At 47.7% G+C, this 144179-nt stretch overlaps 2 protein-coding genes across 5 annotated transcripts; both read left to right on the forward strand.

The window, feature by feature from the left end:
* Nucleotides 1–7555: 7555 nt before the first annotated feature.
* Nucleotides 7556–70161, forward strand: LOC144155872 (uncharacterized). 4 transcript variants are annotated; one of them, XM_077687564.1, is made up of 16 exons: nt 7556–7680; nt 21087–21281; nt 22884–22961; nt 24841–25071; nt 29068–29322; nt 31725–31853; nt 34192–34323; nt 46331–46401; nt 46641–46758; nt 49500–49730; nt 51672–51829; nt 55731–55842; nt 62771–63052; nt 67141–67284; nt 68710–68799; nt 70051–70161. In XM_077687564.1, the coding sequence occupies exons 1-15, from the start codon at nt 7603–7605 to the stop codon at nt 68788–68790; spliced, it is 2295 nt and encodes a 764-aa protein (XP_077543690.1). In that variant the 5' UTR covers nt 7556–7602; the 3' UTR covers nt 68791–68799; nt 70051–70161. The 4 variants fall into 4 exon arrangements, with proteins under 4 accessions (XP_077543690.1, XP_077543692.1, XP_077543691.1 ...); XM_077687563.1 differs by lacking the exon at nt 7556–7680 and adding an exon at nt 13054–13324; XM_077687566.1 differs by lacking the exons at nt 7556–7680; nt 29068–29322 and adding an exon at nt 13009–13324.
* A 49153-nt stretch (nt 70162–119314) lies between these two features.
* Nucleotides 119315–141780, forward strand: LOC144155873 (tudor domain-containing protein 1-like). The gene is made up of 6 exons (XM_077687567.1): nt 119315–119586; nt 121694–121945; nt 123743–124009; nt 127534–127647; nt 133840–133917; nt 141449–141780. Exons 2-6 carry the CDS (start codon nt 121742–121744, stop codon nt 141464–141466), a joined length of 681 nt encoding a protein of 226 aa, XP_077543693.1. The 5' UTR covers nt 119315–119586; nt 121694–121741; the 3' UTR covers nt 141467–141780.
* Nucleotides 141781–144179: the final 2399 nt, after the last annotated feature.

The raw sequence follows: 144179 nt of genomic DNA on the forward strand, positions 1-144179 counted from the left end.
CAACTACAAATGTCGTTCCTTCGATTGGGCCTGCAAAGTCAACGTGCAGGGTGTGCCATGGAGTTGTTGGCTTCTCCCAATCAGGAATGTGGGCTTTCGGTTGGGCTTGTTGGTTTCCCTGGCAAGCTTGACAAGTTTGCGCAGCTGTTTCGATGTCGTAGTCAATTCCTGGTCACCACATGTAGCTGCGACCGCACCTTTTCATGGCTACTACTCCTCGATGCCCAGCATGAATGATCGCCATGGCTTGCTCGCGTAGTGCGTGCGGGATAACGACTCGTGACCCGAGTGCCATGCAGCCCCGATGCAGACTCAACTCCGTTGCTCTTTTCTTAAAGGCGTTGAAGTTTTCTCCGGTCAGTTTCTGCACGCGGCCTTGGTGCAGTGCCTCGGTCAGTTGCGACAACGTCGGGTCCTCTTGCGTCGCTACGGCGACTGTGTCGGCCGTTAGCGGTGGGTTAGGCAGAGCTTCAAACATCAGCACGCAGCCCACTTGTGGGGGATCCTCAATTGTTTCGCCGAGCGGCAGACGACTCAATGCATCCGCGTTCTGGTGTCTTTTTCCTGGGCGGTGCACGAGCTCGTAGTCGTGCGCTGACATTTTTATGCACCACCGTGTCATACGGGGGGACAGCGTATGGGGTATTTGTTTCTGGGGGCCCAAAATACCCAAAAGAGGTCGGTGATCTGTAATTATGACCACGTGTCTGCCAGCAATGTACTGGTGAAAATGTATGGCTCCATACACTATTGCGAGTCCTTCTCGATCCAGTTGCGAGTAGTTGCGCTCTGCCGCTGAAAGGGTGCGGGAAGCGAAAGCAATCGGTGCTTCCCTGCCTTGATCGTTGGCTTGTGAGAGCACTGCGCCCACACCGTGGGCGATGCGTCGCAGGCGAGGAGCAGGGGCTTCGTTTCATCGTAGTGCCTGAGGACTACGCGCCGCCGGAGCAGGTCCTTCAGCGCGTCGAATGCCTTCTGGTGGCGTTGCGACCAGCTCCATTGGACATCATTTTGTAACAGGTGGTACAGGTCTTTAGCCACAGTCGCTCGCTGCCCTAGGAATCGATCGTAGAACGTAATGAGCCCAAGAAAGGACTGCAGTTCCTGCTTGTTGGTTGGTGCTGGTGTTTCACTGATAGCACGCACCTTGTCATCAGTTGGATGAATGCCTTCAGCATTGATCAGGTGCCCCAAGAACTTTACCTCGGGCACTGCAAAACAGCATTTCTCTATGCTTAAGCGCAAGTTGGCGCTGGCTAGCCTGTCAAGTACAAGCTCTAGGCGTGCTGCGTGTTCTTCGCTTGATGAGCCGCTAATGATCACATCATCCAGATAAACGCACACTCCTTGAATTCCAACAAGCGTGGACTCCATGTACTTCTGGAAAATTGCTGGGGCTGCTGCCACTCCAAACGGAAGTCGTTTAACCCTGTAGAGGCCCCTTGTAGTGTTTATAGTGAACAATTCAGATGTTTCTTCGCTCACCTTCAGCTGTTGGTACGCCTGGGTCAGGTCCAGCGTGCTGAAAATTCGGCGTCCACGGAGTGTGCTGAAAACCTCCTGTGGCGTTGGTAGCGGGTAAGCAGAAGCCTTCGTTGCCAGGTTTACGGTTCTCCTGTAGTCCCCACAAAGACGTAGAGTTCCGTCTTTTTTTCTGACTCCGACAAGTGGTGTGGCCCAGTCTGAGTGCTGCGTCGGCTCAATGACATCCTGCTGCTCGCGCTTGCGAAGCTCTTCGTCGTACGCCGACTGCGTGGCAAAGGGTACTGGCCTGGCTTTGAGAAATTTGGGGCTGGCGTCCTGATGTAGCTCCAAACTGATGAGAGGACCGTTGTGACCGGGAATATCCTTAGCGAAGACCGTTTCGTACTTCTTTTGAAGTCGCTCCACGAAATCCTGTCGCTCGGGAACATTGTCCTTGGTAGCCTGGTTGATACCTCCGATCGTTATCCCAAGAGCGTCGAACCAATTTCGGCCCAAGAGGCTAGATCCGGCCCCTCGCACGATAAGTAGTGGTAGCTGGCAAGTTGTGCCGTTGAAGGAAACGTCTACGTTGGCACTTCCCAGTAGTGGCAAGGCCTGCTCTGACCAAAGTTCTCAGGTGCGTGTCGTCGTCGAGCAAGATGGGTGCATGCTGCCGCCAGGTCTGGTGGTACGTCTGTTCGCTAATGAGCGTACATGCTGCTCCGGAATCCACCTCGAAGTGGATCGGCTGGTGATGCACAGTGACGTCGATCATGATCTTCGGTTGCGTGCGTAGGTTGAGAACGGTGTTTAGGTCGTACAGCGCCGGTGATGCTGGTAGACTACCGTGCGTCTCCGCCTGCGTTATGGCCTCTCAGGCGTTCACGTGCTTGTGCCGTTCATGGGGTGCCCTCGGCTGTTTGTTCTTTGTTATGCATGCCTTCTCAATGTGACCTCGTTTCTTGCAAAAATGGCACGTTGCGCCTTGAAGCTTGCATGACTGCGGGCTGTGCTGATCGTCACAGCGCCAGCAGCGCTGCGTCTTAGGTGGTTTTTCGCCACTTGCCTGGGGGGGGGGGGTTGGAGCTGGTGATTTGTGAGGTATGCCGGCTCGGTGGGCTTCCGGATGTCACGCTGCATGCTTGCCGGCACTCTCCGCTCGAATGGCGATGTCGTAAGCCTTTGCGAACGTCAAGTCGGTCTCAGCAAACAGGCGCTGTTGTAGGAAGTCGTCCCGCAGTCCGCACACAAATCGGTCACGGAGCATAATGTCCAGTGGTAGCATGGTAGGGTTCGCAGGTGGCGTGGCGACTGGGTGTTCGGTAGCTACCGTTGTGGTGGGCAGCGTTCCGAAGTTGCAATCGGCGGCCAGTTTTTTCAGCGCTACAACGTAGGCGCTGACCGCTTCTCCCTCCATCTGGTCCCTTCGTTGAAAGCGGGCCCGGCTGTACACTTCCGATGGCCTTGGGTCGTAGTGCTTGTGCAGTGCCGCAACGATGTGGTCGTATAGTCCACTGCCGCTGGTGTGCTTGGCTGAACTAAGGAGCAGACGGTGTCGTACGTCTCCTCCCCACACAGCGGGAGCAGGTGTGCCTTCTTCTTGCTGGGGTCTACGATGTTGTTGGCCTCAAAGTAGAATTGAAGGCGTCCAAACCATGATCCCCAGGAGGTGCCGTTGAACTCAGGTAATATTCCTGATGCGTGCGTAGCCATTGCGTAGCACTGCCTTTCAACGTGGGTCGCACAAACACTTTCTCGTCGCGACTGTTATGTCCGCGCGGTCAGTGACGAGCTGACGCACGGGCACACTTGAAAATAGGGTTTATTCACTCAAGAAGAACGCGGCTTTTCGCGACTGCTTTGCAGCAAGGTCCCCAAAGCGTCTCTCGCGCATTGTCCATCGCACCGCGGAGGCGGGGGCGGCGTCGGCGAGGGAAAGGGCCCCTTGCGGCGCCGTCGAGAGGCGCGGACTGGCACGCTGTCGGGAGGCGCCGAAACGGAATGCGCTTCCGCTGGGCACCAACACAACAGAAATGAAACGCTAGAAAAAGTAAAAGAATATAACTACATTTGACAGATGGTTAGTGCGGCAACCACGAGAGAGAAATCCGGCGAAAAACGGGTATGGGTTGGGGAGCACTTAATTGGCAAGCACTCCCAAATAATTAAAAGTAAGCTACCTCTGTCACTCAAAATAAAAATCTACAACCAGTGCATAGTGCCGGTTATTATATACGGAGCCAAAATTTGGCCCCTTACTAAACAATTAGAAAGAACGCTTAGGTCGGCTCAACGGACCATGGAACGAATAATGTTAGGAATAACACTGACGGACAGGAAACCTACTACCTGGATCAGAGAACAAACTAGAGTAGAAGATACCATAGTTCAAATAAAGAAAAAGGAATGGACTTGGGCTGGCCATGTAGTGAGGTGAACTGACAACCGGAGGACAATTAGGGTAACAGAGTGGATACCAAGAGATGGGTCTAGAAGAAGGGGGAGGCCATTAATCCGATGGAGGGATGAAATAAGCAAATTTGGGGGTAAGCTTTGGACTCGAGCAGCGCAGGACAGGAGCAGTTGGAGGTTAATGGGAGAGGCCTTCATCCTGCAGTGGACCTGAGTAGGACGACGACGACGACGATGATGATGATGATGATTGTAGCGGCGGCCACTTCCTTGGCCGGACCACAACAACCGCGATTTTTTTCGCAGGATAGGACAGTTATGAGTTTCGCCTTAAGAGCCACCACCGGCATAGCATGGCCGGTGACCTTTATGCTCTGTCTGGGGCTACACCACAGATTAAAAAAAAAAAAAAAAACAAGGACGCAAGGTTCACTGTGCTGCACGAGAAGCTTGCTACGGATTACATAACAAATACGCATGTATGGGCAACTCAGTAGAACGAAATATCAACCCGTATCTCGCTTTCGTTACATCACCCGTCTCTTCATCTGCAGCGCGCACATGGCGGACACTCGGGAAGGCCGGGGCTCTGTACTGAAGTGATGGAATCACTACAAAACAAATCACAAACTTCGGGCCCACATCCATCGCCTTAACGTAGAATACTCGAAGAGCGGGGAACACTGACACACAGCGTGGGATGAACTTCAGAATACCCTGAACACTACCAAGACATGGCCTATCTCAGAAGCCATAATAAATCCTGACTCTAGCAAGATCATGACAACGCAGATTAATCGCCGCACCGGTTACGCAAAGACCCGCCTTCTCCACTGTCCACCACAACAAGATATCCCTCCCACATGTCAACCTTGTGGGGATCGCGACTCATGCGAACCCCTTTTTGGCTATAGCTTTCCATCGCGGCCGGTGTAGAACAACGCGCCCCGCTCGCGCGGCGGGAGCCATGCGGGTGGAGGCGTTGACCCTTTTCCCCTCTGCCTTACCTGAGAACCAGTTCTTCCTCCGCACTAGCGCCACCAAATGACGAGGTCTGGTGGGATGTCGCGTGGCGAGAGGAGGGTCTCCTGCCGTGGGGATGCGACAGCGCGAAGACGTTACGGCGAGCTGCTCTGGACCTGAGGAATGCGGCTTTGAAACTGCACCCGCGCTCGTACGCGCGGCGTCCCGCTGCTCCGGTATTTCATCGGTGAGTAAAACCAAAGTTTCAAAGTTTATTTCAGAAATGGAGTGATGTGCGATTACACAATGTAAGTGCACAAGAGGAGGTCCCAAGGTAAGAAACCGCGGGTGGGACTTTTTATGCTTCTACACCGTAAATAGCGAGCATGTGAAAAGACATAGTTGGAACTTGGAAGTTAGCAATCCATTAGCACGTAACGGTAAAAAAAAATAGTGGCGATACAGAGACACCTCAAAAGCATGCAATAGTAAAGTATACATATAATATGGGTCAAATCTATATACTGCAGTGACCAGAGAGAGAGAGAGAAACAACTTTCGCTGAGCCCATTTCAGGTGACGCTCGCAGGCGTCAGACGGGGTGGAACCCTAGTCACGAGTCCCATATGAGTCCAATAGCTCCTGGCCCCTGGACGCGAGCTCTTGCTGCGTCGACAGGTCGGGGCTGGACATCAAGATCTCCCATCGCTCGGGTAGGGGGGGAAGGGGAAGGGGGAGGGAAGGTAGAGGATTCTTGAGCTCAGTACACTCCGCCAGTATGTGCGGCAGGGTGCCTTCCGTCTTTTTGCAGAACGGGCAGATGGGGTCGTGTTCTGCCGGGAACATCTTGTTCAATAAAGCTGGGTGCGCCAGTGACCCCGCTTGTGCGCGGCGCACTATTGTTTGTTGCTTGCGGTCGAGTTGCTGGTGCGGCACAGGAAGCCTGCACCTGGCGCTCCTGTACAGCGTGGTAATCTCGCGGTAGCTCGTGACTGGGTGCGGTAGCTCCGACTCGTCCTCGGCCCGGTCTGCTAGTTCGCGGGCGTAGTGGTCGGCGAGGGCGTTGCCAAATGAGAGCAAACCATTGAAGAAAAAGAGAAAAATGGAGAAAAAAAAATTAAATCCAATACATTTCCATTAGAAATAATTTATACATATGCACACGCAAACAAACAAACAAGAGGCCAGAAGTGTTCTTCTCAACCAAAACCACTAATAGTGGCATAGTCTAGTTCCATTTATCCCATTAGGTACATCCGTAAGTACTTTTTAAAGAACAGGGATTTAGAGCTTTTGAGGTCAATGCTTGATCTCTAGCGTTGTTTAATGCCTAGCTCCCAATGTTACCATTGTGGCCTACAGTTAGTCTGTATGCAGTATATTTGATTTGCACGTTGCAATTAATGCGGCCATTGGTGTTTTGCCCTGGTCGCCTCCTGCCTTTGTTTGCGCAAACAACGGACCCGTCCGCAGCCGGCGCTGGAAAGGCATGTTTGCCGAACGCGCGTGGCTGTGGGGTGGAGAATAAGTAGTGTGTGAAATGTAAAACCCCCCATCCTCAATATCCTGATTACTATATGATTCTCCAAACCTTCGACTAGATGAGGAATTCAATGCGAGTCTTGCGTAGCACATACGGAAGTGTCGAGGCAATGAATCCCCTGGCCCGACTAGGCAACTACACAGCTCTTCGGAATATTTCAAGTGCTGACCGACACATCTCGTACGAGCCATTAACATCGTGTAGATGACCTCGTCATCAACGAGCCATCAACCTCGTCTTTGTGACCTCTGACGAAGGGCCCCGCGATCTTCACAGCGAATCCTGGAAAACCTGCAGACCTCATTGGTCTCTGTCCCATCACACTCACCTCTTACGTTGGTAAAATTATATGGAGCGCATAGTATTCCACAGCCCGAAACACCTCCGAAACACCTCGAAGATATACCGATGTGTTTCCGCAGCCTATGATCGGCTGTTGCTCACATATCCACCCAGGACGCACTGCTTCGCATAGACGAGGACATCCTAAGGTCTCATAGCTCAGCTCAAAGCCGTCTTCCCTGAAGACCCCCCGAATGCATCGTAGAATGTGGATGACGACATTCTCAGAGCTAGCCGACACACATTGCGACTCGCACATGTACAATTGCATCCGGGACTTCCTTGGATAACGTATATCATCAAGATAGATGGAACTGCGAACAACAGGGCGCGTAGTTTTCAGCACATTTCGCTTTCAGCGCAAATAGTGGCCAACGTATGCGGAAAGTCCATCGTTCGGCGTGTAAGCATTTTTATTTCAGCCAATGACGCTGGCTCCAGTTTGCATACCACCGCTGTCTAAATTTGCCGCGCGAGCTCGCGCAGGAAAACTTGTGAACGCCCCGAAAGACTTCCTTTGTCTGGCGCTGGGCGCGACTTCGAAAAAAAAAAAAAAATCGTGGAAGCTTGCACTCACGCGCAAGACTTGAATGGCGAAGCTGTAGGGGAGCATTGACGGACACATCGTTAAGTTTCATTGTTTATTCAATAGTGCTAGCGTCGTCGTCGTCATATGCATCCAAGAAGTCGTCGTCTTCGCGAGTGGTGGGTGTAAAGTCACTGCGCAGACGTTGCCACGCCAAGTGCTCTTCTCTAGTATACGATCCCGAGCGCATGCGCATGACAACAGGAAGCCTGGCTATTATACGAATCCGTAAAAGAGCCAGTCTTCCTTGCGTGCGCCACTCGGTTCATCGACGAACCGAGAGGCGCACGCTATGACGTGCTTATCGTTCGAGTATAGGTGTTGCGACGATTACGGCGTGGCTCTTTCTACGAAGAACCGAGGAGCGCACGTGAGTGCTGCGGCGGCCGATATCATGTGCATGTCTTTCCGTTGTCTAACGGGTATTGCGACAGCTGTGCGATAGCGTTCCTCTCGCGTAGTGTTCTGCAACACTGAACTTACGGCAAGTAACAACAGCAGCTCCGCTGTCAAAAGAATAATTTGATGTGTCCTGTTTTCACTCTAGGCAGTGACGAAATCAGATAACGCGGAAGTCTGAGCGAGCGCCCAACGCAACGTTGGCCAAAGTCGAAATGCTGGGATACGAACTCTCGTAGCTAAGTATTCCTGCTGCGCATACTCTGGCCGTTACTTGGATGCGCAGCATGTACTGATTGCCATGCGCTCCGTTGTTCGTATTTCAATGCATGCTGATAGTACCTTCACTACACGAATCTGCGGCCGGCCACTTTCCTGATGGAGGCGAAAAGCAAAAACGCCCGTGTGTGCGAGATTTCGGCGCACGTTAAAGATCCCCAGGTGGTGAAAATTAATCCGGAGCCCTCCACGTATACGGCGCGCCTCATCGCCTGCGTTGCGTCGGCGCGTTAAACCCAACAATCAATCAAACACAAATCTGCGACAACAAGCTCGACGCAGTACTTTACCAAAAGAAGGGCGTTCCTAAAAAATCAGTCCTTCGTCGTACGCATTCTATAACCCCGCCATGCGCCGTATCCAGCCTGCTCTAGAGCTTCTTTTTATGCTGATGACGTCAGTATGTGGATCAATCAAGTAACTCCCGGGCTAATTCAATACTCGCTTCAAGCCGCCGTACACGTAGTCGATCAAGCAGTTCACACTATCGGGCTAGCTTGCTAAACCGAGAAAACACGTTCCTGCCCTTTGTGCACTCTCGTCATGGCACCCCGCCCCCCAAGTTACCCGTCAGCATGACGACCGACCGACGAACTGGTTGATTGATAGCTCGATCAATTGGTTGATTGATTGATTAAGGGTTTAAGGCGCCGAAGCTACAGCGGGGCTCCGGTTTAATATTGGACAACTGGGGATTATGGACACACGGGGGTATTCCTTTTCTCCTCCATCAGAAAAGCAGCCGGGACCGAACCCGCGTTGTTGGGCTCAGCAGCGCAACGCCTGTGCCACCACTGCGGCTCCCGTCAGCATGACGCTCCCACTACTCGCCCACAAAAGTACCGAAGTTTTACGAGTGATATCTACACGGACTAGAGCTTCCGCTTCGATCACTCTCCCCACTCCCGGACGTCGTAGTAAACGAAGTAGAAATACAACCATATGGATTGTTGGGTCCCTAGGGATTGGTTACCATCGCCATCCTCTTCGTGCATTTGAGGATCGGTATGACTTGCCCGCCTCGGAGCGTCAGAAGTCCGCAAATCGTCGTTTCTCGCACACCGTTCATGAGCCGCTACAGCGCAGCGCGCGGCAACCGTGCTTCTCGCTCTTTGTGCCTTCCAAAATATTCCTCCTCCCGCCTACTTCTTCGTTCTCTTTTTTTTTTTCCTGTCTTCCAGAAACTTCCAGAATATTACAAAGATTTTGTCGCATAACCTGCAAGGATCATCGAAGCCATTAAATCAATAAAATCCCAAGACACGAACATGACGCTGTAAATTATTATGGGTAGTCTCTCAATACTCATGGATATAAGTAATTAGAAAATACCAACCTGTTTATCCAATAATAAAGGCAGAACTACATCGGGCCACACAAATCCACTCAACACGTCTGGCGTTTTTAAAATGTCATTCTGGAAACCTTGCAAATGGCATTGCCCATGAGTTAGTAAAAAAAAAAGCAGAGAATAGCAGAGAAGAAATTGCAATTCTTGTAAAAAAAAGACCGCTGGATTAAACGAAAACTCGGAATAAAATCTTGCGAATCGTAGAATGAAATTTGGACCTCGCAAGCAATTAATAAACACCTCCGCTGTTATATTGTGTTGCAATGCTCAGAGACCGGCTTTACTGTTTCATTTCAATGTCATCGTTATCTTTACTGAAGTTGACTTTATGCCATTACACACACGTTTAGAGTGAATCATTCTTTACGGGCCCTGACGAGGTCTTTTTTCTCAGCGCACACGCCGGCGCGGAACATCCCGTCGCTGTAAAATTAACAAATTTACGGCAACGTAAAGACGTGCTCATTCAGTGAAGCGAATGCGGCAGGGCGGTAATTTCCAAGCCGTGTTTATGCAGCACGTTGCGCTGATGTTTGCCTCGCAAGCAGCAGCGCCGTTTTCTATATCCTGGTGGTTCGGGGTGTTATTTCTCTTAGGAAAGATGCCACGCATATCACGGGGCTCGGTTCGTAGGCATTCATATTACGTAAGTGTCGCCGCCCTGTCCTAGGCAGCAACAGCCTGGATTATCACGAGTCACGCACGGGCGCCCACACGAAGAAGGCATCTAAGGTAAAGTCATGATAAGGCCGAGAAGAAGGAACAGCTTAAGTGGCGCAGACGAAAATACGTTCGCTGTTGAGATTGTAGCCAGTCAGATCGCAGATAACACAAATGGCAGGGGGAACCGATGCATTCATCGCGGCCGTCTTTCTTTACACCGTGCCTCAGGGTCGACCGCATAGATCGTTGGCACGCGTCATGCTGCAGGCAGTGGGTGATAACGGGTTGAGGAATCGCCACTCCTTTACCGATGCCCTAGCGTGCGCTGCAGACAACGTTAGTAGGAAGCCGCGCTCTCAACGGCCTCTTTCCGGTGCAACGTGCTTATACTTTATCGCGAAGCTTGCCTTAACAACTCGAGAACATTCGACAAATTGAAAACATTCAACCACTCAAGGTGATGACAACTTTTGAGATTAAAAATATGTGCCCCTCGATTGAAAAAAAAAAGCATGAGAATAAGCCTAAGATAGCATAGCTGCAAGAAAACCATTGAATAATTATCATACCTTGGTTATGTCATTTCTTCGTTTTTGACCACCTGCGTGCCACAATTAGCCGCATTCAGAAGCCTTCGAGTAATGTATCGCTATATTTGTTTCTTTCTCCCTCTGTGCGTGCGTGAGTGTGTGCGTGCGTGTGTTTCTGTGTTCAGCTTTTAGAAAGTGTCATCCTTGTAGCAGTGCTTTTCCATCCTGTGACCGCGTTTGCCCGGGGTTTCGACAGCATCTCTCGAAGAAACACTGGCTCAAGTTTAACACTCCTAAGCCTAGTTATCACGGCCGAAAGCAAAGACAACGCGCAAAATGTTACGGGAAATTTTACCTTTGCTTGAGATTTCGCAGCCTGGCGCCGTCTATGGGACGATACGTCTGTTTATGGGACGAGAGGACTCATCATTTCGCTTGCGCTAAAGGGCAAGTACAGACTGCCCAGTCGGCTCGCCATCGATGGCGAGACTGAGGGACCAAGCGCCTGCGAAGCAGCCGTTAAAGCGTCGCCTAGTCACGTGGTTCACTTGCGCCGAAGCGCATGCAGAGACAGCCCAGCCGGAGATGAGCGATCAAGCGCAGCACAAGGAGCCATTTCACCCTTGCCTAGTGACGTGATACCGCAGCAGTGAGTGTGACCGAGCGAAGCGGTAAGAACGAAAGGCCAAGCGCCCGCCAGCGGCTGCAGGTCGCTTGCGACGAGATACACAAAAGATGTAGAAGAGCTTTCGCTCTAAAAGAAGTTACATTCATGCGTCTAGAATGCCTTCGAACCGAATGCGGTTCGCCTCAAATGCGAATGTGTCAAATGCGCTTCGAGGCTCGAAAGCATTCGAGGCTCTCAAATGTCTTCGAGCCGCAATGTTCGTACCCTCGTTGCAGTGCATTTCCAATTTCAGTAAAATTAATACTGAAAACAGAATACTGAGAATACTGAATGAACATTTTTTGACAAATTCGTTGAGCTATTGGTATTTTCTGAACTTAAAATACTGTTACAAGCGTTAGTGGCAATAATTCTGCATCCCAGCATGCAAATAGGAAACATTTTTGAAATTTGTAAAAGGAAAAAAAAAAACTGCCATATTACATACACTAATCGTAAATACGGGGGGCGATGCTTTCATTGCGAGAAATTGTCTGATATTTTAATTGTTGCCATACGGTATTAAAATGGAACTTAACTGCAGCAGCATCACGGCAACGTATTTCAATATTTCAACTGCCATCGAAATTGTTCCGAACTACATTCCAAGTCTGTCATTTGAGCCAGATGACGTTCATTTCGAATGCATTTGAAACTTCAGTGGGGCACGGCGTTAAAAGCATATATGTGCACTCTATTTATTTGCATCAGTGTCAGCAAAAATAAGATAAACAAGTAAAACGAAACAAAACGGGCACGCAGGAAGTTCGTGCAATCCGTTGGTCCCCTTGCACACATATACAGCGTTTTAGGCCCCCTTTGTGCACCGTGTAATAATTCTGATTCAGGCAAAAAGCAAGAACACCCGGGTGCCAGAGATTCCGGTGAGCGTCTAAAAAACAACAGGAGGGCTAATAATTAAAACATCCGCCTTCCACTTCGGCGTTATTCAAAACCTGTCTGCAGACCAAAAATGAGAACCTTTTGGTTTTTGTTCTCTCGGTGCAATACCTGTCGGATGCTTCTAATTAACGAAAGCAGAAGGCCTTTGAAACCCCGAAACACGCGGTTCTGTTGCTTCGCCGCCAATTACTACGACCGTTGCGAGATATAAAATATCTACAACAAGCAAATATGGCGCGCCGATTATCCAGAATTGTGCTAGCGAATATTACCCGCCGTTTGTAAAAACGTGCGTAAAAATGCCGTACAACGCGGCTCATAATTGCTCCCTTCTGCGTTGCGCGTGTGCTTTTAATTGTGATAGTCAAGACTCGAGCCAAAAAACAGGTTTCCTCAGTTGGTAAAGTTCCATCAACGGTCCACATCAAGGGGGTGATTGATGCACTGACTGAAGTGTCAACGCAAGCACTTCAACGCGAGCTCACTGAGGGCGTACAACTTGCACCTGCCGGACAACATGATCGCCATTTTCGAACGACGGCCAGATAATTTCAACAGCAATCTCCGCTGTGCAGCGGGAAGCCATCTCCCGTGAGCCTACCCCAGAAGATAAGAAACTCAGCGTTCATTTCCTTTGCATAAATCGAACAGCGCTGCGACAGGACAGAGTTTCGAAAGAGTAACAAGTACGGGCGCTGTGTTTGTCACTCTTACCCCTGTCCCGTCTCAGCACTGTTCAATTTATGACCTGTACCAACTCGCCCAGCTACTAAGTCTCCTGCAGTTCCATTCATAGCTCCGATGTTTTTCCTTCTCCGCTTCCTGTTTCGTGCATGGCAGCGCCATCAGTTTCCACGAGGGAGTGCAACCGCTTCGAAAACGCCTCCCCGGCAAACATGCCTTGCCGTAGCTAGCCTTAACTCATTGTCTAGCGAAAGGTAGCAGTGTGATCCGGTAAACAGGGCTAATGAATCACACGCTACAAGCGATCGATTAAGCATTGGCGCTGAACCACTATTCTTTCCCGCCTCCAAAAGACAAATTTGCCCTCAAATGGCATGTAATGGAACCTTGGGCCAGGCTATCTTCTATGCGGCTCTGACGCCGCGCGGCTATCTTCTGCGACACCATGGCAACCGCGATAAGGCGCGGAAATAGACACGGCGCTGGGTGGTGTCAGCAGTGTCAGTGCGGCTTCGTGAATGCCCGGCGGGCGCAACCGGTGAGTAAATTCGCATAAGGGCGTTGCTTTTTCGTGCGTGGTTTTCTGTCCGCAGCTTGAGTCCCGTTTCGGAACTGTTGGCACGCGTCAATGCTTAACCAACGAAAAGATGCACTACGTGAGCGCCGAAGATGCCGTTTTTATTCTCGTACGGGTAGCACTAATCCGGTTTCGAGGCAAGCAGTGTAGTTTATTTTCACAGCTCACCGACAACGAAGTTGGTTTTAGAAAACGCGTTTTGTGGACGGTGTTGTACATGCGTGTTTAAAAAAAAAAAACACGAAGAGAAAACTTCGCCCGCACCAGCTCGTCAATGACTTGTAGCAGAGAGTAAGAGTAGTGAGCCCATGGTGGCAGTGTCGATGAAAGCTAAACTAAGCTTAATCTAAATAAAGCCTTCATTAATTAGATTAATCTGTAAGTAATTTGCTAGAGTACCTCATTTTACTCTAGATCAAATTAGGAACCCGTAAACGAGGCGCAACGCCCATCAGTGTGCTGCTCCGACATCGTTATTATCGTTCGCAATCGTTTTCTTCGAAAGCTGGCTGATTTTGCACACGGTACCAAGTGTCTGTTGCCACGGGTTGATAACTGACCTCCCACGCTCCCTTTGCTCCGTGAACAAAGAATGCCGGGTTCATTATGTTTCATTTCCTTTTTATATTCTTTCAGTCGCGGTAAAACGTGCGAAATCTAAACTGTGGCGTCTGCGTGCTGTTCAGGGGCCGGATTCACAAACGCTTTGGTTTCATGTTGCTGTAAGATGCAGCAATACTTCAAAACAATTTGTCAGTCCGGCTCTAGGCCTCTGTCTGATGCCTGTCGATGATATACGGGAAACCACGTTACGAAGAAACGGTTCAAATGTACAGCCGTGAGCTTAGGTTTACGCACCATGGAGGTGGCCAAAATAAGGCCCCTAAAATTCCAAAACTGCGCGGCGCCTGCTTTAAAGACTCGCGGACATTTGGAACGCCCATTTCAAGCACCCAATTTTAATGAGCTATAAAAATTAGTTCCAAGTGTTGCATCAAAAAACCGCTACCTATAATACATTCGCCAGGGTTCATAAGTATTAGAAAATATGAAGATTAGACTTTTATAACTCTATATAGCACTGTTTGTCTATTGTTACTCTAAAAATGGCTAATTATCTCTAATTATCTTGTGAACTAATTGACTGACTCAAAAAATAATGGGATATTTGAAATTTGTGGGACAAATCAGCAACAATGACAAGTTTCCCAGAGTTTAATGAAAAATTGAAAAAAGGTGTCGATCCACGTCCCGGAGTACTGACACGAAATTTCAAAGCTGGGATATCTATGTAAAAGGTTGCCTTTGTATATGGAGATATCTCCGAGCAAGTTTCAATAGTAACTGTTCAATATAAAATATTTTAAATCCATTATGATCTTTGCATGCACGAGAAAGCTCAGAACTGATACCCTTTGCAATCGGGATCAGCGCGACGCCATCTGCTCCTCCTGACCCCAAACTAGTGCATTGCACGGGCTAGGGCCGTCCCGCGGGCCGGGCTCGGGTCGGGTAGCTCGCGTTTTCTTGAACCAACATTTTTTCGGGCTGTGCCGGCCCGAGCCTGTCCGTGCAGTTCCTACGGCACTTCTGTGCCGCAAATTCTAAATTGTTGACAACAAAAACGTTTCTTGTTGATCTTTCAGTTTAAATGAACAAAAAAAGCGAAGTGCCAATTCACTACGGCGCCGTTAAAAGATATAAAAAGACGACTGCGCTTAGAAAGCCTCACATAATAATAAAAAAAAACGCTGGGCCCCATCAGCATATCGGGAACGGGCCAAAAAAACGAGGGCCTGCCAGCCACATTGTCTTTTCCCTCTTCTTTTGAAACTAAAACGAACAGTACTTACGTGACCTGGACTTTGCACTGTGTGCACAGTTTGAAGGACCAATTTTTGAAGCACAGCCCAGAACACAAGCGGCGCCGAAAAAAATAATGGTGGCAACATAACTAGATACTACAGGGATCAAGACAAAAACGAAGTGGTGAAACCGGACGCATTGTCTGCTCAAATTTCAGCAAGGAATGGAACAACTAAAGGTGCAATTCTGTTGAAGAATTGTAATATAGTAATAAAAAAACTGTCTACTTGCTCGGAATCATTTGAGGTATATTCGGTAGGCCTAGATTTCGAAGACTGGAAAAGGAAGTGGCTAATGAACTTCCACGACTACCGAAAATACAGCTTGTAAATGAGGATATTTAAGTTGAGCAAAGTTCGGTCCAAGTTCAAAGGAAATTTAACTCCAAAGTACTCGTTTTCGCCTCGTGCTTCCGCTTTTTAGGTTAACAGCAAACTTCGAGTTCATGCTTATAGCCTGTCGGGCTAGGTATGATATCCCAGGAGAAAATGTTGCTGGGACCAGCTAAGACCAGCTCTGCCCAGCTGGGAATTTAACCATAAACCAGCTGAGACTAGCTACCATTTTTTTCTCTTGGGATTTAGCAAGTCTGGCGGGTCCGGACTTGTTTCATTGAATTCTGCCTGTATCGGAGAAGTTTATCGGGCCCGGGCCGCGCTCGGGCTCAAATTTATAAACTTGTCGGGCTCGGGCCGGGCCCGGGCTCACATATTAAAAAAAATTGTCGGACCCGGGCCGGGCCGTGTCTCTCGCGCCGGGTCGGGGCGGGCCTAGAAATTGCGGCCCGTGCAATGCTCTACCCCTAACTGCCGACGCCAGGCGCTGGCTGCGGTTGGCGCGCGCTGCTACGCCGTGTGTATCACCAGAGTCTCAATGCTTTACTGGTCACGAAACTGCTCCGTAACTCAATGGGAGAGCTTCATATGCTGCGTTTGGCCGCCGCGCGGTGGCGCCACCCTCTCACTGAGGTCACTCCTCGGGCGGCGTTGCGCTGGCTCGAACGGCGGAGCCGCGGCGAGTTGTGTTTGTTTTGTGCGGGAAAAAAATGTAACGGGGATATCGCACTCTTGTGATGCGACTTAAGTAGTGCAACGACGATGCCTAACATGTGTTGCGTCCCGGGATGTCGTTCCTTGTACAACGATACCACAGAAAATGTTTCCTTGTTCTCTTGACCGAGCGACGGGCAGCTGCGTGAGAATTGGAGGCGCGCCATTCCGAGGCAAGCAAAGGGAGATTTCAGCTTCGATTATAAATGTGCGACAGTGTGTGGAAATGCACTGTTTGTGAGAATGGAAAAAGCAATGTACTATTTTGAGAGCATCGTGGACCTAGAATTGTACAAGGCTAACTTAAAGCCGGATTTTTGTCATATCAGTCAGGTTGTAGCGGTGCTCCATTACCTGTTTGCAAACTTGTATTACCTTGCGCTCAGGCTCGCGTGTAAAAAAGCTTTGGGACGTCCTTGTGCTTTTACTTTTCATATTTCCGCGAATTATCCCTGAGGATTCGTTTTGTTTTGTAACCGCGCGTGGCCGATTCCGGTTATCTTATCTGGCGTTTCAACCGGAGCGCCCATTGGCTCTGTTTGTCGTACGTCCCGTCAGGCAATATTGTTTGATATGGAAAGGGTGCCACCTAGTCGCTAACTTGATTTTTTGTTTCTTCGACAATGTTCTCGATCCCATTTCCATGGATCTGAAATTAATAACGTTCCGAGAGTAATGCATGCATAGCAAACGCCGCGCAACTCACTTTATCGACGTTCATCTGTGCACGTCAGCCCTCATTCACACAGCCGTCACCTTCTCCGTCACGGCACCGTCACGTCAACAAAAAGCGACGTTGACGGACGTTGCAACATATATCTCTTCGTGTTTTGATCCTTCGCGTTTCTGCAGCGTTTTTAGATGTTCTCAAGTATGTAACAACTCATCGAAACGACAATACTATTGGGCTATCTCTTTTAGCGTTCTGTGCATTCCAGAGCAATCAACGGATTCATTAAGCGTAGTCTGAACGATGCGTACTTGGTTTCTTTCAGTTTTTTTTATTGTATTATCGATAGGCCCGCAGCATTCCGTGACTACACAGCTACCGTATATGTGGTAATTACAGCTTTGCTTTACGAAAAGAAGCAATATAGATTTAAAAATCCGTAAACACGACGGCGCAGCGCTTGTGCCAGAGCACGCAGAAGCCGTTGCCGTTCGCGGCCGAAGTATACGGTATTTTGCTTCGAAAACTAAAACTCCATTGAAGGCAGGTGACATACACAATGACTGGACTATTCATCGCTAACTACTACGAAAAAAAAAACTTAATCAGCGCGCAGACACCAAAAGCAGCAAGCGTTTGCACGCCAAGAGCTGGCCAATACGCCGCACGCGCGGCGGCTGGATGACCTTCGTGCGGCGGTGGCGTCTGTAGCGGCGCGCGCGGTTCGTGACCAGTAAAACATTGAAAGACTCTGGTATCACGCAAGTATCACGTCATGCTTTTGGGACTGACACTAGTGAAGACCTCGGCCGGTCGGGTCTGGGCCAACACCACCTAGATATGTCTGGGCTCGCGCGTGCGCTCGCTCGCTCGCACGCGCGTCCAGGCTGGCAGCGGTGCGACAAGAATGGTGACGTCAGGGGCGCCCTCCTGTCATGGCGGCCGCTCGGCGTTCGTTTTGTCGAAACCGAAACTGACACGAATAAACGACGCCGTAAATGATTGTTTACGCTGCGATCGACCATCTAACGTGCCATTATATGATTAGGGGGCTCGTAGGCACCCATAGCAGAGCAAAAAACATAACACGAAAATTTCGTGTCAGTACTCCTTTAACACAGAGAAACCTGGTCGAGAAGGGTCATTGTAAGAAAAGATGCGTACCACAGATAATAAAAACATATACTTGGCGTTTCGGCGCCTAACAGTGTCAGATTCCTTGTTCTGCTCCTACTCCTCCTCCTCCGATGATGATGATGATTGGTCGTGGTATCCCCTATGATGACGTGTCATCTTACAAAAAAAAAAAAGAAAAGCTAATTTACCTATGTTTTACTCTTCACTAAAACTACCGCTGTTTTAGGGTAGGCACAAAAAACTTGTTAGGCACAAAATACTTACTTTTTCTGTTACAGGTGGTAGCTGCCCTAGGCAATATTCCCCTCTCTGATTTTCGTCCACCAGCATTCTAACCTTCTTTTCGTCGTCTCGACAGCCTTGAAGCTTACTCCCTCTGTGCTACCTTTAAATCCTAGGGCTTCTGGAAGCCAAATATTTCCCTCTAGATTTGGATAGATTTCCTCGCATTCTAACACTATGTGCCGCATAGTTTCTGTTTCTTTTCCGCAGGCCACGCTTACCCCATCATTTTGTGTATACTTCCCCACAAAGCTCTTAGTTCGCAAGCAATTAACCTGCTCTAGCCTCAAAAAGCAAAGCACTGCCCTGGGAATTATCGTAGAAATTTTCCTTTCTGGTGTCTAATTTCTCTGCCCTGTACATCTCTAACAAAGTTTTGGCTTCCATTTTTTTCTCGCCATTTACTCGTTTCTATCTCCCTTGCCTCTTTTGTGATTACCTAGGCTGTCTTGGATTCTACATTGTTGTTTCCTTAGCCTTCTAGTCTACCTTAGCCATCATTTGACAGCAGCGCCCCTAGCGGATTTCTGGCTTTTTGCCGGTGCCACTTTTGTCACTATTAAAATATTTTAGGTCACCATAATGGAGGCATTGCGCTGTACATCTACCTGCTTGAGGCGCCGCTCACTTGGAAAGTCGCGTAGCGATGCATCTCCATTTCCTAATAGCCCTCGGGTGCAACGCTGGAGTGTAAATTTCAACAATGAATGCAAAGTCATTCTGACCTTAATTTTAGCCCCCACGCAAAGGGCTAGCTTGGAACAATAGCCGAACCCGCAAAGTGGGGATAGGGATATGCTGAGCTTGTGATACGCCCTCACATGGGCGTTTTGAAGGCTTTTAAACCAAATGTCATTTGGTTCGAGTGCCTCCCTTGGGCTGCTACACGACGTCTTCCAAAGGAATTTTGTTGAAATGCTATTTGAGTCAAAGGAGCCCCACCAATGACCTTTGAGGCTCTCGGGCATTTGAAACGTGAATGCTCCTACTCTCGGGCGAAGTTTCCTCGTGCCATATTTACAAAAACAATTATTTACGAGTAAAACTTTGCTTTTAAAGTGCAAGCTCCTAATATTTTTTTACTTGTTTTTTATCACTCTACGATTGCAAGGTAACTTGGTACTCTCAATTGTAGTGCGAAGAAAATAAAAATAAAACTGATTTTCTTGTGCATGCTTGGTGCGTGTTTTTAGGTTATCATTCAATTTTATCACTAATAGTTTTTTTTTTGGCCCCATTTAACTCTAAAATTAGTTTCGTCAATTATATTACGAGAACGAAACTGGGCAGCAGTGGCGACACCAAAACAAGGCTGGAAAACGCGAAAACCTTGCACTGCATGCTTTTCAGAATTGGCATGTATATCGGTGAAACACCTTCCAGTTCGAATGGAATTTAAAATTTCGAAGGTCATTTGACTCAAACGGCTCATAAACGCTTGTGTAGCACAGTTATAAGACTGGCAATGGTAAAAAATTGGCTCTAAAGAGATTTTAAAGCCTAAATGACTTTTTTTAACTGAAAGGTCACCCATTTCAGAGCTGTTTTGGGTTTTCTGGTTAAGATAATGCTTTTACAAATTTTACAAATAAAGCTGGAATTCGTATTTTTCATTGTTTTTTTTTTTTGTGTGTGTGTGTGTGTGTGTCACAAAACAGTGCATTTCGCATTGGGGAGAGAAACTGCATGACTGCAGTCATTCAAGCAAGGAGGACGCTGCCACCTAGAAGTAGAAATTACCCGCTCTATTTGTTAACATGGCGGCTGACGGACAGACGGGGCCAATTAATTGCACCAGTAACCTAACTTGGCGCACACCGTATAGGCACCTACAGTATACATTGGGCAATGGCTCTCATGTTCACCTGCATTTATTTTCAGACTACTTGTACAACAGTGCAACACTGAGACAAAATCCTGCCACTATTTTAAGTGAGAAAACCTGCTTTATAATGTTATGGAGCTGAAGTTTGTGGCTTTTAAAAAATTGTGTGCTCACCAGAAGTTCTCATACATTTTACATGTGCCTGCATCGCTGTTTGTCTCAGAAAAATGCCTCCATGGCTCCACCACTGCAGAACTGTTCCACTATTCAAGATTTGTGATGTCGCAGATCTTGCTGCAAGAAAGTAATTGATTGCTTGTGGGGTGTACTGCACTGGTGCTACACCTTGGCTATGAGGAGCTGCGTAGCGGAGGGCCCTGGATTAATTTTGATCGCCTGGATATTTAATTAATGTGTGCTGAAATCTCGACACTCGGGTGTTTGCTTTTCGCCTCCAAGTGCAAGAAAGTGCATTGGGCGGCCATGCCTGCTTTCTCCCTTTCAGAGTTTTATGCACCAAGTAAATTCTATTACTACCATGAGTGGGTGTATTTGTACTCGCAGCAGTGCAATAAACCAACAGAGACCAACATGTTTGTGCACTGTAGTGTCCCTTTCAGATTATGACAAATAATTGCATGATTATGCAAACCACCAATATACTTGGCAGACCGATAAAAGTAAAAATATTCGCCAAATGATGGTCACTATAGGGTGCTATGGTGAGTGAGTGTGCCCATTAGTGTACAGCTGTGTACATGCAGGCCATCCCAAAAAATGCATTTCGTAAATATTGTGGGACAATAACTCATTCATGCTGTTGTAGCTCTAATTACAAGTTTCAGAACCAGCTGACCAGTGAGAGCATTCACATTTTTACTTGTATTCCCTCAGAGAACAAACATGGTGGATCAAATGGAGTGCAAGGTGTACGGTTGCGGGGCTATTATCAATCCTACTGGAAGAATCGTGGCGACCTGTCCGAAATGCCACACGGTCAACTGCTTAAGCTGTCGCGCTATTCACAATGGAATGACGTGCAAAGCATACAGGCAGAAACTTCAAGTTACTACACCAGTCAAACAAATGGTAAGTGGAGGAATCTGCGTGGCCCCCTAGTCCTTCTCTAAGCCATCAGACAATGCTTGAGGCACAAACTTGGTTCCAACAAGGGGCTGGAACTCATGTCAAGCAGTTTCCATATCTCCTAGCTGGCTCCTGCTTTGGTAATGCATATTTGATTTATTGATCGATCAGTAGTGCCGATACTGGCCGGGTGACGGAAGGAAAGAACAATATTTGTGCTGTCTTCGACGTGGTAAAAAGCGCAGAGACGGAAACAAAAAAGGAGTGACACGGGACGTCCCGTGTCACTCTTTTTTTTTTTGTCCCTGTCTGTGCGCATTTTACCACGTCGAAGTCCTATCGCCAGCTAGCCCAAATTTTTGCGTTGAATTGTGCTGTCACCGGGATTTTCTATAAAAAGATGATTTCCTTACAGGAATGCAGGAAAAGAAAGCTTAAAAGGGGCCCATGTTTTGAGAAGACGAAAATAACTACCGTCTTAAGAAGGCCCCCCTCCATTTTTTTTACACAGGGAAAAGCTTCTCCTAAGTGTTTCCTTCTCCATGTTTACAAATGAGTCACAGGAGGCTCTTTGACATGCGAACCTTTTTTTACTGTATGTAAAAACTCTGCAGTCCTTGCGCACTGTGATGTCACATGGCCTTGACAACTTCCAGACTGTTGTAATGTAATTGCAACATTTTCAATGCCATATAACCTTAGTCTTGTTTTTCAAGCAATGCAACTACAAATGATTGAATCAGCTACTTGTACACTGCTGAAATATAAACAAGGTCTCAAAGTGTGTAAGCTGCCACTCAGGGCCGGTCTGATTCACGCGCGTGGCAGCTGCGGTATTGGCCAATTAAACTGATGTTTTAACACACGCCTCCATATGTGGTAACCTCATAACTAACGCTATGTTTCGCCTTATTAGACACTTCTGTGTGTGCTGTGGTAACCTCCTATTTGATATCCCTTAACTGGTGTGCTCACTGAACATCACTATAGTGTATATGCTGCTGTGGCGAGATTCGCTGGTAAGATATCAGTTGTGCCAAAACAGTAATTTATTCCACACTACTTAAGAGCATGCAATTCCGAATGGTTTGCAGTTAATGCCCTTTAGCTGAAAGCGGAAGAGACAAGTACAAAGCACGACCCAACAAACTTACCCACTAATGTCCCGTGCTATGCAGAAAAGTTTCCATTGATAAACCGTAATCTGCGTTGGTTCAGGAACTTTCAAGTTATAGGCTTTAGTATGAGACAGATTGGGACTACAGAAATGGGATGACAACTATATACACTTTGCATTGTTACCCGAAACCTTACAGAATCTGCTTAGCTGTCACTAATGTCATCATTGGTATGTTGCCTCTTAGAAGATGGTAAATAAATCTTTTAAAATGGCAGCTTTAGCAGATGAGATGGTAAAATGTCCTAGCTCTGCTCAAAGATACTGCAGGTGTACAACTGTAATGTTCGTCAATCGATCGGCAGTGATAGTTTCACACTGCCAAGTTTGCTGAAAAATATACATGGTTTAGTGCTTTAATTAGGCAATATTATGCAGTAAGGTACATTTGACTGTATGCGGTTGCGTGTGAACTTCATTCGCTGCAGGAGCAAGGCTCTACTGCAGAACCAGCTGTGGTGACTCCTGCGGCTCCACCGGAAGCGTCGCCAAGGAAATCAACACCTGTAAGTTCGCTAACAGAACGAAACTTTGGTGCTAATGTTCGTACTCCAAGCCTTTTTTAGTGCAGGATTATATGTGTGTGCGTGCGCGTGTGCGTGCGCGTGTGCGTGTGCGTGTGTGTAGTCCTACACTAAAAAAATGTTCCTAATTGTTCCTAGTGTATTTAACGACCTCCTCATTTCCCCCCTGTGATTTGCTACATGCATAGCAAATCCTCGAATCTGGCAGTCTTGGTGCCACAGGTAGCTTAAGAGGGTTCAACGCTGGTCGACTGCCCTCGACATGTTGTAGGCACTCGAGTCAGGCCCGGGGGTTAAAAAGAAGGTCCCCTTCACCCTGGATAGTTGGAGTGGCGCTGGCTACCACCCCAAAGCACAGGAAAACAATTATGTTAAAATAAATATCCAAGAAAGTGGAGGGGAGCACAGCCCCTCCAGTAGCATAGTGGTCATTGCACTAGGCATCCCGGCGGGCATGTTTCTCTCCACTTTCTTTTAAAAATTTGTATCTGTTTCAAGGATAATAAAATGACCTACCACACCTTCCCCTGTTGCTTTCTTGACTGCCTACCTTTATTTCTGTATTAATTCAACGAGCCGCTTCTTTCTCGTTGTGATTCACTCCATATATATATATGTGTGTGTGTATGTGTGTGTGTGTGTGTGTGTATGTATGTATGTATGTGTATGTATGTATGTGTGTATGTGTATGTATGTATGTATGTATATAATTATAGGCTAATAACAGTGTTTGGGGTATAACGTTTCCGTTGCAACTTAGCATGTCACTCTTGCCTTGCCCTGTAATGACATCTAGCATGAAATTTGGTTGATAAAGCTAGGTGTGTGTAAATATTCAAAACTTTCTAATATCGAAGAAAATGGCATGATATTTGATTCAGCATTGAATTTCATAGCACTGTTTGAAACCTTTGAATATTTTTGTGTCAGTCAGCAATTCAAAGTGTTAATTGTTTCAATGAACTCCATTGCATAAAACTGTGGTTGTTGAAAATGAGAAATATCCCATTAAAAACGCATGTGAATTACATTCTTTGCAGCGACTTAGAACTAATTCGGTATTGAATGCATCACGCTTAAATTTGAGCGCCTGTGATTGACCACAAGAGACATGCACTGCACCCTTCGGTAATGACGATAAGCTTTGCCATAGCACACTAGTTATATGAAGTAAAGAGCTCAAAAAACAGGTGTTTATGGACCCCTATAATTTCATAATTGGCATGACCAACCATGGCCAAGTAACTCTTTCACACCCTGATTCCTGCTGCTAAGGTGAACAATTTCTAGATACAGCCTAGCTTGGTAGCTTCTGATCAAATGATGAGTAAAGTTCATAAGTGTATGAAGGGAATTCAAGCATGCTGGATAAATTGTAAATTTCAGTTTTCATATTGGAAATTGCAAAATATTTGCTTTGATTTAAGCATCTATCTTCATTTCAATTTGCAACTGTTGGAACAAAATTATTTGCTTTGAAATTAAGTTCCTATATAAATTGGTACACCCCTATATAAAACACATTCCGCATTTCAACATCTACATGCATTGGTCCTCAGGTTCAATTCTATATACATGCAGGAGATTAGCCTTAACATTATTCAACAAGTGTAAGTGCTCCATCATAGCCACACAAAAAAATCATTTATTTCTAACAGGAATTCTTCACCTAGGCAGCAAGAGTGCCACAGTTTTAGTGCCCTAATAATGAAGGCTGGACGAGTGCGCAAGACTAGCATACAGTAAGCAGTGCACAAAGAACTTCGACTTGTTTCTCTTTGCAGGTCATTTACAGTGTGGGCTGTTCGCGTCAAAAAGAGTTCCTAAGTGTGCCTATAATTTCTGTGATCTTTTTCTTTAGGCGCCTGTGGTGGACGTTCCCGATGAACTTCTGGTCGAGTGCAAAGTTGAAAATTGCATTGGCCAGGCTTTTGTGGACAAGGACACCGACATGTTTCGTTGTCCAGTCTGCAATTACTATACCTGTCTTAAATGTATGGTCGTCCATCAATCCCTAACGTGCGAGCAGTATAGGCAGAACAAAGAAGGCGGAGTACCATCGCCAGTCTACAAGCCTCCTAAACAACCAAACGTAAGTGATTGCGTGCTATTCAGTCAAAGTACAGTTACTTTTGCAGATGTGCAAAGGGCAAATATTTGCTCACCTGTGATTGTTTCAGTTGTTAATTGCCAGCTCCCAGATGCGGCTTGAAATTCGAGCACATTTTAGTTTGTTGTGCAGTGTTTTAGACCCTACGATGCTATATTTTCAGCCAGTTTCTGGACATTTGTATCTAGTTAACACGTTTCTTTGGGACCAGGTAGAGCAAGCTTGTTTAGCAGCGACATCCAACAGAGCCATTCATCAATTGCTGCTCGAGTTGAGCGGAGATGTTAAAGAAATTGGGGCATTTGGTTTAATTTTGCAGTTTGCTCAGATGCCCAAATTCAGGCTTATGCTGCTTATTTTCTTCTGATATGCCAGTATTAAATGTACAAAAATGCTTCACGGTGTAGTGTGCTGTGCCATTATTCCAAAGCAAAACATCTGGTGTGGGGAGGCTAGGAGGCCAGCCCTCTTTTTTTAACCCCCCCCTCCAACCCTATTCCATCACCATTGCATGACGAATGGCTGTTGCTATATGCTACCCTTTTTATGGCAAGCTGTTGCAGACCAGTGCTCAACAGAGTCCACACATGGCTTAAGTCACTTTCTTGCCAGTGTATGGTAAAGGTGGCCATAGGCTGTGTGCGCAGCCATGAGAAAATCTTTTTGATGGCTTCTACTTGGATGCAACTGTCTTTTTTTATACCTGTACAGTGTTATGGGGTTCTAAGATTTTGGCAACAATATTCTGACCAGAAAATTGGCATAAACCTTGCGCGAGCCACTTGGAACTTGCAACCGCACCTCTGTGTTGTAAAAACATGCGGTAGGATTAATGCGCCCTCATAGTGTGGCACTTGTCTACAAACCCTTAATTTACAGCTTGAATTTCACCCAGAAACTCATTTCCAGCTGAAGTAGGGCATCGGAAACTCCACGTTTCTAGCTGAAAATGCAAAATTTTCCTCTGCAGTTTCCATGTGGAGAGGCACTTCTCCAGCTGGAACATTTCCCAGTGGGAAGAGATTTCCAGATTTCCAGTTGGAAATGGAACTAGTATTTCCATTTGGGATATGTACGCCTTTTGTTTTCAGTCCAGTAGACCTTTCAAAGCAATCAAGAAGTGTGTACGCTATTTAATGCAACACTTGAGCAGTAATTCCTGCTCCTTAGCGGGTTTGGGATGAATGTTGAGGATGAAAATGGTTCCACCAACATTAGCCCATTCCTTTAGATAATGGCTGCTACAGCATAGCCAACTACTGTAAAAAATAGTGAAATAGTAAACAGTAAAAGTAAACAATTAATGCTCAACTTCTACTCTTTTTTAATTTTTTTACTATTTTACTGAGGAAATGCTAACTGCTGAGCCAAAGGACACGGGTTCAGTCCCTGCTGCAGTGGCTGCTTTTCTGGTGGAGGCGAAAAGGGAAAACGCCAGAGATTTCGGTGCACTTCGCAGCTCCCCAGGTGGTCAAAATTAATCTGGAGCCCTCCACTATGGCGTAGCTTCGGCACATCGCTTCAGGTGTAGCTTCAGTGCATTAAATCACACAATCCATCAAATCAATCAAAGCAGATGAAGCGTGCCACAATATACAATATCATGATGCTGCCACTTAGTGAAGGAAACATTCAGTCTAGCATACATGGGCCCAACATGCACACAATCAAATGGGTCCATGGGAAGCAAATCCATGAAATAGTTGAGGTTCAAGCACTTAAAAGTTGCGCACGTGTAAACGAGAAACAAAAAAACCCAGGCCATCTCCGCTAATGTGAAACCTGGGGAGGGGCGAAACATGCAGTGTATAAGTGTATTCTTGGCACCTTGGCGTTTTTCCCAACAGAGATGAAACCGTTTGGTGTAGAGGTATATGCCTTTGCTATAAAAGTCTCTCTCTCTCTAGCTCTCTAACGCGACGCTTAAACGAGTGTCCCAATGTTTTTTTAGTATGCATTACGTTCTAGCGCGAAGCGTAAGTGAGGTTCCCAGTGTTTTAGTACCATGACTACATGAGACGATTGCGACGGCGACGACAGGAGACACCAACAGCCCCTTAAGGGGCTTTGCCCCTATAAAGCTCTATAAAAATGCTTGAAGTTCAGAATTCATCACTTATTTGTAGGGTGTTCAACAGTTTAGTCTATACCTGGGACGTGTAGTTACACTTACTTAAAATGATCAGTCCTGAAAATGGCCCCTTATCGACCCAGTTAAACTGAACTGTGGTTGTTTTTTTTTGTGTGCGCGTGCATGTGCGTGCGTGCGTGCGTGCGTGTGTGTGTGCGCGCGCGCGCCTAGCGTTTAGTCTTGTATATATTGTACACCCGCCCAAATTTTTACCAATATCACGGAAGCGTCAACCGTTCGGTCGATCAGCGCCGCGTGATGGAGTGATACGGCAAACTGTGCGAGAGTAGCCGCATGCGCATTAAGCAAAGGCCGCTGCTGCCGTCATCTGCTAGGCTGTTCCAAAAGCAGACAGCCGCCCCCAATTTTTGTTATTTGCCTATCACACTGCCTGCCATACTCGAATTTTGTCTTCAAGACCAGGCCAATTGAAAACCGCGGCATTGCCGAGCGCAAGCTTTGTTCAGTGCAAGGTTCGTTCGGCAATGCTGATTACTCTGTTTTCAGTTGGCATCACGTGCCTGGTCATGAAGAAAAATTTCGAGTATGGCAGGCAGTGTGATAAGCAAATAGCAAAAATCAGGGGTGGCCGTCTGCTCTTGGAACAGCCTAGCAGACGACTTTACTTATATAGTGCATGTGCGGCTACTCTTGCCAGTTTGCCGTATCGCTCCACCACGCGGCGCTGATCGACCGAACGGTCGACCCTCCCGTGACATTGGTAAAAAATTGGGCGGGTGTACATATACGTCCTTATTAGTCCTGTATGTATATATATATATATCCTCCCCTTCTCTATCTCCTTCCTTTCCTGCCTGCCTGTGTTCCCCATTCCCCACACCAGCAGGCATTCCGCTGTCCACCTAAAGGTGGACACTGGAATGCCTGTGGGTGGTCTTGCCTTTCCATTTTGAATTCATTCATTCTTATCGAGACCCAGTGATTGGGGCTTAGTTCATGAGCACAGAGAAGCGAAATCCTGATTGACCTCTTAAAGCGGCCATGAAAAGAAAATACAAGTTTAAAGACTGCTTTGTCCCAGTAACAATGAAGTTTACGATAAAATTCGAGTCAAACAAAATCGAGATATCAAACAAAACATATGGCGACTCCCCAGCCACTTTCTGATGGTTTTTCTATGACGTCACAGAATCTTGTTTGTGCAATTGGTGACTGCCGACCCCAGCCACCTCCAAGAAACGTGAATTGGTGATTATAGTGGGGCCTCTGATATCTCTAAGGCTAACATGCGTTAACACACTGTCATCAGTGCTGTCCCATATTAAGTCACTCCGGCCCATATTGCGTCGCTGTGGAATGAGATTCCAGCATTTTTTTGGTTAAAAAGACACTCTTCATGGCTGGAATGGACCTGAGTGAGTTACCAAAGTTCTTTCAAATTGAATAAAGTTGTATTCTGGGACGCGGGTTCGATTCCCGGCCGTGGCTGCTGCTTTTCTGATGGAGGCAAAAAGCATAAACGCCTGTGTGTAAAAGAATTCGGCTCAAGTTAAAGATCCCCAGGTGGTCAAAATTAATCCGGAGCCCTCCACTATGGCACGCCTCATCGGCTGCGTTGCGTCGGCGCATTAAACCCTACAATCAAGGCTGTATTTTGTCTTCATGGCACCCTTAGTAAAGGTGGACTAGGGATAGAATTATTTACGGCTTGGCCAGGAAGTAGGATGACCTGTGGTGTAAGCTTAGCATTGCTGTTAAAATGTCTTGGGTGTGTGCAAGTTTGGAGGGAGAGAAATCGCTCCTTCCTAGCGTATGCGCCACTGTTAGAGGAGAGGAAATAAGTTCCAAACCATTTTAAGTGTTGTAATTCATCTCTTTGAGACCAGGAGGAGTCCGATGGCGACACAGATGGTGAAGATGAGGAGCAAAAGGTCGACGATGAAGCAGAAGGGCGAATCGTGGACTGTTGCTATGAGGGTTGCACGGGTTATTCCTACGTGAAGAAGACAGCCACTATGGCTCAATGCGAGAAGTGCAACCACTGGACTTGCATCGCGTGCAAGGCCTCGCATGAGTCGCAGTCGTGCGCTGTGTACAAAGGCATCGAGGAGCCACCAGAAGATGAGCACCAGGAATGGCAGGTCTGAGCTTAATGCCAACTGTTGTACTCTCTTGGAAAATAATGTTTGTGGGCCTGGAAAGTGGCATTATACATAGCCGCTGAACATTTAAGAGATGGCTGCATTTACAAAATGACCACTCAATGGGTCCTGGACGGAACTCGGTCCACAAAGAAATGCATTATGCTTTAGACGTCACGTTGCCACTTGCATAATCCTGCTTTATTCAACATGGGTAAAACGTGGTTTATGAACACGTTGAAAAATTCAAATATTAATTGTGGAGAATTATGTTGCACAAGGCTCAATGGGGCAACTAATACCTGCCACGATCGACTAAGAGCACAGCTGTCGTAGTAAATGTGTAATCTCTACTGGGCGCAGATGCAGTTAATCCATGCAATTTCTAAATTTCGTGAATCTCATCTCATTTTCTTCCACACAAGTATTAACTTTGTTAAGTTTGCGTGCTGCACATCTAGAATTCAGCCTGCAATTTCACAATGTAAAAAAAGCCAGACATTGTGAAATTACAGGCTGAATTCTAGAAAAAAAAAAGCCAGACGCTGAGCACGAGGTCGCGGGTTCAATTCCCGGCCGCGGCGGCCGCTTTTCTGATGGAAACAAAAAGCAAAAACGCCCGTGTGTACGAGATTTCGGCGCACGTTAAAGAACCCCAGGTGGTCAAAATTAATCCGGAGCCCTCCACTACGGTGCGCCTCATCGCCTGCGTTGCGTCGGCGCGTTAAACCCTACAATCAAATAAAAAAAAAAAAGCCAGACAGGGGTTTGAATGAGTCCAGAATGTACACATGTCATATAACTTGTACACTCTCTGAAATCGTCACTTTATTTCTTGTTCACCAATAAGGTGCTGTGGAATGCATGGGCAGTACTTGGGCTTCGAGTCTTTGCTTTTGTTAATTCTTAATGTAAAAAATACTGCAGGTAGCATATGGCTGCTGAAACAGGACAGGGTTACGAAAGGAAAATTGTTAAAGCACTATCAAAAGCACCAACACTTCTACATTCAGTAATCATGGTGGCAAAATAATTCCACTACTCAGTGCTGATAGGAAATGTTCAAACTTAGCAGTGTTCTTGGCATGAAATGGATTCCTAACTACAGTATTCATGCATCCACAGGACAAATCGAGGTGCGATAAGCATACAATTTAATGTTGGCAGGAGATGCTTTTGGTTTTCGTTTCAGGTATTTTTATTCTCTTTGCCATACAACTGAAACGTCCCAGTTTGAAGGAAAAAAAGGCAAAAATTAATGGCTGCACAATTTGCATTGTTTTCTCCGACAAACTAATTCCCCATAAATCGACTTTTCCACAATGTTCTAGGGTGGCCAATCGGTTTAATAAAGTGTGCAAATTAGGCCAATGACAGTATGCCAAGCATATCTGATTCGAATTGAAAATGAGTTCTGTGTCGGGACATATATGTGCCTGACGTTTTGCATTGCCCTACACCCCTGTGCATGTGAGGACTTATTTTTCACTCAAATCTTACGTTGGCCATGGTCATCAGCCGAATTTGCACCCTTTATTGCATTGATTGGTTGCTCTAGAGCATTGTGGCAAAGCCAGCCTATGAGGTCTCGTAAGAGTGGAGTTCTGGAACTGTTTTATCGATTGAGAAAGCATTACATTGCATCTTGTGGAATGAGTCGAATAAATACATGTATAGGAGGGGTCATGAGATAAAGAATTTCTAAAACTTTTTGTGGGTGCCCGTGCCGGTTTGTGAAATTTCTGCTTTACTTTACTTTAGAATGCACAATTCAGGACTACTTCTAAAGGGAGTTTGGTATATGACATAATTTCATGCATTCAAGTTTGCTGTATTGCACTTTGAATGCATGTTGTTGTTTCTTGCATGCTTGCAGAAAACGTGCCTTAGTCAGAATAATATCACATGATAAAAAAAAATGCTGCCTTTTGGTGTTGGAAAAGCATGCTATAACTAAGCCGCCAAGCAATTCTTTTACCCCGTCAAGTCTTTTACATGCAGTGTGTCCCAGGAGAAAATATGACTGGTCCCAGCTACCATTTTCTCTTGGGTTGTTGCCCTACTTGTGGAAAGTTCTTGAAAAGGTTGCTGACAAAGGAAAGAAACAAAGTATATAGGGTGGCAGTGCATATGAAACAATTAAGCCTTTTCGTGATCTTGCAGGTATGAATGCCAGGTATACGTACTTGGGCGTATACATATATACGTATAAATTCTCCTTCAGCTCCTCAGATGAAAGGACAGTGCACTTAAGCACGTGCATGGGTGATGTCTTTCTCTCTTGCAGAGCACCAAAAAAAAAAATGATGCAGCAACTAGGTCCATGCCATATAGATTATGTTGGAGCCAAAAAAAAATTGACTGCAAAATTGTGAAATTTCTTTGTGCATTTTTTTTTAAAGACCGTAAGCAGGCGCCGAACGGGAGCTCGTCCTAAGGAGCGGAAAGATGGACGAAACGGTGCTCACAGCAGCAAAAACAACAGTGGCTTTATGTCCAAGATTGCTGGCGCAGTGGGCAATTTATTGGGGGTGAGTACGTTTTCTCCTCCAAGCTGTGAACAAACTGGGAAATTTTTGCTCAAGGCATGAGTCTTGGGTTGCTTTGTGTGCCGTTGTGTTGCAATTTTTGTTCTGTTGTTGAGCTGTCAAATTTGGTACTGTTTTTCAGACTCGCTTACGCCATGGTTATATATACATTAGGGGTCCACAAATAAACATGCAAAAACAGTCAGCTTTGCCCTAAGCCAAACCCTAGTCAGGACAAAATTTAATGGGATGTGCAATTTTATTTACTCCCACTCATTCATCAAGCATTTGGAATGCACTTAAAGGGGACATTAAAGATGAGATGCACTTTTAAGGAAATTAGCCCGGTTTCGCAAGCAGCCCAAAAAGAACATTGCATGGTAAAAACTGCGTTCCACATACTTTTGTCCCTAATAGTGCATCTTTCTGACTTTTAAGCACACATTGCATTACAAAGTTGGTGCTTGCACATGGCACTGTGAAGCAAAGCAGGTGAAGCAAAAGCATGCATGCCATCATAAAGTTCCAGTGGGAATGCACGAGCTTAATTGTGCCGCAAAGCTTGTTCACGTTCTGCTTATTATCATCACCATGCTGAAACACTGGTGATGATTGGCATTCAAAAATTTCTTGGTGATCAACTATGCCAAATATAAACCACTTAAAGATATGTCCTGTTCGTACCACAGGCTTATTAGTAAACCTCCATGTCTTTGTAGTTTGTCTCGGTATTCAAGGGTGTTTTTTTGGTGTTTATTTTTCTGTGTAATTCTAGTTCCGACAACTAAATGAAGTGACTGTGTTTATATAATTAATCATATTGATCGTAGGAAATGTAAAATTACTGCCATTAGGACGAAAAAAGTGCACTAATTTGTTAAAAATAAGTGACATCACTGTTATTCTACATGCTTAAATGAATACTTGAACTTGTTGAGCGATTTATATGCCAGAAGAGAATGCCCCTAGTGGCTGATGAAACACTGGCCTTATTATATATGTTCGTGCTTGGCAGTGGGTGGCTGGAAAATCAAGATGTGTATTTGACAACACTGCAATTTTTTTGCGTGGGCCTCCCGAAAGCTTCCAAGGCACACTTTAGCCCAAATGTCTTTCATTATCAATACCCACAAGTTTCATCCCTCGCGGTGGCTCAGTGGCTGAGGCGTTGTACCGCTGATCCTGTGGATGTGGTTCGGTCCCAGCCAAGGTGGCCGCTTTTCTGATGGAGGCAAAAAATGAAAACACTGAAATTTCAACATTTTGGTGCCCATTAAGTTTCTCCTAATGGTCCAAATAAATCCGTAGCCCTCGACTAAGACAGGCCTCGTAGCCCAGGTGTAGCTTGGGCTTTAGGATTTAGTGTTGCGTACAACTTCAGATTTTTTTTTAACAGCAGAGCTGTTGGTCCTGGCTGCAAGTTTGCCGTTGGGGGAAAAAAATGCGAGAAAAATGCCTCGTGCCCATGAGCGTGTGCCTCGCGGCAACGGCCGAGCATCCTTGGCACGCGCAGTGGCTTTTGCAAAAAAAAAAAATCTCTAGTGCTGTCTTCAAACGCTGCCGCGCATGTAAAAAAAAAGAAACCCTCCAGCCCTAATGCTAAAGATGAAAAGACACCCTGCTTGGGAGAGGTCACCACAGCAGCCACATTCCCTAGAAGCCATTAGGGATAATTGGAGACACAGCTACAAGTCTCCTTCCTGAGACGACTTGCAGATCCTGCCTCTGCTGCTTCAAGTCAATGACAAAGAGCTGGTGGAAGTCCACAATGCTGAGGATGACTTTGCATTCGCCACTTTCTACGAAAAACACCACCTCTTCGACGCATATGACGACGATTACTAGCACCGCAACTATGCAAATAAACGATGATACTGAAACTTAACTACGTGTCCAGCAGTGCTCACCTACAACAGCTTCGCCATTCAAGTCTTGCGCATGAGTGCAAGCTTCCCTGAATTTTTTTACTCTACAAGTTCCCCTCCCAAGCACTGGAGCTGTGCAGAGAGCATGGCTGGCAAAGAATTTATTAAAACAATATAAAGAAAGTACTTAGTGGAAAGGCACATTTTAAATCTGGGATTACTTTTCAATTCAAGGACTTGTCCAATTTTGGGTTCTTTTGAGGGATTACTGGATTGCTTTTCAGTGTTTATAAGTGGTTCAATAAGGGTATACTTACTAGTACTGAAAACTTGTACAGACAGACCCTTTATGGTCTTTATAGTTGAGAAATGCTGTGCATGTTTTCAGTCTCGGTGGCAGCCAAACAACCGCTGAAGTGAAGGAGTTTGTTCATAATTCAGCAAGATGTTATGTTTTCTTTGTTTTTGTTTTCCAGAAAACTTCTACTGAAGAGGGGGAGGTTGCAGAGGACATGCGAGTGCAGAACTACCATGGGGCTAATGGGTTTGGACCAAGGGCAGGAGGATATGGTGGATATCGAGACCCGTATGACTACAAAAAGGTTCCGGTGAGTGTATTATTTCTTCACCCAGTCACACCTGTGTACAAGAGTGCAGAAATGTAGCTTGAGAAATGAAACCCCGCCAGAAAGAAAAAAAACATTGGAAGTGCAATTTGACCCGCTGTAAACACCTTTGAACCAATTGAAACCAATTGGAAATGCAATTGGTTCCAATATGTCCAAGGGTGTTTTTGGCAGGTCCAATTGGTTCTTCCAATGATTTTTTTTCGTCTGGGAAGTGCACAATTGTTAGCCATTGCCGTGCGTCCTGTCTTTATGCACAGATTTCGTTTAATAACTAGCCTGTGCTTCAAAACTTGTATAAGCCAAGCAACTCTTTTCATTGATGTTTCACAAGGGGAAAAAAATCAATCAGTGGACCACTGACGCATACAGTGGCATAAGCCAATGGGAGGCTTCTCACAAGCCTCTGCATGTATGTAGATTTTGGCACAAGAAAAGGTTTACCCCTCATTCGCCCCTCTCCCTTGAAACCTCTGAGGGCCCAACCTGAAAATAAATCCCGGCTACACCATTCATCACTCATTTGTAGCTTAAGATTGTACCTGTCAAAAAGTGTCCCCGCAAGAAATGCTGAACAACTTGGGAGCACGTGTGCAATCAGGACAACGCAGTCAAGCCTGCATGTCTGTAGCCAATGCCACCTGTCAACCTTGCAATAGGAGCAGTAGGGACTCGTATAACTCACCTGCTCATTCACGCGTGCTCTGGCAGGTGTCCCGCATTATGTCGCTGTGTGATAAATCTATATAAGCATCACTTGCATTGCTAAGGCTAACAAAACACCTGCTGCTTTTGGGTTCCGGCATTGCCCGCCTGTTCATCATGGGACCAGCCTGAGGGGACCACATGGAAAGGCAGATGAGCCGGAAGGTCAGGAGAGGCTAACAGGAAAATCGCTATAGTTATTTTTGACCAATGCAGCAAGAAATGCTACACAGCTAAGTGGCGCTATAGCAGACCTAAGGGCATGAGACATGGGAGAATGAGAGGAGAAAGGGAGCAATGTGGAGAGCCATTGGAGCTACACAGTCCTGCACACGTGTCTACAAACCCAGTTGTACTTGCTGCTATACGGTAAAAGGAATTGTCAGGCATCAAAACACCAAGCTGTGTACGCAACTTGGAAATGATCACTGGTCGCATAACAAGTTGCACTGCTTACAACGCACTTTGAAGGTATGCTTGAAGTCACTGTAAGACAATAGCATCACCCGAACTGTTCACAAGCTACATGTATCCACAGCCCATCATGCATTTGATTTATCGTCGTACTCGCTATCGAAAAATATTGCTATTATTCTTCCCGTTTCTGGTCTTGTTTTGTTGAAAGCGGCAAGTGATGTGTACTTCCTTTCCTCACATATTACCATCCTTGCGTGTTATCCTCCTTGCTTTTTGGCTCCTGATTGTTCTATGTGTATTAAAAGCTATGCTTTATTATGGCGCAGTTACAACATGTAATATTTCCCTAATAGTGCACGTATAAAACCCAAATGTTTAGATCAATTACAGCTGATATTGAACAGTCCTCTTGCTGTTCCCTCAAAAATAATTTTGGACACTGTGCATTCCAAATATCGAAAAATCGATCATAGCATTGAGCTATTTTCTGGTACCCTTTCAGTTTGATATATCCGGGTTTGACTGCAGTATGTCTTTGGTCTGTCGCATGTCAAAATTGATAGATTCCAAACTCTGTACACTATACTAGTGAATGGCAATATGCTGCTACTAGTTGCCATGTCAGTTGCCATTTTTGTCTTGCCTGCTTGGCTTTTAAATTTTATGAATGTCACATAGCTTAAATATACACAGTGTAACAGTACACTAAAAAAGCAGTGCTTTGCAATGCCTACTCTCCGTTAGTTTTTGTTGCAGTTTAGGAAGCAAAAGGGCAGTCTAAATGATGTAAATTCCATGATTCCATGGTGTACCCCTCGTGTTTGCAGGTTGAGGTATTCCCTGATGACTGACAAGCCAACCGGGCACGCCAACTGGACATGGAATTTGCATTATTTGGAATAGTATACTTCATTTACGCCCTGTGGCAAAATAAACTTTTAAAAACAAAAACCTCGACTTCGTATTTTTTCCCCAATATTTCTCGACTTGCATGCTAATTCTCCACGCTTGCCTGTTTTACGCGTAAAGTCAGTGAAAGGAAAGTTTAGATTTGATGATTGATTGATGAATTCTTTTATTTGGAAGAGGAGCACCGGAGGTCACTGGTGTGGGAAAGGGGGGATAGGGAATGAGGTTATACAGGCACCCACTAAATCGCTTGAGGCGAAAAGTGCGATAACGACTGTGTGGAGATTTCGGTGCACGTTAGAGATTCCCAGGTGGTCAAAATTAATCCGGAGCCCCCCACTACGGTGCGGCTCATCGCCTGTGTAGCGTCGGTGCCTTAAAAACTTCGCAATCAATCAAATAAACCCACTAAATCACGCGCACCAAGCTGCTAGCAACAAGCACTGATTTCAAATAAATGCAGCACTATATCCGGCCGCCTGGCACCTGGTGTTTCCTTCTGAGCAATTCTTTAAAGAGTGAGATGTCAACAAAATAGATGCCGGCAGGCCAGATAATGGGCTAAACAAATTGCCATTGTTGAATCCTGTCTTTTTTTTCCTTTCCTCCCGGCTCTTCATATACCTCCCAGATCCCTGTGTATGGGCATGAAAATTAAGCAAAAAAGGAGGTGGGGATCAATGAAAACATTTTTGTCATGTCCATTAGCTACTTACATGTTGCAGTGATTATTTAGTCCTCAAAGAAAGCAGCTTGGAATCCCAATTAGACAGCATGTTTTCACAAACGTGGGTATTTTCGGTTTTTACAAACAGAGCATGGTGATCACCATGCTCTGTTAGTTTGTCTGTACATTTAAAGCCACTGCTAGATTTAGCCTGCACAAAAGTTGGTAGTTGAAACTCTTCCATCGAAAGCCTCCTTGCCGTAGTGAGTATCAGAAAAGTGATAGCGATAGAAGGAAAGAGGTTTCAAGGAGTTGAGGGTTAGGTGTAATCCACATTCCTCAAATGAAGTGGTCAAGTGAATACTGAATACAAAACCTTCTTAGTTCCGACCCTTGATGATTCCCCTTCTTTAGCACCTGGAATCAGACTAGTGATAACTGCCATTGTATTTAAGCATCTGGGCTCTGCACTTTTGAAAGCTATGTGTACAGGTATGTCAAATACAAAGTGTTTCAAAAAATGGCATATTTAAACTTTTTTCAACCATAATTATTTTGTTTTCAATAATTATATGCTAACAAGCATGACGAGAAAGTGGATGAGAAAAAATGGTGATTGACATTAGGGCCGTGTGAATACCGTGAATACTGTTTCTGTTTTGAAGCAAAAACAAAGTGAATGATTTTGTTTGAGTAGTTTCGAGTAGAATCGAAGCGAATATTTTCGAATAAAAGTAAATATTTTAAAAATTTGTAATAAAACTGAAATTTGCAATTTCTCAAGCATACTTTAGTAACTATCTTGTAGAAAAATGACTCCTTTTAAACTGTCTGCAAAATATTTCTATGCATAAAATAGGCACAGATATTCTGCTGCCTTTAGCTTTATTTATAATTTTAAAGGGGAAATTGTCATCTCGTGTGGTGACCTCAATCATAAGTGCTTCAGTGTTAGTGTAATGAGGGTACAACTACGTCATGAAAGGAAACAATGCGAGCTATGAAAAATTCGTCTGGTATGCCCTAGGTATGCCCTTATGACGTCGTGGTATCTAGAGCCATTATATAAGCCAAGAGTTAAAAAGCTTATGATAGTGGCTTGTCTAACCTCCTGCCCAATTCCTTTCCTGGTACTAACAATGCATATTAATTTTGTTTTCAAAAACATATGTGCCACGAATGTCCTTACACAGGGTTCGTACAGGCTTCGAAAGCAAAAATTCAAGGGTCTTCAAGGGCTTATAAGGACCAGAAAACACATTTTCAAGGTCCCCATCTAACGTTTTATCTGGGATTATTTATTACTTCTCAAACACAATGCAAAAGTTTTTTATTGCACAATGCCTAAGCACATAAAGTGCACATTTAGATAGGTGTAACGAGTTCGTAAATGCTCCCCCAACTTTTTTTTTACTTTATGGCTGGTATTTAGAGGTTTGTCTTTTTCCTTTGTGTTTGCTGAGGCTGTTTGATTTCAAAAAGTTAGTTAATGTTGCCTGCATCTCCTGCTTTGTCAGCAAGAGTATCAGCTGAAATTAAATCAGCAAGCGTCGCTGCAAGGCAGGACGAACTATGCAGCACAATTTGCACATAAAAGCAGACGCAGATGGAGTGTATGAGGCACAGCAAACATGCAATGAGCGAGATTCCACAGACTATATGGAAAATGCAAGATAGAGAACAGAAGCTGGCTTTCGCTGGATTGTATCGTGACATGGATTGGATTGACAAGTGCCTGCTCCCAAATGTTGCCTTGTAATAATGAAAATCCACCAAACTTGTAATTTCACGCAATACACTGAAACTTGATTGTTACAATGTTTCTTTACATTTATTAACACCTAGAATCCATGACAAACACTTTAAATTCTTGTGAAAAGACAGGGCCATTGATTCTCTCCAGAAAAATCAAGGGTTTTCAAGGACCATTTAAAAATTCCAGGACTTTCCAGGCCTTGAAATTGACACTTCTAAATTAAAGGGTTTTCAAGGTTTTCAAGGACCTGTGTGAACGCTGTTACATATGCATTCTGCGAAGTGCGTTTCATGTTCTTTAAGCAGGTAAAAAGAGTTTAGACAAAATTGGTGCAAGTTTGTTAAACATGCACACTTGGCTGTTTGTTTCAACGCAGTGTCTAGAGTTACGTCCGACGGAACCCAAAATCGAAAACTAGAGTTACGTCCGACGGAACTTTAAGCCAGTTTCTAAAGTTACGTCTGACGGAACTCAGAATTGAAAACTAGGGTTACATCCAACGTAACTTTAAGCCAGTTTCTAGAGTTACGTCTGACGTAACCCAAAATTGAAAACTAGGGTTACGTCCAACGGAACTTTAAGCCCGTTTCTAGAGTTACGTCCGACGGAACGCAAAATTTAAAACTAGAGTTACGTCCGACGGAACTTTAAGCTGGTTTCTAGAGTTACGTCTGACGGAACCCCAAATTGAAAACTAAAGTTACGTCCGACGGAACTTTAGGCCAATGTTTTGATTTACGTCCGGCATAACGTAAAGCACAAAAAATTTACAGCTCTTGAAGACTCTTGAACCAATTTACATGGTTCAAGAGTAATTAATAGGGTTGGGTGTCAGTTAATATTTCAACCCGATTAATAGTCGATTAATTCGATTATGCATGGATTATTCTGTTGTGTGGTTTTTTTAGAAAAAAAATGACCAAAAATAATTATGCAGTAGTACATATCAGATCAATATATGCTCATACACTTGTTCAGACACATTCCGGATGAGGTAAGTTTGTCATCATCACGGCGCATGATGCGGACGCGACGCTTATCAGCTCGTTCGTCACTCACATTTTTTCTCACGCCGCGCTTTGTCTTCGGCACGAACAGAGGCAAGGGGCATCTGAACAGGCGAAAAGCATCTAATAGCCAGATTTCCGGATTACAATGTTCTCAGTTTCTTTTACTTGTATTTCCTTATATATTATCTGCGGATGAATCGTGACCGCCGCACGCAAACAGCGGCAGTTCTCGGCCGCACTCGGCAATCATGATGCCAACTACCATTTGGGCGGGCGAGAAAGTTCAATGAAAACCATTCCCCTTGCCTCTGTTCGTGCCGAAGAAAAAGCGCGGCGTGCGCGTGACGTGTACAGCTCTGAGTGCCATGAGCGCGTGGGAGTGGCTTTGCGGCGCTCAGCTCCCGCATGGAGCCCGCTGTGCGCATCTGGAGAGTTGAGGTTCTGAGCGCTGTGGCTCTGCACGCAATTACAATTTCAAAAATCTAATTATCGATATCGGATGGACTCATGATCCTTTACAATTTCCCTATTACAACCAAGCACCTAACTAGAATAAATAGAAAGTTAATAACTTCTAGTTAAGCATGCCCCTAAATTGCACTTGAAACCGTTTTATAGCTCCCGCAACAGCTCCTGTTCACTTGGCGCAATTAAAACAATTTTAGCTCCGAAAGCCTATTTTTAAAAATTACTTCGTCTTCCCGGAAACACCCAGTATATATATCCGCCGCTGAAAATCGTTAGTCTCCGTCCACGGGGACGACCTGCTGTATCCTAGCGATATACAGTTTCGATGTAAAAAACAAACGCACGGGGAATAAGATGAATACTTTACGTGTTGAACCCTCGATTCGCTACAATAAAGGCAAGAAAAAAATGCTGGTCATACACGACATGTTAAAGCGAAGCTTTTTATGGACACGCGAAAGGAACATCCGGCGCTGCCGTGTACGCAGAAAACTCCGCCGGCGCAACCGCATGCCATACGCTAAAAAAGAAATACAGGCTGGAGAGGAGTTAGAAGTAAGGGGAGAAAGATTGGCTGAGTTTGTAGATGACGTAGCTATACTATCGCTTCTACCGACCCTAAGTGGGAACGGCGCATCGGACGGAGTGGAAACGAGTCTCTCTGGAAGCAGAGCGTGAGCGCAGCGCGCTATCTACGTGAAGCACAGCTCAAGCGACAACGGCGGGTAGGTTGTAATAAATAAAAAAAATTGAATTATTTAATTGAAAAATCCATCAACCCAGCTGGGAGTCGAACCCACAGCGCTGCATCGTACGTCGTACGTCGTGTATCGTACAAGTGACAGATTACACCTATGGAGCGTCATGGTAATTTTTTTAATGCTTTACATTCGCCGGACGTAACTCAAAACATTGTCCTAAAGTTCCGTCGGACGTAACTCTATAAACTGGCTTAAAGTTACGTCGGACGTAGCTCTAGTTTTCAATTTTGCGTTCCGTCGGACGTAACTCTAGAAACTGGCTTATAGTTCCATCGGACGTAACTTTAGTTCTCAATTTTGGGTTACGTCGGACGTAACTCTAGAAACTGGCTTAAAGTTACGTTGAACGTAACCCTAGTTTTCAATTCTGGGTTCCGTCGGACGTAACTCTAGAAACTGGCTTGAAGTTCCGTCAGACGTAACTCTAGTTTTCAATTTTGGGTTCCGTCGGACGTAACTCTAGACACTGCGTTGTTTCAAACCTTGCCAGTGCCACACGGTGTCAACGTCTTCTTGTCAAGAAAACATTGCGATCTAGGATTACATGATTACAAAGCTGGACAAGTTTGTTTTTCTTATGTCCTGTAGCTGCATACCATGTCGGTGCACTGCTTGCGTGGTAAAAAAAAAGCTGTGAACTTATCTGGGGCTCTTATCAAGAGTAGCATTGAGAAAGCTGAGAGCAGCATGCACTATGAATTGGGGTGGGGACGTCATAAGCCGTGCATAAAGGGTACATTACAGGATTAAAAAACACACTTAGCACATCATTTGATCAGAAAATGCAAGATGCTAGTAACCATACAGCTGGGCTTACTTATCTAGAGAGTGTTAACAGGAGCAGCTTGAGCGCTACTAGGTTATTGATACGTGAAAGAGCAGCGAGAGGGTGGAGCTGCCTCGATCTCAGGGAGATACTAATAGGTGCTCCACATTACGTCTTCCTCTTCCTCTTTACCCACACATCACCAATGCACTGCAGGAAAGCCTGTATTGCTAGCGGAGGAAGCCGTGGCATGTTTGCAGACGTTGATCGCAAGCACTCGAAGTGCAATATATTCGGCCCCCCAACTAGTTCTGACTCACTTCAAAGAATATATTTTGCATGTATTTTCAAGGAGGCATTTCCTGTTTTCAGCAAAGCATAATTTTATGCGTCTGAGTTCGTTCAAACAACCGCACTTGAAACTACAAAATACTTAGAAAATATTTGAAGTTTCCAAACGTTGCTATTAATTGATTCGAAGCCAAGTCAAATATTGTGTTATTTGTTTGAACATTCAATATTCAAGTGAATATTAAAAACAGCACTTGCAAACTTTCTCGTTGTTGATTCTTTTGCACAGTCTGCTCAGCTTGTTTGGGCTTGTTGAGCGCTGCTGTTGGGCACTGTCAATGCAATGAGGCAGTCTACGAAATTCCGCAGTAGTATAAAAAATCGTATATCGGCCAGACAGGACGATGCATTAACAACATGCCAACTCGCTAAAAACCAGAACCGGCAGCATGCTCGCTCAGCATCTGAGAAGTTGAAACTTGTGTAAGCCCCATTTTGAGGCGTGCCTCATCTTAAGAAGGTACAGAGGACAGCGCACATGTGAGATCTGCCAGGCATCTTCCATTCATAGAAGAGGATCGTCATGCATATATAAGCACACCATCCGTGGCCCTGCGGGATTAAGTAGGCTATTTGGTGAGGTAGGAACTAGAAGTTCACGTTTGACATGAAGACCGTGTCCGTGTTATATACACACTTTCAAAGTTTGTTTGATCTGTTTTCACACTTGCCGCAATGCACACACAGGTAACCTTGCTCATTTCGTTCCCCAATTTATAGTCCCTCTTTCCAAAAATAAACAGCTGTTATTCAGTGCCCGTGTTTGTTAATCTTAACTTTGTCCCATCTTAGCGCTGTTCAATTCATGCAATGAACAAACTAGCCCAGCTACAAACAATCCTGCAGTTCCCAGCAAAAATACATACTCCTATAGAATGGAGAGTTTAGTTAGGCTTAACTTTACGAATGAATTTTACCAAAATTTGAAAATGACTTTTTACTTTGATGTGAGAACTTAAATTGTCTGGATTTTTCTATACAGAGCAGTGGTGCACGACATGTTCATGGGAATGAACTACTAGTTATCATGGTATCATTTCTGCTCATGGGCCTAGCTAATTTTTCAGATTCAAAAACATTGAACTCCAACAAAAGTATATTTCCAAAACAAGTGCATGGTACCAGCCTGGCTGTTAAACACATAACACGAACTAAAACGTATGGTTATCCACAATCACACTGTGCATGACCATATCAATTTAAGGCCTAACTCACATAAGTGGCCATCAAGACGTGGAGCAGTTTGCATACCCCTTTTCGAGATCAGTATTCTGCAAAAACGAAAAGAAAAGAAAACTGGCTGTTGTAAGTATATAGTATGTTCAGCCAAAACCTCTTTACAGCAAAGCTACAGTATACCTCTACCCCCTAACAGTGTCATCGCCGTGGGCAAAAATGATCTCCGTGAGCAAAAACACCAAGGCCTGAGACACTGAGCGCATGCGTCAGGTTCAGGTGTAGAGCATAGGGCTCAGAATTCGTTTAAGGAAACCACAAAACAACCATCGAAACTGGATGATAAGGCGCCTGTGAACTATGGGAACCCCTGCCATGTGTTCCTGGTAAAGATTATGTTTGCAGATTATCTTTGAAGGCTATGCTGTACTAGTGTCACTAATTAAATAGAGCAGTTCTTGCCCAAGACACTGAGCGCATGCGTCAGGCTAGGCAGGACGCAGCATTTTCTGCCAGAAAGGCAGAGCGTAGTGTCAGTAGATAAGTTATTAGATTACCGCCACTGAGGCCATGGAGGAAGAAGCCACAGCAACCATTTTGGCATTTATCAGTGTTGCAAGATTACCGAATCTACGGCCTCGTTGTTAAATTCGACCGGGTCGTTTGTTAACAATGCTACCGAAAATGCAGCAAAATGGCATCTTTGGACACACTTCTGCTGCCGAAATGGTGTTACACGCATTAACTTTGATTCGCATTTGGAACATCAGATGCACACAGCCGCAGAGCAGGGAGGACAAGCTAAGTCTACCAGAGTTGACCGACTAAAACGCATAAACAACAAAATGGCGGCGCCCATGAACCGTCACATGTAGCAGTGTAAACAAGTCACATAATGGGAACTGACCAATGATCATGGCGGCGGCATAGAACAATAGGAGAAAAAAGTGCTGATACATCTAGTGACACTAGCCAAATGCAACCAACAGGCCCGCCGAGATGACAAGAAACATTTCATACCCTCCTCCATCACCATTTGTAGTGGTTTACAACAGCTTTACTGGACATCCACTCTTGCAGGGCGAGCTGGCGACCAATTTTTTTGTATGCATCTGGAAGAAAATGTACGTTTCTAGTCAGGTCACACATCTACTCTCAATAGGCTTAAGTGAGTGGGCCCAAGTGACATATACCGTATTTACTCGCATAATCCTCGCACTTTTTTTTCGGAAAAGGAAAAAAATGTGGTGCACAGTGTTGCCAATCTGCCTCCTGCCAATCCTGCTAAATGTAGCAGTCGTTTTTTGTACATGTAAGCTCAGTGTTGCCAACAGCAGCTATTTCTTTTTATTTTATTATTTGCATCGTAAACAGTCTCCCGTCGACCAGCGACCATGAAATTGCCGCCTTTGCTTTATCTCGTCGTCGTCACGTGCGTGCCCTACCCCAGTAACGCACGTTGAAATCGGTGACGCCGAAGTGCCTGCCTGCGGCGCGGTTGCCGTGTTCGATCGCGTACTCTATCGCTTTCAATTTGAAAGCGGCACCAAACACAAAACAAAAAGATCAAAAAGTTCTCAAAATGGCAGCGAGCTATCCACCGTTGACGCGAGTGACTCACTGACTGCTGCTGCTCAACGACGGGACCACGACGACGACACGACAGCGGGCTGTGCGAACGCCGTCTAGTTGCGCGCACGCAAAACCGGCTCAAGAACAGTGTGAGCAGCGTGTTAGGGCGCCTGTTAGGGAGTAGCCATGCAGGTTATTAGGGCGCCTGGATGGCCTTGAATACACAGCGCTCTCCGCCGAACAGAGAGGCGGCGGGAGAGGGCGCGCGTTGGAGAGCGCGTGCACCATGCGGGTTTCGCGAGCAGGCAACTTTCGCCGCTGCAAAGTTGGGGGTGCGAGGATTATGCGAGGAACTAAAAAATCCAAGTTTTGGTGGCTCAGATTAGGGGTGCGAGGATTACGTGAGTGCGAGGATTACGCGAGTAAATACGGTAGTTCTTAGAGTTGGCAGTTTTGCCCAGTTTGGGTATGGGCGTGGTCACCGAATGTTCCGTCTGCAGTACAAAGACACGTGCTCTGTACACGGCTGCATTCACTTTACAGAGAAACTGCTTCTTACCCCTTTCAGTTGCACATAATTTTCCCTGTGATGTTGTTTTTCCGAGGTGCACTGTCACTGCATGTCAGGGCAGCCCTTGCAGCATTTTGCCCATCTCATATTATGTTGTCCTGAGTCCATATTCAGCTGTAATGTGGTCGTGCATCCTAGCTGCTTCCTCGTGACTTAATCCGCTGATGCGGCGGCATTCAGAAAAAAAAAATATGCAACAGCTTCAAGCAGAAATGCATAAGAGCACCCCATTTACTACACATAACTCTTGTGTTCAATTAATTTTGTACCTCCGTCCATGGTTCTTATTTATTTCTTTTCTGTTGCATACATGCCTGTAAATTGAGGCAGGTTCTGGGCTACGACACTTGAAAAGAAAATTATATCAAAAATTCAGGATGGAGACGAGTAAGCACTGACAACCACCCAGCTATGCTTCCAATAATAAAAAAAGTTTGTGAAAAAAAAGTGCAAAATACTGGGAAACCTCATTTCGCAGGAAGAACTGTCCCTGCGGATGTCTATGCAATACTGCAAGGCCTCTGGGGAGTTCTTTGCACTTAAATGAAGACAAATTTTAGGGAAGCCAATCTCCGTCGTTTACCACGCCTTCAACCGGGCCAGCCCCTTGTACATGTAGTGCCAGGAGCAGGCAGTCTTCATTTCCTAATTTTTGAATTTTTCAATTATATTCTGTGTAGAAACAACTAACTTGCCAGCCGAAAGAAACTAGAACGGTTACAGTAAGCATGTTGCGGGGTGGACAAAGCACCATCCTGAATTGACAATCCCATCACTGCTAAAATTTTCATAGCCATTCCACAGCCAACTAAGAGTGACGAGATATAGTAACAGCATTTCAAAACTTCTTTTCTTTTCAGGAAAAGTGCGAAGCGTGTACCAAACACGAACCCCGCCATGTTGCAGAATCATGTGAGCACGCTCTGTGCCAGTAAGTACTTTTTGAAAAAGGCGCATGAACAAGTTGTGCTCCTGTACTCTGTTGCATTTTACGCAACCATTGGGAAAGAGCTTAGTTGTATAATTTGTGAGTGTTGTATTCGACCTTTCGGCCCATAAACAAGCTTCCTGAATTGTACGTACGTGTTGTCTACACAGCAGCAGCAACTATAGTACTAGTTACTTCCTAAATGCTGTTTTTTTTTTTGTTTCTTGCATTTGTTTTCGAAGGCATTGCATCCTGAACGCTTTGAAAAAGAGCACGACACGTTACGTGGTGAGATGCCCAGTGAAGATGACATATGTCGAACAGTGCTCTGGGCTTATGCACATAAGCGAGGTTAAACAGGTAAGTGCCCAGGCATCTGACCATTTCATAGATCTCTTTTATGATGGCCTAAACTTGTGCCAGTGCTTGTATACCAACACATCTCACAGGACTGCCCTCATATTCAGGAGGCCCTCTAAGACACTTGCCAAAGCACACCTAAACATACAGAGGGAATGCACCGCTTGTTGCGATTCAGCTACATGTTTATAGTTGTGATTCATCACTAACCCAGCTTGGACATTGTGCGGCTATGGTGTGGTCCTTCACTTTCATGATAGTGCGTTGCTTACATTTTTTTAATTATCCTTAAATCATGGTCAGAAGATCCCTACCTTCGCTACGCAACAAATTTTTACCAAACATTTGTCTCTGAACATAAAATTTAACTCCAAATTGCACGATAATATAGAAAACATTGCACAGTATACTACAAACATAAAACAAATGGCCGTGCAATATTTTGAATTTTGTTTTGTCAGAACGCCGTACTTGTCACTTTTCATCATTCATTTTATAGTCTCCGATAATTTTTTACGACTGGCAAATTTCCTACAATTTTCCGGAGTGTTCACAGGAGCAAAAAATTTAAACAGCGAAAAAAAATGTCTACAGTTGCGTGCATCGTTGCATGTGCAGCAAGAGCCGTAGTCATTTTATATAATATACGGAGCGGGCCGATTTTTTGTACCTGGAGGGGAACGAAAAATAGCCCGAATAAAAGAGCAGTCCGAAAAAGTCATTACTCCTATGGGACAACTGGCGGTTCCTCGGGAAAGTCCGAAATATTCAGCAAGTCTGAATTTTTAAGTCCGAAAAAATAGTTGGCTGCTGTACATCTGAAGAGCGGGAAGAGAAATGTCAAAGGAACTATAGTGAACCAAAAGCAGGTGGGGCAAACAGGTCATGGACTACATCAAGATCACATCATGTGCTCTCTTGCTAAAAACTTAATGTCAATGCTTTAGCAAGTTAAATCAAGACTCAATATCAACGAGGCGTCAAATAAAATCGGGACACACCAGTTATATGCTGTTAGTGTCTCTTTTGCTGAGAGGGATCTTTCGTGACCCCAGTGTTCTGTGCCCCCCTCTGTAAAGCACATGTACCCACTCTACCCACTCAGGTAAAGTGGCCATTGATGAAACTTCCTTCAGAAGCTAAAGAAGTTAATAATAGGTCAGAAGCAGTTCATTAGTTCACAAGCAGGTAAGATTCCTGTGCATTGATTTTATAATGAGACGTACCTTATGCAGAGGCAGAATAAATTAACTTGCTTGCCAACCCCGATGAAGGTCAAAAGAGACTTTGGCTTTAGGAGAGAGAGAACTGATTTACAAACACCTCATTCATTAACTTGAGGTACTCCAATCATTTGATGGCCAATCTGCTCTTACACACTCAGAGTCTGCTAATGACAATTAACAGCTGACCATGAGATGGTGGTCAACCTCGCTTGGCTATTACCTCATCAGTGATCAAGATGCACCTTTTTTTTGTATACTGCATCTATCAGAAATGCAGCCTTCATTACATTGACTTTGTGGGACAGCTTTGCCGCATTACGTCCGAGTGAACGGTGAAGCATGGTTGGGGCTTTTGGCCACATCGACATGAAATCATCCTGTTTGCGAGCTGTATGTGTACACATCTTAGCCCGGACATCAGACAGCAGTGTGGGTTTCCACTTGTTTAGCTGTGGACTAGATGTTGTCGGTGCACTTAATAATCTGCAGCTCCAGCACACGAAAAAAGAACACTCACAAAGAAGACGAGGACAAGCACTACAAGGATAGCACTATAAATGTCTTCGCCTTCTTTGTCTGTGTTTGTTTTTCGTGCACTGAAGCTGCAGATTATGAAATGCCAACTAGCCCGAACCCAAGCCCTTAAGTAGTATATGTGTGCAGATTATGCAGCAATGCTAGCAGTACTCTTCCTGTAGCTTTGTTTGCTGCAACACCATTTTGCTCTTTGTCTCCATGTGCATTAATTTTTCTTTGGCTCCCAACCACTTGTTAAAGGTGACCTTGTGCAAGGAAGCATGCTACCCGGACATGTTCACAAGGATTGTGGGTTAAAGGGGGTTTGCTATGCCCGGGCTGGCCACAATACGGACTTCCGAGGTTGTAGCTACGATGCTGAAACCCCGGCTAGCTAGCTACGGTAGGCATCGGCATCCCCAAAAATCCCCCGAGAGTTTGCGGCATCCCAAAAAGACGCCACGATGGGTTCGACTCACCGAAAAAGCGACAACAGGTTCCAAAGGGCCGGCACGAACCAGGAGATTTATTGGCTAAGTGGTACAGTGCATATTGATTGCCTCCTTATGCCTCCTTATTCTTATGCCTCCTTGACATACAGAGGTAAAGGAGTGCTTAATTTTGGCTGTCTGGTTTTGTTCCATGGCCAAAAAATAAATAAAAAATTCCTTCTTTGTGCATGTAACTGTTCCAGTTGTCTGGTTGAATCATATTATTTCAACATTCTTTTGCCAACTACCCCAGCATTTAGAAAACATAGCAAAATTTCCCCAAAATTATTTTTATTTTTCTGTTAGTTTTTTTTTGTGAAGATCGTTTGGATACCATATGGCACGTTTGTCTATATGAACTGTCCAAAGAGAGCATTTTTATTTTGATGGTGTACGTTTTAGCAATTTTGCTTTTCTATTATTTTTAAATAAGTTCAGTTAGAGGTAAAAGTTCAAAAATAAGCATTTTTCAACGAATTCGTCATCTCTTCTGCCATCCTTCCTCCAGTTTGTTCCAGCGGCAGATCTGAAGATTATCGAAAAGAAAAGCAACTGGGAGCGTGCAACATGTTTGAACAAAGAGTGCCACAGAGATTGCGAAATTAAAAAGAACATGAAGAAATTCCTTTGTCTGAGATGCTTCATGTTGAATTGTTTAGACTGCCAAGTAATTCACGAAGGTACCTGCGAGCAGTACATCCGAAAGTTTGTGGCCGACTTGGATTCTGGGCGACTTGAAGTAAGTGTAAAACAATTAACTCTGCTCAAGTTTGGTTTTTTTATCACTTAATATGTATTTACACGATTACTTAGGCTGCACCTTAAAAAATTAAGCTAAAACAGCCTGGCTGTTTTAGCATGGCACTTTCTACACTGGAGACTTGGGCTGAAAGCTGTGTGTGACCATTTTTTTTATATTTCTCTGTGCTTGCAGGCTTAACATATTTGCGATTAATTTATTTCAGGGCAAATACATGCTTTAGGATTATTACTTAAAACAAGGAATGGCCATTTTAGGCAGAGGGCAAGGTCAATCACTGCATTTCATTCCTCCTTACCATTGCCATGCATTGTAATTTATGCATTCTAAAATTATTCTGCATAAAGCGACAGGATGCACATATGCAAACACCTCTTTTTTGTCTCTATGGGTGAAAAATAAATTAAAAATGAGCATCGAGTTGAGCAAAGAAGCATGAATTGTTTCCCGCTAATTTAGACTATTTATCTTTGCCAGCCCATCGTTCATGCGTAAAGATAGTTGCAGCCCACACTCAAGTTTCTGTATCCCCCCCCCACAAAAAAGAAAATTTGGCCACCTTCGCAATTGAGATGCGAAGACTGAGGAAACAGCTAAGCTAGTGGTCTTCACTAGCTTTAACTTGGCTTTTTCTATAGTCTTTACTTTGCATTTTTATAGCTTTAATTAAGTTGGCTTTTTTATGGCTTTAACTGAGTTTTTATATAGCTGTAACTCAGTAGATAGATCGGACACTGATGCCGCTGCGCGCACGCCGTCTCTGTCAACTACGAGAACATGTGCACATCAGTGCTGGTGTCATAATTGGGCGTAGCCAATCCCTGACGTGTGCTTCCCCATCAGAACATTTGTGTCATGATGTGCACTCACCCGCTCGCTCATCAGATGTGCTTGCCTCCTTGCCACTTCCCCTCACACTTCTTGACCCAGCATTAGCTTCCTTTCCACTTTACTACCCCAAGTTTTGAGCAATGCCTGGCATGGCTGGAACTTAAGCTTAAACAGCTCTGCTGTTATAAGTCCTGTCAAGATACTCAGCACTGTAACTGTTGGATTGCAGGCAGCCCACCAACCTTACCGTCTGCTTAGAAATCCGTTAACTTGGTGGGCCCGGTTAATTTTTTTTTTTCAATTTTAAGCACACCCAAGTATGCTCCTACGGTTTGGTCTCTACCATTTGTTTTATTTTATCACTCCTTGTTCTGAATTGGCATTGTGTTTGTGCTCTCATATTGTGCAGAAATGCCGCCTACATAGTTTTGCGTAGCATATATGTAAGCAGCACGGTACTCAATATAGCCATAGTCGGCCATTGTACAGGAGGAGCTTCTAATGTCGTTCCACAGCACATAAGCAGCAACGTTAAAGCAGAATTTTGCAGTTGCTGCTGCATTGTCGCCACAGCTCATCAGACCACCTTCTGCTGGCATGGTCTTGAGCCCACTGGCTACTGTGCGTGAACCTGTCGTTTGACCCTAAGCGGTTACACGCAGCGAGCAACCGTAGAGAAAATTGCTCTGGCTGAATGGTCATCACCACTAATGGCCGACACAGCTAGCCGCTCTTTGTTGCCATCAGGCGCCTGTGAAATAACTCAAGTCCAAGTGTGTCAGCTCATCTGAGTGAATGTCGGCATGTTTTTTAAGGCTACAGGTTGAACCTCAAGTTTGAGGTCTATTTGTTTCACTGGGGACTAGCCACGTGAAAATATCCTACTTCAGTGCGGGCTCACTTATATTATGCAAACATGCCCAAATCGCAATTAAAATGGTCTACACACTCCCGCATAGCTGCCAAGTGTATCAGTGGGTGGAAACACCAGTTGCATGCTCAAGGATGGCACTGCTTCAGAACGCAATGACTGTGTATCCGCTTGCAATGTCGCTCTTCTCATCCCATGCCATATGACCCGGTTGTTAGGATCCCAAAGAGAAACAGAGGCGATTTGAAGAGCAAATAAAGCTTTACGAACAAGATTGTGTATTAACGACCAAAGAATTCGAATGTCCCGTCTGCCTTGTGGAAGTGGAACCTGGCGAGGGCATTCGTCTAAGAAACTGCCACCATGAAATTTGCAAGTAAGTTTTCTTCTGATGTTCTGAGATAGATTAAAGCGACAGCAAACTTTTAAAGTAATTTTATTTTTTTAGAATATTAACCATGGTACCCTTTACTTTAGAGGGCCTTCTAAGTGCAGGAAGCATTGTCAGAACTTTTTTTTTGCTTTTGGAGTGGGGGTAATACTGGAGCTTATATTTGCTTTCAGGAAAGGGAGGGGGGTAATGAATGCTTATACATGCACTTAAACAGCAAACACAAGTGAGTGCACTTATTGCAAGGTCACCTCTTCACACGCATAACAGAGCTGTCCCTGATAAAAAAAAAGCTTGTTGTACTGACAAGCTCTGGACACAAAGGTTCAATATGTATTGTCAGTTACTTTACTTTTGCTAATTCAAAAATTTCTGCTTGTAAATAACCATTCTAGAGCAGCCACTTTTTCTGCTCAAAGTTGCTTTAAGCTTTTCATAATAGCCTAATTAAAAACGCAACTTCTCGTACAATTATGAGATGTCCAACCATTTCAGCAGTTGCCGCCTGAATAAGCTATGTTGGCGCCTCGCATTATTTCTCGCATTATTACACTTTATTATTTTTATAATTCTTGCTCGTGTCAAAAGCTGGTGTGCATTGTGTCTGGTTCTTTCACGCCACGGCTTTCAGATTACTGTGTGGGAAGCTTTCCTCCCCTGTTGAACTGTAGTTCACCATTAAAATAACGAGCATGGCCCCGCAGGCAGAGACGTGCATTACGAACTCAACTGGATGGGGTTCTTTCTGCAGTCACAGTTACATTCCCTGATGTGTTCTAGAGTCGCAACTAGTTTCACTGCACAAAATGGATCCATTTATGGATTCCCACTTCATTAAATGCCCATGCATGATGAAGCACGTGATAAGCACACATTGAAACTTTTTTACGGGACACATGCACTTGAGAATGGATATGTGCATATATAGATGACAGCAGGGCTGGCTGTTGCCGTGTTTCATTTTGTGTCTCAATGCTTGTGCTGTTTTTGATACCTGTTGAATTGCAGTGGCAGTTTTTTTTGTACTTTCAAAGCATTTGAATTGAGCCCGCTAAAAGTTTCATCATGCTGCCATTTTTGAGCTGTGACAACTCATTGGGGAGTGCTTGCGTCAATGCATGTATTCTCATGAAGCAAGCTATTTGAGCTGATAGTTCAATCAGTTGGTTAAAAAAAGAATGGCTGAGTGTTCCAATGTGTTTGTATTATTAAGAAAAAAATGAGTTCGATAGAGGCGAGAGGCTGCGGTCAAGAGGTCTGTGCTTCTACTCATCCCCTGTCTCATCTAATGATGTGAATAAAATACTGCAGTGCACATTACTGCTGAACAACATGCACTTTTAAATGCCACACATGGCTTATAATTAGTTCATATAAACAAAAATATTCGATGCCTGTGCATTTGAGCTGCCAGTGACCAGGGCCATATAGCCAGAAATTTTTTTCAGAGGGGGATGTGGGAAGGGAAGACTTTTGCCAAAAGGAACACTAAGTCTCGCTTAAGCGCTGGCTGGAAAAAATTTTGGGAGGGGTTCGAACTTCCAAACCCCCCCCCTCTGGCTATGTCCCTGCCAATGACATCTTTCTGGTGATAGTATATAAGGTGTCGAAGGATGGCAGTACCCAGCCCACATTATTTTTGCGTGGACATGCTTAGCACAAACTTGAAAAATAATACGCTTTTTGTCAGCTTGCAAGTTTTGCAGGATCGCAGTCATGCACTCAGAAGGCCTTTTGCAAGGGCGAAAGGCAGTCGTTATGGCTTGAAAATGTCAGCACAACTAGAAGCAGCAATGCCAAAAATACGTGCTGTTGCTGCTTCAGATAAGCTTTTTGTCAGCTTGCAAGTTTTGCAGGATCGCAGTCATGCACTCAGAAGGCCTTTTGCAAGGGCGAAAGGCAGTCGTTATGGCTTGAAAATGTCAGCACAACTAGAAGCAGCAATGCCAAAAATACGTGCTGTTGCTGCTTCAGATAAGCTTTTTGTCAGCTTGCAAGTTTTGCAGGATCGCAGTCATGCACTCAGAAGGCCTTTTGCAAGGGCGAAAGGCAGTCGTTATGGCTTGAAAATGTCAGCACAACTAGAAGCAGCAATGCCAAAAATACGTGCTGTTGCTGCTTCAGATAAGCTTTTTGTCAGCTTGCAAGTTTTGCAGGATCGCAGTCATGCACTCAGAAGGCCTTTTGCAAGGGCAAAAGGCAGTCGTATGGCTTGAAAATGTCAGCACAACTAGAAGCAGCAATGCCAAAAATACATGCTGTTGCTGCTTCAGATCCCTGCTTGATTTCTAATACCAGACACGCATCGTTGTGATGAATTGGAAAATCAAGGGAAAGAGGCCATTTCTATGTAGAGATGGAGGGTCGTCTTCCCAAGGTCCATACCCATCTTTGCACGCAAGTATATGTACAGTAGAGTTGTGACAAGGCCCACAGAATGTGACACATACGGCACACATTGAAGAATCGAGAAGGGTATCAGGTAAAGTTAACCTAGCTGTATTTTATTGCATTTACCCTGCAGCTTCTGATTCGACGTGCTAAACCAATTAAAAGTACCATCATGACTGAGTGCTCACGCACTAAACTCTACATGAATTGCTTAGGCAACAAAAGCATTTAATGAGACAAAATGTGCCAAGGTAGTGATATCTATCAACATAGAGGTTACGATGCACTTGCGCCTCGTACCTTTTCTGTGTACTGCAGCAGGCGGCAAGACATTAGGTCACGTGATTTGAATTCTACGCTGTGGAAGCTGTTATTTATGGTAAAGGAGCATCACATAACCACCGTGAGTAACACACACTGATTAAATCCTCTACACGTCCATTGTGGCACGTATCATAAACTAGTGGTAGCTTCAATGCATCAAGCCCCAAAATGAATGTACTTATAAGTTCGACATCTCTGTCTACCAACTTAATTAACAAGCAGATGCTACTTCAGCGCCTGAAGCATCGAATTTGACTGTTTTTACAACAAGTATGTGCTTCATCGTAAGATGTCTACAAAAGCTGTTGGCATGGAGCTTGCACGAGCTTGCGCTGGTCATTGTTGCATGATGCATGTGTGCCATGTACCTGGCAAAGCTGGGCAGCGCAAAGCTTGTGGCAATTGGGTATGGCGTCACCATGGGTTTCTGCCACAGGTGTTTGGAAATACGATGATTCCAGCCTGTTTTCCAGTACACTTGTGGTGCACATAAAGCCTGCAGGGTTACATTTCTATGATGTGTGTCCAATAATCACATTGTCTGCTTGGAATGGTTGAGAGAGAGAGAGAGAGAGAGAGAGAGAGAGAGAGAGAGAGAGAGAGAGAGAGAGAGAGAGAGAGAGAGAGAGAGAGAGAGAGAGACTTAAACTGAGCTTGTCAATTCAGTGTGAGAAGTTTGTGGCCATTGGTTATTAGTCCAGCAATGACTGAGGTGGCCTTTATTATCAGGGAGATCTGTACCTCCCCGGAGTGGTGGGATATATGGAGCCTATTTCTTAGTGCCCACATTGCGCGTGCACCACTGCTGCTGTGTTGTGGGGGGCTAAGGATGTGTATGTATAGGGTGGCCCACTACTAAAGGGAACGCGGAAGCTCTCTTACAGACGCTCAGTTACGGATATGCCAGCGAGTTGAGTGCTTCGAGAGCATGGACTTCTGCTTTCTCTGCACCCGCCTGTTAACTGTAGTAGGCCTTCCGTGAAGTGGAGGCTATGTGTTCCAATGCACATTTCCTTTGACAGTGGACCATTTCATACGTATCGTGCAGTAGGATACTTAAGCATTTAGCAGGATCACAAAGGTTTCTACAGACAGCTGTTGCGGTTCATAAATATATGCAAATAGTTTAATTCCATCTTTTTTTTATTGTCGAAACGCATACATTTTCCAGACAATGCCTCGCTGAATCTGCCAAGAATTCTCCTAGCGCAGAAGTTAAATGCCCATCGCTCTGCGGGGACAAGCCTTGTGAAATGCCCGTACTCGACACTGACATCAGGGCGGTAAGTCACATCCTGCAATAGCTGAGTGTGCCCACGTCGCCACCTCACTGCGGCAGTATCATATGCACATGCGCCTCTTCCCAATATAATCATGACACAACCTTCAGATACACGCGAGGTCAAGTTTTCGCTCTCAGTGCCTGACAACATGGCCATTCATGGTCTCTTCCTTGCTCTCGCTTTACTCATAGTTCCATTCACTGTACTCGTACTAGAAACCAAGAGGTTCCTAGCAATGTCCTTGCATAAAAGCAAAAAAGAGGTTATTTTTTCCCCAAGAGAAGAAACGAAGTAAAGACGATAAAAAGATGAGGCAAACAGGCAATAACAAATAGCTGGAGAAAAAAATAAAATTGGCAATGTTGTTGAGGTGTATCAGGCCGCAAAGTGTGATACTAAAAAAAAAAAAGCCCTGTGATAACTCCAAGGGTAGTGCGTTCCCTTTTAAATCTGTGGCAGATTATTGGAGAACAAAGATGTTTGTACAGCCTGCTCAAAATTTGATGAGGCATGCATGGTTTGTAAAAATAAAACAAACTACTTGACACATTTTGTTAGAAAGTACTAGAACCAATTGAAATCCATGCATTGGATATGACCACCTTCCTCGAAGCCCTTGAGCTTAAGGATAACATGCTGACAGTTGACTGAAAAGCTGTGGAGGCAACTAAAAGGAGACAAGGATTTCTATAGAGAAAAATCAGAGAGGAGAATAACATGTGAAAATACTATTGTCACACACGTCATTTCCCCGGTGTAAAGGGTGTGCCAGTAGAAATCAATCTAGTGGCACTGTACATTGCACCCACGATGTTAAGCTTTTAAGGGTGCTTTGTTGAATAGCATTCCATCTAAATGAAATAGATTGCCATAGCTTCACTGCTGACGGGTGCATGTGCATATTGTCACGTAGCCAAGGACGAAGCAGTTGTTTGGAAAAGAAACAAGTTTATTGGAGCGAACTTGTGCTCCCCTAACAACTGAAAAGAATACAGAGGCGGCGAAGCAGTGGTCAACAAAGTGACGTTACGTGAGTCGGAGAGCGTCGCAGAATCGAATGCCCCGGCGTCCGCACTGCAGGCTTTTTATCTTTTGGCGCGCGTGGTTCTCGAAACGTCGATTCGCATCGAGAACATAGTAGATCCAAGAAGATTATTCTGGGCTGTTCACGTTAGATCGGAATGCTCTCCCTATCACAACAGATAACACATGCGGCACAGAAAGAAAGAATGGAACACGCGCTTCCCTTGGCGCAGAGATAACACAGACCGGCGCAGCCGGCGGTAAAAGCAAAACACAAATAAACAAACCCAATGTATGGTTCGCGGCATTACCCCCCCTCTAAGAGTGCATCGACCCGATGCTAACATAAGCGACAGTCCGAACAAATGAAAATAAAAGTTCGTCATCGTCCGTAGAAAGGTTTTAAGCGAACCACGTGGACGACTTCAGGCCGCGTGCGTTGTCGTGATGTGCCGGAGTCACCATCGGGGATCACTTCGTAGGAAAGTTGGCCAACACGTCGTAGAATCTGGTAGGGTCCGAAATACCGTCGCAGGAGCTTCTCACTGAGTCCGCGTCGTCGGATGGGAGTCCAAACCCACACACGATCCCCTGGTTGGTACTCGGCGTCTCGGCGTCGGAGGTTGTAGCGGCCCGCATCCACCAGCTGCTGGTTCGTTATACGAACTCGAGCGAGCTGGCGGGCCTCCTCCGCACGTTGAAGATATCCGTGGACGTCGGCGTTGAGGTCGTCGTCTTCTACGTGCGGAAGCATGGCGTCGAGCATCGTAGTCGGCCTTCTACCGTAGACAAGCTCGAACGGCGTCAGCTGCGTCGTCTCCTGGATAGCCGTGTTGTACGCAAATGTGACATACGGGAGCACTTCGTCCCAAGTCTTATGTTCAACGTCAACGTACATTGACAGCATATCTGCGATTGTCTTGTTCAGACGTTCTGTTAGTCCGTTCGTTTGGGGGTGGTACGCCGTCGTTCTTCGGTGATCCGTGTTGCTGTAGCGTAATACTCCTTGCATCAGCTCCGCAGTAAATGCCGTTCCACGGTCTGTGATTAGGACTTCCGGGGCTCCATGCCGCAGCACAACTTGGCTTACAAAGAACTTCGCCACTTCTTGTGCAGTCCCCCTCGGAAGAGCGGCGGTCTCTGCGTAGCGCGTCATGTAGTCTGTCGCTACGACAATCCACTTGTTCTGTGATCGTGACGTAGGGAACGGGCCTAAAAGGTCCATTCCAATCTGTTGAAATGGTCTCGATGGGACGGCGATCGGTTGCAGAAGTCCGGCGGGTCTTGTCGGCGGCGTTTTTCGTCGCTGGCAGTCACGGCAGCTCCGGACGTAGTGGGTGACGTCAGAGGTAAGGCCGGGCCAGTAGTACCTCGCCTTGATTTTTCCAATAGTGCGGGCTGTGCCCAGATGTCCGGAAGACGGGTCGTCGTGGCACGCTTCCAAAATTTCGTCACGAAGGTCCGCGGGGATGACGAGAAGGTAATTCGCTCTTGTTCCGGGGCTGAAATTCTTCTTCACAAGGACGGAGTTTCTCAGGCTGAATGCTGGTAAGCTGCGTTTGAAGGTCCTAGGAACGGCAACGTTGCATCCCTCGAGGTACTCGATTATGACGCGTAAGTCGGGGTCAGCACGCTGCTGGGCGGCTAGGTCGCTCTCCGTCACAATCCCGAAGAACGCGCTGTCTTCATCAGAGTCTTGTGGTGGTGGGTCGACGGGGGCGCGGGACAGGCAGTCGGCGTCGGAGTGTTTCCTGCCGGATTTATAAACGACTGTAACGTCGAACTCCTGCAGGCGCAAGCTCCACCGCCCAAGACGGCCAGAGGGGTCCTTCAAATTGGCGAGCCAACACAGCGCATGGTGGTCTGTTACAACCTTGAATGGCCTTCCATACACGTATGGGCGAAATTTTGAAATCGCCCATATAATAGCCAGGCACTCTTTCTCAGAGGCAGAATAGTTTTTCTCCTCCTTCGACAGACCACGGCTGGCATAGGCGATTACCCTTTCGCAGCCGCTTTGCTTTTGGACAAGGACGGCACCCAAGCCTATATCACTGGCGTCGGTGTGCATTTCCGTTTCGGCATTTTCGTCGAAATGAGCGAGCACGGGCGGGCTTTGCAGGCGTTTTTGCAGCTCGCCGAATGCTTTTTCTTGGTCGTTTTCCCAGCTGAAAGGGGTGCTATCTTTCGTCAAGCGCGTGAGTGGCTCTGCAATTCGTGCGAAGTTTGCGACGAAGCGCCGGTAGTATGCGCACAGCCCGAGAAATCTTCGCACGCCCTTCTTGTCTTTCGGCCTTGGGAAGTTCGCAATGGCTGATGTTTTTGCCGGGTCAGGTAGGACTCCCGCGGCGTTGACGACGTGGCCCAAGAACTTGAGTTCCCCGTATGCGAAACGGCACTTTTCAGGCTTCAGCGTCAACCCCGACGTACGAATGGCCTCGAGTACAGACTCCAACCTTGCAAGGTGTTCGTCGAAAGTCCGGGCGAATACCACTACGTCGTCGAGGTATACGAGGCAGGTGTGCCACTTAAGGCCAGCTAGCACAGTGTCCATGACTCTTTGAAACGTCGCTGGTGCTGTGCACAGCCCAAACGGCATCACCTTGAACTCGTATAGGCCGTCTGGGGTTATAAATGCAGTCTTCTCTCGGTCTCTCTCGTCCACTTCAATTTGCCAGTAGCCGGTCTTCAGGTCCATCGATGAGAAGTACTTCGCGTGGCAGAGGTGGTCGAGGGCGTCGTCGATTCGGGGGAGGGGGTACACGTCCTTTTTCGTGATTTTGTTGAGTCGCCGGTAGTCAACACAAAACCTTAATGTGCCGTCTTTTTTCTTTACGAGTACGACGGGCGCAGCCCAGGGGCTTTTCGATGGCTGTATAATGTCGTCGCTGAGCATGTCGTCGACTTGAGTCCGGATGGCTTCCCGTTCGTGTGAAGAGACGCGGTACGGTGACTGTCGGGTAGGTCGGGCTCCGTCTTCGATTATTATTCGGTGCTTCGCTAGAGGGGTCTGACGTAGTTTTGCGCTCGACGAAAAACATTCGCTATAGCGACGCAGCAAAGCCAATAATTTTTTCCGTTGTTCTTGCGGTAGCGCCGGATTCACGTCGAATGGCTGCGGGAGCTTGAAGGTTTCTACGGGTGTGCGTTCAAAGTCGGCGACTGCGATCACATCACTTGCTTCTTGCGTTTCTTCGAGGAACGCAACTGCAGCTCCCTTGTTTAAATGCTGGTACTCTTCGGTGAAATTAGTGACCAAAACGTGAGATTGGCGTTGCTTAAAGTGCGCAATGCCTCTTGCGACGGAGACACCGCGGTCGAGAAGCAACTTTCGATCACTCTCTACGATAGCGTCGATGTCAGAAGCAGCATCCTCACAGTAGACGGCGATCATCAAGCTTGCGCGGGGTGGCAGGGTGATGTGATCGTCGGCGATCCTGACAGCAGCACGGTGATCGGGGTTCGGCTGCGGCGTCGTGGAGTGATCGGAGGAAAATGTTATCGACTTGGTCTGCAGGTCAATTATTGCGCCGTTGTCCGTCAGAAAGTCCATTCCGAGAATCACGTCGCGGGAGCAGTTAGGCAGAACGACGAACGCCGCAGGGTACGTTGTGCCGTCTATGGTGACGCGCGATGTGCACGTTCCACTTGGCGTCACGAGGTGGCCTCCTGCTGTGCGTATGTGCGGACCGTCCCATCTGGTCATAACTTTCTTCAGCTTAGACGCAAATGGTCCGCTCATTACGGAGTAGTCGGCTCCCGTGTCTACGAGGGCGACTACATCAAAACCGTCGATGGACACCTTGACGTCGGATGCCGCCTTCCTCGAGTTCCGGGTGCGTCGGGGCGTCGCATCTCGGCTTGTGCGTGTTGACGGTCGGGCACTGTGCGTCGTCGTTGTCCACGTCTTCTCAGCGGACGTCTCGGTCAGGTCGGGTAAGCGTCGCGGCGTATAGCTGTCGTCGTGTTCGGGAGTCTCGTCAGGGTTAGGTCGGGTCGTTGGGATGATGGCATGTCGTGAATCACTGTCTTCGGCGAGTCCTTGCGTCGTTGGAGGGTTTTCATTTTTCCGCCGTTGTGCAACTTTACCTCCCGAAGTTGCTGCTTTTAGTTTCCCCCGCGTGGGCTGGGGGACCTTCCACGTGAGAAGTCAGCAGTGCTGCGGCGGTTCGGTGACTGATACGGGTAGGGCGACGGTGAACGGTTGAAGCGGGCTGGTCCTCGGTTGGTGTTGGAGAGGTATTCTTCGATCTCAGCAGGGCGCTGGCCGTATCGGGGGCGTGGGGCGTCGACGGAGAACCCTCGCAAACCGAGCCTCTTGTATGGGCAGCGACGGTAAATGTGGTCGGCCTCTCCGCAGTGGTAGCACAGAGGACGGTTATCGGGAGTTCGCCATACGTCCGTCTTCCTCGGCGTCTGGTTTCGGGCTACCGGGGGTCGGGCGGGTGACAGTGGGCGGCGGTACGGCGGGGCCTCTTGACGGCGTGTTGGAGCAGGGCGGGGTCGACGAACAGCCGCGGAGTATGTCATAGCTTGTGGCTCTCGGGGTACCTCGGATGGCGTAGAAGTTCCCAACGCTTGTTGCACTTCTTCTCTAATCACGTCGGTGAGGGAAGCGACTTGGGGATGCGGCGGCGTTGGGAGAAGTTTCCGCAGCTCCTCTCTCACTATTGCGCGGATAGTCTCGCGTAGGCTGTCGGCCGGGATCCGCGTGCTGCCAAAGTCGTTCTCATTGGCCGCGCAAACAAAGTTGCGGTCATACTGCTTAGCACGTATTTCGAGGGCTTTTTCAATGGTGCTGGCTTCGGTCACGAATTCGGCGACGGTTTTGGGCGGATTTCGGACAAGTCCAGCAAACAGTTCCTCCTTCACTCCGCGCATTAAGAAGCGCAACTTCTTTTCTTCCGTCATTTCGGGGTCCGCGCGGCGAAATAGCTGCTTCATCTCCTCAACGAAGATCACGACACCTTCGTTGGGGTGTTGCGTGCGTGTTTCCAACAAAAGGGCGGCTCTTTCTTTCCGCACGACGGTAGTGAAGGTCTTAGTGAACTCGCTTTTGAACTGAGCCCAGTTTGTCAAGGAGCTCTCGTGGTTCTCGAACCAAGTGCGAGCCGAATCTTCCAAGTAAAAGAAAACGTGCCGGAACGTTTCTGCGTCGTCCCACCTGTTGAATTTCCGGACGCGCTCCAGTTTCTCCAACCATTCTTCTGGGTCTTCTGCGGGGGCTCCTCGGAATGATGGCGGTTCCCGTGGCTGCTGCAGAACGACAGGAGGATTGCCTTGGTTGAGCATGGTGCTGGTTGCGACGTTTTTCTTCTTCGTCTTCTCCGGTAGCAGACCGAACTCGGGTGGTAAATCTTGCACGCGGAGGCTGGCTCTTGTTGGACTGGCTTGGCGGCTTCCAGAGGTTGTAGTGGGCATGAAGGGTGCGTACCCAGCACCTCCACCAGATGTCACGTAGCCAAGGACGAAGCAGTTGTTTGGAAAAGAAACAAGTTTATTGGAGCGAACTTGTGCTCCCCTAACAACTGAAAAGAATACAGAGGCGGCGAAGCAGTGGTCAACAAAGTGACGTTACGTGAGTCGGAGAGCGTCGCAGAATCGAATGCCCCGGCGTCCGCACTGCAGGCTTTTTATCTTTTGGCGCGCGTGGTTCTCGAAACGTCGATTCGCATCGAGAACATAGTAGATCCAAGAAGATTATTCTGGGCTGTTCACGTTAGATCGGAATGCTCTCCCTATCACAACAGATAACACATGCGGCACAGAAAGAAAGAATGGAACACGCGCTTCCCTTGGCGCAGAGATAACACAGACCGGCGCAGCCGGCGGTAAAAGCAAAACACAAATAAACAAACCCAATGTATGGTTCGCGGCAATATAATGCCCCGCCGTGCCGCCGCAGTGCCTGTCGGCCGAGGACTACCAGGCGCTGCAGGAGCGGGGGCTACGCGAAGCCGAGAACAGCGGCAAGGAGCCTTCGTTCCATTGCAAGACGCCAGACTGCAAGGGCTGGTGTGTGTACACCCGCGAAGCACAAGTCTTCGACTGCCCCATCTGCAACCAGCAGAACTGCCTCGGCTGTGAGGCCATCCACAAGGATATGAATTGTGCTGATTACCAGGCCGATCTCAAGCGCAGGGCAGAGAATGACTCCGCTGCCAGAGCCTCACTCAACTTCCTAGAGGTTGGGCCTCTCCTTCGACCTTTCCTCACTGACATTTTTTTCCTGCGGTTGCTTTTGTGGCTTGGCAAGAGGATGAGTGGCTAGTTCGGGCAAGAGATTTGAGGCCGACGCCTGTGCCTGCACTGCTCACCTCATCAGCGCATTTTAGAAATTACTGCAAAAGCTGCTAATGCCGCATTTTATTGTAGAATATGGTGCGTGCCGAGACTTAAATTAAGCGAAAATTTGTCTGCATGCAAATGTCACGGATCACCATCATTGCCGTGACCCGCTCTTGACCAATGTGAGGAGCAGGATTCTCAGCAGAAAAGATCGAGAGTGGTGGTGGTCATCCGACTGCTTGTGTTGGTTAAGGGGGATTCACATGGGCGATAATATCCATCCACTTCCTCCCCTCCTCGCGCTGCGTATCACGTGACCACACATCATGCCTTCGTGCGAGGCAGCCGGCACAAGCACACACAGCGGGCCTTTGGGAGCTGCGCCACTGGGATCGGGGACGATTTGTCCAAGTTTAACAGGCGATCCCCACCTCGTTGGAGAATCCTTTGCTGTTGGTGGAATGTTCTTGCCCGTCTGGCAATTCTGCTTCCATGACTCGCTCTTATCTGAGTTTCCTATGGCGGTGATATGCGGTACGGTGACTTGGCGCATTGGCAGCAGCCACCAAATGCCAGAAACTTTGGCCCGGCTTGCACACCTATCAGTTATGTGCAGCAATTCAAATCAGCACGAGTCACAAAAAGCGATGGGCGCAAGTTGCCAGACGGGTGAGAAGTATTTCGCGAGCAGCAACAAATCTCACTGAGGCTGCCCCTGATCTCAGCGGCGCCGCTCTGGAGGACGCATGGAGGCGTGATGTGCAGTCACGTACATGATATGCGGCGCGGGGAGGGAGCGGATGGACTTTATCCCCCGTATGAATCCTCCCATATAAGCATAAATCCTTATTAAAAGACCATATTAGGAATGCTGACGTGCCGTTGTTTCCTTTGAGGAGCACTATCTGCATCCTACTTCCTCATAGTTGACGGTGGTCCAGAATAGCAAGGAGCAGAAATATATGACCTAAAAATTGCGACAATGTGGCACGTCATTTGCTCCTCACTGACGGGATGAGCAGTTTGTGGAGGAGAGCAAACTTGTTGGCACCTGAATGCATGAAGCAGCCATTACATAAAACATCACTTTGTTTTTACTAGTTCCTTGGGAAGGGGAACCCTGAACGTTCTTCCTCATTCATTCTAGTGGATTCCCTGCAGAAAAAATTTGCCGTTTCAGATGTCCTGTCTTTACCTACTGCTACTACGCTTGTTTAACAGAGTAATTCACAGCTAGCACAGCAGCATATGAGAACAGTTTACCTCTCGCAAGCAATGCTGCAATGTATTGTGCGATTCAGTGTAGCGTGCTTCCCTCATCTCTCCACTGCCCTGTGTACGTGACTTTTGTCCCCATTCCTGTTCCCCATTCCATTAAAGGGGCCATGCACACAAAATGTCAGTTTGGTTGATTCGAAAGGTTGCCTCATTAGAATAACACTGACACCACTTTTAGCGCAAACTTCACTCAAATAGGCTATATAATTAGGAAAAAGGGCATGGCCATGCTACCCACTAGCTCATTTCCCGCACTAGAACCTATGACGTATTATGGGCAGCTGTGCAATTGGCTGAGGCCGGCAAAAGCAAACGCAGCTTAGGCAGGGCTGACAAGCTTGCAGAACGAGCTATTTGCACTTAAATTAAACGCATATTTATTTCGCAGCTGTAAAAATGGTGGGGTAAACAAGATAAGTTACGAAAGTACACAAGCACCAGTGCGTACTGCTGTTGGTACTGCGCGCACTATGTTTGTTAGACCTGACAGCGGTCCGGCGCTTTGGGGTTGTCTCACAAAACACTGGCTGATTGGCATGAGTGACATTGTCTTATGTGACCTTGTTTGTCAAACACACCCAATGTTTCCCGAAACAATTGCTACCAACCATAATAAAAACAAGCCAGGTGCAAATGCAGTCAGAAACAAAGCAAATGCAGACAGCGGTTCTGAGCGGTATGGTGGTGCCATCTAAGAGGACTGACGGTAAGCAAGGCATTTCATAGTTCACTGCCGACTAAACAGCCCAGAAATGTTCGCTTGAATACCTGCTCTGGATGCATCAACGCAAACGTCTTGAAACACACGATTTAGCAGGAGAATCAAAATTTTGGCTTAAATTGTTTAATTTCTCAGTGAATAAAGCATTGTTTGCAGCCAGGCAAGCGCTGGGGCACGACAAAACATTAAATCTTTCGAATAAAACTAACTTTTGTTTTGTCTGCATGGCCCCTTAAGGCATGGTTTCTCAAAGTGGGTTCCGCGGAACCTAGGGGTTCCGCAGGCCCCTCCTCAGGGTTCCGCGAGCCACTGATAAATTTTCCCTGGTTCCGCAGTCGCAAAGTCTTATATGGTGAACTTGAGGTGCGATCGATCTAAGGAACCTCCATTACTCACGCCCGAGTGTCAGTAAGCACATCTCGTCGCATAACAGAAACACGCGAGCTGCGCAATAAATCTCGCCAGCAGCTTGTAGCCAGCCAGACTCCGAAAACTGGCCACGTGGTTAAACTATTGCACTTGAATCTCGGCCTTATATTACCCCCATGCGCATTTCTCCTGTTTGGAGATAGGTGCCGCTAGCGTGCGCATTCGCGTAAAGTCGACGGGAAAAAAAAAACGATACCCTTGCTTGCTTTTGAATTTATTGCACGTTCATGTAGCATGAACGTAATGAAAAATGGTGGGAGGGGGGGAAGGGGGGTTCCTTGGCACTTAACGGAACTTAGCAGGGTTCCCTGGGACCAACATGCTTGAGAACCACTGCCTTAAGGCATGCACTTAAATTTGGCACCGAAATTAGATTTATCACTGGGTAATCCCACTACCAGTTCTGCATGTGTAGTGGCTTGGCTAGTGGTATACCCCACAGCATTCTGTATTTTCCCCAACTTGGTAGCTAGTAAACCAGTTATAGCTTTGGCTCATTATACCCCTAACTGGGATTTTTCAACATGCCATCATTCCAGGAAATTTGCTTAGTGTGTCTAGTGGTCTCTTTAACTTGCCTGCTCAGGGGAGTTCTGAGCAGCTCCAAGCAGCTTTATTTGCCCGGAAAATTCTATGGTTTGAGCAGCTTTGAGCTGCCCAGGCAAATTAAAGAGATCATAGGTTAGCTTAGCACTTATCATGGTGCGCAATATTAATTCAACTTCTGTGACTGATTTTGTTTGAGCTTCTAAACTCCCATGTATTAAAAAATATTACGCGCCGCACTCCCAGCATGTAATACTGGATTTATTGCAAGTTGGATGAAGTGGGAACCACCCAAAGAAGAAAAAGAATGCGGCATATTCCTTTAAGTTACAGAGTGTTGGGTTGATGCTGCTCATAGCAGTGGCTGCCCTGTTACAAGGAGCACTGCTCATTCCCATTAGTATCCGTAGGTGGCCCAACTTGTGGATCATGGCCTTGATGATTATGATGGTGGCGATGCACCATGACATACTTGCCTAGGTATACGGTTTTACTTGGAGCCAGGCAGCTAGCTAGGGCGTCATATTCAACCGTGAAATTAAAGCTGAGATTTAGTGTGGACCTTTCATGTACGTCGACATAATGTAGGTATGTGCGAGTGTTCACAACATCTATATTAGCGAATTTTAGTTGACCATTTTTTAGGGTTGCTCCGCTCCGATAGCAAGCGGGAGCGCCATTGCATATGTGTGGCACGCCTGGCCACCAATGGCATTGGCTCCGGTTGCACTGAGCATGCTCTGTGAAACCGGAGACTGCAGTCCTCCAATACCGGAGCGAATCGTCGAAAACGGTCAGCTAAAGCTCTCTATTGAAGCGAACAATGCAGTATTCTATTCCACTTCCAGTCAAATAACACTATCTGAAAAGTTTGGATATTTTTGAAGTACTGCAAAGTTCGAGAATACAAAAAGAAGAGAGGTATTTACATGGCAGAAGCGCCATAAGACTATCACCTTTTAACGACATTTGCAGCAAACGCGGCCTTTTTGTTGTTTCTTGGACGGGTGCAGGAGCTGCTGAAGAGCGGACAGGCGATGCGATGCCCCCAGTGCCGCGTGGTGATAATCAAGCGGTCCGGCTGCGATTACATGGTGTGCACCTCGTGCAAGACTCAGCTTTGTTGGGCCACCAAGGGAGCCCGGTGGGGGCCGAACGTGAGTGCCGTCACAACTGCCGTCGTCTCAATCGCTTTTTTTTTTTATTTCACTGCGTTGAACCGCATAGCCCAACCAGGGCTACTCAACATGCAGCCCAGCCTGCCCTCTCTGAGAGGAGAAGGAAAATACATAATAACAAATAACTGCTGCGAGCACCGCGCTCAAATCACAAAATCTGTGACAGGATGGGGAAAGAAACATGCTTTTTGCATACAATACAACAGCGATGTCTCGGATGGGAACAGAGGGATGGCAACAAGTGGCGCTTATTTTACGCGGAGGAAGTGGCCGGAGTGTGAAGCTCGGCGCGGTGCCTGCTGAAATAAAAACAGTCTAACCTGAGGTGTTATCGAGGGGAGCGTCAGCCGACTAGTGGCCACAGATGTGCTGCTGCACCATCCCCTGTGCACATGCCCTGGCATCACCTCGACGGACGTGTGCGCTCTCTTTTGTGTGTGTCTGTGTTTGCGTGTGTGTGCATGCGTGCATGTGTGCGTGTACGTGTGTGCATGTGTGTGTGCATGTGCGCATGTGTGCGTTTAATTTCTGAGGTGCGCTCTTAGAGCCCTATGATGCGTTGCAGCCACTGCAAATTTAGGCACAGTTTCGCTGTTGCAGACAACGCTAATGGACACCCGCTTTCTCGCCCAATGGGTTATTTAATACTTTAGCATTACAATTGCAAAGTCATTGCTGTGGATGCTGCCATGTGGCAAGACCTACAGCACTGTGGAAACTTCTCAGAGCAGCGTGATGAGTCAGCCGGACAGTCAGGCACACGATAGCAATGTTGACACCGGCACTTTCTTCAGACAAAGTCAATTGTCACTTTTGTTGGTTGGAAACAACTAAAAATCGTATATTACTTGTTATTGTGAATACGTTTAGAAGAAGTCCGTGTGCACTGTGTGTAATAAATCAGTATAACTCGAGTGCAAGCATGAATGGTGGCTTGGTGGCTACACCTTTTGCCTACGTCCCGGCTTCACTGACAGCACTTTTTTGTTAACAAACATGCCGTTTTTGTGCAGCACACTTTGAAGAAGCCATTATGCACGTTACCTGCGATATACCATAAAAGTCAGTAGTCACCTTCCAGTTTGTACCTATATGGAGACATGCGAGTGGCAGCATGTTAGGCCACATCGTAGAAAAATATCCTAGTGAAAATTTCGTCATATGTAATGGCTGGTTGGTAGGAAGAACAAGCATGTATCTCTCCTGATCGCCCCCCACACTAATCACTTGTCTCAGAACTGTGTTTCATACTTGAGTCCAAAGAGTTTTGCATGCTTCTGGTGCCTCAATTGTGCCATGTGGAGTGTGAAAGAAAAAAAAGGATGGTCACTAATTTGTGGGCACAGTGACATACTTGGTCATGAAGCAAGAAATTGCATGGGTGCATTTTGCTTCTCTTTGCAGGGTCCGGGTGACACAAGCGGTGGCTGCCGATGTGGCGTGAATGGCGTGAAATGCCACCCTGAGTGCACAACCTGCCACTAGTTGCAGCACGTAAGTCACGACAAATCCTAAACCCAGCCTACATTCCTCTCAGCCGTGTTTTAGTACCTGCGTAAGTAAAATTTTGCTGTTAAAATTCCGTGAACATGCTGAAGACATAAATACAGGTGAACAAAGAAATAAAGGGCAATCACCATCTCTTGGTAGAAAACAGATCAACACGTCCGGTGCCAAGGGTCAAGATACAATATTCGTGAAACAGAAACTACAACTTTGAATGTTTCATCACAAAACATGTCATCTGGAAAACTAATGAGCAAAAACAATAAGCTATACGTAAGAGATTGAGGGAAAAAAAATCAGAGCTAAAGAGAAACTTGCCAACAATCGCCAAAGCCTGAACCTGCAGTTTCCCTTGATAGCTCCCAAATTCCTTATTGTTTAATTAAAATGCAGCTCTGCGCCACAGTTACTTTTCTTCGCTGTTCGAAAATGTTTTATCATCACGATATGTCATGTTCGAGCTCCCAACTGTGCAAAAGAAGACAGCGCTGCTGTTGTCATTGTTTGCAGTCTGCTATATGTTCTTCAACTACAAAAAATCTAGGCCAGCTTCATCTGGTTTAGATCGAGAGCTCGGCTGGCGGCGACTTAGGCTTCTGGACTAAGTTGAACCCTCACAACCATGGACCACGTCAACAAAACCCTGGTTTAAATAGAATTTTTCACCCTCCTAGTCCAATTGCTGCGAGAGGATGCAATCTGAATGTCAACGACTGCAGTTAGCTTTGAAAAACCAATTAATAACACAAACAAGTATAAGTGCAAAATGATGTTAACTGTTGTTAAAATGATGTTAACTGCATTAACTTAATTGTTCCCACTGCCACTGAGAAAGACCTCCTTGCATTGGCATTTTGTGCATCTATGGTCATCTGTTGCTTACTGAAGGGCTGGAATTCACCGCGGTGTCATACAGTAAGGCAAGTTAAATGGCACATTACCTTATCAATTAATGATCTCACAAGCGTAGAACGCCCACCCGTGACTCCTGGTCTAGGGAACCCAGCGTGCACAACTGAATCCCGTGGTTTGAAAGCACATTAATCTACATTCATTAACTTAAAATGTAAATGTCAAACCAATTATCGGAACACCCACAAAACGAATATGTGTTGGATGTCCATGGCACCGTAACTCTTTGCACAAGCTAGCCATGAGCCAAACACAGCAAGTGAATCAGAACATGGGGCTTTGCGGTGGTCTCAATACTTAAGGTTCTTTCTCCGTTTTGTTCTGCAGGGAAAAATTCCACGCTGCCAGACGCCTGACCTTTGCCCACTGTTTCTACGTTCTAGGTTATACAATATGGGGAAAACTGGTGTGTAATTTGTAATAAATATTTTGTTCTTTTGTCCGACGCTGCACTACTTCGTTTACTCCCAAAATTGGCTTTGGTTAACTACCATTCACGATTTCTTGATTGCAATTTGCTCAAATTTGGCAAAGCCACATAAAGCTGTTTCAAGGTTGTTCTATGTCTGATTTTTTTTTAGCTAGAAACATCTGGTGGAGCCGCAACTTGCCTGTATCGCCATGAGCCGTCGTGTTGATAGTTTCAGGGTAGGGTGGGGCGGGAGGGGCAGTTGCGGGCTTATCTGGTAGGCTCGGGTTAGTATCAGCCTTCAATCTCAGCTGATGAACTGATGCTATGTTGTCCGGGTGACGAGAATCAAGTGACGCGAGGCTATAGGCTGGCGAAAATTTCACAGCAGCTAGCCAATTTCGGTCATTGCCACGCACGTAACAAGCAGCACTGATTGACCACCGAGGGGCTTTTAGTTACCCTGCCATGGCACACATGCATATCAATCAAAACGTTCCTGAGCAAGTGGATTGGCGCTCACACTCGATTTGTAAGGTTACCACCGCTGTTAGGGGATCGGATCCCCCGATCCCGTATTCCATAACACACTGAAGCTCTGTTAGGAGCTTAATTGCGAGTCCTCACTTAGCGGGGACGAGTCCCATTGACGCATCATATTAAAGGGGGACGTGGCTTTCAACTTTGGAAAAATTACCAAAACATCGTTTTTTTTTGTTTTTTTTTTTTTTCAAGGCCACATATTCGGCTTCTATGTCTTCTAATCTGCGCGTTTGCAAAGTTTCTCCGCCGAAAACAGTCGCAAAGTGGCATCAAAAATACTTTTACTAGCGGCGGTGCCAAATATCAGCGCAAAAGGGCAAAAAAAAAAAAAAAATGGCGCGCTGTATCTCCGCAACAGTGCCACTCGGCGCGGCCATTTTGGTACCAATAGATCGGCCGAACGAGAGAGAGAGAGAGAAGTGATTCGGTGGAAGAAAGGAAAGGAAAGTGCACTGGGGATATTATTGAGCTCAGTAGGGCGCTCACCTGCATACAACCCAGTGCGGTGGGGAGGGGAAGAGGGGATAAAAGACTTGGGAGGAGGTTAGGGGTGGAATAGAAAAGGCGTGAAAGAGAAAGACAGGCAGAAAAGAGAGAGAGAGAGAGAGAGAGAGAGAGAGAGAGAGAGAAAATTCCCCCGCATTTCCCCGAGGGGGAGAATGTGAAAGTGCGAATGCACGGTTGTCGGCCCGCTTGCGGCGCTTGCGCTCAGCCCCCGCAGCCCACCGCCTCGCCGCCTTCTCTTCCATCTCTTCCATCGGGTTTGTAGTATCACGTGTACACCACGCAGTTATCAAGCCGCTATAACGCCGCTGAGTCGCCAACGCACGCCGCTGACGACGTAGTTTGAACGCGTTAAAGATATAAGGCGCGTTACTCACACTGATATCAGCGTGTCGTCCGTGGCTTCATTCCACTTCCGGCCACCGTAGCGTGCGGACGCGGAATCATGAGCTCCCTTGGAGCGGCGTTTGCGGCTCAGTCTGGCCGCGGTAACAGGATTGAAGTGAACGGCGATGACGAGTACCAAGTTATTTTGCCCCAACTGCCGACAGGACGTATCGTGTTGAATACGGTGTTTCTACACGGGGACGTGAAAGCCAGACCGTTCCGCGTCGAGGACTTCATGAGACATGCTCGCACGTGTTGGTATGCTCTCCGACGTGATAGCGTTGGGGGCGTACCAGATCAACCACGTGTGGGCGGTGACCTTCAAAAGTGCCGAGGCTACAAAGAAGATGCTGGCGGCCGGCGAGCAGGAAGTGAAGGGACGCCGGTGCCTCGTCGTGGATCCGCAGGACCAGCAGGTGAGGCTTAAGCTTCACTGGCTGCTGCACGGCGTTGAAGACGAGGACGTGCGTACCGCCCTTGCTTCTTATGGCAAGGTCATTGAAGTCAGCAAGGAAAGATGGCGCGTGCATGGAGTGCAGGACAAGGGGTCCACGACGCGGGCGGTAACGCTCAAGCTCAAGGCCGGGTTGACGGTGGAAGATTTGCCGCATCAAATCAGGGTCGCAGGCGAGTTGGCCCTCTTGGTGGCGCCAGGCAGGCCCATGCAATGTTTGCGCTGGCAAGGGACTGGTCACGTTCGCCGTGACTGCAAGGTGCCTCGCTGCTCGAAATGCCGTCGGTTCGGCCATGCAGATGCGGATTGCGTCCGCACTTACGCCAACGTGACGGGGCCTGCGGGTAGAGAAGAGTTTTCAGAGCACTTGATGGACGTGGCCGAGGCGGAAGCAGCAGCACAAGGCACGGGAAACCTGGAAAAGGTGGAGGCGACCCCTGCAAGTCCGTCCCAAGACACGGAGCCAAAGAAACAGGAGGAGGTGGCAGCGTGTGTTACTGCGATTCCAGTGGACGGTTTAGAAAACCAACAGCCCACTGAAGTTGAGCCCGAATCAAGTGAGGATGAGACCATGGAGGCAGGCGGGCAAGCAAGCGCTGGGAACAACGGCAAGCGCGGCCTTGACAAGACGGACGAGGGAGAGGAAGATGGAGCCATGGCCACCAGCGAAGAGCCGCCGCTGAAAACTAACCCGGGGCGACGCTCTTCCTCTGTGAAACCGCGTCCCAGCGTCGTGAAGAGACGCGGACGCCCAGGAACGCCGGCAACGCAGCAACCGGCACCAGCAACGCCGTCGACGCAGCAGCCACCCCCTGTCTCCACGGCGGAGGAGGGCAGCGTCTAGCGAAACGCGGACGCGAAAGGGCGAGCACCATGCCGGCGGTCTCTAATATTTAAAGGGAGGCGAAATGGAAGGGTCCCTGAATGTAGCAACATTAAACGTCCGGGGTCTGGCTTCAAAGAGAAAACAAAGCCAGGTATATAGCCTTTTAATCGATCAGGACATCGATGTGCTAGCAGTTCAGGAGACGAAGGTGGACGGAGAGGAAGAGACCGAGGGCATGGTGCGCCGTTTCACGTCGAGTTACTACGCTTCTGTAAGTCACGCTGTGGGGACGTCGGCGGGTTGTGTGTTGCTCGTAAAGAAGTTGCCGGGTCTGGAAATGCGAGCGGTCACAGCATGTCTTTCTGGCCGCCTTGTTGTGTGCGATTGCCAGTGCAACTCTGTCGAGTACAGAATTATTTGTGTGTACGCGCCAAATGCATTGGAGGCCAGGTTAGATTTTTTTGATAGCCTCAAGCAACACTTAAACACCGAAAGGCGGCTTATGTTATTGGGGGATTTTAACTGTGTACTGTCGAGCCGTGATAAAGCAAGCGAAACCACCTACAGAGACGCTAGCACTAGTCTGCTAGCTGAGATAGTTGACGAATTCGGCTTGATTGATGTCGGGGAATGCCTTGAGGGTACGAGAGACGTGAGATTCACACATTTTCAGGGGTGCAGCCACGCACGGCTAGATAGGTTTTATTTTTCGCTAAATTTAATCCAACAATGTCATGGCTATGATGTACAGCCGATTTCTTTCTCGGACCACTGTTTGGTTAAATGCAGACTGGGTAGGAAAAAACAGAACACCCCTTTCTCGTGGGATCTGTGGAAACTGAATGAAAAGCTGTTACATGACGAAATGTTCATGGGTTTTGTAGTAGAAAAAATTACGGAAATAGCTGAAGGCCACAACGGTAAAATCGGGGAGAAGTGGGAGCTGTATAAGCAAGACGTTAAAATAAAAGCCATAGAAAGGTCTAGCTGTATAAAATATGAGGAAAAAAGAAAAGAAAACCTTTTGCGAGTGAACCTACAAAAGTTGATTGCGTTGGAGAACAAAAATCCAGGAATGTTCAAAGGCGACATAGGGCAGATTAAGCACAAACTCGAAGTCATTGACCAAGACCGCTATCGCGGAGCGCTAGTACGGGCGAGGGCGGAACATTGGACGTTCGGGGAGGCACCCACAAAACGGGCGTTAGGAATAGAAAAGACGCAAGCCCGGCGGAATATGGTTAAAGAAATAGAAACCAACGGTTATGTAACTTCGGAAAAAGAGGAAGTGGAACGCGCATTTTTCGATTACTATAAGGCACTGTTCGCGTGCAGAGAAACCGACATAGAAAAATACAAGCGAGATTTTATCGGGGCGTTGCCACGCTTGGATGACGAAACAAAGGAATGGCTCGAACAACCCTTCTCGGCCGAGGAAGTTAAGTGTGCCATCGAAAACCTGAATCCGGGCAAGTCACCAGGTCCTGACGGGCTTAGTGCGGCGTTCTATAAACATCTGAAATCTTTGATATCTCCTGTTCTTGCCGACATGTACAATCAAGGGTACGAAATTGAAGCACTTCCTCCATCTTTTTCTACCTCCCATACAATACTAATTCCGAAAACAGACGACAGGCAAAAATTAAGGGATGTTAAAGCATACCGACCAATCTCACTGACAAACGTTGATTACAAAATTTTTATGAAGGTTCTGGGGAAAAGGTTACAAATGGTAATCCAGAAAATTGTAGGTCCACATCAGACGTGTGGCATCAAGGGTCGTAACATATTTACGAATATCCACAAGGCGAGGAGCGTACTGGAATGTTGCGATGCAATGGGCTCGGGCGTGGCGATTCTCCAGCTCGACCTGGAGAAAGCCTTTGACTGCGTCTCCCACAAGATCCTGTTTTATGTTTTAGAGCACATGAACCTTGGTTCTGTCATTGTACGGGGAGTGGCGATGGCGTACCGGAACTGCACTACACGGTTGATAGTGAATAAGGAATTGGGAGCGGTCATCGAGGTGCAGCGTTCGGTGCGCCAGGGTTGCCCCCTAAGTCCTTTATTGTTTTGTGTATACATAGAAGCGCTGTGCCTAAGCATCATTCATAATGCTAAAATAAGCGGATTTAAATTACAGGAGACAGAGGTCAAACTTCTCGCCTATGCTGACGACATTGCCGTTGTTTGCTCGAACAAAGAAAGCGTGATGTTCGCCGTGGAAACAGTGAAGCATTTTGGGGAGGTCACGGGGAGTCTGGTAAATTGGGGAAAATGCCTGGGGTTTTGGCACGGTGAATGGAGGTCAAGGCCAGCGATCTTTGCTAATGTAGCTTGGGTAACCACCCCAGTAAAGTACTTGGGAACCCCTCTGGAATACTATCGCGACAGTGAGCCCTACTGGCGGGGGCAGGTGCAATCACTGAAAGAGAAAGCGGAAAAAATGAAAGCAACTGGGCTGTCAGTGTTCGCGAGAGCCACGACTTGTAATATTTTCTTCGTGGCAAAGCTTTGGTTCGTTATGCAAGTGCTGCATTGTTCGCGTTTGAATGTCCAGAAGCTGCATCGCGTATTTGCTGTTTTTGTGTGGGGGTCCACGTGGGAAAGGAGCAGTAGGACGAATTTGTTTCGGCGAATCCGTGAAGGCGGATTAGGACTGACTCATCTGTATGTACGGCAACTCGTAAATCGATTTTTATTTCTACGCGAAGTACAGGACCCTTTTCTACGCACTGTAATCCAAGTTCGGTTAATGCGTGCTTTGCCAGAATTTGTGGTTTCTTCAAGTTGCATGCCAGGTGGTGTCCATGGATATTTTAAAGAAATTGTTTTGTCATTCCGATTTTTAACAACGCGTTTTTCGATGCAATATCTGGCCAGTGTAACTAGGAAAAAATTATATAAGGATGTATGTGACGTAGTCTTCCCAGTGCCACTGTATAGAGCTCTGTACAGCAATGGTCCAGGACAAGATGTGTTAAAAAGAGTCAAGCGAATGGAAGTGTCACCTGGGGCAAAGACTTTCTTTTTTAAATTGCACACGGGTACACTTTCAGTCGCTACTTGGATGAATGAAAGGGGGCTTTCGGTTCCATGGGGAACCGACTGCCCCATTTGCAAACAACCCGAAACTGTGGAGCATGTTTTTCTTCATTGTTGGGCCGCAGTGTTCCTTTGGGATGTCCTCCAACGGTCACTCCAGAAAGATTTTCCACTTAGTCCACACGGTATTCGTTTTTTGTGCATTGATAGAGAGGATGGTGTACCATTTGACAGTGTCATGTTGTTAGGTCTGCACAGCATTTGGCGTTCTCGCATGGCTTGGCTGCATTGCGATGTCGACGCGCGACCAACGAGACAGTATTTTAGGGAAAGTGTGTCACAGTTTGTTGAAGTTCAGAGAGCGAAGAACTCTCCGCCAGAGTGGTTGTCAAAAATTGAACCCCTTACTACGCTTAGGGAATTTTAAATGACAACACCGGCCCTGGGGGGCATGGCGGCATTACTGTGATTTTTTTCTTTGTCATTGTACCTGGTACCTTGTGTTGCTGTCCGAGATGGGCAATAAAGAAAAAAAAAAAAAAGTCGTCCGTGGCTTAGTCGGTAGAGCGTCGCGCTGCGGCCGCAAAGTCCTCGGATCGAAACCTGGCGCCGGATGCTGTTTCTTTTTTAAATATAGAGGAGCACTGCGGACGCCGCCGCCGCCGGCGGTGGATGGTTTGGGGTCGCTTATAAAGTGCATTCGCACTTAAAAGAGGGGGGGGGGGGGCATTACATAGGCGACAGCGGCGCGAGTGTTTGTGCAGTAGCCTCAGCTACAGGCGCTGGGTTAGTCCAGTGGCCTCGAGGAATGCCAGGAGGTGTCGGAACACTTCACGACGGGAGCTGGCAGGACCCGTCGGGAACAGCAGGTCCTGCAGGTTGTGTCTGGGCCGTCCGAGACGCTGGAGTGCAGCCTGCAGCACTGCTCTGTGTGCTGCGTGCTCGGGGCAGGACAGGAGCAGGTGCTCCAGCGTCTCGGGTTCGGGGCAGTCGGCACAGGCGGGGGAGGCGCGTCGTCCTAGGTGGTGCAGCAGGGCCGCCACCTCGCAACAGTTGAGGCGCATCCGGAGCAGCAGGCTCCGGACGTACCTGGTGAGGCGCCCTGGCAAAACAGGCGGGGCCTGGCCAGAAACTACTCGGGGGTCCGGGTGTCTGGTCAGGGCCATTCGGGCAAGGATTTGGCGTGGGGCGTCAAACGCCGTCACGTCCTGGGAGGCGGGGGTACCTGGCTGGTGGGCACCCTTGGCCAGAGTGTCGGCCGCCTCATTGCCCGGGATGCCCATGTGGGCCGGCAGCCATTGTAGCTGCACAGTGCAGCCGCGAGAGGCCACCGCGTGCAGCTTGGCCACCAGCGACCGCTCCACGTGTCCACTGGAGCTGCCCGGTTGGTCAGCCGACTGCAGCCGCAGGAGGGCTGGCCGGGAGTCCGTGAGGACGAGGGCTTTGCAGTCTGGGCCTGCCCGCTCGAGCAGCAGGTCCGCGGCCAGGTGCAGGCCGGCCAGCTCCGCGGTGGTGGACGAGGCGGAGAAGGGCAGGCGGCACACCCGGCTGGCGCCAAGTGCCGGGGCAGTGCAGGCGGCTGCCGCGTTGCCCGTGCGGGGGAGCACCGACCCATCCGTGAAGACGTGGAGGCTGGCGTTGTTCTCCAGCAGGGCAGCCACCTCGTGGTAGATGGCCTGGTGCGGAGTGGCCCTCTTGCTGCGCACCCCAGGCAGCTTGGTGTTGATGTCTAGGGCCTCTCCTGTGCCGGGTGGTGGAGGCTCCAGAGGGGGTCGCTGCGGCACCACGATGTCATCTTCATAGATTTGCAGCATGGACGGGCACGGAACCGGTGCAGCAGGGCGGCCCCGTCCGGGGTTTTTTGCGGGCGGTCAGTATGGCGCAGGCCTGCCTGGTAGGCCCGTAGCTCGATTGGCCAAGTGGCTGCCTCGGTGTACGTGGCCGCCACAGGAGATCGGCGTGGGAGGCCCAGGCAGAGCCGGATGGCCCGGCGTTGGTCGAGCTCAAGCGCCTTCCACCGCAGTTGCTTCAGGTTGGCGAGGGGCAGCGCGTACAGCACAGCCGAGGAGGCCATGCTGTGGAAGACACGCTGCGCAACCTGGTGGGAGCAGCCGTTGCCTCGTGCCAACAGCCTCCGCACGCCCTGCTGCACCGCCGCAGTGCGCTGCCGCAGTGCCCGCACAGCTGGCAGCCATGACAGCCGGGAGTCAATGAGCAGCCCCAGGTATTTCACCTGGCGCTGCCATGGGAGGGGCTGGCCATTGAGGGTGATGGGTGGCATTGCCCTGCGGGCCCTGGCGCCTCCTGGGTGCACCATCATGGCCTGCGTTTTGGCCTCCGAGAGCTGCAGGCCACGGCTTGACAGAAAGGCAGCCACTGCTCCCAGCGCCTTCTGCAGGCACGCCCTCACGTGCTTGCCCAATCTGGTAGGCCCGTGTGTCCAGATAGCGACGTCGTCCGCGTAGACTGCTATACCCACTGGATACCAGAGCCCAGCGGGAATGCAGTCAGGGAGGGGAGCCAGCACCAAGTTGAAAAGGAACGGGCTCAGCACACTCCCCTGGGGCACACCAGAGCAGACGTTCCGTGGGCTGCTTGTCGCCCGGCCGACCTTCACCCGTAGGGTCCGGCCAGACAGGAACGCCTGCACGTAGCTCCTGAGGTGCCCCACGACGCCCATGCCGTCCAGGGCCTCCAGGATGGCGCTGTGGGGGACGGTGTCGAAGGCCGCCTTCATGTCGAGCAACACCAGGTAGGCCACCTCCCTGGTGTGGCAGGCCTGCTCAAGCATGGAGACGACGTCCCCCAGCGAGTCAGCTGTGCAGCGGTGCCTCCTGTAGCCACTCTGCTGCTCTGGGAACACCGCTCGTCGGTCGGCAATCCACTGCAGGCGGGCCAGGACTGTGCTCTCCATGAGCTTGCCTGCAGCGGACGTCAGGGACACCGGCGGTCGGTAGGACCCAGGCTCCGTGGGGGGCTTGCCAACCTTCAGGATCGGTGAGATGAGTCCCACCAACCAGGGTGGCGGCAGGACTCCCGTCGCCCAGACCCGGTTGAAGAGCAGCAGGAGTGGCCCCAGGTGGGCGACGTCCAGGTTGCGGAGCATCTGGTAGGTCACCCCGTCGATTCCTGGAGCACTCCTGCGCTTGGGACAGCGGCCAAGGGCGGCCCGCAGCTCTCGCAGGGTGAGCTCTGCCGAGCAGAGGGCCACCGCCCAGAGGTTAAGTGGGACGGCTGGGGCTGGGTTCAGGAGGACAGGAGCAGCTGGGGCCTGGGCCGACGAGGCAAACTGGTCTGCCAGGAGCTCTGCTAGGGCCTCTTCGGTGATGCCCATGGTAATGGCGGCGGACTGCAGAGGGTGCTTGCTGGTGGTGGCAGGGTGCAGCAGGGCCTTGAAGACCTGCCAGGCCTTGGCTGGGTCTCTGCGGGAGTCCATGGAGGAGCACAGGGACTCCCAGCCCTGCGTGCGGCGCTGCCGGGCCCGCCGTCTGCATTGGGCGTCTGCCCGCCGCTGCTCCGTCCAGTCAGCTGGGCACTTGCTCCTGATGGCCCGCCGCTGCAGCTGGTTGCGGCGAGCCCGAAGGCGCAGGAGCTCCAGGTCTGGCAGTGCCGTGCAGAGGGGTACCTCTCCTCGTACCGTGGCCTTGTCTGCGCTCCGCACGACGGCTGCCAGGATGTCAACCTGCGGGTCCTCCAGGCACTTCGCCACCTCCTTACGGAAGTTAGTCCAGCTGGTGACGCTGTATGCCCTGGTGTCGGCTCGCCTGCGGTCACCCCTGGGAGTGACCAGGATGGGGTAGTGGTCCGAACCCCAGGTGCTGGTGGCAGTCTCCCAGGAGTAGGCGCACCGCTGCGACACCAGGGTCACGTCGATGTGCGTCTGCTGGACAGCGTTCCGTGGGCCACGGCGGACGAAGGTGGGGCTGCCCTTGGCCACAAGCAGCCCACAGGAGGTGGCGGCATCCAGGAGCTCTCTGCCCCTGCGGGTGGTGCCACGGCTGCCCCAGGCCGGGTGGTGGGCGTTGAAGTCCCCACACAGTATACGGCGTCAGGACCCAGCTTGGCCCGCAGCCTGCCCACCGCTGTGGCCTCCCAGGGCTGCTGTGGTCGCACGTAGACGCTGGCCACGGTGGTGTCTGTGTTCCCCATACGCACCGTGACGGCGGCACATTCCATAGGGCCCTCTGCCACCGCAGCCAGATCAACTAGGACGCTGTTGAGTGCTGCCCGTACATAGACCACAGCCTGGGACTTGCGTTGTGGGTGGCTGTTGTTCCGGCACGGCCTGCTGCTGCAGGAGTCCAGGTGGCAGTTGGTGGCGCTAGGGTGGCACAGGAACCCCGGCAGGCGCACTGAGTGTGCGTAGAGGTTAGCCTCCTGCAGTGCCAGGACATCAAAGGGCTCCCGCAGCAGCTGCTCCACCTGACGTGGCCCCAGGTGGTTGCAGTTCCACTGCAGGATGCGTGGCCGCTGGCCTGTCCTGGAGTGTCTGCTAGCCATGCTGGGGGGCGGTCGAGGGGTTCAGCTGGGCCAGGGCGGCAGTGGCGGCCGGCCGAACGATCCTCTTTCCGGTTTGTCTGTTTTGTCACAAGGTACTGACTACAGTGACGGGGCCCGTTGCTTTAAAATCTGCACTACAGTGACGGGGCCCCCTCAATATAACAAGATCAAAACCAGCCGATTAGCCGCCGTTTCTCGTTCAGGGATTTGGTGTGGTCCCAGAAAAAGACAGCATCTCTGCAGTCTACAAAGCAGTGATCAATTGTCTCTGGTCGAGTACAGAGCCGACAGTCTGTCGACCAAGCTGGGACATTTTACAGCGAACGCTCAAAAAAGACATGGATATTACGCCCTTCTCTATATATCCGATTTTTGCCATTCGACTATCCTAGTGAGCCACCTGACATGTTCGTGTTGATTGGTTTGTAGTCTGTGGCGATGCCGCTTATGGGATAGGCATGCTGAGCCACCAAGATCAACTAAGTCTTATTTCCGAGAAACTGCGGCATTTGTACATAGTGTGTATAGTTCGCTGGACCAACCACCTGACTGGTTCCCTCTTTTGAACGCTTGTGTGTGTTTGCCTGAATTTGATGTATATTTGCTTCTAATAACTTCAGTGTATTCTTTTGTTTGCTTGTATTCCTCGTACTGCAACGTCTGAGCGTATTCTCCCATGTAATAAAGAAAAAAAAAGGATTTGGTGTGGTGGTTCAGCCGCTGACTACAGACGTTGTAGTCCGTGGTTCGATTCTCGTATCGTGGTTTTGTATTTTTTTTTGTGTATGTCTGTGTGGCCGCGTGGTTAGCGTTTTGTAACAGCAAAACAATTCACGCGGTGAGAGCAGTCAGTCTTCGTTTTTTACTCAAGCGGCCGAACCGCTCCCGCTCACTGGAGCCAAGGCCGACGTAGCCATCGCCAGTTACGCCCGATCTCCTGTAATTATTACCAGTGATTAATAATTAACAGTGACTCTGGCTAGTCAGTGAGCGGAAGCGGTTTAGCCGGTTAGGTAAAAATCAAGACCGACTGCTCTCGCTGAAATATTGTGAAGCGGGCGTCGGGTGGCGGCTTGGAGATCCGTTCGGATAGAGGTAGAGTAGTCCGACCATCTGTAATTATTAATAATGATTAATAATTATCAGTGATTCTGGCTAGTCAGTGAGCGGTAGCGGTTTGGCCGGTTGGGTAAAAATCAAGAGAGACTGCTCTCAACGCGAGTTGCGTTTCCTCTAGACGGAACTCTAGGGAGCCCCGTCAACGGGGCCCCGTCACTGTAGTGAGTACCTTATCACAAACGCACGAACACCAGAAAAGGGACGACGCACTACTGAAGCTAGAAATAGATTCTGAAGCGCTATTGGCGTACCGATCAGAGCGCGCTGGAACAGCCCTTCTGATTGGGCATCGCTGCGGCAATGCAAGATGGCGGCCGCCTGAACTGCGTAATGCGTGTTTCTGAGTTCATTTTCGCTGTTTCGCTCGGCCAAGTTTCTGTTCAGTCATTTTATCTGCTGTGGTATTCAACACGGACGTTATGGCGATGGGAATGCCTGAGATCACGAGCCAGATAGATTACGGGAAGTTGCGTGGCTCGAAAGGTGGAGGGTGAAACGCGGTGTGCGTGCTTGTGATAGCGGTTCACAAAGTGATCTTTTCGTCTGGTTTGTGATGTTGACACGCTTAGTTATTGATATGTTTGGCAGTAGGCTCTTGGGAATGAAACTGCCTTGGGAACGAAACTGCCGACGCTTTAAAAGCTACGGCGCGCACGGCATAGCTGTTGCGCGTTAGAACATCGCCTGACTGCGCGGTTACGATTGTACGCCAGTAGTTATAATTAATGCCTATGACGTTAGATTTAATCTTAAAAGCGACCTGACGAGCCTTATCAGAGAGAATCAAAGTGTGAGATGTTGTGGTAAACGCGCGCCATCCATATCGCCTTGTGCAATGTTTCCCGTGCACTTCTAGTAATCCCGCAAAAAAACCTGCTGACGGCGTTAAAAATGTACCTTACTGTCATAGCATTTAATAACAAATTGATTTTTTTGGGAAATTATGAATGCTAATGCATACATTAATAGAATTAGTGCATATGGCTGCACTGCGAGGAATATTGGATGCCCTGAATGTCAAGAGTACTTAAAAATGCACAAGCATTGAAGTTGGAGTTATGTAGAACATCATCGTACCAGTACCATCGCACCAGTCTTCACCGATCAATGACCGGCGGTCTCTCTTTTTTTACGTCTCCAGTTAGAGCGGACCACTCCTAGCTTGCTTCCCTGGCCATACCGTGACGAGTCAATCTACTCTGCCGATTATTCTCTGTGGCGACATGCCACACACAAAGGGACACAACACACTCCTTTGGTGTCCCGTGGGCTGCGCTTACCCGAGGGCGCCATCGCTTTTGGAGCTGCACCCCTCAGCAATTATCCTGACCCGGGTGCTGCGTTTTGTGTAAGCACCAATGCATTAGGACAGGCATTGAGTTGTGAACTTTTTAATAGTGGAACGCCCGAAAGTTATGCGCCTTTGTTCACAGGATAGGGAATGCAGTTAGCACGGCGCCGGCCGGGAAAATGCCTTGCGCCGGTTCCGGGACCCGACTGCGCATGCAGGCGCGTGTGAGGAGGGCGAGGAGGTTTTCTCTCAGGGGAGCGAATGAGCGGGCATGCCGAAGGACGGCCCGCGGAACTAATGAACCCTACCGGAACGAGCACCTGCCCAGTCGGGCCCAGCCACCCTCCGCCGTATACCGTTAGCGGACGGTACCCGCTATGCTAAGACTCTCTATGGGCCGGCCTTCGATCGCCATACCCGCGCATTCGCTCCGTTGAGGGGCAAACTCCTTGCCGCCTCTACGCGCCCCTGCGCAGTCGGGTCCCGGTAACCCGCCGTCGTAGCGTTAGCGGACGGTAGCCGCTCTGATGGAGCATAGCGGATAGCGTGCGCTGACGCTACGGTGTCGGGTTACCGGGACCCGACTGAGCAGTGGTGTATGGTGCACCAACAGATGAGGACATCAGTTATCAGGTCAGAAGCGCAAAACCTGTCCCTGCCAGTGACGGCGAAGAGGTGGAGGGGGACGACACCCCAGTGCAGTTGTGTGCTCGGAAGTCATGGCCGGACTTAATGCCGCCCGTCTATTCTTCAGTTTCGAAGAAAACAAGAAAGGGCCTTTCGCCACTTTCGCTCATTAAAGGGGCACTGACACAAAAATTTTGCATCTTGTTTTTTTTTTTTTTTGTGCGATAAGTAGCTAGTCACCTACTTATCACCCGTAGAACCCTCATTTGCTTCAGCGCGCAACCGTTGTTTAATTAGAGGCATTTTCAATGCGGCCAGTCGCAGTTTCGGTTTCAGCGGGTGCCGCGAAACGATGGATTTTGTGTGAACAAAGCTGACCACGTGACCGTCGGAGGGATATCACAGAGCAAAGTTGCCGTAGCCCTGTCGAATCCGTGTCGCCGGCAGTTTCTGCCAATGCCCCCACGTATTGATCTCGTGAGCCGCTTAATTAAAAAGCGACCGTGGACGTGACGCAGGCGCTGCGAGTGCAAATGCTGCCGCGGCTAGAGAACGACGCGCGCTGGGAGCAGCCGGGCGGTCTGCCTACAGGTCCGCCTACAGATGTGTTCGGCTTAGCACTGCGGCGGATATTCGATTGCCGCTCTCGTAACGGTGCAGATGACAATTTTTAATGCAACCCGCCATCGCATCATTAACTCCTTTCTCATATAAACTGCCGTGGTTGGGACTTGGGTGCAATTTCGTGCAGCTGTAACAAGCTATCACTCGAGCTACCGGCGCCGGCCTGGGCCACTTCGCGCGCCGTGGCCGCCGTCTGCACAGCGACCGTGCGGCTCGCTCAGTGGGCTTTTCGTGTCTCCGGCGCGTTTTCGCGTCCAATGTAAATCAAAAGTAATAGAAACAGAGTGCCTGGAATCGCTGTAGAACTTTGGTCGTGGCCAGCTGCTCAGTGAGCCGACGAAATCACGGCGCCTACGCCGCCAACGATCGGGTCGTTCGTTCTCGAGAGCAGAAGCTCCGCCCTCCGGCCCTCCGATTGGAGCGGCGAGCCGGCGAAAAGCGCCGGCAGTGCGGAAGCGGCAAACACAAACTCGTGACGTGTGTGGATGTTGTTTATTTACAAAATGCCCACGGCGATTGCGCGTGGTCCTCTGCTGGCTGCTCGGTTGCGTTTCTCATACTTTAAAATTGATTTTAAATATGTTCTAGGCTGTATTCGCCGCTGATATTTTGCAGATGATGTATATGTGTCCACACCAATCTACTTCCGAAGTTATCTCGCCTTCAAAATTTTGTGTCAGTACCCCTTTAAAGCAAAAAGTGCTGACCGTCGCTTTGAAGGACAAAGGCAGCGGCTTGTTCAATCATCAAATTGTTGAGACGCGCTGTAAAGCTTCAAAATCGCTGTGTACTGTTATTCTTTACTTCATTAGTTCAAAAATTCAATAATTCCAGCTGAGATGGCTTCCCCTCGCGGCTTAAATTAACCAATTGTTACCTTTACAGTACAACAGCAACAACAGAAAAGCGGTGTCGTTGCCCGTAAATACAACACAGTGATGACAGGTACTCTCGGTGCGAAGGGGATAGGCCAACTTGATAAATGGGAGCTCTATCGGTGAACATGGACAAACATTGACTAAAAATCATGCACACCTCCGTCTAACGATGACGATGGTTGAACGCAAACCTTTCTCGTGGGGAATTACTTGGTTGTTGTCTGAGTTTGTACTTTGACCCGCAGATGGTTTGGACTGACTCGTTGAGCTTTGACTTTGACTCCCACGAAATTTCGACTTTTGATCACAGCAGTTTTGTCTTTGAATCCTGCCATTTGATTTCGCACGAAGAAAGCTTCTCGTTCAACCACTGTCGTCGTTAGGAAGATGGGTGCATGATTGTTCTGTCTAATTTTGCACGTAAATGCAGCCCTCGCCAAACCCAATCTGCTTTGGCCATGCCAGAGTGACGCAATCATACAGACGTCGGCTTCATAACTCGAGGGCCCCAGATTTGAGTCCGACCACGGGAAGCGTTTTTTTCTTTCACTTCCCTTAAAAGAGCACTGACACCAATTTTCGGCGTTAATATTATTGCACAGTTCGCTTCCTTCACTCAACAGAATACCCTGGCTGAAATATGAGGGGCCTGCGACGCGAAGAACATAGTTCAATTGGATCTCATTTATCGCGCCGACAGAGCAGCGCGTGGAGCAGCACTCAGCAAATGGACATCAGCGTGACATCACCCCGTGAAGCCAAAAGAAGTGACTCGACAGCGCTCCTCAAAAACTCGTGATGTCACTTCACGCGCGCGGCCCCACGAGCGGCGAGCGGGCGCAACAGCCTCTCAAGCGGGCTCCGGTGGCGTCCGCACAAAGCGGTGAGGTCAGGCCGGGATTCTGGGGATCCTCGATTTACCAGTCCTGGACGGTCCGCGGGCAGTCCGTGGACTGCCTTCAGACCGGGAGTCCCATAAGAATACATAGAAAAATCGAGTGCCGGATCGCGTCCCGGGCAGTCCGCGGACGATCCGGGACTGATAATCGAGGAGGCCCACTGTCATATGCGCCGTTCGGGGTGAAAGCGCGGGAATTTGAAACAACCGATTTTCAGGCCGTTCAATGTAATTAACTATCGTGCGCTGAAGTAATTGAAGTGCTGTTTCAGGTTCGCCAGACCATCAAGCATCGATAAAAGCAATAAAAGTGTAACATAAAATTTTCGTGTCAGTGCCCCTTTAATATCATCATCATCTCCAGAGAAAGTGGGCTTGCTTGCCGTGCTGTTTTTATGGGCATACACCATCACTGAGACATAGAAGGCTTCGCTTTAAAACTATTGCACATTTTGGTGAATGATCCTCCATAACGGAATGTAGCCCGACTAGACATCGCAGGGCTCTTAGATTGGACGGAAACAATTTCATGCAAACAGGCTAGCGAGGCTGTGCCATCCTCCTCCCATTTCCTTGCAGTTTCCTGTGCAGCTACCGAGGGCCTTGTAAACGCTAGCATGTACTGTGTAACGGTGTCGGGTGATAACAAAGAGACGGCGAGTTTTAATGCGAGAGAGAGAGAGAGACAACTTTATTGGCTAGCCTGCAGAACGAGAGGATCGCCTCCTAGAGAGGCACCCTATCGTGACGCGGCCTGGACGTCCTCGTGGTGTGCGCCGCAGGCGTCGACTGGCTCGGCTGACGGGCAGTGAGGGGGTGGATCCCTCGGCCTCGCCGCCTCCCCGAGTCTCTGCCGTGCGAGAGCTGCCTCGAGCTGCTGGACGGCCTGTAGTTGGGTCGTGTATTCGGACGAAATCATGGCACTCGTGAAACTGTCCGGCAGCCGCGTCGGGGCGGCCGCCTCGTCTGGGTTGCGTTCACAATCCCACAATATGTGGGCCAGAGTCGCGTTTGCTCTCGCGCACACACAGCACTGCACGCTGTCGTAGGCACCCGGACACACGTATTGCGCCAACACGGGTGTGATCACAGAGTTTGTCTGTAGCTGTCTGTAGAGCACGGCCTCGGCCCTTGTGAGCCGAGGATGAGGTGGTGGCATAGTTCGTCGGCTGAGCCGGTACCATTGGAGGACCTCGGTATAGGTCGTGAGGGGTTCGTGGTTGATGGCCGGCTGCCTAGCCGAACGAGAGGCGAGAGGGGTCGCCGCGCGGTTGGTGAGTTCGCGCGCGGCGGCGATTCGTCGGTCGCGGTTGTACTCGGGATGCATGTTCTTTGGTATGGGATTAACCCGCAGTCTGCGCGTGACGGCGTCTGGCAGCGGGCGTGTACTAGAGGTTGAGACTGCTCTGGATGCGTAGCCTAGCCGGTCGAGTATGGAGCGACCGGTGCGCGTGGTTGAGAGCCGCTCGAGCTGGGCCGTGCGGTGGGCCTCGGCGATCTCGTCGAGGGTGTTGTGGATGCCCAGCTCGAGGAGCCGCGCCGTGCTTGTGCTGTCGAGGAGCCCGAGGGCCGCCTTGTACGTCTTCCGTATCGCGGCGTTGATTTTGGCTCGTTCTGGCGTTTTCCAGTGGTGATATGCTGCCACGTATGCAACGTGGCTGATGGCGAATGACTGTATCAGTCGGAGGAGGCTGGCCTCCTTCATGCCGTGGTGCCGTGTGGTCACTCGCCTGATGAGGCGGGTGGCTGTCGTGAGCTTGGTGGTGAGGCGGTTGACTGTAGTGCCGTTGCAGCGATTGCTCTCAAGTATCATGCCGAGAACTCGGAGGGACTGCACTCGCGGGATGACGGTGCCGTCTCTCGTGCGCACGGTGATTGCTGCGGTGGTTATGCGGTGGCGAGGTGTGCCCGGTGGGGGTAACACTATTAGCTCTGACTTTTGGGGGGAGCAGACGAGGCCGGAGCCTTCGAGGTGTTGTTCGATAGTGTCTACCGCGTGCTGTAGGGTCGTTTCGATGTGGCCGTCGCAGCCTCCGGGAACCCACAGTGTGATGTCGTCCGCGTATATGGTATGGCGAACCTGGGGTATCTCCGCTAGCCGGTTGGCCACGCCGATCATTACGATATTGAAAAGCAGCGGGGAGATTACCGAGCCCTGGGGCGTTCCGGTGCTGCCTAGCGATTTCTGCGGTAGTTCGAGGTCACCCACGTGTATCGTGGCGGTGCGTTCCGAGAGGAAGTCGTGGATGTATGCGAATGATCGCCTGCCCATGTTCAGTCGCGATACTTGCGCCAGGATGGCAGAGTGCCGTACCTTGTCAAATGCGCTCTGCAGATCGAGACCGAGCACCGCCCTGTTGTCGCGGGTGGGGGTGGTCACGTCGAGTATTTCGTGTTGCAACAGGATCATGGTGTCTTGGGTACTCAGGCGCTCTCGGAAGCCTAGTATGGTGTTAGGGTATAGCTCCTCAGTTTCGAGGTAGCGTTGCCATCGTTTCAACAGGACGTGTTCGAGAACCTTGCCGACGCATGACGTGAGAGATATCGGTCGGAGGTTCTCTATGCTAGGTGCCATGGTTTGCCCGGTTTGCGGATGAGCACCGTCTTTGCTGTTTTCTATTGCTTGGGCAGCCAGCCCGCTCGCCAGCACACGTTGAAGTATTGAGTGAGGGCCGTGATGGCGCCGTCGTTGAGATTTCGTAGGGCTTTGTTGGTGATGCGGTCTGGGCCTGCTGCAGATTTACAGTTAAGGGTTTGCAGCACTGCTCGGACCTCCCATTCTTCAATGCGAAAGATTTAACGGCTCACTGAGCGAAAAGACGGCGTACCAGAAACGGCACTCGTAAATTCCCAGTGGCTGCGATGCGTTCCATAGTGTGTGTCAGAAATAAAACACAAATATTCAGTGTAACAGATGGAAAGGTGGGTTAGTTGGTGTTGATTCATCTTGTGCGTAAGTCATCCTTTGGTCAGTAGAATGGAAAGTTGAGCTAGTTGGATCTAATTCATGTTTAAAGCGTAGACAGACGATCTACTGCAGTTTACTTTTAGTTCTTTGAGCCCTTTTCCCGGTTTAACTTTAAAGCGCTCGTGTTGTCCTCTTTTTGTGCATCGTCTGTCTGCGCTTTAAACATGAATCAAATCCGTTGATCAGTTGATTACGAATGCCAACACGCAAAGTTGGCATTTGTAAGACGACACGTGCGCTGATAGCACACGCTGTATTTTTAATGTCTAGGGCATTTTTAACACGAAATTGTTTTATTCCGGGATACACAAACATTTCACTGACGTCATAACTGCCACGGAAATGACGCCGGTGCAACGAAGCAATCGACCTGTAAAGGGTGCACCTCTGCACAGAGCGTCTTCTTGCGAGGAAGCACCCTTTAATGCTAAAGAGTACGTTATACAGTCAAACCCGGTTTTAGCGAACTGCAATATGCGCCACGATTAGTTCGATATATCCAATAGTTCGATGTAGCCGAACCCGCCTATAACGAGTTTATTGTTACAAGTTCGCAATACGCAGGAAGCCCCTTGCCATCGCCGCATGCAGAAACGAACAAAATAAAGTATGTCATTACCATACACAAAACAATCGGTTTATTGCAAATAATAAAGCTACTTTCCGCCTTAAAGGGACCCAGAAAAGCTTTTTGTAAAAGTTACAAAAGGCCTTTATTGTCGCGTAGTACCAATATATCGACGCAATGCCGTTGGAATTATTGATCTACATTCAGTATTAGCTGCGCCAGAAGCAATTAAGTGCACCTCTCCCCCCTTGCCGATCGATTCCTCCTCCCTCTCTGCTTCTTTCAAAGCAGCTGGAAACACTGGGAATAGCCATGTGACGTCGCGACGCTCGACTACCGTTCTTTGCTAGCTACATCCCTGCGCCTAGGCACACGTCAATCGCTGCAGACCCGCCTTTGCCTCGGGATCGCACAGGAAGGAGGAAGAGCAGCCAGAAGCCAATGGCAGTGGTGTTGCCGGCGACCGACGATCGGCCGAATCAGGGGGGCGCCTCGCCGTTGCGTCAGCAGAGATCGTCGTTGCGTCAGCCGCGGTCTGCTCGCTGCGGCGGCGCGCTCATCGGCTGAGAAAGGCGATCTTCAAAAATTGTTTACAAATTATCCGTACAACGTATGGGGCTCACACTTGGCTCAAAAATCCCCCGTTATGTGTTCTACCACCTGAATGCATTTGATTGCCACCTTCACAAAGCTTTTCTGGAACCCTTTAACGCCTGAACTGCCTACTTTAAAAAAAAGCGGTGATTTTTCTTCTCCCTTTCGTTTTGGTAGCGTCAACTAGCACAGCATTTTTTGTTTGCACCAGTTCGAGTCCGTGTCCTTCAATATCGAAGAAATATTGGCGGAGGACATCGACTGCCGAAAGCACTTCATTAAGCGTCGGACGGCTTTCACTCGCGACATCCTCTGCCTCCTCGGTGCTTTTCATCAGCAGCACGACGGTGCTGCTGACGGTGCCGGCGTCCGAGGGGCTTACAGTGACGGCAACGTCGTCGTCGACACTCAGGAAATCTTCGAAGGACACTCCTTTCGGCACAGCATCGGGAAGGTTGGCGAGCTGCCGTTTTGGTCCGGACTCACTGACTGAGCGTGCTCCGTCGTGAGTTCCGCGCGTCGGAAACAGTTACGGAAAGTGTCGGGCGTCATGTCACTCCATACGAGGCGCAATGTCTCAGTCGCGGCCTTTGCTCAGTGGTCGCGGCCAATGAACATCTCAGTCGCCGCTCGGAGGCCATGCATTTTGGCGGCCATTCTAGGCACGCCGAGTTCGATATATCAGATGTGAAGTTCGTTATAAGGAATAAGTTTCGCGTGTATTTCCGTGACTGAGTTATTTTTGTTCGATATATAGCATAATTCGCTATATCCGGGTTCGCTATAGCAGGGTTTCACCGTAATTAGGGTTGTTTGTTTTCGGGTTTCATATTTTAACACGAAAGTGTTTTATGCCGGGATACACCAATGTTTCACTGACGTCATATCCGTCACGGAAATGAGGCCAGTACACCTTTGCCGAAGCGACCCGCCAGAAGGACGTCGCTTGCCAAACAAACCCAGAAGGCAGCCGCCGTCCCGCAAATCACGCTCAGCTGCAGATTTCGCTGCATATTTCACTTTCGTGTTTTACCGATTCCTATGAAAGAGGAATCAACCAGTCTGTAAAGCACAGCTTTACAGCACAGCCCTACTTTCGTCCAGCGATTTCGTGGAGGATGCGTAAATGACCTTTTGACCGGAGACATAGCCCCGGCGACACACCCCTCGAAGCGTATCGCGTGATTCGCCAGGCCCGCTGTTGGCGCCTTCGGGCGCCGACAGCGGTCGCCACCGCCGCTGCGGCCGAGGCAGCCAACCACCCCGCAGCCTCCCATGCATGCGGCGCTGGGTCGTTTCGGGCAACGTGACCCGTCTCGCGCCCGGGGAACAGGAACGGTGCGTCCGCCATGAATGAACGCAGCGTTCGCCCGGCCTCCTTCCGTGAGCGTTGCACGGAACCGAACGGCTTTGAGACGTGGTCGGCAATACAGCTAAATCAAGGGTTTAACCAAGCGAAACCAAGACTCGGCCAGACTAAGCCAAGCTTTTTCTTTGCATATCCAAGGTTAGCTGAGCTAAGCCGCAGCCATGTTTTTATTGAAAATCTCTGTATAAGGGTTAATCAGTTGGGTTATGTCGGTAAGTTGCACTATATATTTCTTAATAAATGTTGCCAGTTGCTAGTAGCGCGTCGTCCTGTGTATTTCTTTTCTTTGTCAACGTCTTTTCCGCGTCTGTTTTCAAGACGAAATATTCAGTGCCCTTCCACTCGTCCAAGACGGATAACCGGCAAAGCTGCGCGCACTCCAAGGAGTGCACGAAACGAACCACTTTTGTTTGTACTTTACAATTGAGCGCAATTCCTATATAATTAGCTGAATGAAACCTGTAAAGACTACAGCTTTACTCGGGGGGGGGGGGGGGGGGAAACATCGGGCAGTTTGTTTCCATACAGTGTCAAAAGCATTTTACTGGCTGCGTAACACACCAACCCAAACCGCTTTACCACGAAGGACAGCAGTCAGGTCACATCTGGCCGTAAGACGCCCACGTTAAAATCTCCCGCCAGCACTTCCCCCAGCACGTCACTCCAGGAGCCCAAGAAGAAAAAGCAAAACCTAGAGCTCTTGAGTGCGAAAAAAATTTGTTCTGCACCGATTTGTCCACGGCATGTTTTGTCTCAGCTCTTCGTCATCGACTTTCAGGGGACCAGTGATCTATATATACCCTAAACGACGATTAAATTCCCTAACTTCGCCAATTACGTATTCTTGTGCAGATTAAGGTGTTACCCTTTTCCCTTTACCCTCAGATATTTCGGAGGTTCTCGCCAAATAGTGCTTCCGCATTAAAAATGTTGTAAATAGACGAACTATCTTTAGTCAAAGGAACTTCATTGTCTACTCGCGCACAGCAACAACTACATAACTTTATCTCCGTCAAGCTGTTGAGGGCTCGTTAATTACATCCCACGCAATTGACATGCTACACCCATCTTCGCACACAGTATTACAAGATAGGATTGGCCCACTTGGTTCGCGATAAATCACACCTTTATCGCGAAATGACCAAAAGGTGTCACTTTATCGCGAAACAAATGGGATCTTGTAATGCTGTGTGCAAAGATGGATGTAACGTGTCAAATGCGTGGGAAGTAATTAACCAGCCCTCAACAGCTTGTCGGAGATGAAGTTCTGTAGTTGTTGCTGTGACGAAAACAAAAAGCAAAAAACTCGCATTTCTGCAGCTGGCCTTGAAGAAAAATTTCTGCTCAAAGCCATCGAGAGAGAGAGAGAGAGAGAGAGAGAGAGAGAGAGAGAGAGAGAGAGAGAGAGAGAGAGAGAGAGAGAGAGAGAGAGAGAGAGAGAGAGAGAGAGAGAGAGAGAGAGAGAGAGAGTTTATTGAGCTTTAGAGGTAGGCGCGGATCCTTAGTTCAGGAAGACGTGTCGACCGCGCCATCATATACCGGGTTAGGAGTGCTTGGTCCTCCAGGCGACCGTTGGTAAACAGATCTCCCATTTCTCAAAAAGAAAAATGAATTTGGAAGGGGTGGTAGATCAGGGCTTTGCTTGCAGTCCACAGTGATGTGGCGGAGCATGCCTAATTGATTACAGAACTTGCATTCGGCTGCGTAGCGTGTCGGGAACAATAAACGCATTCTTAGTGGGTATGTGAAAGTGCCTTTGTAACGCCATCGAGGGCCATTGTAGCGAGACAACGAGCAAATAAAACCTACCAATAACTGACGTCGAAAAATTTGTGTTACAACTGGACTCAAAATTCAATTTATACGTCGATTGTCATCATCATCATCACCACCACCAGCTTATCTACGCCCACTACAGACCAAAGGCCTCTCCCATTAGACTCCAATTATCCCGGTCTTGTGCTAACTGTGACCAATTTATCCCCGCAAACTTCTTGATCTCATCTGCCCATCTAACTTTCTGCCGCCCCCTGCCACGCTTGCCTTCTCTAGGGACCCACTCTGTTACCCTTAATGACCAACGGTTATCTTGCCTTCGCATTACATGCCCTACCCACGTCCATTTCTTCTTCTTGATTTCTACTAATATGTCCTTAACGCGCGTTTGTTGCCTGACCCACTCCGCTCTCTTTTTGTCCCTTAATGTTACACCGATTATCTTCCGCTCTATCGCCCGCTGATTGAACCCTCTTAGTGAGCCTCCAAGTTTCTGCCCTGTAGGTGAGTACCGGTAAGATGCAGCTGTCATACACTTTCTTCTTCAGGGACAATGGTAGGCTGCCTTTCATTATCTGAGAGTGCCTGCCGAATGCACCCCACCCCATTCTGATCCTTCTAATTATCTCTGCATCATGGCTAGGACCCGGGGTTACAACTTGGCCAAAGTAGATTTATTCGCTTACCACTTCCACTACTTCACCCCCTATCCCAAACTGTTGTGCTGTCCCGAGGTTATTGATCATTACTTTAGTTTTCTGCATATTAACTTCCAGGCCCACGGTTCTACAGTGCGGTAAGCATGCTTTGCAATTCGTCCCCCGAGTTACTTAGCAAGGCAACGTCATCAGCAAATCTGAGGTTAGTGAGGTATTCTCCACTAACCCTTACTCCCACCTGCTGAACAAAAATTATACACCCTGGTTCCATAATGCCTGAATGACTGCTGAGGTTTCGACCGAGTCAAATGCTTTCTTATAATCTAGAAGGTTATATATAGGGGTTGAGTATGCTCAGCACACTTCTCTATCACCTGAGTGATCGTGTGAATATGGTCCATTGTTGAATAGCCTTTACGGAACCCTGCTTGTTCTTTAGGTTGACTGAAATCTAAGGTAACGGAAATTCTGTTAGCGATTACCTTGTTTTCTTTGCGTTAATTGTTTCTTTTCCTGACCCCTTCTCCAATAGAAATTCCTCGGACTATTTAAGTCCGCCAAAGGTCTTTTGCATGCGAAAGCATTATAGCTTCTCCTGGAGACACCTAGCAGAAACTTGTTTACTGCTTCTTTGTGCTTGCATGTCTCTATCTTCGCTTACGTTTTATTTTATTTTTTACTCTCCTCGCAGCATTCTTTACCTGGTGCAGCTTTGCCTTGTTGGCGGATTTCCGTGTTCGGTCCCGCTTAGCCATGCGAAATGGAGCTACAATAAATGTTTTGCTAGTACAGTCCGGTTACATACTCAAGGTCCCTTCGCTAGCTCCCGGCGTACACGTGGAAAATTTCAAGCGAGTATAGTGTCGATAGAGAGTACCGGATTGGAATGGCGACGACGAAGCGCCGATACTGGTGGATTGCAAAAGGAGCGACAGGCAAAAGTGACCACTGAGGTAGTAAAAACGCAAAGCTCGGATCACACGGTGTGCGAGTTGATTACGAGAAACGCCGTGAATTCGTGCTTTAAGTTAGCAAAGGAGAGGGATGAGGAGCGCACGCATTCTTGTCGTGATGAGATCCGAGTAAATTTAAAAGCGAAGGTTATGGCTAGATTTTCGTGTATTTTTTATGTCCGAGAACAGAAACTTCTGAGTCTGAATGTGTCTGTGAAGCCGAGGCTTTGGTAAACGAACGCACCGGTGCGTGCGATATTATCACGCGGTCACCACCAAAGTCGCACGCCGTTCGAAACATGATTTAGACCTCAAGCTCATGCATATTATCCCTTAGATCGTTTTCTGGACGAAAGCAAACTAGAGCAAGTTGCGTGAGACGACGTATATGCACAGTTAAACCCAGATGAGTCATATGCAGCCTTTTTTGAGACATTTGAAAAATTATACAAAGTCTGCTTCCCATTCGATAAAGGAAAGCAACCATCAAAGGCACGGAAACCATGGATAGCGCAAGAATGCTTAAAAGCAATATGAGCTAACGACGCAATGTATAAACAATTTCTAAAAACTAGAAAACCAGATGACCTAAGGAAAATTTAAAGCCTGCCGGAACAAGGCTAATTCGACGACACGCAGAGCTAAGAAAGCGTACATATACGCCTTGTTCAATGAAGAAGTAATTTAAAAAACAGACGTTGTTTGGAAACGCTTAAACAATTAAAAAAAAACCCCAAACCATAAACCGTAATCGCGGTAAGGTAAGTGTAAATGGCAACATTATAGAAGTTACAGAATTAGCAGACACTTTCAATTACTTCTTTGGGTCTGCTCAGAACATTTCTCATTCTCGCAGCTGTACGAATTATATGGGACGGAAAGTCATTAATAGCGCATTTTTAAGCCCTGTGACAAGCGAGGAAGTGCACAGAATGTTCCAACTACTTAGCAATAGCTAAAGCTGTGATATTGATGAGCTTCAATTACAACCTGTGAAGCATGTGGCCTGTATAATTGCTTCTTCGTTAGAATATATTATAAACCTAATCTTTTCATGTGGTATATTTCCAAAAAAACTTCAGACCGCTAAAGTCACTACGAGCTTTAAAGGCGGTGATAAAAATAAATTATATAACTACATATAGGCCTATATCTATAGTTCCAATTTTTTTCCAATCTATTGAAAAGCTATTACATAACAGGATGACTAGTTTCTTGAACAAACATGATATAATAACACCTTTCCAGTTCGGCTTCACGAAAGGGAAGTCTACAGAATCAGCACTGTTAACTCAAAAAGAGATAATTTTAAACTCGTTTGAGGAATGTTGTTATACACTCGGAATATTTACAGATTATTCAAAAGCGTTCGACTGCATTAATCATGAAACGTTATGCTTAAAGCTGGAGCATTACGGCTTTCGGGGGTGCTTCCTGGAACTTTTAGTCATAGTTGGAGCGCCGGCCACAACAGGTTGTAGTTAACGGCTACCACTCCGATACAACGCCCATTCGTTCAGGTGTGCCACAGGGCACTATACTTCGCCCATTGCTATTCAAAGTTTATATTCACGATGTTGACCGCATTGACGAAAACGCCAAATTTGTTATATAGGCTGACGATTTAACCCTACTTTTTTATGACTCAAATATTTCAGATATAAAAAGAAAGCCAACAAAACTCTTGCGCGATTATATTCCTGGAGCAACAATTTTCCTTAACAATTACTATTAATAAAACAAAGGCTGTATTTTCGAGACTCAAAAATAAATCCTTGTGCTCATCATTCCAACTTATGCTTGATGCAGAGTGCATTGAAGCTGTTCAATCGGTAAAAAGCCTAGGTGTAATATTTCAAAAAAACCTGCTATGGGATTTACATGTTGATAAAGTAATAGGCACACTGTCTAGGATAACAGGCATGCTATCTAGGATTAGCTTTTTCGTACCACCATCACTTAAGATCATCATTTACAACTCTTTATTTCTATCCAACATTTCGTATTGCCACCTGCTGTGGGGTACCACTGCCGACTCAAACGCATCAAAACTGATGCTAATACAAAAAAGGTACTCAGCATAGTGGCATCTGCCCCTTACGACGCGCACACAGCCCGAATTTTCGGGTCCTTATCAATTACACCTGTAAATGACCTATATAGGCTGCAGCTACTCCGCCGGTACAGAACAAGTCTGAAAAATAAAAACACGTACCTGAACACAATAGCCGATTTAAGTTTAAAAACGGAAAACTACCCTACGCGTAATAATGATGTTTGGAATGTCCCCCACCGCTACACTAATTACGGCCTCCAGATGTTGCGTTACCAGCTTCCTCAATTACCGAACACGTCAGGTGTTCATTAACAAAGTTTAAAACATTGTTAAACAAGTGCAGGTTGATAACCGTTTTCCTTTTTTTCGTTTTTTTCCCTTTGTTTGCGTAAACCTACGCAGAGATTGATTGTTGCTGACTGTTTATTTTTTGTATAAATTAAACGAGAATGCGCCGATGTACTTCTGTGTATCTGCATCGTACGTTTATTTTCACTGTTGTGTGAAATTTACTTAGTTGTGGGAAATTTGATTGATTGATTGTATGGTTTAACGCGCCGACGCAACGCAGGCGATGAGGCGCGCCATAGTGGAGGGTCGGGATTAATTTTGACCACCTGGGGACCTTTAACGTGCGCCGAAATCTCGTACACACGGGCGTTTTTGCTTTTCGTCTACATCAGAAAAGCGGCCGCCGAGGCCGGGAATCGAACCCGCGACCTCGTGCTCAGCAGCGCAACGCCTTAGCCACTGAGCAACCACGGCGGATGTGGGTAATTTGCATAATTGTGCGAAATTTACACGCATTTATGTGTCATGTGTTTGCTACTTTTTGCCTTGTATACGGGGCACTCTCCCAGTCAAGCCGAGCCACGGCTTTTTTATTGTGTCCGCCCAGCATTGAGAACTCTTAGTTGTTGATGTTGGAATAAAGATTTGAAAGATTTGATACCCGCTGTAGAAAATCACTGTTAACGTAGAAGCGATCCAGACGTGTCTGGAACGAGTGGGGAGCGCCCCAGTCGCGGTCCCTAAGTCGCTCTCTCGTAAGACTGACGTCGACGTGCAAGCCGAGGCGCCGGCTTTGCCACGGCTCCCCGCCCTGTCGCTAGCACTTTAACCTCCGCAAAAAAACACCCGCCGCGGTGGCTCAGTGGCTAAGGCATTGCGCAGCTGAGCACAAGGTCGCGAGTTCGATTCCCGGCCGCGGCGGCCGCTTTTCTGATGTAGGCGAAAAGCGTAAGCGCCCTTGTGTACAAGATTTCGGCGCATGTCAAAGATCCCCAGGTGGTCAGAATTAATCCGATCCCTCCATACGGCGCGCCTCATCTCCTGCGCTGCGTCGGCGCGTTAAACCATGCAATCAATCGATCAATGTCCTCAAAAAGTGAAATTTCATCGTTGCAGGACGCCGGTCGCGGAAGTTCGCTCCTTTGTATTTTTCTTACTTTTCTCCAACCTTTGAAGTGACGAATCACATGAATATTCAATATAAATTCTACCTCCAGAGAAAAGCGTCACTCTTCTTCATCACAGGTCTTTAATTTTGGTGTTTTTTTTTTTTTTTTTGGTTCTGTAGCAATACCTGTGCTTATGAGGTGCGCCGTATTGCTGATGTCTAGAGGTTCATTTTGACTAGACGGGGATCTTCCATTCCCGCACCGGAACGTCTACACGAAGACGTTCTTGGTTATTCGCCCATAGGCGAAATCGTAAGCGAAGAGAACTTGCCCTCTTCAAGCAAACTAGAACAGGGCGCGAAAAACGAGGCGAAAGATTAGAAACACGAGGGGACAGAGACGGGCGCTGACCGCGAAAGTTGTTTGCGTCCCTTGAATAAATTTTTGGAAATTGCAGCAACAAAGCTCAGTTGAAGTCTGCGCCTGCCTCGTATTCCTCGTCTCCGTCATAGAACTGAGCCCTTTGATATTATTTACACAACGGACAGATTTAACGTCAGTATCTTTATAGAAAAGAGCCACGCAGCGCTCAGTGGGAAAATTTTGGTTACAGGCGTCCATAGAGAAATATGTAGGTGCTAGCATACATCATTATTTGCATATTCGTAGATTGCTAGCTTTGCTTTAATAAAATTGAAGGGCCATTCTGCCCTTCAGAAACGGATGGAAAGCAAATTTAAGGTTCTGCATGTACCATGTCAAACAAACAATAACATCAATGGACATAAAGAAATGCGCTAGAAGAGTTTTATTCTGTCCGAAGTATGACAAGAATAACCGTGTAGTGAACGTCCGCACCGTGGTTTCACCATCCACTGGAGCATTGAGGACTTGCTTTATTCCAACATGCCCACCGCCGAGTGTGCAACGGCGAATGTTCATGAACCGATGTCGCGGCGCAACCAAACGCCTTGAAGAAGAATCGTGTTTTCGTATTTCAGACAACGTTTTTCTGATCTAAAACGCTGGTTTCAGATGCTCACGTGCTCGTTCTCCCGGGAGACCAAATGGGAAGGCGTCGCGTGCGTGGCTGCATGCAGCGTCCATTCTTTTCTCAAAAAAAAAAAAAAAAATTGTTCATTTTTTGTTTTCTTTCATGCTCTCCACGGGCACGTGAGCGACGGATTGGTCACGCTCCTTCTCTTCGTTTCCACCTCCCTTTTTTGTTTTGTATTCATGCTTTACGAGGGCACGTGATGGGTAGCGGTCGCGTTCATTCTCTTCGCTTGCGCCTCCTCTCTGCAGCCGGAGGCCCGCCAAGAGGTTCGAAAAATGAGAATAAGGGTTTGCCAGCCTCGCTGTAATATGGCTCGGCTTAATAATGTTGCGCCTATGTACGCAGCTTGGCCGTAAACCCATTCGACGCTCCGCGATGCCGGTGGCCATCTTGTCCTCCGCAAGAGGTGCGCTTCGCGCCTCGCGGAGTTTACGATGCTTGTTTTTTTTTGTTTTTTTTTTTTTCTGTCTGCCTCGTGGACAGACGTGCAGAGAATCGGAAAACGAACTCTATATATCAGCGCTATAAACTTTTAATTTTTTTTTTGTCGCTTCTTAAAAAGAACTTGATGTTTTGATAATCTGCTCACCATGGACGCCATCATCGTGGTTGTTGAGAACCTCCTCATCGTAGTGACTATCATCATCATTGCCTTAGGCCATTGCCACGCGTAGGAGTGCACGAGACTGCTTCTCTTTGTTTTTTTTTTCTTTTTTAGAACCGCTTTGTTCTTTTGCGCACAAGTGCCTTTTGAGAAAGCAGTGTCGCAGCGTGTTCCACACTTCAGCGTGTTCCACCACGGCTTCCCGCATCCAGAGTCTCACTCAACTGCCATTATCCGGGTGACAGCAGAGGCCGACTGTCGTCAAGATTGCCTCCATGGAGCCGCCTTGTCCCAACGAAACGCTCCAGAAGATGAGGGGTGACCTCCAGGAATCCGCCATTACGGAACCAGCTGCCCCGGGAGGCACTCCCAATAATCAACAGCCGGATGCAGCGTCGGGCTACGCGTCGCTGATAGATCCTCCGAACTCGATGGGGAACTCTGCGGTGACCATAGCGCAGGCAAATGTAGCTGGGCAGCCCGGTTTGCGACGTCCTCGGCATGAGACTCAGTCAGCGGCAGCTTGTTCGGAGGATGACGGTGAGCAAGAAGACAGCGAGAGCCCCGGCCGCAAGAGGGCGAGGCTGTCGCCCGATGCAACCGAGGTAGAGGCGGCGCCGAGCACTATGGGCGAAGACGCACCTCGTGAGCCTGAGGTCCAGGCGCATCTCCAAGGCGCTGAACAGGCGTTCACCGCAACATCCTCGCCGAGCGTCGATGCAGTCGAGCTTCGCAACAATTTTTTCTCCATTGCTGACGTGCTCGAGGCAGCTCTCGAAACACTGCTTCTCCCTGAGCTTGAAAGCCTCGGGGCATACTACGTAGACCCGGAGGCGAGCGGCTCGCTTCGCCCTGAGCTTCTTCAGAGCCTCGGCGCATACTACTTCGATCCTGAGGCGAGCGGCTCGACTGGAAGGACGTGTGCGGACTGCCAGCACCACTTTGAAGCACAAGAACTTGTTGTTGGGCTTCCCTGTGGCCACGAGTTCCACGCGTGGTGTGTTTGCAGGTTCGTCGTGGACGACCACACGTGCCCCCTGTGCCGCGAGGACGACTCGGGCGAACAGCTGTGACCGCGTGCAAGCTTACGTAAGGCTACCCCCGGGCACATCTACACCACTCCGGGACGCCGGCGCATCAACAGCGGTGACTGCTTGAACGAACTCTTCGTCCCACACTTAGAGCCATTAAGGGGAGAGGAGAATAAAATTGTACTGAGGCTTTTCATCTACGCCTACTGTATTTTTATGGCGCCTCAACAAGCGCCAATTCTTTGTCGCCGCTCAGCCTTGAAGTTGTTCAACCGTCACTACTAAGCCTGGCCAGGAAGAAAACGTCTTACTGCGAAACAGTATATGTCACCCCCCCCACCTCCCGTTTTCATTCCGGTGAAGCCGATTTGCTCGGTGCCACTCAGGGGAGCCTCCTCGACACCGCCGACCCCTCTTTCACAACCTTGTAGCGTGAGCTACACTGGCCGAGGTTGAGCAGTTTCGCGTGGCTCCTGGAGAGCCGTGCTGCGCATGCGCGAGGAGTAATGACGTCACACGGCGCACTGAACGTTGCTCGCTGCCAGGCGTCTCTCATACACCCCACGCGCCCAGCGTCTTCGCCGACCTCCGTTCCGCACGTCCCGGTCCACTGGATCATGCGAGGGATGGCCGGGTGTGGAACCGATGGCTCGCGCGTCGCAGCAACACCGGCGTCCGCCTGTGGAACCAGCCTAGCTCTGGGGCGATTGGTGACGCTGCGCCGGAGCCGCTTGATAAATATACGTCACATAATGCGTATACCGTGCGTGCGTGCGCGTGTGCGCGTGCGTGTGTGTGTGTGTGTGCGTGCGTGCGTGCGCGTGCGCGCGTGTGTGTGTGTGTGTGTGTGTGTGTGTGTGTGTGTGCGCGCGTGCGTGCGTGCGTGCGTGCGTGCGTGCGTGCGTGCGTGCGTGTGTGTGTGTGTGTGTGTGTGTGTGTGTGTGTGTGTGTGTGTGTGTGTGTGTGTGTGTGTGTGTGTGTGTGTGTGTGTGTGTGTGTGTGTGTGTGTGTGTCATTGAAGCAGCACTAAGCATGATAATCAAGCTAATCCTAGACAACCAGGAAAGCTAAGAATGACCAGGTGAACTTTAGCTATACGCTACGTATATCCTGGCATAGCCGAGCCACGGCCGCTCGATGGAAGCGGCCGTGGCAGAGCTAAGGCACTGTTCATTTTTTTTTTCATTCGCCACCACCGATACGCCTCTCTCACGTTGCGCAATCGGCTGACAGCGGCGGTACCACCGTTATCAGGTGATTGCGGAGAATCAATAGTAGCGCGAATAGGCGTAAAAACGACCGAAAGCCGCCGCCGCCGTTGCGGCCTCAAATTCCACATCGCCAGTAGCTGCGAATTAAAGTAGTAGTAGTAGTAGTAGTAGTAGTAGTAGTAGTAGTAGTAGTAGTAGTAGTACGAAACTTTAATGAGCCTGATAAAGTAGGAGTGGTTCCCTAGTCCGGGAATCCAAGTGATGACCGGGCGACCGACGCCCTAGATGCCAGTATAGTTGCTGGACGTCCAGGTGATCGCTGGTAATCAGGTTCTCCCACAGCTAATGGAGGGGGAGGGGGGAAGGAAAGGGTGGGAGGTCAGGGTTATGCGCACACTCTAACAAAATGTGGACAAGTGTGCCAGGGTTAGAGCGAAAAGTGCATTGGGCGGGAAATTGAGTGGGAAACATGTGGCGTAAGTGGATTGGATGGACGAAGGTACGTATTCGTTTGGATGCGACGAAAAGTCGTTTCTTCTGCTTTGGACAGCTTGGAGTGAGGTTGAGGGAATTGTTGTCTGTCGAGTCGATAATACTGTGTAATGTCCTGAAAAGTAACCAATGATGGACTCCGCTTTTTCCTCTGGGGCTTGGGAGGAGAGTGCGCAGGCTTGATGATGGGCAAAATTATTGCCCGTCAATGTACAGTGGGCGGGTGTCCAGACAAGGACGACGTTTCTTTGTGGTTGATGTTACTAGAGGAGGCGGAAAGTTGGTCGGGCCACCCTCCCCGCCAAGAAGCTCCGACAGGCAGCTTGGGAGTCGGTTAAGATGACTGCGCTCTTGGTGTGATAGGTGCGAGTGCGAGCGCCAGTTCCTCAGCAATATGCGTGGATGTCGTGGTAATTGAAGCACAGGTTATAAGCAATGTGCCCGGTTGGAGCTCCGGAGGCAGCCCAAAATTCTTCTTGAGCTTGAAAGGCTTTCCGAACGGCATTTTCGCCGGTGTATTTCACGCCTAAGTATGCGCCCATCACCAGTTGCCGATGTTTGTGTGCCCGGGTTGGGGCTGGAAGGGCGGGGACGTGAATGCACCGCTGGGCTTCATGCCGCTACCGATGGCATACACAATGTGCTGGTGGTATATTTAAACATGGAAGTTTCATGGCTCATTGCGCCCTGTCGGCTGTACTACGTATCGAGCGGTTTGGATCTGGGTTGGGGTGTTACCCAGCCAGTAAGATGCCTAAACGGGGAAGGGAAACGGGCAGCCACATGTTTGTCCGATAGAATACTGCTCGAGGCCTCCCAGGTTTTAACTCGCTATGGGACGGAGGCATATGTAGCTCGCTTGGAGAAAGAAGAGCTGCAGAATTGAAGGAACATCGGTCCGAACAGAAGCGCGAATGGAAGCGAAAACAACGGAAAGCCGCTGCCGCCGCCGTTACCGCCTCAAGTACCAGCACGTCGAGTAGCTGTGATTCCCTCCCTGTAGAACAGCAACTTCTCCGCTTGGAACGCTGACGTAACCAATATTACTTGTTCAGCTGAACAGCCAACTGCACTCAAATTTTTCTTTGTCCAAATTTGATCCGAATAAGCAGTCTATGCTCTTAAAACCACCGTGGCGAAATCCTAAGCTTCGCAAGCACAGAGCACACTAGGTACCGTCGTTCAAACTAGCTCCGTGCAGACGATGTTTGCACCTGGAGGAGAGTCGCCGAAACGATTCCGAGCGGCCTGTGATGGAGGTTGGGGAACCTGTCCGGCGGAGCTCGCGCTTCTCCGTCAACTCGCACGGCGCTCCGCCGGGCGCAGGGCGAGTTCACCCGGGGTTTCTCTTCTACGCCACCGCACTGTACCGCCGTCGCCATCACATGTTTAAAACTAACCACATATTTAGCAATATCCTCCTTTTTTTTCAGTACAATAAAAGAGACTAGAAGTCTACAAACTATCGTCTACAAAGAACGTCTTGCAGTTAGCAAAACGTTGTTTACTTGAAAATAATATTTCTGTTAAAAAGAATAGCGCGACACGCACACTTGGCTTACATTTGTTATTACTATTGCATTTATCACAGAAAAAAAGGATATTTTATAATTTCTTGACCAATGTACTTCAATATTTGCAATATTTGGGCTGGCCCAACGCCACTTCCATCCCTTAGACTTGACCAAAAATTTTCCACCTAACTGGAGTCGTTGTACACGCGGGTATAGACATTTCTGCGACTTTCTGCAATTTCTGCTAAAATCAGCCTTGCCCGTGGTAACAAATACATCCGCATAAATATCGGCAGTCGTCTTCGCGAAGTGCGAAAGCTAACGAAGCTCCTTTTCTCCTAAACAAACGTGATTTTTCCCAAATGAAGTATTCAGTACTTCTGTGGAGCACTAGATTTAGTTTACTTTCATTTAGTTTACTTGAAAGTAAAATGTTTTCAGCAGCACACGTCTCTGGTGAAAGTAGAAAACAGCGGCAGATAGGTAACTTTTTTCGGGTTTCAGTGCGTAATTTAGCTGTGGAAGCTGGCTTATAGTTTCAGATCCCTTGTATATTTCGTTTCTCGATGTGCAGCAAGGCGAAAAATACTGGGCTGATATTCACGAAGCTGTTTGCACGTAATGTATAGTAAAGATTGATTGATCTCCGCCCGCGTGCGGTTTATTCCCTTCAAAGAGAGCGATGTGACAGCCGCGGCGCCGGCTAACCAAAGCTGCTTTTCGATATCGTACGAACAACTAGCCTTGTAAATCAGGGCCCGCTTTTTTACTCACAATGCCAAGGATCAGTTATTCTGGTGGAAAAATAACTTTCGTTAGGTCTACTGAATTAGGTCTACTGATGTCGGAATTGCGCCTAACTCCCTTATCCTGGGCAAACGTTAGAGAGAGTTCGTCAGTGTAAATAACAGTGCGAAACGCGACGATATCACGCGTAGAGTTCCTGTATATAGCTCCCGCAGGGAGCTAAGAGTTGCGCGACCGACCGCCATCTTTGTTATCCGGATTGCTGCGGGAAAGCCGCCCGTCGCGAGTGAAGGAGCCTCGCCCCCACGCTTCCGACGGCGGCCGACGCGCGGTGGGGGCGCTTCGGTCGGCGGCGCCTTACGGCGGCTACGCTGGATTCCTGCGGTGCCGCCCGCGTCGGCGGCTGCGGCGCAGCCGTAGTGGGGGCTTCTCTGCGCGGCATGGATAACCGGAGTGTCGCAATCACGGCGGCGCGTGGAAAAGGGTCGCGCAAGTCTTAGCTCCCTGCGGGAGCTATATAGGGACCGGGCAGCTGGACGGGTGGCGCCGCCACTCGGCGCTCCCCTCGTCAGTGGAATGAGCCGGTGCATTGGACTACACAGCCTCCCGTTGTTTTTGTCGTGTTTGCTTCGGTGCTTTGTATATTCTGGTGGCGTTGTGAGCAGACATGTGAGATGAAACGAAGTCTAGACAGATGTGTTGGGTTCTTAGATGCAGTAATGACTGCGTAAACTTGTCGGACGCGTCTAAAGTTGGGTATCGGCTGCAATGGCATGAGCGCTTTTTGCCGCGATCTGCGCTTGGCTCCACCCGTTCTGAGTGCGGAAAACTGCTATTATTAGTATTATTTTCTTCTTAAATGCACTAACGGCTACGCAAACTTATTGGATACTTGTAAGGTTGGGGAAGGGCAACATTGACACAAGCGCTTTTTGCAGCGCTCTGCGCCTGGCTCCGCGCGATCTGAATATGAATAAAACTATTAGCAATATTAGAATTCGTTTCCACCACTTTAAATTATCTTCACTGGTTTCAATGACTACGGTTTCCACGCCAGCCTAGCGCTGGGATACCTCGATTCATGTGCTTTAAATAGAAAGGCACCTGCATACGAGATGGATTACCGAGTAGCCGTAGAAATGTTGCGGTAGTTTACACTTTCTGTAACCGTGAGCTTTGTACCTTCGGTTTTGGTGAGCGACGCTGTGACAGCATGGGAGCCTGAAAGCCGAAGTGGAAATCCCACGTTTGTGGTGGTCATTTTATCAAGAGCCAAAGTTATTCACCAACTCAACAGCCCAAGCTACAAACCATCCCTCCTCCCCTTCCCGTTTTACCACCTGCGTAGAATAAAGGCTGGCACCGATAGTTAAAAAATGTGGAAGTGTTAACGTCAGCCGGTGTTTTTTAATGCTTAAGTATTCTTTAGAGAGTACCTAAAAAAAATCGTGAAATGCCTGGTGAAGACACCAAAAACGCGCGATTAGTTGCCTCAAATATGGGTGCGTGAGCCCGAGTCCTCCACCACAGACACATTTCCGACACGCTGGAAAAAGTTTAGATTTGGAGAGGGGGCATGGAAGTTCAAAATCAAACAGCAAAATCATCTACAATGATTATGATGGTTGAACACAAAGCTTTCTTCGTGCGAAATCGAATGGCAAATGGTCATAGTCAAAGACGCTGTGATCAAAAGGCCAAACTGCGTGCTGGTCGAATTCGACGCTTAACTAGTCAAAGTTTAAATCCAGAAGGCAACCAAGGAAATCCATGCGATAGAGCTTTGCGATAAACCATCATCGTCGTTAGACGGAGGTGTGCATGATTTTTCAAGCGTAAGTGGCAGCTTGTAAACCGACCGCAGCATTCAGTTGTGAAGCTGAGTACAGGTTTCGGGCACCCTCCTGTCTTGCGTCCTTCAGCCACGCAGGAATTGGTTTTTTAAAAACCATTTACCAACTAGCCAGCAACCATTGCAATTCTTGTAAAGCAATGCTTCTCCACGACAAGCAATAACGTTCTACTATCACGCGGTATTTATCAACGATTCCCGATGACTGTAGTAAGAGCATTTCTGTGAAATTAAACACGTTTTAGCCATAGGTAATGAAGTTACGGAAGCGTCGTCCGTCACAATTTCTGTTTTGAGGTAAATCTTCGTAGACACCCCCCAACTTTGTCTTTCGCTTGTGCACGACGTCGACACCGTTTCGTCATCAACTTCCAAAGGCCAGCGCCGCAGCATTCCTAGATCGGTTGCACACACCGTCTTTGTGGAAGCATTTAGCCGCAATATACTCCTCCGTTCGCGAAACTGCATGCAGGCATGAAAAAATTGCATGAAGCAACGAACTTTCACTTCCAGCTTACTTCCAGCTTGGCGCATTGAGCGTCGTCTGCTATTCGTAAATACTGAGTATGGGCGTAAATAACACACATGGCATGCCTCGTAAACGTCACATCCACGCTCAAGATTTACCGATCCGAAAAATGCACGCCGGGATACGTACGCTTTGCAAGCTGCACCGCAGAAAAACGGCAGAAAGACATGCACAACTTTGCTGCGCTGACCGCCAGCGGCATTCCATTGACGAGCGGTTCGCCACGGGCGGCGCTGTTCGCTGAAACGACGGTGGTGCCATACAACGGCCGCCCGGTCCCTATACAGGAACTCTAATCACGCGCGTTTGAAGGCGGCTCTGAGCGGCCGCCGGTTCCATCGCGGCCGCTTCCGCTCCATCACGTACGTCACGTCCGGCCGCCGGTAACATAGGCCGCCTTTTCTATTTTGTTTCGGTTCCGAAAATGCCAATGTCGTGAGCCGCTTGCGTTGCGCGCGTTCATGTTTGAAACTTTTTTTTTTGCACTTTCCACTCTTTTTATGCGCACTATTAGGTGACATTATTTTTATGTTGTCGAAAATTTGAGTGCAGTTGGCCTTTAAAGGGATTTCAGAGCGGCATTTTCGACTGTGTCTTTCACCTCTAAGCGCGGGCACATAGCCGGTTGCCGGTTTATGCGCGCACGAGTTGCGAGTAGAGAAAGGGGGGGGGGGGGGGGGGGCGTGCACGCGCAGCTAGAGTTTTCATGCCTCAGTTCAGGTCTGTTCTAAAGAAAGGAAACTACAAAAAGCCCATGCGGTGGACATTATGTATTAAAGAACGCCGTAAAGAATAGATGCAATCGTTGTCTTCTATTACAGCGAGCTTCGTAGGGAGCATAATTTGTTGTCGCATTAAAACAGACGTTGTTTTTTTAACAAGCACCTTGCATTAGTTAAGAAAATGTTGCATCTTTCAATTAAACCCTTTGGCGCTGTTATGTCGAATAAAGAAAATATTAATTAGCTGATGCTTAGACACGCGTCGTTAAAAAAATTCAGTGCCCTTCCACTCTGTGAAGAAGGATGACCAACGAAGCTGTGGTGCGTAATTCTTAGCCGATTATTGCCCAGTCGAAAAACACAACAGAAAAATACGACAGAATGATCCTGTGAGGGAATGGGACATTCTGTAGTCTGTAGTAAACCCTGTCCTGTAGTCTGCAGTAAATCCTGTCCTGTAGTTTGTAGTAAATCCTTTCATGTAGTCTGTAGTAAATCCTGTCATGTAGTCTGTAGTAAATCCTGTTCTGTTGTCTGTAGTAAATCCTGTCATGTCTGTTTTCGTAGTAAATCCTGTCATGTCTCGAATTTCAACTTGTTTTGCATAATAAATTTACTTCCCGTGATGTTTTTTCTATTAAGTACCTGAAGTATGCAGGATATGCATAACAATTTCAATAAAAATATGACCAACAAACATAAGCATTTGGGGGAATTCTTGCCTTTCTGGAGCAAGCTTAAAATTGTTTTCAGTGAATAACTGATTTCAGAAAGCTGTTCCAAAAGGCAATGTAAGCAATGCAACAAGTGGTATATTCATGCATGCAATACAAAAGTTTGATGTTACGCAGATTGCACATGCCTGATGCATGTGCAGTCGCAGAAACTCGTGGACACGCACACTGCACACGCGGAAACTCGTGGATGCGGCAGCCGCAGAACGTAACGCTGGAACACGCCGGAGGCAACGCGGTCTCCAGCGAATAGCGAGGCCGATGCTCGCGCTAGGCCTTTTTTCTTTAATAGCCGTGTAATTACAAACCCGCGTAGCTGTTAAGAAGAAATACAGAAGTCTTTCCTTCAGGAACACCTAAGTAGCGCTACAAAATTTAGCTTGACTCATTTGGGCACTTTTCAGCTGATTTGGCCGTGCTTCTGAAGCAGGGCCCATCATCGCGTTCTGTCAATGACGCTCAATCGGTTCATGAAAGCAAATTTATTCTCCCGGATAGAAAAAAAAACTATTAAACGAGCATGGACAATAACCGTTCGAAAATTCGTTCCTTATACTAGTTAGGACCATTAAAACACAAGCAAACAAATATTTCTTGAACCTGATTTATTTAAACAGCAAAACTCGAGAGAACGTGAGAGAATTAAAATGGAAAGTCAATATTTAGCTGGAATGCTTGCCTTGGTGAACCTTGATCCGTTGACAATGCATTCGCACAGCAAAACGTGGAGGGGTATCCTGTGGCGAAAAGCGCACGTCTCTGTGGTGATGCACTATCTCGAAGAGTATGCACGCCCGATACCTGCCGAAGTCACGCAGGGGTCATTGCAAGTTCAGTCGATTGTCGAAGCACATCGCACGCATTCGAGATCACACTGCCTGCGAAATTCGTCGTATTCACTCGCATCAGTGTGCCGATAATCCCAAGCACCACGGTTAGTCGTGGCTAGAGGAGTCCTCACTTCGAGATGCTTGAAATCCGGACCACTGATCTTGCTTTTAGCACAGCTTCCGAAGCTTCAAATGTTGCGGCTGATACTTCGCGGAGACATAAGATGCACGTTTTTACAAAAAGTTAGGCGTAACTTCAGCTAGGCAAAGCGCCGATGTTAAATGTGAACGAGCCACTCGGCCACGCTGCCACCGCCAAATTTTGACCGAAAGACGAAAAGCAGGAGGGAACAAAGGAAGGGTAAGGAGGGAACCGGCCGATCACGAGAAGTTGTTTCGCGACCCCTCCTCACCCCTCTCGATTCTTCGTATTGGGGTCTCCCCGTCCCGGGAGTGCTGTCGCGCCGCGACATGCCTTCAGTGGTGACGATGCTTCCCCGAACTTCTTCCGTAGGGCCGGGCTAGAGGGAAGGCGCGCGTTTTCTTTCTTTCTGCATTTATTTTTTTAACACATCTCAGTAATGCAACGAGTTCACTGGCGCCGTTTCTTTTTTTTTCACACAGGTAGCGGCAACTGGTTCGCTGTTTTTAAAATCTTATTTTAACTATTCGCGTTGAAATAAACAAATTGCGTGCTAAAACAATAAAACAGCACGCAGATTGAAACAATGGGGCTCTCGACACCCAGAAATACGTGTCAGAATGTGCGCTGCAATTATTACACCACGTCTTCAAAAAGCATGTCTTGCTTGTCCTTTATGCGTCCGCTTTGCCGACGGGCTACCCTTATTGCCTCATTCTTTTATCAAAGATTGTCCACAGTACAATATATGCAATTGCAATTCCCTCAAAGAATTAAAAGAATTTGCAAGTTCTTTATGTATCCATTTCTTTGGTTATGGGGCTACGCTTAGATGTTGCAACATTACAGTGATTTGTGCTAAGTTGCGTTGTTAATTGCAAATTTGTAGCGAGGTTTTTTCAAACACGACCGGAATGCTAATGGCAGTAATGCAACAAACGCTCATTACAACAGACGCTTGCGATGTTAAATGTGAACGAGATGACCGTCACTCGCACGCACCATTGTTTTCGTGCAGCGCACGCTATAAAAGTGGGAATTCGCTGCACCGCACCGGCCGAAAACACCAAGTTTCGGAGCATCTGCGTCGATCGCGGCGCTGTAATACAACCAGTTCACCCCTTAAGCGGCGCGCGGCATTCCCGTGTCCAGCCAAGCAGCGGTACCACACTAACTATCCTGTTCGTGCTATCCCGTTTGGCCTGTCTGAAGCTCTGTCCTCAAATGCAATGGCCCCGTGTTATTCGATGCTCTCCAGCAACCACCCCGCTCGTTCAGCGCGGCGTTTTCTGTTTTCTGTTGTCTCCAGCGTATTACATCGCTCTCTCGATGGAAAATGTGGTCCCCGCGTTGATGTTGTCCAGCTCTGCGTTTTCCAGTGTAATCCGTTCTTTCCGGCGTATTCCACCGCTCTCCTAATGCTGGAAAACGCGGGGTTTGCCGACAGGGTAAGCAAGAGATTTTGTAGCAATACTGAACGGTCTGTCGTGTGACACTTTTGCAATGAATCTAAAATTCTCTTTCAGACTGTAAAAATCTGCAGGGACTACAAAATGTTCGGTCGCATGGCAGATAATAATAGTAATTACGGAATCCAGTCGTAGTGGCTGAAGGACAGTCTGTGGTGCAACAGAAATTTGTGTAGTGCCTACAGGGTGTTGCACAACAGAAGTTTCTGTAGTACAACAGAAATGTCTCATGCGACAGACATTTTGTAGTTCTACTACAAAGGTTTTTGTAGTGGGGCTACACAATGTCTGTCGCATGATAGATATGTGTGTTGTACTACATAAATTTCTGTCGTACGACAGACATTCTGTCGTCTTACCACAGAGATTCCTGTCTCACAACAGACCATCCTGCATTCCCAACAGAAATTCCTGTTGTGCGACAGAAATGCCTGTCGTACGACAGATTTTCTGTAGTTGTACTACAGAAATTCCTGTCGCACGACTGATCATCCTGTAGTCCCAACAGAAATCCCTGTCGTGCGACAGAAATGCCTGTCGTACGACAGATTTTCTGTAGTTGTACTACAGAAATTTCCGTCGCACGACAGACCATCCTGTAGTCCCAACAGAAATCCCTGTCGTGCGACAGAAATCCCTGTCGTGCGACAGAAATTTCTGTTGTGCGACAGAAATTCCTGTTGTGTTTTTCGACTGGGTGTCATATAATTTATCTCCCGATAGTTCCGGTAAAACATCAGTTTCCGCTAAAAACTCGTGACGGTGCGCAAAAATAATGACAAAAAATGTTAAAGACGAAAATATAAGAACCCCCAAAACAAATAATAATAAAAAAGTAACATAAAGCCCCGAAAATTAGTTACGAGAAAGCAATGGTAATGTTCATCATGCGGCCTTACGTAAATAACCAAATCAAAGCTATCCAGAACCGTCAAGACTCTGGACGATGTCCATTTTTGTTCAGGCACCCTCTGAAAAATGGGTCTAATTGAAATATCTTTCGCGCTGCTACTGAGCAAGGTAAGGTGTTTTTAGGAGCGGAGCTGTTCTAGGGCTGGGCTTTACAACAGTCGGGTGTGGTATCTGGTCACACTCCTTCCGGAGCAGGTTTTTCCGTCCCAAAAACCCGGATCCCCGTGTGGGAAAAAATCATGAAAAACATATTAGCGGTCATACGGCCTTCATATATAATAGAAGGCGGCCTATATTTCCCTTAAAATAAAATGTCTTCTAACAATGCCTGTGTGCTTAGAGGTGAACCGACTTTCAAAATATCGGTGTAAGTTTGGTTTTTGTAGGCTGGCTTTCTCACATTGCCTTTTGCACCGTTAAGCATGGCCAGATAGAAATAACTTTATTTTAGAAGCAAGTTGGCATAGGAAAGCGAGGTGGCCGCCGGCCAAAGGCTGGCGGCGATGCTGCCAGCTCGGTCAACCATGAGTACCTGCGCCCCCGGTTGCGAGCTGGCCAGCGCGACCTCCCACGGCTCGATGCAGGAGATTGGGGGATGGGTTGAGAGGACAAGCCACATGGTGTGAGTGACAGTGTCAAGGGAGTCACAGAGGAGACAGAGTCACAGAGGAGACAGTTAGGGGAAGGGAGCTGAGAGGGACGGGTCTTGTGGGGGAGGGAACGACTAACGAGGGTGCTGGTCTGGAAGGGCGCTCCTGAGCGTTGGTAAGGGATTTGTGGTGTGAGAAGGTGGGGCTTCGCGACTTCGTGCGAGAGCAGTCGACTGCGGGCCGACCTAGCACTGTGGTAGGGCGCCTCGGGGGAGAATGATTACAGAAAACGGTTCCAAATTTGGCGTTATCGAGTTAACAGTAAGTTGTAAACGATACAGAATTACTGTCTGGTGTCAATAAATGGCCATCCACGGAGGGAGTTTGGTTACAGAAAACGGCGGTAACTGTTGTTTTATTGGGACTATCGGTAAATAAATTATATTACAATTAGCCGCTAAGATGACTATTACGCACTACAGCTCCGCTGGTCATCCATCTTCACAAAGTGAAGGGCACTGAATCTTCCTAACGGCGCGTGTCGAAGAATCAGCTAACTAATATTCTTTTAATTACCATCGACATTAAAGCGCCAAAGGGTTTAAAAGCTGTAACATTTTCTTAACTAACACATAGTGCCCGTTAAAAATAACAACGTCGGTTTTAACTCTTTCCGTACCATGAAAAAAGAAAAATGTACTAAATTAGCAACAAATGTTTTTCTCTCAATTTGTAGAGCTCTTAGCTCTGAATAAAACGGCACCGATATTTCGATGAAATAATATTCCTTTATTTCTTTCACGGTGTAAAAAAGATTGCTCGAAGATGGCTTCACCGCACTGCACTGCTGTCTTGCAAAAAAAAAACGCCGTCAGGGCTCCAAAGTGACCGATGACGACCATACTCGTCATCGGTCATTTTGGTACAAAATCTCATGGCGAGTATAGTCGTCATGACCTATGACGACCATCGATCATTTTGGCACAAAATCTTATGACGACTATACTCGTCCACGGGAGCGAAAGGGTTAATGCGATAACAAAATATGGGCCCTATGAGGCCCGCTGTAATAGAAGACAACGATTGTATCTATTCTTTACGGCGTTCTTTAATACAGAATGTCCACCGCATGGGCATTTTGTATTTTCCTTTCTTTAGAACAGACCTGAACTGAGTGGCAGCAGTAACTTGGGAGAAACCCAATTTTTTTTTTTTTTTTTCCGAATAACAAAACTTTCTGTGAATGTGCCTTCTATATTGTCCACGGGAGTTTTGTTGTCGGCTTACAATAAATTATATCGCAAAGACACGCTGTGGAAATTCGCAGTGGTCTACAATTTTATGCCGCCCTTCACAGCGCGCAACAAGGCACGTTTCCGAGCGCGCGCAGCTTCGTGCAGCTCAACAGCGGCGGATTCCGTCGCCGCTAATGCCTGGGAGCGGCAATGCAACCAGCGACCCTCTATAGCCTAGCGCTGCCTTTTGAAAACCGTCACGCCCGGTATGACACGCGAGCAGAGCGGCGATTAAGCATATCAGATACGGCGGCGGGGGCAGGGTGAACACTCTTAGACCGGCGCTTCTTAGTTCCCGTCGGCCCCCATAGGTGGCGCAGCGATGCAGTTCGGCCACCGCTCCCGTGCTCCGCTTACTTCTGCGCGGACCTGTACATTTACTCAGCTCGAGTCATGTAAGCACGGCAGTGGGCTGCTGTTACTGATCGTCGATGTTCATTTCTGGCCAAAACCGAGGCAGGTCTCCAGCTCGCCGCTCGTCAACCCCGCTACCACTACATGACGGAGGCTACGAAGTTCGGTTCTGGGACACCTTCGCCAATGTAACACCCACTTAGTCGTGTACGTTTATGTTACAGAGTACGCGCACCACGAGGATTTCACCGCAATCACGGTAAACATTACCCAAACACCAGCACGCTCGATTGTATCACAGTCCGTACGCCTGTCCCGGAACCGGCGGAAGAGGCGGAGATAGCGCTGACCCTTTCACTCAACCCCACCCCCGCAACAATCATTACAGATTCTAAAACCGCCGTCCAAAATTTTGGCGCTGGCCGAATATCCCTCACGGTGCTCAAAATTTTGCGCAGAAACCCCCCGACACCTCCAGTACAAAACTGATCTAGACCTGCGTTAGAACGGTGGTTTGGGCTAGTTGGTGCATACTGAAATTCAGCGCCTTTAGGTTAGTCACCGCCTTGTGTCGTCGTTTCCTTGTCCCGTCTTTTCGCGCTGTTTCAAATTTCAGCTTTACCCAATCTTGGCTTGCCCCTTATGTGGCGCCCATGCCAACCTGGCCCACATAATCTGGGCATGACCCCAGGACCCTTTCCCGAAAGCCCCTCTGAGGAGAGGTGGGAGGCCTCACAGCCCCGACCGGGACCTTCAAGTCCGCCTGGTCAAAAGGGCAGAAGGGGTCGCCGGAAAACACAAGCCTATACGGCCACCACGGAACCGCCAACTAGATGGTGGCCCGCCACCACCATCAGGACTTCGATTCTCCTCGAGCAACCTGATCACCAAATAAACTCCTCCTCTCTCTCTATCTCTTGGCACGGCCGGGCTAGAGCGTAGGCGAGCGCGTTTGTCCGTTTCTTGCCCGTTTCAAAGTGTCCGGCCGTTTCGAGCGAGCCCTGATTGCCTGACAGCAGACGACCACACGTGACACCTCGCAAGTGCAACTACGCCACGACTGAAACGGAAGCGAAATGGCCATTTTTGAAATGGACAAAACTCAAGAATTCCACCCCAGAGCGCGCGCGTCCGCTGGCCTTGACTTCGGCATACCCTCCTCTACTTAAGGCGTAATGAAGGATGCTATGCTTCGGGAAACGAATGGAAACCGACGCACCATTTAAAAAAATAAAAAATAAAGAGCATGCACTTGTGCATGCTCCTGGGGCACAGTAGAGGCATTTTCCTGAACTGAACTGGTGCACGTTACTGCAGTGTCGGGCAAACCAGTGCAGAGTGCTACTGCAGCTATCAGTTAGCAAAAAAAAAAGACATACGATGCCTCGTCTACAGGCCTGCCCAGGGCAGGCCTAAGTGTAGCCAAGGTAACCACCCATGAACTGACTGTAGCACTGGCTGGAAAGTGCGAAATTCCACTAGCCAGGTTATACAATCTTGTCACACTGGTGCTGCAAGCAACGCCGAATGTTATCGTCGCGAGCATTGCAGACCCGGAGCTTCCCATCACCCTTAGCAACATCGACACCCTGCAAGTTCTGCACTCGGTCTACGAGTTCTCTACCTACATGAAGCCGCCACCGGACACGTGCCACGGGGTGATACACGGGCTGGAGGCGCCAGTGACTGCAAGCAACCTCCTTGAATTTCTGCAAGCCAACAAGCCACTTCTATTCCACGCATGCATGATGGGCCAAACTCGTTCGGCGCTGCTCACATTCCAAGGCAAGCACGTACCCTTCTACGTGAAAGTGGGAAGCATGCTTTACCGCTGCAGACCGTATCGAGCAACAACGCAAGTGTGCCGCTTATGCGGCGAAGTGGGGCACCGCATGGACGTGTGCCCCCATCCTGAGAACACGCGGTGCCACGACTGCGGACAAACTGACCCCAACACCGAACACGTGTGCAACCCTACGTGCCAGTTGTGTTCCCAACCTCACGCCACGGCGGGGAAGGGCTGCCCACGGCGCTTCATCCCAACTACCCCGGCGGGTGCACGGACCGCCTCCTCGACTGCCAACAACAGCAAACAGATGAGCTGGTCTGCTGTTGCTGCTCGCTCTCTCGCTGCCCGAAATTCTAACAGATCGCACCGCCACCCTTCACTTGGGACCTCATGTCTATGGCAAGTTCAGCACACCAGTGAAAGGTACCCCCCAAGGGTCGGTGATTTCACTTATGCTTTTTTAACATCGCTCTATCGGGGTTACCAGCCCAGCTCAATTCCATAGAGGATGTCTCCCACGCGCTGTACGCAGACGACTTAACACTGGATCACCAAAGGGTCATCAGGCCACCAGCAAGATCAGCTACAGCGAGCTGTCGACACCACATTGGCATACCTGCAAACGTGCGGCCTGACGTGCGCACCTTCAAAATCTGCCCTACTCATCATGCGCTCGCGGGCACGAGGGCGACCGGTTCGACCAACTCCAGATCCGATTGTGACCATAAAGGGTACTGTCGTTCCCACATGCAAACGCTCCGAATCCTGGGAATTCCCTACCACCATGATGGAAGCGGAGTAGCAATGCTTTCTAGGCTTCAACAGACTGTGGCCCAGCTGACTCATCTTATTCAACGTGTGTGCTCCTGCTGTCATGGACTCAAAGAAGCAGGCACATGCAGAATTCTTCAGGCCATGCTGATCAGCAGAATCACTTATGGGACACCCTACGTGGCTCTCAAGACCAAAGAGACCAACAAAATAAAATCGATATAATGATTCGCAAAGCCTACAAAACAGCTCTTGGCCTACCAGTCTTCACATCAACCGCCTCCTCCAGCTGGGCTTGCATAACACCCTGACTGAACTAACTGAAGCCCACACCAACAGTCAACATCAACGGCTTCGACTAACTGCTACAAGGCGATATGTGCTAAACACTTTTGGCTACTCCCTTCCACCAACAATCGACACCCTGCAGCGCATGACAGCGATCCAACGAGCTGCCATACGGGCGCTCCGACTTACAATGCTGGTCGCAGGCGACGCCGTGCATGGCTTCTTAGAGCGAGATATGCCACGGACCCCGAAGCATGATACACGGACGCCGCAAGCTACCCCTTTCGACATGCACATGCGGCTGCGGTAGTCAGGGCGGATGGTAGTACACTGGCAACACCAACATTTCATACCGGCTCTACAAGTACAGCTGAAGAAGCGGCCATCGCATTAGCGGTGGTGCACGCCCCGACGTCCAACATTACCGTGCTCACTGAATCACAAACAGCCTGCCGACGGTTCGCAACGGGGAACATCACCGGCCTTGCAGCTGCCATCCTCAAACAACGACGAGAACTGCCAGAGACCCGCATTGTATGGATTCCAGCCCATACGTCCCTCACTGGGAATGAGGTGGCGCGTGCCACTGCCCGCGACCTTACCCACCGGGCATTCATTCCCAGAAGGGAAAGAAGACGACCCACTTAGCGGCCCTCCGGTCCTGCACCCACTCTCACAGAACTACTCCGACATCCTTAATCACTACAGAGCTTCCCGCAGGGCTCTACCACATCCACATCCATCCCTAGGTGTGGCCGACGCATACATTTGGCGACGACTCCAGACCGAGGCTTACCACAACCACACCTTCCTCCATTGGATTTCCCCAACCGCACACACCACCCCCCCCCCCCCCCCTAAACTGCCCGTACTGCCCCGGCACCCCAAATACAACAATTCATTTGGTTTGGATGTGCCCTGCCAACCCCCCACCCCTACAACCACACACCCTTGAGCAGTGGGAGAACTTGCTGCGCAGCGGCCAGCTCGCGGATCAGAAGTTTCTTGTGACGCGCGCCCGGGCCTCAATGCGATAACACTCTAGCGATAGTAAAAAAAAAATGTTTTAATGATAATGATAATGACTTTATTTGGCATCAAGGATACATGATGCAGGAGACCTGCAGAACATAGAGTTAATACACTCTGCAGAAAAAGCTGGCATGATGCCAGCATGACAAAGCCGCAGGCCCCCTCCCCCCCTCTCCGAATACATGATGATGATGATGATGATGTCTTGATGGCTGTTCCCTTTGAAACGGGCGGAGCACAACGTTCGGAAAAATGTTCCGCACGGGTCCTAGCCTACGACGCCACACCTCTTTTTCCCTACTGCAAACCAGTTTTCGAGACGACGCTTCGTCCGCTCGGTGGTCTCTGCCTGTGACTCAATGTCCACCGCTGCATCGTCTCCTCCACCATTCGCCTCACTGGCCTGCGGCCCGCCACCTGGCGGTTTGCTGAATCCAAAGCCCAGCGCCCGCTCTAGTGTAGTTCCACTAGGCTGGTGGGGCTGGATCGCCTTACACTCTATCACGACGTGTTCCAAAGACTCCTCCTCCTCTCCGCACGCCGAGCACCTCACTTCCCCCTCCCTGCCACACTTCGCCCACCACACAGCGGTTCTTAAAGTTCCAGAGCGTGCCTCGAACAGCAGGGAACTCCCACGACTGTTGTCATAGAAACCCTCCCGGCTGATCGTTGTCTTGTGCGCACTGTACGTCCGTAGTGCCGGCTTGCTCCGAGCTCTCTGGGACGGCTGCTGCCATCCCACTCTGCTCCGAGTGGGATGGCAGCAGCCGTCCCACTTTCCACTCCACGCTCCACGATGCCCTGCTTGCACCAGTGCAGCCAGTGCAAGCAAAAAAAAAAAAAAAAAAAAGCCTCTAGTGGCAGCACATATTATCTAGTGCTTTATCTAGTGGCTTTGTTTTTTATTTGCATCCCCCGGGCAGTTTTGAGCATTTTTTGCGCCTCCATCCCAAAAAGCCTTTCATTCCTAGGCGCTCCGAAACAGATTCGACGAGCAAAAATAAACACAAAAAAAATGCGGAATGCTTGGGGGCTCCATGCTTAGGGGCAAATAAAAAGCTTGTTTATTTATCATTTCGGACTGCTCGGAACTGCTCCAGAGTAGCTCCATATTTTATTTGCCCATAGAAGCAGTTTTGGACTGCCCGGGAACTGCTCTGGACAGTCCCGAATAAAGGAACCCGAAAATAGGCCTAGTAACGCAGCGTTTTCCTCCATGCGCAGCGTGATAGCACAGAACAGGAAGGATTGATAGCGGCACAGCGTTTGTTTGGGCCCGTGGTACGGCTAGTACAGTGCATCGGCATTTTAACCTGCTATCCTCCCCGACAGGGTAGGAATTCGTGTTTTCTTTTTGCGCTACAAAGAGGCTTCGTGCGGCTTCAGTGCTTCAGTTGAGACAGCACTGCTACCGCCACGGTTCCTTGACGTCCCGTAACGCCTGTCACAGGTCGGTGTCCGCACACTCATTTGCATGCAAACTCGATTGAGAGTTCGAGCGGGTGCAGATACAGGGAAATGAAAATGTTGTAGAGGATCCTGAAGCATTACCTTATAATATGAGAACGCGAAAGGTTGCAAGGTTCGTCGAGAAGTCTCGCGGCCGATGCCGACACTAAGCCTACCACCTCGACATCGGATTCGCCGCAGCTAGAGTTCGTTCCACGGCCGCTGCCTGTTGGCGAATCACGGTCGAAGTTGCTGCGGCCCGTGCCCTTGTCCCACAACAGGCCCTGCACTTTAATTTAATTAAATTCGTGTAACGCACTTTATCGCGCGTTGTGGACGGACGGGCACCAACGAATGCTTACGCATGAAAAAAAGTGGTCAAACCAGTCAAACAGTTTAGGGTTGCATGGTAAATAGATTACACGCTTCCTACGCAAAATACCTTTGCTGGAATTTCAGTCAGGATGTGTTTTTTTTTTTAATATTAAATATCTCTTCTGCAGTTTAATGTTTTTTTTTTTTTTTTATGGGGAGACCTGTTTTGTAAACGAATACCCTGAGGACACATTGAAAACTGTTGGAGAATTGCATGCAGCAGCCTGTCAATTTTCTGATGTGACTGGTGTGCATGGGCACAATATAATGCAACATTTTTTGTGCCTCTAGGTCTACAACAATTGGGCAAAATGAGCACATTCTAAGTGACCACAAAAACACTTCCTATTTTAGTGTACATAACAGGTGCTATTGAAAACAATGTCTCATGACATTAAACAAGGTCTAACAGGAGGCTATATCATGAGAAGTGCCCGTTGCTGTTCGTTTGTTTACATTCACACTGCAGTCCTAAAGTACCAGGCAAGGTGGGTTACACCAGGAGATGAAATAACCAAGCACATAATTGAAGTATCCTAACTATCATCCAGAATTATTCTAAAAGAAGCTAATCAGATATCACAGTAGCCAGCCTACCGTTATTGTGGAATCGTGTTTCATATATCGGTAGCGCATAATAAAACTCATGGGCAGTTTCGGCCTAAGAAGCACAAGGGGCAGTGTCTTCCTCTCAGCAAAGGTTTGTGGAAAAAAATAAAAGGTTTGATTTGAATAAGTTAGTAGGAAGGGAGAATAATCTCTTTACTCTCGCCCTTTGCCCGTGCAATTCAACTGTATCTATGTGTATATTGTTTCATGCGCCAGCTGTGAAAAAAGTAAATGGACCAGTACTTCAAATGACTGAAGCAGACAGCATGCTTTTCAACAATTTCAAGTTAATGTTTACCATTAAGCCATATTTAAGATTATACGGCATGTATAAAGCCAGATACATGTTTTACATATTAACACATGCCTGAAATAGCACTTGCTAAGGAGGTACTTCAGAAGCACAGTAAGTGAACAAAAAAAGCCAGTGCTTTTGTGTGCATTTCTGGCGTTTTTTTTTGCCTGGTCAAAATGCTGCAGTTGACTGCACCCATATACATTCCAGTCACGTCAGGAGGAAATGATTCACAAAAGATCACTTACAAAAATATATAAAAAGTAAATTTACGACATCAAAGTGGTCAGCTAGTGATCCTAGCGCCAGAGGCGAGGACTTTTAACATGGTTTGCTAAGAATTCTTAGTAAACCTAAGAATTTTTAGTAAGTTGTAAGGTTACTCCAACAATTTTAGCACATTGCACCATAAACGGCTTGTCTCTATCTTTCTCACTCGTGCATTTCTTGTTACATGATGCTAATGAAACAGTGTGTGCTTTTAACACGTTCTTCCTTTGGTCAGTCGTTCCAATGGATGCGTTTGTGTCTGAACTATCAGAGTGATTCTGGTTGTGAGACAAATTTGTGCTGACAAATTGAATTCCCCACCCGCAGCCCCTTCAGCTTTCTGCACTCTTATCTAGTTTCAGTGATGCCTGACATAAGTATAACAATGCCGGGTTTCTGTGAAGTGACACTTCATGGGAAAAACCAGATACAAGTGCTAGCTTAAGAACATCTCGCTAAACTAGTCTCCCGGCTATGTGGCACCTAGCTGGTATGTGACCAAGCCAGCCTGCCTGCTGTTTCTGTGCGAGTCAGTGCTGAGTCAGCTCTCGCTTCTCAGTGACGCTGCAGAACACACGGACCACTCCTGCCCCTGTCCCTTGCCAGCATGCCAGGTGGGCTCAGCGGTGTCACTTCGGCCATCCGGGACCTGAAGCTGGAGCCGAACACAGCGATACCAGCCAAGATGGTCTTTGTTAGCCCCTCTGGCGAGTTTTGCTGCCAGCTGCGGCGCAACGACAACCTGGTGGACAACATCATGAGGGTGCTGTCCCGAAGCGCAACTTGCCTCCTCACCCCTGCCAAGCGGAAGGCAGGGCCTTTGTTCTCTGTTTTGCTCGCATACTGGTGTAATGTCTGAAGTTGCTCGTTCAATGTGAGGTTGGATTGCAGTGGCGCTTATTTTGTGAGATACTGGGGAATGACAACGCCGTGTGTCTATTGGCCGATACCATTCTGAAGCCTTGTACCACAGCGTGGCGCATGGTTCAAAAAGTTAAACACAGAAATGTAAAAATTTATGGTACGTAGCTGGTGAAATTTCTTTGGCTGCCTTGGTCTGTGTGCAGTGTTGGGTTGGTTACAATGTTAACGCGAGAGCATTAGTTAAGCAGAGTGCCTCAGTAGTTACCTCAGTAGGTTTAAAATCTGGCATCCCTGGCGCACAAAATTGCTGACAGATAGTAGGAAAAATGGCTGACGGCTCAAAGAATAAAAAGTAGAGTAACTGAGTTGAAAAGGAAGTTCAGCAAATGTGGCCCTGGGTGAGATCGAACGGGAGACCTCCGGTATGTGACACTGGCCCACATCACCAAAACTGGCTTTAGTTAATGCTTTGTGGCCTTATGTTTAGTAACAAGTGTGAATAATTTGAGCATGCTAATAGCAATTACAGAAGTAGCAGTGAGAGAAGCATCAAAGTGCATTTTTGCTAATTATCCTTTGCTTGGCGGTGCTGACATGTGTATGTGCCAAGTTGTAGCAACAGAAATAAGAAGAATAATGACGCAAAGGGAGCGTGACAAAGGTGGACCTAGTGAATGCATTGTGGCAATATTCCGTTCCAAGATGATAGAACTTCCAGTGCGATGCAAAACGTTAATAAAAGTGCTTATATACCATGCCCCACCTCTAAACCAACCTAAAAGGTACCAAACAACTTTTTTTTGTGAAAACAATAAGTAGAATTGAGCCAAGAGACCATGTTAGAGTTAAAAAAAAATTATGGGTCTCGGAAAAAAAGTGCCGTTGGCGGGGCTTGATCCAGGGACTTTTGCTTTATTTTTTCTGTAGGCTACTGGGGCCGAGCAGAGGAGGTGTGTTATCAGTTGCATAAAAGAATAGGAGTGTTCTAGGCAAAGCCACACGTAGATGCTGCTGGGTCAGCATGGAACAGAATCCTGCTTGGCTTGTGAATGCACTGTGTACTGAGGTCTACATGAGTAACTTAAACATGCTAATTACAAAATAGCAATTATGGGACTAGCAAAGTAAGTCCTCGCTAAATGGCCTCTTTTCTTGGTGATGGGAATGTGGGCATGTGTCAAGTCGTCATAGTGACCAAAAGAAGGCAAAAGGGGTCTTGGCACACATCAAAGATCCGCAGGTGGTCAGAATTAATCTGGAACCCTCCACTACGCACACCTCATAGCCCGGGCGTAACTTCGGCGCATTAAACCCCACAATCAAATCAAGTCACTCAAAATGTAAAGGGTAGTGGTAATAACGAAAAGACGTGTCGCACACTTTGGCACGCATGCTCGTGCAATCACCACATTATAAGGAGTACTTGAGTGCCCATGCAATTTTGTTCCTTGATCTACCCACAGGGGCTCACTAATGCATTTTGACGAGCATGATTTTTTTATCCAGTGAACCTGCTTAGTCTGCGCGCCAATAACATGGCATGTAGACCATGTTTTAACCATGTACTTCATCTTAGCGTCTTCTGGGCACTGGGAACTAAGTAAAGGCTTTCAAAGCAATTTTGGGCGTTGACTGATTGTTGGTGGTACGTCTCTGCAGTCCCACAAGGGATTGGCTTGCGTGGCGGCTATTGTGTTTCATGTGGGTGCTTGCTGCATGCTCGCTTTGCCTTCTGTGCTTTCAGGTGGGCAGCTTGTGCTGCGTCCATTTCTTTGAGTATGGCTCGTGGACCTGGTACCGTGCAGTCGTCCTGGAGGAGCGCTCAGGCGGAGCGACAGTCTATTTCGTCGACTACGGGGACATCGAAGATATCGACAACGAGCACATCTACGAGCTGCCCGCCAGGCTTGCATCCATCGCAGCGCAGGCAGTGCGGTGCCGTCTGGCGGGCATTGTGGAGTCGGTGTCAGCCGCAGACTTCGTGGAGAGGCTGGAGGAGCTTGCAAACAAGGTGGTGTATTTGCTCTACAATCATGCACTGTGGCTGGCCTTTGACATCGCAGGAGTGAATTGCATAGATTTTTAGAGACGCCTGCGATTGCCACAGGCAAGAACAGCAGAGAGGGAATACATGCTAGCCTAGGCCTATTGAAGCAACCACGCCATGGTGGGCGACCTAGCAAGAAACAGTAGAAAGATAAATAAATTTGAGAATGGAATAAATTGCAGCCCTTCAATAATTCTAGTCCTAGCTATATTTATTATGGGACTGGAAATCACTTCCAGCTAGACAATTTTTTGAATAGCCAGGTGAATTGGCAGCTAGAAAGTATAGATAGAAATTTTGCATTTTCAGCAGAAACCTATAAAATTTCTGGCTGCATTTCCAGCTGGTTATTATTATGAAGGCTCCAGCTGCATTCCCAACTTAAGGTCCCCAGCCCGGCGACACTGCCAGTTAGAATCGAACTGTCCAGCTTCGCTTTTTTTAGATAATGTACAAAGGTTTCAAGAACTTTCTTTGTGAATTTTCAGAATAGTTTACATACATGGTTTTTACTGCATTTTGTTCTATTACGTACAGCAATAAAGCATTGCTTCCTAGCATGCACAGGGTATCAAAACTCGGCAATGCTTTTGTGTGTAAAAAAAAAAACATTGTACAAAAGCAAAGTGTACTATGGCTAGTGACAAAATATACAAATGCTTCCCTGCCTAAAGTGAAGGACAGAATAAATATTTGTTGCAAAATTAACTACGAATCAATTTCTACTCTAGTATGGCCATGTGTATAAGCAACAAAACCAACAAGTGTAAAACAAATACTGCGAAGTATTTGATTTGATAAACTGGCATTAACTCTTTCGCTACCGCGCCTATTCAAAATCGATCAATTTGATCGATACTTTGGGAGCGCCTTTTCATAGCGTTCCAGGCGTTGCTCAAACAAGTAAAGCTGTACGGAGTTATATCAGAAAATGGCCTTTCAAAATCAGTTTTGTTTTCATTTTTGTAATGAAAATGTGATTTTTGACGCGCTTTTGAATCACCTGGGTGTGGAAAAGGAGCGTGGTCATCGCACGTCACTGCTACCAATGAAGAATGCGTGCCACTCGTAATTACTCTGCACCAGTGTTTGTTTTTTTGCTATCAGGGCGTGAATGGTGAACCAGCAAACGATTTTCAATCGTCAGGTTCGCGCTCTGACAGTAATAATCCCAGAAAGCAGCTGAAATGGTCAAGCAGTGCCTGGTTGCAAAGCTACATTATGATTTTAGGCAGTTTTATTGCCTTTGCGCACGTTGTTCTAAGTTCTGTGGTAGTTCTACTTACCCCAGGACTATTCGCGAACAGTTTACAACAGTTTCGGTTTCGTTTCTGCATCGCGAAATTCATATTTACCGCTACTACGAAGTTACCCAACTGATCCTTGAACAAAGCATGCCGCTCCTGATTTCCCCCCACTATAACCCAATTTCTGCGATAAGAACTTCAGATACAAGTCAAAAGATCACACCCAGTCACCAGATATCTGTTCCGCCGAGGACAGCGCTTCAAACCGGCCTTACACTGCCAGCTGTTCGCTTTCCAGTTTCGTTTCCATGTGAGGGTATATCCGGCTGTCTAATTTTGCTGCTTAGTTGAACTGTCTATTCGGACGGAGTCACCGATAAGTTTTTGTTCGGTTTCATTTAAAAACTGTTAGGTGGCGCTGCAATAGAGGAGGCCTGTTGTGCTGATCTTTTTCATCGCGCAACTGCTACTCTGCCAGAGATCGCAGGTCGGATCGTAGAGATCGCAGGTCGGCCGAAGAAGAATGCAACTTTGTAGGAAGAAAAAGCGCAGCGCTAACACTGTCGTGTCGCTGCTCGAGAACATATGAGACGGCTACAATCCAACCCTGAGTACCGTGCCGAAGCCTAGCAAAACTTGGCGAAACCGTTAGAAGATAGGTTGGCCCCCAGCTCTGCTGTTTCTTCAGCCTTGCACCGCTAGTGCCAGCTGAGCCAATTTTTTTTATGCTGTAGACAATGATTCAGTACTGCCACGGCCGCTGGATGAGAGCGCACGCAAGGTGCGGCCTGCCGCGTCACCCGGAATTCAACGGGCGAGGGCGTGAGTGGCGGTGTTTACGTTTGCCGCCGCTAGACTCCCTCACGGCGCTAGCGTTCGAGGACTGGTTTCGGGACGGAGCGGGGCGGTCCCCGTAGGCGAGCGCTTGCGCCGACTGAGAGACGCAGCCAGTGCACGAGTTTTAAAGATGTTGTCCTTCACGGGCAACTCAACCGCGAGAACTGTACATTTGTCCGTATGTATGTATGTATGTATGTATGTATGTATGTATGTATGTATGCCAAGCATAATCTCTCCATAATGCAAGAAGTGTAATGCCTTGTATCTGCGCAGAAAATGCGTAATTCATGCAGTTAGAACATTTAATAATTATGATATTCTAGATATAGACTGTTGGTTTAAAATAACAAAGAAAAGAAAAAAGGTGAAATGGAAAAACGGTGCTTGAATGCTTACGCATTATTAGGCAATTTTTAGAATTTCTGTACAGTTTCGTTTTTTTATTTTGTGTCCGGGCAAAAATATAGCTTGCGGAAGCTCGCCAAATATTTCTAAAATTTTTTGTCAACCCGGACATCACATGTGCTCTCCTAAATTTTTTTTCGATTCTGTAGAGAACAAGATTAAGTATCAGGTAGAAAATGGAATTGCTTTTCATTCAACTGTATATTTATATTGTAAAAATCAAAAGAAGAGCTGACATAGCTATGATAGTAGTATTACTTTGTAACTAAACGTATAATCAGGTCATATGTGCCGTGAAATTAATATGAACTATGGTGTTTTATTTAGTGCACGAGGAAAAACCTACATAAAAGTTGGTCATGTCTTAAACATTGACAAGTGTTGGCACTCATAAATAACAAGCGCTGTCACAAAAACATTATTTCTGTTTGTCCGAAATTTTAATATGTTCTCTGCAGCCGCAGCTTGCAGACAAAACGTAAATCTCTGCCGGGCGGGAGGTCGCAAAGAGCATTCCGGGTGGTGTGAGACACAATGGCACAGCAATGTGAGACAGAGGGCACACGTCAGCGCGCATAATGCTGCTGCTGCGAACGGAATTTAACTTCCATCTTGACCAAAAGAAGCTCGGTCGCCGCTAATCATCTTTGTATTTTAACAGGTGTAACATTAGTGCTGGTAAATGCCTTATATAGAGCGTAGAATGCCAATGATAAGCCCACACTTCAAAATAAGCAGCCCGAAAGCCGGCATCCTGCAAACCGCGCTCACCGCAACCAGTCCCGGGACAGTGGCACCGCGGTGGCAGTATTTGGCTCTAGACGCACTCACGCCGCTTTGGGGACATGCGGCAGGCTGTACGTCAGTGTGCCTTTCATCCAGTGGCCGTGGAAGTGATTTCATATTCAGTGAGAAATTTGGGCTATCAAATACATCCCTTTGAACCACAAATTGGGTTTGCATGCTTTATGTGTCCATACTTTTTTTTTTTCCCAGTTCATGACGCTGGTGGTCCAGGTGCGGAACCCGGATGGCCTTCACCTGGTGGACATGGTGTTCCCAACTATACCCTCTGTTCGGGAGCAATTCATAGAGGAGCGTCTAGTGCTGGTTAGAGCTGGTTCTGTGATTGTTCTGCTTTTTTGTTAGAGGATAGCGGAAGCCAGTTTTTGCGCAACGTTGATTGGGAAAATGAGTAGCAGCTGCCTCTGCATGGGGTGGAGGCAGCGAGAGGGCAGGGAGAGAGGGAGAGTGCATGCGTCTCCGCCCTCTTCTGTTGGCGGGGAAGAAAACAAAACGGGAGCTGCTCATCTCCGCTCTCTCTTCTCGCGCCTGCTGTGTTTCTCCCTCAGCCATCATTTCTATGGAAAAGTGGTCCTTCCGGATCAGTTGTCTAAATGTCAAAAAATTTGTCTTGTTGAGATTACAGTAACATCTACTTCGTTATATCGAGACTAAGTATACATGGTTTCCAATGGGCATTAAGTTACTTATTCTTTGTAGCTTCCTTATACAAGGGATTTTGTTATATTGAAGTTCGTTATATTGAGGTTTTGCTATAGCTGGTTTCACCCTGGCTTCGGACGTGCAGGCAGAACACATGTGGAATACTACCCCAGTGCCAGAGGAAGGCAAGCAAAAGCACTGTTTTTGTTGGGATAGTGTGTTTTGACCGTGAAGTCGACTGGAAAAAAAATTTAGCACCATTTCGCACGAAGAATTGAGTATGCCTGAAAGCGGAGTTCTGTTGTTATTCGTTCAGCAAGGTGAACCAATGTGTTAAACATGGTTATGCGTGTATGACATTCACATAGCACACAATTTGTGCCAGGTTGAGATATAAAGCTTTGTTATTATGAGAAGTGAGGCAACTCTAGCAATGTGTATGCAAATAAGTTAAGCGAAAATATAGTGAAGTGAAATTAGGCTGTAAGTTAAACGATGCGAAAAGACTAAGTTTAAGGGGACATGCTTTCGATACAACTTTTTTTTTAATAATGAAGTTAGGAGTCTGAAATTTTACAGCTTGTAAAGATTGAGCTCCTCTTGTCATGTAGCAATTAGATTTCAAATAGCTGCTCCTGATGAAATTCTGCGTGGCATGACGTGCAGAAAAATGGCTTTTTTGTGCACACTATTTTTTATAGTAAAAAATTTTACTGAAGGTTTTAAAATAGCCTAGGTGGTTCCTCAGGAACTGCAGAGCGCGCTAATCAACAGAGTGCACCTTATATTCATTTTGTATATTTATCAAATCTACCTGAAAAAGCCTTATATTTTGCTTTCTATATTTTTGTTTTATGACCGTCAGTAATACCTAAAAACACAAATTGCATAATGAACAAGATTTCTGCACTCTACGTGTTATAATGAACATCTTTGCAAAATTTTGTTGCAATACAACTCTTAAATGGGATAAATAGTGTGCACAAACTCAGAAAACTGACAAAAATCCCAAACTGAGAAAAAGGCAATTGAGGGGCTTGGGAGTGGGCTAGTTGGTGTTTTAACATCTTGAAGTGCAAAGGTGCGCTGCCTCACATGAAAATGTAGAACAGGGTGAATTACACAGAAACAGACGAGGTGAGGCGCAAACTATCAACTGTTTATTATCATGTGAAGGGGGGCGGTGATATATGATGGACATGAAAAACACACACGAAAAAATAATAATAAAACGCAACACAGGACATAATATCTGTTCCTCACTTAGGAAACTTATTTCACGCGCCGAAAGCCGGATTGAAAGGGGGGCGGGGCGCTAACGCAATCTCCCTCCACACCTGACAACATTGCAAATGCTTCGAAGATTTCGCAGGTAATCTTGTCTTTGGAGCGGAACAAGATGGTTGTCCCTTCAAAATCGGGCTAACAACTCTTATCGCAGGAAAAAAAGTGCCTGCAATTTCTTGACCTGTTTTCAAAAGAAGAATTTCACGCAAGTTAGGCCTACCGCGCGAGGGGGGAAAAGGGACTGCTGCCGTGTGACTCTTCCCACACCAAACTGATAAATCGTGGAATTGCAACTTCCTGCATCAGGCAAGCAATCACCAAATTGTGTTCGCACACAGTGATGGACAGCCTAGATTGCCAATGCAGAAGTTGCATTGAGAAAGTAACAGAGAAAGTGTTAAAGAAGGTGAAAAACGCGAACAGCCCTGAGAACAACAAGGAAAAACCTAAGAGTCGACCAACTATATTCGTAGGGTTTTGCACCGGCTAAAAAAAGTGGGTGCCAAACATAAGATCCCGGTGGTATTTTCTGCCCCGTTGAAACTAAAGAGACTGCAAGGCTGCAAATCAGACGACGGAAAAAGGTTTTGAATGTGGCACACGAAACAGGCGTCAGTTCGTCAACTGCGCAGAGGGCATTGTATACAAGATCCCCCTCTCCTGTGGTAAGTCTTACGTGGCGCAATCGGGCCGCTGTCTCAGTGACAGATTACGGGAACATCACGTTGCTTGCACGCAACTGGCGGTAAATTGAAATTTGGCCACGCATGTTAAGAGTTGCGATAAGAGTTGTTCGCCCAATTTTGAGGGGACAACCGTCTTGTTCCGCTCAAAAAAAAGATTATCCACAAAATCTTCGAAGCATTTGCAATGTTGTCAGGTGTGGAGGGAGATTGCGTTAGCGCCCCTTCAATCCGGCTTTCGACGCATGAAATAGGTTTCCTAAGTGAGGAATAGATATCATGTCACGTGTTGTGCTTTATTGTGTTTTTTTCGTGTGTGTTTTTTATGTCCATCATATATAACCGCCCCCCCCCCCTCCCCCCCTTCACATGATAATAAAACAGTTGATAGTTTGTGCCCCACCTCGTCTGTTTCTGTGTAATTCACCCTGTTCTACGTTTTCGTGTCAGGCAGTGCACCTCTGTACTTCAAGATGCAATTGAAAGTTTATTTCTTTTGCAGATTCTTTAATTCTTGTCAAGCAGCATGAAACTTAATTGGTGGGGATATAGTCTGAAATGTTCACATTGAGGTCCTAAAGCTAGAACTGTCCTGCCGCATAAGTTGCACCCTCACGATTTTTGCGGGTGTTGTCCTTGGTACGGGCATGCTTCACGAGGCTGCGGCGATGGGACCTAGCCTCAGCAGTCAGTTTGGCAGACATCTGCCTGATCCTCCGCTGGTCACTTGCACTGCTTAGTCTGGTAAGTTTTGAAGGGAAGATTCCCAGTTCTTGGAGAATGGCACAAAACCTGGACAGCTGATCGTGTCCTATGCCAACCGCGTGTGCAGCAAGTTTTGCTTTCACATTGATGGCGAAACTATGTATCACGCATGGACTTAGCGGCCTCCGCGGCCATTGGCGGCAGCGTGATGCGACAATTAGACAAAATAAATAACTCCTGCAGAGCACTCCCCGTTTTTGCACTTGAGTTCCAGCACTGATGCGAGGCCCTTCCACTTGTTTGCTACCTCAACTACGACGAGTTAGCACTACCCACACATCGTGCACACGGCACCGCTCGCAAGGTCATTCAGACTGTCGACTTCGCAGATAACTACGCTTGCACCGCTCCTGTTGCCGGCTGTCTCCCCTCCTTAAAAGGCTGCAACTTCTCTGATGCGCTTACAAAGCCGATAGCATCACTGATAAAATCAGCCTTGCCTGGTTGAGCTGCGCTCGCAACACTTGGAAGTGAAGGCGGGTCACCGTTAGGCCTAGCCTTGCCGGTCGTGCCGGCGTTGGCCATGGTCGTCGCTATGCTGCACTGCTTGCGCTTTCCCTTGTATGGGTGTGAAGTCCAGGACTTGCGGTGACGAAAGTCACGCTTCTCACCGTTCACTATAAAAAAAAACTCACGATAACGAAATAAAAAAGATAGCTCTTGGCGAAGCGTTGCGAACGGAACGATGTACGTGGCTCACAAGCGGCGAGGGCCAATGGCGGTCCCGATTTCGCGTCACATGATTTAAATACCCAGTGGGAGCTCTCAAACCAGGCGGGAAGAAATATTCTTTTTTAATTGATTGATTGTAGGGTTTAACGCGCCGACGCAGCGCAGGCGATGAGGCGCACCGTAGTGGAGGGCTCCGGATTAATTTTGACCACCTGGGGATCTTTATCGTGCGCCGAAATCTCGTACACACGGGCGTTTTTGCTTTTCGCCTCCATCAGAAAAGCGGCCGCCGCGGCCGGGAATCGAACCCGCGACCTCGTGCTCAGCAGTGCAACGCTTTAGCCACTGAGAATATTCTTTTTTACGTTTTTTACGCGGAGATACGAAGCTGGCGAGTGGTTCGATTGAGAGAAGGAGGCTTTGTCTACCTCTCTCAAGTTACCAAAATGGTGGCCAGCCGCGCTGCTGTGCAGCAAAAACTCTCAAAGATGGCCAAAATTCGGCTCGATTGTGTGATTTTTAGGGTCACCACAAGTCATACAGACACGTTTTTCACTAAGTTCTCGTTCGTATTTCGTTTTCTTTTTTTTCTTTTTTTTTTTTCATGGAAGAAGGGTTGTCAAAGATGATAATGCAAGTAAAAACAAAAAAATCAACATATTTAAAAAAAATGTAATTATTCCACCCGCGTGTCCCCTGAACTAGAATTTACACAATGCTTCATCAAACAGTTAGCTAATAATCCTGCTTTATCCATAAAAGTGTGGGGGTTCCGGCTAGTTGGTAATCCATGAGCAACACAGCGCGAAAAAAGACCAGGGATGAGACGAAAACTACAAACAAGCGCTTGTTTGTAGTTTTCGTCTCGTCCCTGGTCTTTTTTCGCGCTGATGCCTTACCAACGCCATTACACACATACACATACAGCAGCAAGCAGACATCAGGGTAGTGCAGTTCCAGGAATGTTTCTGCCAGCAAGAAAAACATGGCCTCCTCTTTCTTGCAAGCTTGGCATTCTTTTGGTGATGTTACCTTTGCACACAGGATGGGTGTTTCACAAATGGCACAGCTAACGCTGTCATGCTAAAAGAAAGGAGATTCGGTGGGCGCTCAAGTGTCCCTTTTGAACTCCGTTGCTGACGCCCATGGGGTCTCAGTCAGGTGCTCGTATGTGGCTAACTTTGCACCTCTCTGGCCTCCTCGCCTGTTTGAACCAAAACCCTTGGGGCTACTGGGGGCCCTACCCAGCAATCAGCAAGAGGCTCGGGCATGTCGCACACACTGAAGTGCAAGTGTCTGCGCTGCACCGCATGTTTTCGTTAATTTTTTTAAATGAATGAGCCGCCCTCCCCACCCTCTAGTGTGGTGCCAAGAACCGTCTAGACGAACCACCTCAGTATGGCCCTGGATTGCAACCATCCTGTTAGAGTATAATTGGAGTCTCGCACAGGTGATTGTAACGGCACTTTGAATTGAGGAGTCCACGATTTGCCTGATAAAGCCAGAAAAGGACCTGAAGGTGTTGTTCAGGGATTCACACGAGCTCAGCTGGGGTGCATTGTCATTTGCGTTGGCATTGCTGAGTGGTAGGGGAGCACGCGGTATTAACGCAATCGCATATTGTACCATTGTACCATTTTAAATTGTACCATTGTCAGAGTTGCCTTGATTGAATGTCAGTATATTTTTATTGCGAAGTTGTTGTTGGTACATTGGCCTGAATTTTTCGTGTCATTGCTGCAGACGCAACACATAATGGCGGAGCCAACTTTCTTGTGGAAGCTCTTGATCTCCGGTTAATGTGGATATCTTGGAAAAAATCATGGTGCAATTGATTGCAAAGATGACCCTATCTTGGTGCCGAGTTGCATTTGCTATCGTGATTGGTTGTCCACAGTGGAATGGTAACATTTCTGAATTCCTGTCTGCTGTCAATAACAGGGTTTCTATGGGAGGAGTATGGTTACAGAAAACACCTAACTCGCGTTTTACCAAAGCAAATCCTGAAACAAATTAAATGGTGTTCGACTGCTCAGGAGACTACAGCCGTGTGAAGTTTTATCGTGGCCCGTATAAAAGATAACTATCACTCCCAGTTTGAATACAGGTAACACGAAGCTGCAACTCCTAAGCCAGTCTAGCAGCATCGCAAAGCCGGCATGAAACGGGGCAGCCCCGTGTTTGTCTGCTAGGACGAAGCTGTAGTTCCTCCAAGTTTCATTAAGCTAATTAAATCAGAAGTATGCTAAATTAAATTGAAATTTAGAAACAATTGTGTTTTACTTCTTGCACTTGCCTGGTCAGTGTGCTGAAATTAAGTACTGCTAAATTCAATTCAAAGTGCATTTGTCGTTGGTTTTGCAATATCATTTTCATAGGTCTTTTAACAACATCGCTGTCCAATCATATCAGTGCGGGTAAATGTCAGCCAATTTTTTCTTGCCTGTAGGCCAAGCCGGGAGCTAAGACGTTGAGGCGGTGCCTGAACTGCAGCAAGCTCTTCTGGAGCCCACGGGACGACGAAATAGTGAGTAGGAGGAGGGTGCACACCGCATTTCACTTGCACCTCTTGCTTTCCACTTTCACAGACATAGGCCTGACTCCAGATGAAAAATTCACCCCACATGTATTCCCGACAAGACCACACGGTCACTCCACCACCCTTGAAAAGACACACCAAGTCATGCATTACCCGCAGATTACCCACAGACCTCAGTCTGGCCTGAAAAGAGTATGAAGACACCCAAGCAATTCCTATGATCTTTAGTGCTGCTTCTCGCTCGCTGCCTCTGCTGCCGCCTTTCTGCTGCTTCTCCTGCGTGTATCTCCTGTTTGCCCTGCCGTTTTGGTTGCATAACTTTGTCCGGCGCTTGTGTGCTTGTTGGGAACTTGGGAGCTACATGCTGCCTCGCTGTAGCTGGCAGTGCTCGCTCTTCAGTCGCTCGCTCTGCCTTTGCGCTGTTGTTGATTTGGTGAGTGAATTTTGTTTCACTGCAGCAGTGGCCTGCTTCGCACGGTTCGCTGCGTTGTGATGGTCTTGTACTTTGGTCGGCAAAGAACCGGTGCCTCCTGCCACGCTTTGCTGGCCCCCCCCATAATCTAAACCTGAGCAGTATATGCGCCTAGGCCAGCCGGAGCCATCCAGTGAATCACCTGCAAGGCAGCGCCCAATGAAGCCACATGTGGATCGAAATTGATGTTCAGTTTGCTTGCCATGGCTTTCTGGGGGCGGAGTTTTCATGCTTCACACAACCAGCCAAGTAATGGCAGACAAAGGGCATGTCAGTACCCCATACCCTACCAACTCTTCTGAATTTCGACCCCATCTCCCAATTGTACAAACACTATCTCAAATCTTCTGAAAAGCGGCTGCCACAACAGAGAGGTCGGTCTTTTTTTTAATCACTCGCGAATGTAGGTCAGTCTTTTCTGCTGCGACAGTTGTGGGGTTGCAGTGTTGCAGATGAGCACTTGCCACCACATTTGCAGTTCATTGTAACCATAACGTAGAGTACCACGAGGTGGCACATCTGGGCGCTGCCCAAATGTTGCTTACAGCTTACAAAGGCTGCCCACGAGATGCTCTCGCCACTGTACTTTGCGTGTCTGGTTGGTCACCTCAGTTCCTCGTGCTGCCGTCTCCAGTAGCGCATGCTGAACTCGTGGTGCCGAAGTGCTTGCTTGCGGCACAGTTCCCATACTCTATAGTGTATTCGACAGCTTTCAGCTTGAAAGCAGCATTATAACTGGCGCACGTGCACCCTATGGCGAAGCGGCATCGAAACCAGGACAGGACGAAGTGACTAAAAACTTCTCATAATGGATTCTCAAGGTGGAAAGCGAGCTCTCGACAACGAAGGGACGACTGCGGGCTGCGCAAAACGCTACCTATTAGCGCGCTTGCAAAACCGGTTCAACGACAGTGTAGATGGAGCTAGGCTGTCATGCGCTCTCCGCCAAACGGAGTGGTGGTGAGTGCGTGCATCATGTGGGTTTCACGAGCAGACGACTTTCGCCATTGCAATTTTTTGGGGTGAGAGGATTGTGCCAGGAAACAAAAAAATCCAAGTTTTGGCATCTCACATTAGGGGTGTGAGCATTATGCGACTGCGAGCATTATGCAACTAAATTTGGTAATCCGGGTTCCACTGTATATACAGTGCAGACCTCTTATAACGTACGTCGCGGGAGCTGCGAAAATTCTCACTATAAGCGGTACCGCACTATAAACAAAACATGCGCGAATCCAACGAAATCACAACCTACCTTTCCATCATTCTTTGTCTATCGTCACTCAACTGAACACCTTTTAAAAACAGAGGTACGGTCTTTATTCCACCTGTTTTTCTCCACATCAGATGCTGCTGCGCAGTCTTTCAAACTGTGAGCGCGACTTTAACTTATACTTTGTGTTTGTATGTTGAGGGATCTGCGTTTCTTAGCGTCGATAAGAATGAATGCTGCAGGGAGGGAAAAAGCCCGTCTTACGCCTGTTTTTTCCCCCCATCCTGTCTTGCGTTTGCGATGCTAAAGGCAGTTGCTTATCAACGGTACAGGTAATGGAAACCTAAGGCGTCGTGGCTTGGCTCGCTATCTCCAGATGTTCGAAAAGGAAAAGGGTGGTTGCTTATCTCCACAAGGTGTTAATCACAACAGTTTACCGCGTGGAGTTGGAGGGGGGGCGGCTCTTGCTATCTTCAGAGGTGTGCCGAGAGCTAGCTAGGGCAGTTGTGGATATCACTGGAGTGAAAACTGAATGCAAACTAAAGGGCGCCTGTGTTTTTATCTTATGTGTCTAAGTGGCTGAACTCATCTTTTTTGTTTTTTGCGACCCTAAAACGACGCCATAGCTGTACTGGTCAATCAGCAGACCCATCAAAACACCGCACCATTAACAATATTGTGCTTGGGCAACTGCGTTTTAAGCGGTAAGCTCATGCATTGAGTTCTGTGGAAGGCAAACCAGTTGTCACAAAAACGCGTGTTACATCCGGTCCCCCACTATCAGCGGTTACGTAGTAAATGGTCGACACTGTATAAAAATGTTTAGCGAGAGACTGTCACGGAGTAATAATCCTCTGTAAAAAGGGGGGCACTGCATGATACAGTATCATGCAGTGCGCCTGCTTCCTGTGCGCATATTTCTTTCTGCCTGCCTGCAGTGCATTGCGGTAGCGCCTTGGTTGAAGTTTTTTCGTTATTTTGGTGCTGCCACAGGCCGCATAATCTTTGAAGCTTTGTTCACGTGTAAACATCCGGATATGGTTGCCCCACGATCTTCGCACAGTAAGCAACCACTAGGGCTTTTTCAGTTTGTGCTCGATTATGGGACGCATATGATGTGGGACGTATTCTTCGGGGAAGATGTGCACGTTAGAATCAAGTAACTGGAGGCATTTGAAAACTTTTCCATTCGAAGGTAACTTCTAATCCTGAATGGCCTGTATAGTCTATGTCCTTTCATTGCCCTCTTCCTTTCTGATTCCAGAGAATTTTAAATGTTGAAGCGTTATGGGACACCTGTGAAAGAATGTCAGGTCTGTGTCATAGGCATTGTCTGTTGTCATAGGCGGGATAATATTCTGGTTTTCACGCTAGTGAGGGGTCAGATGACAAAATCATTTGGATTGTACGGCTACCACTGACTCTACGAACGATGACCCTATTAGTGAAGAGGTGGTCTTCAGGATTTCTATGATAATGCGTCCCGACCTATGTACGAGCGCGACAATGTTTCCCTTGGAGCCTGGTCACATCTTACTTCAAAATAAAACTCGCCTCTTCAGCAACGTGTGCACCTGCAGCGTGACCGGTATTTCACATGAAGCTTGTGCAGGAGCGTAACTCGAATACTTGTTGGCCTCGGTCGCTGCACGTAAACTTGATGGGGATATCAAGCAGGATGTAATTGCATTGGAGAGAGTCTGTGACATAGGCTCATGTGGACAGAACATTTTCCAGAAGCTAGGGTGTACATCACATCCTGTGATTAAAAGAAAAAAAAATATTGTGTGAGTTGGCTTTGCCACAGTGAACTGGAAAATGACCCCTTGCTTCTTTTAGCAAGTCAATTTTTGGTGAATAACGTGAGGTTGCACATTCTGATCGGCGCTGTGACACTAGCACTGAATGTGAAACGTTATGCTTGGCATTCCATTAATTTGCAGTGCGGAACACATTTTTCCAGTCTCATCTCATGCCCGGCTTAGTGTTTGGCCTATGTTTCCTCATTGCTTGCAGTGACTGGGCATTTCGGCTGCATTGTGGCAAAGCAATCCCATTGATGCTTTTTTAAGAGTGTGCTTTTAATTGAAACATTGCACGGTAATAAGAGGAGTCGGTGCTGTGGCAATTCTGTCCGCTTTCTAGGCGAACATAAAGATGCAGAGCCAGACCACCATGCAGGCTGTGCCGACGTTCGGAGGTGGTGTCAACAGTTAGATATACTGTAGAACTGCCGTTTCTGTAGGCCTGCTTTTGTTGTTGTTCATTGAGTTTCTGCTGTTTTCATTTTAGGATTGTTTACGTTTCTCTGGAATTTGCATGCTCTATCTCTCTTGGGTCAACGTCTCTGCCCAGCAATGCGCATTTTATATTTCTTACAATTTGCCACCGTGTATAGAGGGGTAACCACATCCAGCGACAGCGACGAGCAACGCAAAAAGCGTAATTCAATGGGTACAGCAAACAAGTGTGGGCGGCAGTGACGAGTAAATAAATTTTTACTCAGGCCGCTGGGAGCGGTGACAGCGACATGCTGTCGCCACCATCATGTAGTGGTAGTGTGGTGGACAAGCGGCGAGCAGGAGAGTTGTTTCTGTTCCAGACGACAGAGCCAAGAGCAAAACTCAAATGTTTAATACATGGCGATACAAAAGTAGCGATAATACAAGAACAGTAGCGCGCAGGCGGGCTTACAATAAGACTCTGGCGTAGCAGTGCTCGTCACAAGAGCCTGAAGCGTTATCTTCTGGGTTGCCGAAAGGGCGAAATTTATACGCACTAGTCCCAATGGACATCAGCCTTGTGCTGTGCACATGGCACCAAAAAATTTAAACACACAAGCGAATCCTCCACAGATCTCATAATCGCTAGTGCTCCAGTGAGGGAGAGAGGGGGTCTTCCAACCGCCGTCCTGGGGGCTCGCTGAAGGCACGAACAAAGTACGAACACAAAACATCCTCTTCGTGATGGAGACAGGGCAGGAAAGGAAGGCCGCCACTGTCGTTGAGACAACCTCCGTATCCATCCGATTCGTTACCTACCGTATTTACACGATTGTAGGTCGACCCCTTTTTTCAAGTTTGACAATCCAATGTTGAGGGGTCGACTTAGAATCGAAATCGAACTTAGTGCCGCTTGTAACGGCAAGAGAAATGAGAAATCGGGAGTTCTACAAGCTGGGGAAAGCGTAACACGCTCGTTTATATGGTTACGGTCGAAGCGTAGTGTAACTAGTGTTTACCATTGCATACATTCTAGCGTCAATAAAGCTGATGCCGACTTTGAAAGTTGGCGTTCCTGATCTGTGCGCTTTGTCCACTGTACCTAGAGCGGCTAACCTTCCCCCAGCGTGTTCGGAAGAGTAGTGAACATGATATGATTGTGCCTATGGCAGCACCGTGCATTGATTCAAGGGATTCGGTAATACTCATTTTGTTTATTAGAGACAAACAAAACGCTTCTTGAATGCGAGTAGCGTACTCGCGAATCAAAGGAAATCACGAGCGGCCGCAAGTGTCAGCCGTCATGTTATTTGTTTTGATATCGCGCGACAGTGCCGCTGCCGGTAGCTTCGATGAATGTCATCTCGCAGCGAATGTGTTCTCATTATTGGGAATAAAGTTTCCCACTCAACCCACAACGCATGGTTATTCCACGTGCTTATAAAACTGTTCTTTTTTAATATCTACTGCGCACACCACAAGCGTACGGCTCTTGACGGAGCATCGATCATTGATGGAAAAGCCGCCAAATGAGGGGTATTGGTAGTTGACGTAGCTTCTCCTTGTGATACGATTTTCAAGGCGGCCGCGTTGCCGTGTGCTTGTGTTGTGCTGAATCATCCCGTCTGTCATGAGTGCCCTGGGCCTTCACCCGCGGATAATCTTTTCAAAAGATTTTCCGGGGGTGACATGTGGGCCTGTAGAACTCTCTCGGCGCTCGTTGACAGCAGTGTTCAAACAAGCTGCTTCCTTCGCTCACTTTTTTTTTTTTTTTTTTTTTTGAGTGAGAGAGAGATGCACTTTTAGGGGGGTCGACCTACATTCGAGTCGACTTACAATCGTGTAAATACGGTAAGAGGTGCGAGTCATCACAGGAAAGGGCTTTGTAGTGTCTGCACCCATCTGAGGTGCTGGCTTCACCGCCCTACTCATTAGCGTTCCACGCGCGCACAGAGTAGTGCCAAAGAAATTTGCGCTGAATCGTGTAACACCGGCCAGAAGCGTTCATAAGCGAGCGACAGCAACGGAGAGTATTGGTGGCAGTGTATTAATTTTTTTGCTTGTCGCTGTCGTCCACACTATCTGTTTGCTGTACCCATTGAGTTACGTTTTTCGTGTTGCTTATATTTTATATTCTATTTCAGCAAATTCTATTTCTAACAATATTTTATATTCCATTTCAGCGTCACAATTGTGCTATCATAATTACCCCCCCCCCCCCCCCCCCTTCCTTTCGTAATGCTCTCCATTGCGAACGTGTGGAAATAGATCTAAAGAAATACAGTCAAACATCGAAGTAATGAAGTCAGTAAAATTCATAATTTATTTCGTTACATTGAAATTACATTGAAATTCACGGTTAAAATGAAGTGTTAACCGCATGATGTGGTTTCTGGAAACGAAAACGTGGTGCACATACACGGCTGGCGCACTGTTTTTGTTTCTGTCAGCTTAATTGTCTATGCTGGCATCAGCGTGAACCGCATGAAGCGTTTTCTGCACTCACAAACGTGCCTCGCAAGCCGCAGGTGTGCTGACACAGCCGCGGAGACCACCTGCATGATGTGCAGTGACCGCTTCTAACCTCTCGCTGAAATGCAACACGAGGGGCAAACGAAGCTGTTCATGCGGAAAAAAAAAGCTGATAATGTGGGCGAAAATTCAACTGTAAAACATCATATGCGCCGCTTAGGGAAGCGCCCATCAAATATCCTCTGCCGTGCTAAGCCCAATCATTTCTGGCGGGACCAGCTGGCATCCCCGAGCGCTTCGAAGCTCTCGCCATAGGGTGCTTGCCTCCGCATTGATAAAAGTTGTCAGGCTCCTCCCACTGGCGCGCGCGCCGCGAGTTGCTTTCTGGCCAAGGCAGAAGCTGCCACTGGCACGCAATCATGGACGGGGCGTAAAAAAAAACGTGCGCGCAAGGCTCATAGCAACCCACAAATGGATTGGCGCGCACTTGCTGGAGCGATGGAACCCAACAAGCACGAGCGAACTTAAATGATGGGCAAAGGGCATGCAGCGGCGGCAGCGGTGCCATACACAGATTGTAGGCCAGGAGCTTGTAGGCAAGGAGCTCACTCATGGACTCTGACTTGCTGCATCTGCTGGCCCGTGGCCCGTGTCGCCGTTCGCATTTTATCGAGACCCCATTTCAGCGCTTGTGTCTCTCAAAATCTACTTCTAGAACCAAAATTTCGTGCCTAGTTGTTTATGAAACTTCGTTACATTGAAATTTTGGCAAACGGTACTTCGTTACAGAGAGGGTGAAAATACATGGTGTGCATACGCTTGAAGTTAAAAGAAATTCCGTGATTTGTTACATTGTAGTTTCGTTACATTGGAGTTCGTTACATCGATGTTGGACTGTATGACAATTGCAGGACAGGTATTTCTGAACTGTCAGTCAAACCTGTTGCACCAATTTATTGCTGACAGTGCAATAAATTGGCTCACCATTACAAGGCAACCACAATGCGCAAGCACCTTTATGTTCTTAAGCAGGTCCCTCCTTCGTCTTGTTGATGCAAGCTGGTGTCTTATTTTTTGTTTTTGCTTACGCTGCAGTTCTGCTTGCGCGTAATAGTAAGCATTTCCCCTTCTAATGTGCAGGAAGACGGAACTGTCTGAGGCTGATGACCCCAAGTTCCTCGGGAAGGAAGCTTACCGGTGTTTTGTGGTGTGTTTTGTGGTGTGTTTTGTGGTGTTTCTATGAGGTTTGCCAGTTGTTTTGTGCTGAAACTTAGGCCCCAAGTTTTTGAGACAGAAAAGAGGGGGGCTCTTCTCGGTGTTGTCTCGGCCCCTCATGATTTGCCAGTTGTTTTATTTAAAACTGTTCTTTTTTTTTTTTTGTTATCCACAGTGAAGTCATTGTGGCATTAATTTGCAAGTTGTTTCATGTAAAACTTCTTTATTTATCCACAATAAAGTGATTGTGGTATTGAGTGCATTGTATTGTTTGTAGCGCACCTGAAATTTCAGAACTTTTGCCTGGCTTCTTGTCCGAAATCGTATTAGCACCCACACGACGTGAATACGCTCAGTATTTTTATCCTGTAAATGCCAAGTGAAATTTTCTAGGCATTTAAACTAGTCGATAGGGAACTTACCTTAACTCTTTTGTTACCACGCCTATTCAAATCGATCACCGGTGATCGATGTTTGTATTGCCGATTTCGACATGTTGTAGTCGTTTTTCGTACGCCTAATGCGCCCCAGTAGTTAGTCTAGGCACTGCACTTTTAGAATCCCTTATAGTTTTCCCGCTCCAGTGATATTGAAATTTTTTACTGCGGTTTTATTTTTTATTTTATTATTTTTTTTTTTTTTCAGCTTAGGTGCGCGTGTTTTGCGAGAGGGGGCGTGGCTGCTGCACTTGGCAAAAAAATATGCCACTCGTGGTTATGCTGCATTACCATGAATTTTTTTTATCCAAAAGCTCTTAGCAAGTCAAATACCAAATTATGTTGTCAGCTTCGTAATCCAATTTGAGAGGTGATAATTACTTGAAAATGACACCAACTATTCACTAGTGATCTTTAATTCGGGGAAAGGGTAGCATTATTCTACCAAAGCTTATTTCTGAAGGTCCCCCACATGTCCAACAAGTGGACCTGGCATTTTCAGCCTGTTTCTAGTAGTTTCGGTTTCGTTCTTGCGTTGCGAAATTCATATTCGGCGCTACTATGCAGTTACCCAACTTCACGCCGATTTGCCATGGTGCCTGCGTCACTTGCTACTGTTCCTCAAAAAAAAAAAAAAAAAAAGCTGCTCGCGATTTCATTTCACCCACGCCTTACTTCTGCGATAACAGCTTCAGCTGAAAGTCAAAAGGCAACACCAAGTCATCGGATATTATTCAGACGAGAAGAGCACTTCCAATCGGCCTTCTACACTGCGAGCTGTTCATTGGCCAGTTTCGTTTCCGTATGAGATGAGGGTACCCTATTTGTACGAATATAACTCGAATTTTTTTTTCCTGTGATTTTTGCCTCCAAAACGCCGCTCGCGTTATATTCGGGCTCGTACATAACGCGAGTTTTTTTCTCGCCGTTCTTTCTTGAAAATACCTTCGCGCCTCGTACAATTATGCCTGGAACCCGCTGCTCTACCCTCAGATTTTTGCCGCCGAGAGCTCGCTGCTCTCGGCGTCAACTTTGGCGCCGGCTTCTCCCAATAACGCCATTGGCTACATTGGCAGTGGTCACATGACCAGGTGGTCAGGTCCGGAGGCGAGAATTGACGCGCACGCTGCACAGTATTGGCTCCCCGAGTCCTCATTGTGCTTTGTTATTTTCGTATTTGCTTCTGCCTTCTGAGCCGCTCAATGAACAGGTGAAATCAGTACACCGTGGAATTTCAGAAATGTAGGATCCTGCTGTCTGAACAGCAAAGAAATTCAAGCGCGGCGCCGTGGCATCTCGGACTAAGCGAGTCAAACATTCGAGGTTGGAGGAAGGGTTGTGATCGCATAATTCAAGCAGCACCGACACGTAAAGCATTGCGTGGACCCAAGAATGGCCGCTACCATAAACTCGAGAATGACCTGGCAGAATTCATCTGCGAACATCGCAGCGAGTTTTTGCCTGTAAACGCTGAGCTTGTGCAACTCGGTCAGAGAGCTTGCACATGACGCCGGTGGACCTCATGACAACTTCTCATTAATTACTTCACGTTGCAATCGTAATATATGTTTTTTTTTTTTGTTTTTTTTTTTTCATTTTTGGAAGGACCAAAAGTGCCCCCTCGCATTATATTTGCGGTCGTGTTATTTACGTGCAAATGCGGAATTTCGTGTTGTACTCAAGCCACCATGATAAAAGATAATAGGTATCTTGCGCATTGTGAGAGTCAAGAAAATGGATCTAAGTGCAGTGATACCAGTGGGTGGTTTTCCTGGTGTGGGGATGGGCACTACCACTGAGTGTTTCCACTCAGGTACAATACACCCTCAGCCCACATGTCATCCTAAGAATGGAGTATTGTGTACCCACGAAAGTTCCAAAACATATCCATGACACAGGGTTCGCACAGGTCCTTGAAAACCTTGAAAACCCTTGAATTTAGAAGTGCCTTTTTCAAGGCCTCGAAAGTCCTGGAATTTTTAAATGGTCCTTGAAAACCCTTGATTTTCCTGGAGAGAATTCGATGGCCCTGTCTTTTTACGAGAATTCAAAGTGTTTTGTCGTGGATTTTAGGTGTTAACAAATGTAAAGAAACACTGCAACAATCAAATTTCAGTGTATTGCGTGAAACTGCAACAAGTTTGGTGAATTTTCATTACGAGGCAACATTGCGAGCAGGCACTTCTCTATCCAATCCAGTGAAAGCCGGCTTGTGTTCT

The sequence above is a fragment of the Haemaphysalis longicornis genome, unplaced genomic scaffold, assembly GCF_048455015.1.
Source record: "Haemaphysalis longicornis isolate Haplotype H1 unplaced genomic scaffold, Haemaphysalis longicornis Haplotype H1 scaffold_1, whole genome shotgun sequence".
Taxonomy (NCBI): Eukaryota; Metazoa; Arthropoda; class Arachnida; order Ixodida; family Ixodidae; genus Haemaphysalis; species Haemaphysalis longicornis.

What these genes read in the sequence shown, in the direction of transcription:
- LOC144155873 (XM_077687567.1), top strand. Translation starts at nt 121,742, where the DNA reads ATGCCAGGTGGGCTCAGCGGTGTCACTTCGGCCATCCGGGACCTGAAG. An exon ending in TCACCCCTGCCAAGCGGAAG is followed by an intron (nt 121,946 to 123,742) that starts GCAGGGCCTTTG and finishes CTGTGCTTTCAG; the next exon opens with GTGGGCAGCTTGTGCTGCGT. An exon ending in TAGAGGAGCGTCTAGTGCTG is followed by an intron (nt 127,648 to 133,839) that starts GTTAGAGCTGGT and finishes TCTTGCCTGTAG; the next exon opens with GCCAAGCCGGGAGCTAAGAC.
- LOC144155872 (XM_077687563.1), top strand. Translation starts at nt 13,232, where the DNA reads ATGGCAACCGCGATAAGGCGCGGAAATAGACACGGCGCTGGGTGGTGT. An exon ending in ATGACTACAAAAAGGTTCCG is followed by an intron (nt 34,324 to 46,330) that starts GTGAGTGTATTA and finishes TTTTCTTTTCAG; the next exon opens with GAAAAGTGCGAAGCGTGTAC. An exon ending in TCGACACTGACATCAGGGCG is followed by an intron (nt 55,843 to 62,770) that starts GTAAGTCACATC and finishes GTGCCGCCGCAG; the next exon opens with TGCCTGTCGGCCGAGGACTA.